Raw genomic sequence first — 144,179 nt, 5'->3', positions numbered from 1 at the left:
TAATAGAAAAAATTTTTAAGTTTATTTATTTATTTTTGAAAGAGAGAGAGGGTGAACAAGGGAGAGGTAAAGAGAGAGAGAGAGAGAGAGAAAGAGAGAGAGAGAGTCCCAAGCAAGCTCCACACTGTCTTTGTGGAGCCCCATTCGGGGTTGGAAATCACAGACCATGAGATCATGACCTGAGCTGAAATTAACAGTTGGATGCTTAACCCACTGAGCCACCCAGGTGCCTGGTGCACACCTTTTCAACAACAATGTAGCAGACCTAGACTCAATGGAATTCATTTGAAAAAAAAAATCTACCGAGTTAGAAAATTAATGAGTTCTAAAGTAATTAAATAAAATACTGAAAGAAAAAGAAGTAACAGTTAAAAGAAAGATCACATCTGGAGACTTGTATACGATTCTAAAGTTTTGAGTTTCACATTTAAAAGAGAATTCAAGTTATTGTGAAAGTTATTTATAAATATTTGAAGGCTCAGCAATTGCTAAAGAGTTTTGATTTGTTCCATGTGAATCTAAAGGGGCAGAACCAGGAGTCATTATAAAAGTAAAAGGGGAATAGTTTTTACTTGTTTCATTTAAGTGGGCTGTGTTATGGAGGATGAGCTCCCAAGATGTGAACCAGATTGAAAAGCCTCCTTTGGCAATATTTTAAAGAATTCCTCTATCGAATGAAAATTGGACTACGTGACTTCTAAGTGACATTCCAACTTGGACGGTTTGATGCTTAAAGAGCTTAGTGGAAGGTCAGTTAAGGAACCTCCATATTATGATTCCTGGTCCAACCCTCTCTCCATTATGTTCTCTTTTTGCCATCGGTAGTTGTGATTTTTTTTTTTTTTGAGAATATGGAGAAGATACTCATTTACCTGTTGGCTTGTTATATATTCCTTTGCATAATCATGTTCTGATTTGAGCCTCATGAAAAAGAAAAGGAAAGGAGCACCTTTAATCAGGAGGAAAAAGGAGAACCTTCAATCAGCATCAAATTGTTATTGCCCACACAAAAACAATTACTTGCATGCCAGATAAGGAAAATGCCTCCTGAGTATATCTTCTTTTCTTAGTTCTGTGCGGTAGTGTTCCGTGGCTGGTAATTGCATGTTTGGAAACTAACTCACACAAAATATTAGACAGGCCATACTAACTGTTCACTCAAGGATTTTTTTATTAATCTCCCACAGGCAACTCCATTCCCTATATGGCAATTAGGGGATAAGGGGATAATTCATTAATCATACGCTCAGGAGAAAATAGCTTATGCGGTCTGTTTTTGTCTGTATCGGACAAAGCAGCAAATGCAAAAATGTTTATTGTAAAGCACCCTTCCTCGTGAGAATGAAGAAAATAGGACTTAAACGTAACATTTTAATTTCTGTAGAATCTTCTTGTATTTGAAACTGTCTCTATGTTATCATCACTTCATGATACACAAATCTTGAGGTCCTGAATAACAGACTAATAGAGAAGGAACACTAATCATGGAGGCACAGACAATTAAAGAGCAGAAGCCAGGGCCGATTCGAACCAATTAACTGAATCATGCTAGTACTACATATGCAACACAATCCAGAGAGCTGAAAGCAGGAATCAAATAACAGAAATGGTGTATGTGATTTGTGCGTTTGTTAACAAATTATATCAGAATAAACTTATGTTTCTTTTTAATAGTCAAGTGTGACATTTAATTTTTAGATTCCAAATGAAGAAAGCATTTGTTAGTCTCTAAAGGTTATATGTATATCTTGCCTTATAATTCAGTGTCTTTCCACTATTTTTATGTTTGTTTTAATTTCAATTTCATTGGGTTAATTTATATCATGGTGACGATGACTCTATTTTCTTTACAATTCAACAATAGCACGCATTTATTTAAATACCATAATAAGAATTTCCTAAATTCTTTTTGATTTCGGATTAAAAATATCCAATCATTTCTCAAAGTATCATTTTGGTTAACACTTTTTTAAATGTTTATTTATTTTTGAGAGAGAAAGAGAGACAGAGCGTGAGCAGGGGAGGGGCAGAGAAACAGAGACACAGAATCCGAAGCAGGCAGCAAAGAGCCCAATGCAGGGCTCAAACCCATGAACTGTGAGATCATGACCTAAGCTGAAGTCAGACGCTTAACTGACAGAGCCACCCAGGCGCCCCTTGGTTAACATTTTTATTTTCATGTCCATGCTATCTCTGAAATTGGGAAAAATGCATTACTTGATTTTAATATTCAAAAATCTCCATATTAAGTAATTAGTTTTGCTGTTGTTCAGAAGAACACACATATACACAAGAGCTCACTACCAGCGAATAGTAGCATTTCCTAAATGAACAATAAGGAGTCAAGCTTCAGGTCTGCTATGAAATTTATAAAATAGGATTTATAATTGTTTTCTCTACACTCTTTGAGATAATCCAAACACTGTTCCTTGGACTGTCTTGTCCTTCTTTTCACATCCCACTTCCAGCTTTAGGAAATGGAAGCCACCTACCTTCAGAGTATTTAGTCTCAAGGTTGCTCTTAATTACACGTGTAAACTTCCAGCTTCGCAGCCACGGCCCCAGCGTCTGCTCCTACACCACTGCAGGCCAGCATGGACTGTTGCTGGACACAGTTTTGAGCTTTATTCCTCCTATCCCCAACTGCAGCCCTCCCCTGCCGCCCACCTCCAGTATTGGAGACCACCAAAGGCACGCACAATCTTGTCAACGTTTGGGTGTGGACCAGTGAGGAACACGACTGAAATGATACATGTGATGATGAATTGCACACTTTATCCTGCAGGTTTCAAGGATCTATTGAAAGTTTTAAAGCAGGTGAGTTAATGATAAAAGCGGTATTTCAGAAGGATAAATTCTCAGTGGAGTACAGCAGGGATTGCATATGGAGGTGAGAATGTATATAGGCAGAGATACTAGCATACAAATAGCCAGCGCTGTGTGGAAAAGATATAGAAGAATTATGTCCTCTGCTGTGAAGTAGCTTATAATCTCACTTGGAAGGCAGAACTAAGGCATGTGAAATCATTTCTTCTCTTCTCTGGAATTACCTGGCCACTGTCATCATGAAACAGTGGTTCATTTCACCACGTAACAAAAATGAGAACAATATGCACATGGGTTAATATTCTGAAGCATATGGATAAGACTAAGCCACGTCAATGTTAAGTCAGTAAATGTAAAACACCAAGGAAAGTTGCCTTACTGAAGTCTGGATCTTTATCATCGATACCAAATATAATGCAAAATAAATAAAAACAAAGAAGAAAAGACAGTAAAGCCTTAGAAAAATACCAAAGCTCCATTATGGAATAGTAGCCCTTTTACAAACCCAGGCATTTGTCCGGTGATTTCCTTCTGCATGTATCTGTTTAAGAGAAAGAAATGGGAAGCAGTTAGAGTTTAAGGTTACAAAAACAAGGCAAGGGGCAGACACATAGAAGTGCCCATGTTGGATGGTGCTTCTGTTGACAATGTTGTTGTCAGAATGTAAAGGGATAACAGAGAAAATCAGCATGAGAACAGCAGTCTTGTCCACAATGCCTTTCTAGAAGAATAGCCTAGGTCTGTGAATAAATGCGCTTTGTGTTTCTGGCTCAGCTCTGCCTTGTCTGCTACCTAATTCAGCCCACATTTTACCTGCTGGCTGCCACCTTTTATACACAGGCGAGGACTATTCCTTGGCAATGCTCAGCTATGTAGCATTACCTCAGGCACCATTACAGTGTCAGTTTAGCTGGTTAGAACAAAACGTTCAATAATCTAAAGGCACAGAGGGGTGGTTTAATCAGGCCGTTTGGCTTTGTACAGGAAACCTCTCCCCTGCAAGGCCTGGGGCTGTCCTTCACACTCCCATCCCTCAGGGACAGTGTAGTTATGCTGACACTGTCTGGAGAACCTACTGTGACAAGAGGGTCATTTTAGGGATGTCATCCTGTGGGAAGCCCACATTATTTTCCCACTAGTCAAGTTGTTTGGAGGTTGGTTTGTCTTTGTGTATAATGCTTAGCTGTAGCCCGTGTCCTACAATTTGAACAGCTACTTGAATAATCTATTAAAACATACCTGCTTCAGATGTAGAGGACATTGAAAACCTCTGTAGCAGGTATAAAATCACACGAGGCCCTGAACTGGTTGGGATCCAGTATTTGTAGGAAAGGTCAAAAGGTGACATCCTCTTTTTTTTTTTTTAATGTTCATTTATTTTTGAGAGAGATATAGAGAGCACGTGCAGGGAGGAGCAGAGAGAGAGGGAGGCACAGAATCTGAAGCAGGCTCCAGGCTCTGAGCTGTTAGCACAAAGCCCAATGCAGGGCTGGAACTCAAGAACCATGGGATGATGGCCTGAGCTGGAGTCGGACGCTTAACCGACTGAGCCACCCAGGTGCCCCAAAAGGTAATATTCTTAGTGGCACTCTACAGGTGGCCAAAAAGCCTATACGAGTGTTGCCCTATTTCTCAGTGTCCTTTAGAATAAAAAAGGTTTGCTGCTAACACCCTTTATAGACCCTTAGTTAGGTTTAAAACTTGGTATTATATTGATATCTCACCCTGACTTTTACACCATCACATGCAGGGACAGGCACACTGGATTGCGTCTTCTTGTCTAGTCTGAAGTATTCGCAGTAGGCACCAATGTTCTTTGCTGCCATGGAGGCATGTGGAATAACTATTTTTCTATAAGAAGTCAATGAGAAATTTCAATTGTTTATGTGGCATATTTATATACTATATTTTGTAAGAGATTATTTTTATAAACATATTAATCATTTGGATAACTAATTATAAAATTAGAAGCTCATAGAATTATACCTATTTTATTGAAGAAAAACAGGGGTTCCGGTATATTTGAACTTAACTACGATGGTAATCGAAGGCAGGCAGATAAGAGTCTGCTATTTTAAACCAGATTTCATTGAATAAACACCACCTAATCTTAGAACAAAGCTACTAATGCTAGTGGATAAAAATGTAAAATATATAGAGATAAATTGGGCTATGAATTATTATTCTTTTTTTTAATCACAGAACATTGAATATAGACTATCTAGCATATTGTAATACTTTGATATGGAAGACCATAGAGCCTACAAATACTGAAATATATATAACAACTATTTTTTAAATGCAGAGTTGAGGGGCACCTGGGTGGCTCAGTTGGTTGAGCATCCAACTTTAGCTTAGGTCATTTTGGTTAACTCTCAAAGTTTCTGAGTTTCAGCCCTGCATGGGCTCACTGCTGTCAGCGCAGAGCCCGCTTCAGATCCTCTCTCTCTCTCCCTATCTTTTTGCCCCTCCCCCACTCCTCTCTCTCTCTCTCTCTCTCTCTCTCAAATAAATAAAATATCAAAAAAATAATAAATGCACAGTTGAGTTGAAAAATATGTTAATGAAATCAACGGGGGCCAAAACTGCAATAAGAGTCTGGGGGAGGTGGAAAAAGGATCGTTAATGTCAGTAACCTAGAATTAGAGTTGTTATCACAGAAGCAGACAAAGGAGTGAGGCCTTGGGCAAGCAGCATAAATTAGATCTAAGATCCACAAAAATGCTAACGGTAACTAAGAGTTACTTCTGCAGAAAGTTGTGGAGTAGGGAAGGGAAAAAGAAGATGGCCTGCAGCAGAAGGAAATTTGTCTCTCTTGGATTTGTCCTGCTATCATTCAGACCTACCCTCAGACTTGCTCTCATTCTGGACTTTATTGGTGAAATACCTTTGTGGTTAGACTAAGAATAGCAAGAGAGAAAACTTTGGAAGAGTTCTGAATTTGTTTCTGTCCCATGTCAAAATTCATTTATTCATCAACTCTCAACTTCTATTATTACACTTTTTCAGGTTCAGGTTTATGAAATAAGAAAATGCATGAAAATCCACCTTGAGCAAATCAACAGAAACAGTCACCATGTTATCATGTAACTTTAGTTTAACAGAACATTTGTGTAGAGACTTTAAAATAAGACCTGTCAGCTTTGACAAAAGTCAAATGAGTATTTTAAAATTAAAAAATACAGTCTTTGAAATTAAACACTCAGTACGTAAATCAAAGAGGAGATTAGACACAGTTGAAGATTTAGTAAACACTGAAGAATTCATCCAGAAAACACAGAGAGATAAAAATGGGAATCTATAAAAGGTAGATTATAAGTCATAGAAAACAGAATGACAAATTCCAATAAAATTCCACCAGAAACTCAAGAGAAGAAAATAGAAAATAAGGAAGAGGTAATATTTACAGAGTTATATTTCAGAATTCATGAGATACCTGACTTCAGGATGACTGACCCCAATCGAGGTAGAGACACTTGGACACACAGTGATGACACTGGAGGACACTAAAAACAAAACAAAAAAAGTTTGTAAATTCAACATGCAAGAAAAAAAAATATGGATTATCTATAGGAGAACACAACAAGATGGGTAGCAAATCTTTTACTACAGCCAGTAAAAGCCAGAGACAACAGAATAATATATTCAAATGACATATACGCAAAGACTTAAAACAGGTGTGTGAGTTAGCCATGTGAATTTCAGACAGGAGTGTTGGGAGAACATTTTTGGCCAAGGTAATGGGGCTACAAAGTCTATAAGACAAGGATATGGCTTCTTTGCTCAAGGAAAAGACCAGGATGGCCAGAGTATACAGAGAAAAGAGAACAGAAGAATCAGGTGAAATCAAAGAAGAAACAGGATCAGGTTGTGTGGAGCCCTATAGGCTAAGTAAGAACTTCTTCTTCACTTTTAGTGAAGTGAGTCATTGCAAAGTTCTGAGTGGAGAAGCAACATGATTTGATTCACCCTTTAAATTGACTACAGTGAGAGTTTTGAAAACAGTCTATTAGAAAACAAGTGTAGTAGAGTGCTTGGGTAGCTAGATCGGTTAAGCATCTGACTCTTTGTTTTGGCTCAGATCATGATCTCACAGTTTGTAAGATGCAACAATGCATGGGGTTCTGAGCTGACAGTGCAGAGCCTGATTGGGATTCTCCCTCCCCACACCTCTCTCTCTTTCTCTCTCAAAATAAATAAACTTAAAAAAAAAAGAGTACAATTAGGGAGACCAACTAAGAAGCTGCTGGAGTAATCCAGGCTTGGACTTTGATATTGGAATCGTGGAAGTGGTAAAAACCATTCTGATTCTGGGGCCATTTTGAAGATGGAGTCAACAGGTTGTCCTGATTGATTAGATGCAGTGTGTGACAAAGAGAAGAATCAAAAATGATTCAATGATTTTGGGATTGAGAAGCTTGAAATATAAAATTGGCTTCAACTGTGATGAAGAGGCTGTAAGTGAAGCTCATTTGGGGAGAGAGTACTAGTTGGGTTGTTATGTTTGATAAAATAATGCTTATATACAGAATGAAGTTTCTAGAAATAAGATACTTCACCAGTTTTTTTTCTATCACTTGACCCTGACCTCACCTCTATAAACCCCTGCTTCATGAAGCTCTTTTCTTTTTTTTAATGTTTATTTGATTTTGAGAGAGAGAGACATAGACAGAGACAGAGATAGAGCATGAGCTGGAGAGGGGCAGAGAGAGAGGGAGACACAATCAGAAGCAGGCTCCAGGCTCTAAGCTGTCAGCACACACAGCCTGATGTGGGGCTAGAACTCATGAACCATGAGATCATGACCTGAGCCAAAGTCAGACACTCAACTGACTAAGCCACCCAGGCACCCTTGAACTCTTTTCAGTTGCCTTGTCTTATATTTCTGTTTTCTTTTACAACTAGGGATAATATAATTATGAAATGAAATATTGATTAATGTAATACAAACTCTTCCACCTGCTTGGGTCCCAAATGCCAAAATGTTTTAAAGTATGTATGTTGGCATAAATGAATTTTAAGAACTAAAAAGAAGTCACTAGATTTAATTAGGAGTGTGCTACATGCATTTATCTTAACATAATTTCAAATAATGAAAATAATATATGCTATATTAATGGAACTTTCATAAATAGTAAATGACCTGAAGTTTCCCATGGTTAATTCACATGCCATGATCTACTACCATAAGAACAATTAGGGATAAATCCTATGTATTTGGGATGTTTTCTTTACTTTGTTTTGTTTCTTTCCTAGGCTGAAAGTCAACAATGGCGTATCCTGGCAGAGTCTAGGAATGCTGTAGGTCACATTCCCCTAAAAAGAGAAGAGGCTAATGGACAAAGACTGTGTCCAAAGTTACAATGAACTGGAGTTGCGGCAAGATGGCGGCTTAGGAGGACGCTGGGCTCACCGCACGTCCTGCTGATCACTTAGATTCCATCTACACCTGCCTAAATAACCCAGAAAACCGCCAGAGGATTAGCAGAACAGAGTCGCCGGAGGCAAACGCAGACGAGAGGCCCACGGAAGAGGGTAGGAAGGGCAGCGAGGCGGTGCGCGCTCCACGGACTGGCGGGAGGGAGCCAGGGCGGAGGGGCGGCTCGCCGGCCAAGCAGAGCCCCCGAGTCAGGCTGGCAAAAGCGGAGGGGCCGGGCGGACTGTGTTCCGACAGCAAGCGCGACTTAGCGTCTGGAAGGTCAGAAATTAACAGCTCTGCTCGGAAAGCGGGAAGGCTGGAGGACAAAGGGAGGGAGAGCTGCTGAGCCCCCTGACAACAGAGCTCAGTTTGGTGGGGAACAAAGGCGCTCGCCAGCGCCATTCCCCCGCCCATCCCCCAGCCGAAATCCCAAAAGGAACCGGTTCCTGCCAGGGAACTTGCTCGCTCCGCGCAAACACCCAACTCTGCGCTTCTGCGGAGCCAAACCTCTGGCAGCGGATCTGACTCCCTCCCGCTGCCACAGGGCCCCTCCTGAAGTGGATCACCTAAGGAGAAGCGATCTAAGCCTGCCCCTCCTGCCCCCGAGCACCTTGCCTACCCACCCCAGCTAATACGCCAGATCCCCAGCATCACAAGCCTGGCAGGGTGCAAGTAGCCCAGACGAGCCACACCACCCCACAGTGAATCCCACCCCTAGGAGAGGGGAAGAGAAGGCACACACCAGTCTGACTGTGGCCCCAGCGGTGGGCTGGGGGCAGACATCAGGTCTGACTGCGGCCCCGCCCACCAACTCCAGGTATACACCACAGCACAGGGGAAGTGCCCTGCAGGTCCTCACCACGCCAGGGACTATCCAAAATGACCAAGCGGAAGAACTCCCCTCAGAAGAATCTCCAGGAAATAACAACAGCTAATGAGCTGATCAAAAAGGATTTAAATAATATAACAGAAAGTGAATTTAGAATAATAGTCATAAAATTAATCGCTGGGCTTGAAAACAGTATACAGGACAGCAGAGAATCTCTTGCTACAGAGATCAAGGGACTAAGGAACAGTCACGAGGAGCTGAAAAACGCTTTTAACAAAATGGAAACCACCACAGCTCGGCTTGAAGAGGCAGAGGAGAGAATAGGTGAACTAGAAGATAAAGTTATGGAAAAAGAGGAAGCTGAGAAAAAGAGAGATAAAAAAATCCAGGAGTATGAGGGGAAAATTAGAGAATTAAGTGATACACTAAAAAGAAATAATATACGCATAATTGGTATCCCAGAGGAGGAAGAGAGAGGGAAAGGTGCTGAAGGGGTACTTGAAGAAATCATAGCTGAGAACTTCCCTGAACTGGGGAAGGAAAAAGACATTGAAATCCAAGAGGCACAGAGAACTCCCTTCAGACGTAACTTGAATCGATCCTCTGCACGACATATCATAGTGAAACTGGCAAAATACAAGGATAAAGAGAAAATTCTGAAAGCAGCAAGGGGTAAACGTGCCCTCACATATAAAGGGAGACCTATAAGACTCGTGACTGATCTCTCTTTTGAAACTTGGCAGGCCAGAAAGAATTGGCAAGAGATTTTCAGGGTGCTAGACAGAAAAAATATGCAGCCAAGAATCCTTTATCCAGCAAGTCTGTCATTTAGAATAGAAGGAGAGATAAAGGTCTTCCCAAACAAACAAAAACTGAAGGAATTTGTCACCACTAAACCAGCCCTACAAGAGATCCTAAGGGGGACCCTGTGAGACAAAGTCCCAGAGACATCACTATAAGCATAAAACATACAGACATCACAATGACTCTAAACCCGTATCTTTCTATAATAACGCTGAATGTAAATGGATTAAATGCGCCAACCAAAAGACATAGGGTATCAGAATGGATAAAAAAACAAGACCCATCTATTTGCTGTCTACAAGAGACTCATTTTAGACCTGAGGACACCTTTAGATTGAGAGTGAGGGGATGGAGAACTATTTATCATGCGACTGGAAGCCAAAAGAAAGCTGGAGTAGCCATACTTATATCAGACAAACTAGACTTTAAATTAAAGGCTGTAACAAGAGATGAAGAAGGACATTATATAATAGTTACAGGGTCTATCCATCAGGAAGAGCTAACAATTATCAATGTCTATGCACCGAATACCGGAGCCCCCAAATATATAAAACAATTACTCATAAACATAAGCAACCTTATTGATAAGAATGTGGTAATTGCAGGGGACTTTAATACACCACTTACAGAAATGGATAGATCATCTAGACACACGGTCAATAAAGAAACAAGGGCCCTGAATGAGACATTGGATGAGATGGACTTGACAGATATATTTAGAACTCTGCATCCCAAAGCAACAGAATATACTTTCTTCTCGAGTGCACATGGAACATTCTCCAAGATAGATCATATACTGGGTCACAAAACAGCCCTTCATAAGTTTACAAGAATTGAAATTATACCATGCTTACTTTCAGACCACAATGCCATGAAGCTTGAAATCAACCACAGGAAAAAGTCTGGAAAACCTCCAAAAGCATGGAGGTTAAAGAACACCCTACTAACGAATGAGTGGGTCAACCAGGCAATTAGAGAAGAAATTAAAAAATATATGGAAACAAACGAAAATGAAAATACAACAATCCAAACGCTTTGGGACGCAGCAAAGGCAGTCCTGAGAGGAAAATACATTGCAATCCAGGCCTATCTCAAGAAACAAGAAAAATCCCAAATACAAAATCTAACAGCACACCTAAAGGAACTAGAAGCAGAACAGCAAAGGCAGCCTAAGCCCAGCAGAAGAAGAGAAATAATAAAGATCAGAGCAGAAATAAACAATATAGAAACTAAAAAAACTGTAGAGCAGATCAACGAAACCAAGAGTTGGTTTTTTGAAAAAATAAACAAAATTGACAAACCTCTAGCCAGGCTTCTCAAAAAGAAAAGGGAGATGACCCAAATAGATAAAATCATGAATGAAAATGGAATTATTACAACCAATCCCTCAGAGATACAAACAATTATCAGGGAATACTATGAAAACTTATATGCCAACAAATTGGACAACCTGGAAGAAATGGACGAATTCCTGAACACCCACACGCTTCCAAAACTCAATCAGGAGGAAATAGAAAGCTTGAACAGACCCATAACCAGCGAAGAAATTGAATCGGTTATCAAAAATCTCCCAACAAATAAGAGTCCAGGACCAGATGGCTTCCCAGGGGAGTTCTACCAGACGTTTAAAGCAGAGATAATACCTATCCTTCTCAAGCTATTCCAAGAAATAGAAAGGGAAGGAAAACTTCCAGACTCATTCTATGAAGCCAGTATTACTTTGATTCCTAAACCAGACAGAGACCCAGTAAAAAAAGAGAACTACAGGCCAATATCCCTGATGAATATGGATGCAAAAATTCTCAATAAGATACTAGCAAATCGAATTCAACGGCATATAAAAAGAATTATTCACCATGATCAAGTGGGATTCATTCCTGGGATGCAGGGCTGGTTCAACATTCGCAAATCAATCAACGTGATACATCACATTAACAAAAAAAAAGAGAAGAACCATATGATCCTGTCAATCGATGCAGAAAAGGCCTTCGACAAAATCCAGCACCCTTTCTTAATAAAAACCCTTGAGAAAGTCGGGATAGAAGGAACATACTTAAAGATCATAAAAGCCATTTATGAAAAGCCCACAGCTAACATCATCCTCAACGGGGAAAAACTGAAAGCTTTTTCCCTGAGATCAGGAACACGACAAGGATGCCCACTCTCACCGCTGCTGTTTAACATAGTGCTGGAAGTTCTAGCATCAGCAATCAGACAACAAAAGGAAATCAAAGGCATCAAAATTGGCAAAGATGAAGTCAAGCTTTCGCTTTTTGCAGATGACATGATATTATACATGGAAAATCCGATAGACTCCACCAAAAGTCTGCTAGAACTGATACAGGAATTCAGCAAAGTTGCAGGCTACAAAATCAATGTACAGAAATCAGTTGCATTCTTATACACTAACAATGAAGCAACAGAAAGACAAATAAAGAAACTGATCCCATTCACAATTGCACCAAGAAGCATAAAATACCTAGGAATAAATCTAACCAAAGATGTAAAGGATCTGTATGCTGAAAACTATAGAAAGCTTCTGAAGGAAATTGAAGAAGATTTAAAGAAATGGAAAGACATTCCCTGCTCATGGATTGGAAAAATAAATATTGTCAAAATGTCAATACTACCCAAAGCTATCTACACATTCAATGCAATCCCAATCAAAATTGCACCAGCATTCTTCTCGAAACTAGAACAAGCAATCCTAAAATTCATATGGAACCACAAAAGGCCCCGAATAGCCAAAGGAATTTTGAAGAAGAAGACCAAAGCAGGAGGCATCACAATCCCAGACTTTTGCCTCTACTACAAAGCTGTCATCATCAAGACAGCATGGTATTGGCACCAAAACAGACACATAGACCAATGGAATAGAATAGAAACCCCAGAACTAGACCCACAAACGTATGGCCAACTCATCTTTGACAAAGCAGGAAAGAACATCCAATGGAAAAAAGACAGCCTCTTTAACAAATGGTGCTGGGAGAACTGGACAGCAACATGCAGAAGGTTGAAACTAGACCACTTTCTCACACCATTCACAAAAATAAACTCAAAATGGATAAAGGACCTAAATGTGAGACAGGAAACCATCAAAACCTTAGAGGAGAAAGCAGGAAAAGACCTCTCTGACCTCAGCCGTAGCAATCTCTTACTCGACACATCCCCAAAGGCAAGGGAATTAAAAGCAAAAGTGAATTACTGGGACCTTATGAAGATAACAAGCTTCTGCACAGCAAAGGAAACAACCAACAAAACTAAAAGGCAACCAACGGAATGGGAAAAGATATTCGCAAATGACATATCGGACAAAGGGCTAGTATCCAAAATCTATAAAGAGCTCACCAAACTCCACACCCGAAAAACAAATAACCCAGTGAAGAAATGGGCAGAAAACATGAATAGACACTTCTCTAAAGAAGACATCCGGATGGCCAACAGGCACATGAAAAGATGTTCAGCGTCGCTCCTTATCAGGGAAATACAAATCAAAACCACACTCAGGTATCACCTCACGCCAGTCAGAGTGGCCAAAATGAACAAATCAGGAGACTATAGATGCTGGAGAGGATGTGGAGAAACGGGAACCCTCTTGCACTGTTGGTGGGAATGCAAATTGGTGCAGCCGCTCTGGAAAGCAGTGTGGAGGTTCCTCAGAAAATTAAAAATAGACCTACCCTATGACCCAGCAATAGCACTGCTAGGAATTTATCCAAGGGATACAGGAGCACTGATGCATAGGGCCACTTGTACACCGATGTTCATAGCAGCACTCTCAACAATAGCCAAATTATGGAAAGAGCCTAAATGTCCATCAACTGATGAATGGATAAAGAAATTGTGGTTTATATACACAATGGAATATTACATGGCAATGAGAAAAAATGAAATATGGCCTTTTGTAGCAACGTGGATGGAACTGGAGAGTGTGATGCTAAGTGAAATAAGCCATACAGAGAAAGACAGATACCATATGGTCTCACTCTTATGTGGATCCTGAGAAACTTAACAGGAACCCATGTGGGAGGGGAAGGAAAAAAAAAAAAAAAGAGGTTAGAATGGGAGAGAGCCAAAGCATAAGAGACTGTTAAAAACTGAGAACAAACTGAGGGTTGATGGGGGGTGGGAGGGAGGAGAGGGTGGGTGATGGGTATTGAGGAGGGCACCTTTTGGGATGAGCACTGGGTGTTGTATGGAAACCAATTTGTCAATAAATTTCAGAAAAAAAAAAAAAACAAAGTTACAATGAACTGACAAAGGGAGATTTTCATAACAGGAAACTTTGGGTGTTTGGGGAAAAAAATGGATGTGAAAATGTGGAATTTGTCAATTAACTCTGCAAAGATGAGACACAAAACAGGCTTAACGCTGATGGATGTGTAGACTCTCCCAAGGAATAAAGTAAAACTTCTATCTTCTTTTTCAAAATTTCACCTGTGAATTCATACACATCTTCTGAGTCTCATCTTCCTGTTCCTTGTGTGTGGGACCACGTACGATGGGGAAGGACAGTGCCCTGCAATAGCACAGTTACACAAAACAGATCCAGCTCCAGCATTCATACCTACTCAAGCAGTGCCCCTAACAGGTGTCATGCTGGATAACACACTTGCTTTCCAAAACTCAGAATAAATTAGAGAGAAAGAAATAAAAGCCATACTTTTTAGAATTATGTTTATATTGAAATTTAAACACCCCAGTGAAAGGGATTTACATAAAAGAATATGACCTACATGATACAGTGTACATGAGTGAAAATTGCTTCTCAGTTCTTCATAAAATTTTAGCTTGACTGGCAGGTACAACGTAAAAACAATCTGCATGTTCTGCTTTCATTTACATTTTCACTCTCCCATGTCACATTGGATTATAATTTTTTTTTTAGTGTTTTATCACAGCAATAATCACTTCAAAGCATATTAGTGCTGTGTCCTTATATGATATAAACAAATATGTGCCAAAACACTGAATTCTTGCTTTAACCCTTGGTCTAACATGCCTTAACATAATGATATTTTTCCTCATTAATGTGAAAAATGTAAAATACTGGTTTTGCACACCACACACACACACACACACACACCCCATGTCATATCACATAGTGACAGCTATTCACATAGATAAAGTCAACAAAATTAACATGTTTGATTCTCTAAGGATTAGGAACTAGTGTCTTTACTTAACAGTATACATTTAGTTCTAGGGGTGCTTGGGTGGCTCTGTGGGTTAAGCATCTAATTTTCGCAAAGGTCACGATCTCACAGTTCGTCAGTTTTAGCCCCTCGTCAGGCTGTGTGATGACAGCTGAAAGCCTGGAGCCTGATTCAGATTCTGTGTCTCCGTCTCTCTCTGCCCCTCCCTCACTGACGTTCTGTCTGTATCAAAAGTAAATAAACATTAAGTGTATATATATATATATATATATATGCACACACATATATATTTGGTTCTAATATGTGAGCTCATAAACATTTACTAAGTGCCTAATACACACTGGACAAGAACTAAACAGAGAAAAAAGAAAATGGGTAGGTTTCTTACAGTACACTTGGAAAGACAATACATAAATCATAAATGGGAAATTTCCATATAGTATGCCTAAGTGTTAAAATAGGTATAGGCAGAATGCAGTTGAAGGCCAGAGAGGAGGTCTGCTTAGCTAAACCAGAAACTACAACGTAAGTTTCCTGAAAGAGATGATTTGATGTTTTTTGCCCAATTGTCACAAAAAATATACCTAAGATGCTTTGGAACCCCAAAATGTAACACTATCTATGCTAGAATGAAATTTTCCAGTTAATAAAATTTGAACAATTTATTAAGCATGATTCTTTATCAAAATTTTACCTTTCTTGAACACAGTAAACTTACAATTAATATGTGTATTACTTTCAAGGATTTATAACATAAACTGTTTTACCTTTGTATTATTTTAGCAATGAGATAATTTTTTTATGGATGATAAGTGGGTATGGTAATTCATGGAATGTCTTGATATTACAACTGGGTACTTCAACAAAGGATTCCTGTAAGGAACTACTGGAAAAAATAAGGTGAGAAAAATGGTAAGCCCTACACTTGGGCAGTCAACATAAGGGTGGAGCTTGACAGAAGTAGTCTTTGTATTTACATGGTCAAGTTGGCAGGATGTGGGAGTGTGAGATGCAGGACTCTGGGGTGGCTCCTATGATTCTGACATGGTGAGCGAGGTGTGCGGAAGTGAGGAATGCAGGGGGAAGAGTGGTTTGGGGCATGGCAAAGTGAAAGTGAAGGTGGGCTATCCAAATGACATTATGACCAAAAGTAAATAATAATAATATTCTTATGACCTAAAGCTCAGAAAAAATCAGAGCTCGAGAAATAAAGTTATCTACATGCAGATAGACAATAATTAAAGTGAAGAGGGAAATGAAATCATCTATAGGGAATAGAAAGAAGCAATGCTAAAAGCCAAGGTGGGAACCGAAAGTATTAACAATATTTAAAGAGCAAGTAGAAGGGAGAGTATGGACATTCGCAACGGGAGTGGGGGGAACGAGAGGAAAATACTACAGAGACATGTGGAAAACCTGGAGAGAATACTGCCATGGGAGTCAAATGAATAGATAGTTTTTAGAAGAAAATCAGCACTCTCCACTGCGGCAGAGATATCCAGCAACGTTAAAGACCAAAAAAGGACTATAAACTTTCATTTCCAGGGATTGAAACCTGGGGAATTCAGGCCAGACTCCTGCTGCAGAGAACTCAAAAATAAAAATAAAATAAAAAACTGGACTAAACGTAACAAAATGAAGTCATCGGAAATTTGACAGTATAGTGAAGATACACAGGGTAAATAGTTAATTTTATTCACTAATTTTGCTTACTTTCAGCAAACTGTGAACAAACAGATACAAATAACCGGATTTTTTAAGTAGAAGAATTACCACCATCTGAAGAAGCATGAGAGAATTTGGGAATCGAAGAAAACTTACACTGATAATTTGCCATGAAAATTCTGAAATACTGGCACATTTCAGTGTCCTTCTTAGGTATTTTCCATTCTTTGTTTCTCTGAAAATAACTGTGGGTGGCCTAGCTCTCACACATTACAGCTGGTTTTTGAGAAACTGTCTTTAAATCTAAAAATCTCAAAGAGGAAGCTTCAGAAAAAAAAATCTTCTCGGGGAAGGAAAAATCCCATTGTTTATCATCAATGATGGTTGTAGACAACATCAACTCTTGAAATTGTTTCCACACGTTTTGCCCCTCTTTGTTGTTTTTCTGTATCAGAAGAATTACCTTTCCAAGGGGACTGTTTAAAGATGAAGGCAAGAACCAAAATAGAAAAAGGTGTGGAAAAGTCAGCTCGGAGTGTAACATAGTGAATAAACTCCAACTCTGGATAAACAGAAAGGTGTTATTGTCCCGATGGATTTTTGAATGTGAGATTCAGTCTTTTTAAAGAATGTTATTTTGTTGCCTTAACTAATGTTTTTCCAGACGCCTTAATGCTTCTCCAATTTAGTTTGTTTTACAACAAATGGAATTTTAGCTTAGGAGCAATGAATTTTAATATCCTTAAAAAGTAGCATTTTTTAGAATAAGGAGCTGGTGATGCCATAATTCCCCTCCAATGGCTGGTGCTAATGTAGGTAAAACATGAATTTACATAAGAAACAAATTACATGAATGCAGAAAGAAATCAGTTTAACATTAAAAAAAAAACAAACCTTTACTTTTGGGAGGGTACGCAAAGATTTGAGGGAGTACAGATATTTATCTAAGTTTTAATAATATTAAATATTAATAATAGGAAATAAAAAGCAGAGGGGGAAAAGATGTCTATAAAATCTCATTGATTATTCAGAAACGTTTTAACCAGAGTAATTAATTTACAGTTTTGTACACATAGTATGAAATGGCATACAATTAAATGAATAGATAAGGACTTCTCAACATGTGCATTTTTTTTACTCCAGTTCATCGCTACCTATACCTTTAATTACCATTTAATTGCCAATACCTCTCACGCCTACATTCTTCATTCTCCACCTCTCCCTTGGCTATTTAACACTTCCACCTGCCTGTCTCAAAGGTACTTCAGATTTCATCTAATGTCAAACTCCTGATCCTTCTGCATAAACTGACTCTTGTTTAGAAGCTCCCATTTCCATGAATGGCACAACCATTTGGTCTAGTTTAGCAAGATAGATAGAAGTCTGGGGTCCTCTTAGACAACCTGCTTCCTTTTTCTATTATTATGAGGTATTAAAATTATATGCATCTTATTTCAAAAGCTATTGCTGCTCTGCATTTTGTTTTGGATATACCCAAATAATCATTAATAAAATTCTATTTCAATAGTTTTGCTGCTTGCTGCCAAGCAAAACTTTCACATCCTTAATTTCTCTCTCTGTCTCCATCTCTTCCTTCCTCCCTCCTTCCTTCTTTCCCTCCATTTTCTTTTCTTTCCTCTCTCTTTCTTCTTTTTTTAATCTTGGTGGTGGCTGGAATCTTTTTAGTTGTTACATTTTATGCATCTATTCATTAATTTATACACTCATTCAATACGTATGTATTATGCACCTACTTTGTTGATTGCATTATGCTGGGGAATTCATGTCTCAACATAAATTACAACAATTCCCCAACATAATTAATTTTCAACAATTGTTTGAGGCTTTATTTTAAAATGATGATTGGACTGCCTTTCCAACAATGTGGATTCATTCATTCGACAACCATAACAATAACAATTACGTGACCAATCCTGTGTTGGGACTAGAATGCAAAGATGAATACAACACGATGTATACTTACACTATAGTACAGAGACACAAAACAATAAAAAATAAAGAAACTTGGATGCTAACTATACTGTGATGAAAAGGACAATGCAAATAAGAGTCATAAATTCCCTGGAGAGTGTCTGGAAACACTTGGCGGTAAAAAATGTTTTTCTCCTGAGGACTTGCATAGTTATTCAGAAGATTTTTCCCTCTCCAGAATACAATCACAATACTCTTCTTTTCACAACTAACTGAACATTCTATTTTTAACCTAGTAACTTAGTATAGGTATATAGTGTTGTTGGAAGTCCCTTTTACATTACTTGGTGACTCAGTTGAAGGAAATGTCCTCACCTGGTCAGTGTGAGTGGTATGGTGGGTGAGAAAATGGCTGCTAAATTTAACCTGTTGTGAACTTTTTCTATGACCGTTACTACCATTAGTAGTAGTTCCATTAGTGGTAGTAATATCATTGTTATTATCCAGAATTGGAATTACCCAAGGATAGAATTTAATTTTGTTTTTCTCCTAAGCCACTATATAAATCAGGAAGATAGTTGTCAAGTTATCATGATGGTCAGAAATACGGAAGTCATGTTGGGATAGGGAAAGCATACAAAGAAAGCAAACTAAAAAGGAAAAAAAAACAGAAACCATTGGAAGTGGGTCTGGATGTGAAGCCAATGTTCTACCCATATGAGAGTAGATACAGGTTGTGTAACCCAAGATTAGGAAACTCAAGACCAGTATTGAGAAGGGCAGGGAAATCACTCCAGATCAGAATAATAGATTCAAAAGAAAAGCACAGTTGTTCATCAAAATAGAGGAAACGCCTCAGTGATCTGTTCCCTGACTTTAAAATGGAGGCTCATCACTGTGGAAAAAAAGCCATTCTCCTTCGCGTTAGATCTCAACATATCTTCTCCTGAAACCAAATTAGGTACTTTCACTAGTCACATTACTTCATAAAGTTGTCTGATATACCTGTACAAACAAATTCCCAATTTTTAGATATATAAACAATAAAAATTATATATGACAGACCTAGATATTTGCCTTTAAGTTAGTAATTCAGTATTTTAATTATTCATCATTAGTGTTGATATTTGTGAGTGGTTACACTGGGGGGTAAAATTAAAGATCAACCTATTCCCTTATTTTACTAAATTTTAACTTAGATCTAGTGAGGTAAAGTGCCCGGTGGGGCTCACACATGTAGCTAGTGTTAAGACCAGCATTGGGGCACCTGGGTGGCTCATTTAAGCCTCCAACTTTTCATTTTGGCTCAGGTCATGATCTCACGGTTCATGGGTTCAAGCCCCACACTGGGCTCCATGCTGATAGTGAGGAGTTGGCTTGGGAGATTATCTCTCTCCCTCTCTCTCTGCCCCTCACCCGCTCGTGCTCTGTCTCTCTCAAAATAAATAAATAAACCTAAAAAAAGAAAAAAAAAAGACCAGGATTAAAACCTCAATATTGTAACTTCTAGTACAGTATGTTTTTTACACGTGTTTTAAGTGTTTGTGAGCAAAAACATACAATCTACAGCAATATATGAATAACCGTGCTAAAAAGTAATTACAACAATGATTGAAATTAGTTTTAATTAATCTATGTTAAAAAAATAAATAAATGTGTCATTTCATACTTGCATATGCCACAAACCCTAGTGGGAAATACACATGCAAAAACGTTAGCTGTCGTTCAACAATCTTTCGAGAAATTATAATTTTGCTTAAATCCATCTTAAACATTGCTTCAAACCACACATCTGTTTTCTATGGTGAAAAGCCTCCCTGAGAAGTACCCTAAAATAATAAAAGTAAATAATTTTTCCATGATACAAAAAAAAAAAAAAGACCAAGAGATGATGAAGAAGAAAGATGTTAGGCTTCAATCTGTCAAAGGAAAGCATTGTGTTCTTCAATTACTCTGAATTTGAAGGGAAAAAATGAATAAGTACAGAGGCATTACAAAGGAACCTCATCTCTTACCTCCCTGTCATCTGGCACCTTCATAAGATGTGACCCCCTCAGCTGCCAGCGGCTCCTGGGAAGGCAGACAAAGGGCAAAAAGATCAGCACTGCAGTGCTCCTCCCTGACAGGTGAATGTAAGTGGCACTTCTAATGCTGTTACTAATTTATTAAGTATTCCAAAGTTAGAATTTAATCAGAATATTTTTGTCACGTTATCCATCACTAACTTAGAAGAGATGGAATTCTCTTAAACAGCCGCACGGTGTAGCGCCTTAGGCAGGCTCTTAGTCTTTTTGGTTTGTCACAATGGACTAGTTCCATTTTAATGATTTAGTTAATTGTGTGACAAGCTATGAAAAATGGGAGTGACCCAATGCCTAGTCCAAAGAATATGCCAAGGTCTAGCGGCTAAGTTACTGAGAACCACTCTCGTTTACAAGTGAAAAAGAAAAGGAAAGTTTCTGCTTTTCCCTTTTCACTTTATAAATTTCAGATTTCATTTGTTAAGCCAGAGTCAAGTTAGAAAATAGCAGTTCATTTATATAGAGACAAGATGAACATAAAAAAGTCACATTAGCAGTTTAAATGATCAAGTTAAATAAGACACAATTTAGGTGAACAGATAATTAAGTGTTGAAAATGTAATGATCCATTTGACAGTGGGAGAATAGTAGATGCCGAGAATTCCAAATACAACCTCCCTATCTAGAAATCACACTTAGTATTCCTTACAAGAGAATATTTGCATCTGATCGTACTGTGTTAGCTTAAGATTCAACCTATCACTTAATTAAGATATACTAACATTTTATAACATATACGCTTTAAAATCGCAATAGAGGGGCGCCTGGGTGGCGCAGTCGGTTAAGCGTCCGACTTCAGCCAGGTCACGATCTCACGGTCCGTGAGTTCGAGCCCCGCGTCAGGCTCTGGGCTGATGGCTCAGAGCCCGCAGCCTGTTTCTGATTCTGTGTCTCCCTCTCTCTCTGCCCCTCCCCCGTTCATGCTCTGTCTCTCTCTGTCCCAAAAATAAATTTAAAAAGTTGAAAAAAAATTTTTTTAAATCATGGTAGAGTCAGGGACAAGGATTTTTTATAAAAATCATTCATCATAAAAGCATCAATATAAGTCATGTGTCATAGAAACATATTTACTCTGCTTTGATTTTGCATAAGAATTTTATTGCTACAAACTTAGACTGTCCTGCTAATTCCTTTTTTCAAAGCATTAAAATTTTTCACTCCATGTTGGCAGGAAAGTAGCAAACAAAAAGAAATGACTCTAGAAATGACTCAAAACCCAATTAATCACATCTTCACATTCAAATCAAAATATCATCCTAATATATATGGCATTTTGAAAATAAGATGTTCTGGGGCACATGGTTGGCTCAGTCAGTTAATCGTCTGACTTCAGCTCAGGTCATGATCTTGCAGTTTGTGAGTTCAAGCCCCGCGTCAGGCTCTGTGTTGACAGCTCAGAGCCTGGAGCCTTCGGATTCTGTCTCCCTCTCTCTCTCTGCCTCTCCACTGCTCACGCTCTGTCTCTCTCTCTCTCAAAAATAAATAAACATTAAAAAAGAAAAAGAAAATAAGATGTTCTGTAGAGTCAGAAGATCTAGATTCAAATAATTAATTGAAGCAGCTTGTGGGCTCTCCCTGAGCTGTGGTTTCTGTATCTGTCAAGTTGGACTAATATTACTTACCTTATGTGGTTACTGGGAAGGGAAAATGTTAATTTATGTAAAAGCAACAATAGAGGTCTATATTAATAAGGCAAGGTCTATATTATACTGGCAAGGATCAGGAAGTTAAACAGGCTAAAGGCAACCTCTCTGGCATATCAAAGGAGAACACCAGGCAACGACCTCACAAATATTGTACTACAATCCATTCCAGGTAGGTATTCTAAACTATGGCATGACCATCTAATGATTCATTGAAGATAATATTGCACCATTCAGAAAAAAAATATATATATATGTATACATATACATATATATTTTTTAATATATATATATATATATATATATATATATGCCATCCATCCTACAGAAACCTCAAACTCTTACATATTTTAAATAAAAACAAAGTATGAGATACACTATTAAACTGGCAGGTAAATGGATTGGGTGAAGTATCACATTTTTGGCTTCTCTATTTTTATGTTTAGACAGTCTATGCTCCTAGCAGTTTATCACCATGCTCTAAAGACTTTTAAGTGGAGTAGATGTGCATTGAAATTCAATGCTGAAACATAGACAGTGACCTGGTCACAAAAACCAAACGCATAGCAATTCTATGACAGCCAACACATCATCAGTTTACAATGTATGCTATGCTTATAGATTGCAGTGTTGTCTAAAAGGCCTAAAAAAAAAAATAAAAAAAAAAATAGAACTCTGGACAAGAGACATAGATACGAATATTCTTTAACCAAATGATCCATATAAAAAGGAGAGTGGGTGATAATACCCATTTATAGTTTCCTTTTTTTAATAATTGGAGTAGTTTTTCAATTTATCAAATTTCATACGCAAAATTTTTCCCTTAAAGAAAGCATAAAAATCACTAAAAGATAAGGTTTCCATTGTTTGATTTTAAGCAATGTGATTAGACTAAAAAATGTTTGAAGCTGTATTGCAAAATGAATATCCTCTAAAAAACAGATGTGTATAACATTATTTTTATTTTTACAGTTTATGTGGTACTTCTCCTAGAATGAATTTATACATAATAAATTAATTCTTTAGAATATCCACATCTGCATGCAGAATCAGATTTTCTGAGTGCCTACAAAGTCTCCAGCTCCATTGTTAAAACTATATTGAAACTTAACTAATTACTCTTAATATTTAAGCATTCTACTTTTAATCTATTTACAGCTGACTTCCCTTCCAAATTAATTCAAATGACCAAATGTGATCCATTACTTATTATCAATCAATCAACCTACTATGTATCCGGAACCTTCCAGATGTGCTTGTTTATGCCTCATTTATACCTACTGACCAGGAATCATGTGTTTATGTACCAACTGGAGCATTAGTATATAATTATTAATGATACCTCTGATTACTACTATTAAGCCCTAATATCTACTGAGGATTCCAGTCACTTTTAATGGTAAATTCATGAAATTTAGAGAAAGAAGTTTCTCTGTAGATGATTTGGTTTTTCAAATTTGTTTATTTTTTAGGTGAAACCATTAAGCTGTTGGAAAAAAACATTTCTTGCAGCATTTCTTTCTGGGAATCATATCTAAACCGTTCCCATGTGTTACACAAGTGATCTGTGTTCATCGCTTCAATGAGAGATCAGAGTAGGTAACCTCCAAGACCTTCCCCGTTTAAAATATTTGACACTCAGCTCGGGAATAAACACCGAAGATCCATGGAACAGAAACTCTTCCTCAAACTCTAAAGGCTGAGACTCCTGCTTCGTCTCTCTCTCCTCTTCCCCACCCTTGTTATTAGAAACAAACAAACGTTGTTTGTTATTACGAACAAAAAACACCTAGCGATATTTTTGCACTTGGTATCCCAGATGACAGGGTGAATTGTTTGGTAAGGGAATGGCTATAAGAGAAAAGGGGAAGAAATTACATAAGGCCATCTGTTTCTTTTCCCTCAGTGACATAGCATCAGAGGAAGAAGTGGTAAAGGATACTGTCTATATCGTATTTCACCCTTCTTGCATTTGAGTTTGCTTCACTATGCCTGCGCATCATGTCCCAAATTCTCAGCCTCACAAAACAATGTTTCACAAAAAGAAAATCAAAACAAAAATAATTAGAACTTCCAGAACTTGAAACTTGCTATTTTATGAAATCAGCTATGAAAATTGTGGAAACAAAACAACATTCTACCACAGAACATAAATTCTAGTTTTTTTCTATGATGGGAAAAATTCAGAAAATTATCAACAAGAGGGAAATATAAGGACCCTGTGAGTATCACATCTAGCAACTACCCATTTTCCATATTACTATATGCCCCTTAAATACTTTAAGTCCTGAACCCTCTACCTTGAGGCCCTTCTCAATGCACATTTACTTACTGATTTGCATATACAAAATTCCTCTCCTCTCTTTCTTTCATTCTCTCTTTCTCCTTTCAGCCTCTGTCTTCAAAACTACTTAGGGGTGATTCATTTGTGGTATCTACCTCTTCTTAACTCAACTCCATGGATGGATGACCTCATCCTGTCCTCACCATAAATACTAATTTCTTCCCTTCTCATGGCTTCAGGATCTGCACTTCTCTTGTGCTAATGTGCCAAAGAGGCTGAGTTTTTTCTCTAAAATATTTAGAGAAATATTTAGGCTGGGCATTTCTTTAAAAAATAGAACAGCATTATAGCAATATTTCATGTATATCATAACCACCATGACCACCAATATACAGCTGTGCATTCCCCTTTATGAAATTTGTCTTTATCTCCTTGATGTTTTAAATATTTACTAGAAAAATTTACACTATCTTCAAAGTGTTTTTGTGGGCATGCATAGGAAGACAGAAGGAGAGTACATACTTTTTTCTAGTTCACCGTGAACGAAGGAAGTGAGAAACTTTGATGGAAAGTGTCAAGTAGTTGGTGGTGAAAATAGTACATAAGGGCCAAATCCTGGGAAACCAAAAGTTAAAAAAAAACAAGGCAGTGAACTCATAAGATAAAAAACCTAGCCCCAGAACTTCTGCAGCGCACTGCTACCTCTTTGCTTCCACATTCATTTCCCATATTCCACCATAACCCTGAATCAGCCCTTCTCCAAATTCTCCTATTATGCAGTATAAAGATGAGAACTGGGTAGTATTGAATGAAGAATTTCCAAACTCTGTTGCCAGGAAGTCAGCAGAGGAAAATGTTTTTCTGGAATCCCCAGTTGGATTCATCATCCAACTGGTTTGTAATCCTGCCGAAACATCATGAACCATACAGGGTCATCTGTATAGCATCACGCATATAGAACTGTACTTTAGTTACGTGTGCATGAAGGCACATTTAGACTGTGCTGAGATCCAAACTCGGTATTTTGTCGCTGGGTTCCAAACAGCCAACATCCAAATGACTTTTGAGAATCCAACTCATTGACAAATTTGGGTTTGTCCATGCCTGTGCTCATTATAAAATTATCAAGAAGACTAATGAGGTAGTATATTTGGAAGGACTTTGACAGCCTACTTAAGAAAGCATTACATAAGAGTGAGGTATTGTAAAGAAGCGATGGAGGAAAATGTGTTGGCTGAGGAAATAATTGGCAATTGGGAGAGGCAACATTTCTTGCAGCTGGACAGAAAATGTTGTGAGGCAATACTGAGCCAGGTGAATGGAAAAAGGATTTAGTTTTACTGGAGGAGGATGACAAGTGCCAGCAACTTGGAAAGAGTGGAAAACAGATTTGACTGTTTGGAAAACATTCTTCGAGAGTACCTGATGACATTTCCAGATTGTCAACTGGACATTCAACCTGAGTTTCCCAGGTGCCAACTCCTTGCCCTTGAAATTGAATAGACATATGTTATTAAGGGATATGCAGGTAGGTACAGATGTTTTTACATGTACCCGTGTATGTGTAATTATTTCTAAAAGCTAAAATAAGATTCGTTATTAAAATATCCAAAAAAGATGCAGAGTTCAGAGAAAAATGATGCTGAAGAGACCAGTAAACATTATGCTAAATAACACTGAAAATTTTGATTAAGTAATTTAAATTAAATATTTTTACTAATTAAAATTATATTGAATGTTTTTTTTCTTAGAGATTTTTAAGAGTTTAATTTGTTTAAAGCTAGTAACATAAATTGCTAATTGAAGTTTTATCTGCACCTGTGATATCTTACTTTTAATTAATGATGATATATCAACCGCCACAATACTTAGGTATCAAAGAAGAACATGGTCCATGGTCAGTAAGTATAGATGAGAACGTTTTCTCAGGAAATATAAAACACAAACAAATGTGGGCTTTTGGGTGAAAATGGAACAAGTAGATATATGTTTGTTAATTTAATTTAACAAATTTAATTTAATTTAATTTAATTTGTGTTTATATTAAATAATATTACTCTCAGAATTTTTAAGAATTCCACTTTATATCATCATATCAAAAATCTTTTCAGTTTCAATATTTAAGGAAGGCATGGGAGGGGAAACATTCCTCCTTGTGCCCACTATGTGGCTCCCATAAAACTTGTAGTACTAACATGCAGAGTAGCCCAGCGGCCTTCCTAAAATTGCCTTTGGATAGGAATAGCCTTCATTTCTGTCCTGTACTGGACAATCTCCCTTGAGTCCACATCATTCTCTGATTTCATTGTTCCCCTTGGATTTTGTTTTGTAACCTCCTGGAAAAGGACATGTTAAGAATTTGCAGGCATGAAATATCTTTCTGCCATCACTCTTGTTTCATCTTTTGGCATAATATAGAATTTTAAGTGAGAAGTTGTTTTATTCAATAACTTGAAAGCATAATTCCATTTTCTTTCAGATATCAGTATTATATCTCATATATCTAATGCTATTCTGATTCCCAAATCTTTGCCGCTCCACTTCTTCTCATCCCTAGAAAATATTGCCATCTTTCCTATATTCCTGGAATTTTGAATTTTAATGATGTAAGGTATTTTAATGGGGCTCTTAAAATTCTACTATGTTGATTAAAATGCGCTGTTACCTTTCGATGTAGAAACTCATGCCCCAATAACAGAGATGATATCCATATATTATTTCTTTGATAATTTCTCCCCCTTGGTTTTCTCTTTTCTCTATGACTGGAATTTCCCTATTAAAATTTATATTTCCTGGACAGTTTCTTTATTGTCCTTATCTTTAAACTTCTGGATTTTTTTGTCTCTTTTTTGGTTTTTTTTTGTTGTTGATGATGATGCTTTTTATTTTATTATTTTTTTTTTAATTTTTTTTTTCAACGTTTATTTATTTTTGGGACAGAGAGAGACAGAGCATGAACAGGGGAGGGGCAGAGAGAGAGGGAGACACAGAATTGGAAACTGGCTCCAGGCTCTGAGCCATCAGCCCAGAGCCTGACGCGGGGCTCGAACTCCCGGACTGCGAGATCGTGACCTGGCTGAAGTCGGACGCTTAACCGACTGCGCCACCCAGGCGCCCCGATGATGATGCTTTTTATGTATAAGTTTAGGTAATTTTTCCTCAGCATTATTTTTCTTCTATGCCTTCTTTAAATATGTTTTATATATAGATATAGATATTTTAGATATGTATATACATGTTATATATCTATGTTAGATATGTATATATGCAAGATAGATATGTATATATTTCATATATGTACTTATGTTCTTAATTTTTTTAATGTTTATTTTATTTTTGAGACAGAGAGAGACAGAACATGAGTGGGGGAGGGGGAGAGAGAGGGGGAGACACAGAATCCGAAGCAGGCTCCAGGCTCTGAGCTGTCAGCACACAGCCCGATGCAAGGCTTAAACTCGTCAACCGCTGAGACCATGACCTGAGACGAAGTCATATGCTCAACTGACTGAGCCACCCAGGCACCTCACTTATGTTCTTAGATAAGTGTGTATGTATGAATTCTTTGTTGGTCTATGAGTGTCCCTTTTTTTATGGTTTCAACGCTCTTATTTCATGAATGTAATAAAATGGTAATAGTGACCTAAATCGATTATGGTTTTAAGAACTTTATGTGTTTTAAATAATTTCATCCTTTTAATTTCATGAGATAGTTTTTTGTTTTGTTTTGTTTTGTTCACTGCCTCTGTGTTATAAAATGCATTTAAAACCTCTTTTCCTTTTTTTTCTTTTGTTTTTCCATTCCTCAAATCTTCAATGACACTTTGTATGAGGATTAAAAATTTGATTGGAAATACTATGTATGGGGCAGGGCTCATCTACTAGTGAGCCAAGCCAAGAAATAGCTTCTTTTTTTTTTTTTACAAGATGCCCCTTGTGGTAAACAGAATTATAGAATGCCCCCGCCCCCGCACCCAGGAGTCTCTACTCTCTGGTGTTACTCCTGTATTTATGTTACATGACATACAAAAAGGATTTTGCAGATAAATTGAGGTAAAAACCCATTACTTTAAAATGGGGAAATTATCTAGGTATATCTAACTTAATCTTATGAGTCCTTTAAAATCAGACCGTTACCCTCCAGTTGGTGGCATAAACAGGAGTCAGACAGATTTGAAGCATGAGGGAGACTTGCTGAGAAGGAACAGATCACGTGGAAAAGAATTGAGTGGCCTCTAGATGCTGAGAGCAGTTTCTAGCTGACAGCCAGAAAGACAAGTAGACTTCAGTCCTACTGTCAATAATGTTGCTATGAACATAAGTGTGCAAATACCTGCTTGAGTCCTTGCTTTCACTTCTTTTGCTATATACCCAAAAGTGGCTCTGAAGGATATTAGGGTAGTTCTATGTTTAATTTGGGGGGTAACCACTGCCTGGTTTTCCACAGAGGCTGCACCATTTTACTAAATTTGTCTTGTTTTAAGCCACTAAGTTGCTGGCAATTTTTTATGCAGGAACAGAAAATTAATACACTACCCTTACCACCAAGGGCTCATATCTACAGGATTTCTTGTTGTTGGGAGGGGAATGCTAGTCAATTTTTGCCAGAGAGTAATTAGTCATTCAATGTTTGGAGAACAAAAAGTTTGCTACATGAGTAGAAAAAAAGAGACCAGTTCTTTTATTTCTCCCACTTTCTATTTGGTTCCTCTTCCTTAACATTAGCCATACGTAGTACTTTCTTATTCCATTTATCCAAACAGTAAAACTTCTTTTTCTTGGATGGGAGGAGTAATTCGTAATTGTATAAGGTGGGCAAGGATATTGAGAGGGTTAACTGCTAATTATGAAGAAATTTTTAAAAAATGGTTGTCATGCACACATAATTGGGTTAGTCATATTCCTTTATTATGAACAATGTCATCTTTGGTTTACACTTGGGCCTTTTGTCTCTTTTATCTATCTATTTATCTGTCTGTCTATTTTTAATAAGCAAACAAACATAAAAATCAAATAACTTGACAACAACTTACATCCAGCTATATGACCCTTCTCCAACCCATTTCTTGATATTCCCTCATCTGAGGCAACTACTTTCTTGAGTCCCATAATTGTAATGATCTTATCTATAAGCATTATAAATGTCTATATGTTTATGAATAAAAACATTTACATTTATACATTTAAATATATGTATATGAAATTATAAATGTAAACATAAAAACATTTATATGTTTAAGCTTGACGTCCTTATATGTGTACGTATATGAGTACATATGTGTGTGTTTCTATGCATCTTTGTATTTCTGCATCTGTATCTCTGTATCTATGTAGCTGTCTGTCTGTATCAGAGTTTGGCAAACTTCTCCTGTAAAAGGCTGAATATAACTTTATGGGCCATATGATTTTTTGTCCCAACTACTCACTCTGCTATTATGCTGCAAAAGCAGCCATAGATATAATGTAAAATAATGAGCTTGACTATGTTCCAATAAATCTGTATTATGGACACCAAAATGTGTTTTCAACCACTATGTTTGTAAAAACCATTATTAGCTTAAGGAACAACCATACAAAAAAGGTAGATTTGGTCCTCAGGCCATATTTGCTACCTGTGAGAAATATATTTATTTATATTTATATTTATATGTTTATATTTATACTTATTTATATATGTGTGTATACACACACACACATACATGTGATATATATATATATACACCTATGATATATATACATATATAATCATATGTGTATTTTTAAAGTTTATTTTAATTTTATAAGGAATCTTAAACTATATAATCTCATACTTCCTTTAACGTATATATTACTAAAATGTTTCCATATTTATCTCTTATAGTTACTTCATTTTGCTTGATGCCAATTTCATTTCTGAGATTATATCAGAGCCCACTCATCTACTCCTCTGTTGATGAGCAGTTGGGTTCCAGGTAACTGGCCCCTCAAATTCCTGAGCATCTTCTGGGTTCTATAGAAAAAATCACCTGCTACCTGTTAACTTCTGCCTTGGAATCTGACGTGTCAGTTTTTTGTCACCTGCTAAGTCCACTGTTCCTTTGACATCACTTATCTGCTATCACCTCCTCCTCCATTTTCTTTCTCTTTAGACTTTTAGATAATTTTAATCACTTTAATGTCATTTCTAAGGAGAGCATACAGAGGTAAACATATTTTTGCCCATCATATTTAATCATAATTTACTTGGACCCCCATCTTCATAGATGATTTCAGGAGATGTGTTCTAGGAAAGATAAAAGAAAACCCAGAAGATTAACTTCTGGAAGCACAATGAAATGGAGGCATCAACAAATTCTCTTCTCAAAAAGCAATTATAAAAGTAGACAAACTGAAAAAAAAAATCGTTTCAGCACTCCTGAAATCAAAGTCAGATGACAAATTGAGGAGAGTTTATAAAATAAAATACTAAACATGGCATAGGAGCAGCAGGAGTCTATGGTATGCTTCCCTGAGATTGCTACCATTTTCCTGTCCCCTTCTGTTGGTGAGAAAGTTCAATCAAAGCAGATCTTGAAACCAATACCTTCAGCCCGCCTGCAAGAGAGCACTCAGTTGATTTGGAGTCTTGTCATAAATGGAAAAGCCAACAATGAGGGCCAGAAGCTCAGCTAGGTATAGGTTGCAGGTCTGTGTGGACAAATACAGACCTGCAACCCAGTGAGTGATTTAACTAGGAGTTCCAGTAGATGTGACAACCATAGGGACTTGATTAATTTCCCACCAATTTCAGGTTGATCCTAATCTAATATACTGCAGAGATCAGAGTAGGCCAAACTTACCCACAAAATCCTTGGCTGAAGGTGCCTGAAAATATACATGCAGGGGGTCCAACAGTAAACAAAAGTGATAGAGATTCTAAAAACCATCCTGAACTTTCAGTGCACTCCTTAATCTGTTGTTTTGTGTCTGTTTGTTTGTATTTTTGTTTGCTTATTTATTTACCTGCCTGGATAAAATCTGTATTATCTCCTCTACAATGTGTGGTTATTGATGTTTTTGCTCTGAGTTTGTTTGTTTGTTTCCCTCTTGATTTTTGTTTTAAGCCCAGATTCCTAAGGGCAACCTCTATGTCTGCATAGCTAAATGTTCAAACAGTGATAGATCATAGATGGTGGTCAAACATCTTGAGGCAGTAAGACTTCTACACTTCAGCTCTCAAGTATTGGAGAAGGTACAGAGAAACTGAAACCTTCATACATTTCTGGTGGAAATACAAGACTGTACAGCTATTTGGTAATACAGTTGACAGTTGTTTTTTAGGGTTTTTTTTTGTTTTTTTTTTTTGTTTTTTTTTTTAAGTTAAACATAAACTTAGCATTCAACCCAGCAATTACACTGTTAGGAATCTACCCAAAGGAAATGAAAATAGGTCCATACTAAGATGTGTTATGTGAATGTTCACAACAACATTATTAATAGCAGGCAAGGACTGGAAAAAATCCAAATGTCCATTAAGTTGTGAATGAATAATCCAAATGTAGTCTATCCATAGTATGGAATGTTATTCACCAATTCAAAAGAATAAAATATGGATGCATGTTATAAATTTAATAAACCTCAAAGATATAACCCCATGTAAAAGAAGCCAGATACAACAGACTATTTGATAATTTAGAGTCTTAGTGGACATGTTTTTAAAATCTGATACTTACCCAGAGGATACTAATTTGAAGGGATACCTGGACCCTGATGTCTATAGCAGCATTATCAATAATAGCCAAATTATGGAAAGAGCCCAAATGTCCATCAACTGATGAATGGATAAAGAATATGCAGTGTGTTAGGCGTTCCTGGGTGGTTCCTGGGAAGTCGGTTGAGCCTCCGACTTCCGGCTCAGGTCATGATCTTGCAGTCTGTAAGTTCAAGCCCCACGTCGGGCTCTGTGCTGACAGCTCAGAGCCTGGAGTCTGCTTCAGATTCTGTGTCTCCCTCTCTCTCTGCCCCTTCCCTGCTCATGCTCTGTCTCTGTCTCAAAAATAAATAAAAACTTTAAAAAAATTTTTAAAAAAGAATATGTAGTGTGTGTGTGTGTGTGTGTGTGTGTGTAGTGAAATAACACTCAGCCATAAAAATGAATGACATCTTGCCATTTGTAACAACATGGTTGGAGCTAGAGAGCATCATGCAAAGCAAACTAAGTCAGTCAGATAAAGACAAATATCATATGATTTCACTCATATGTGGAATTTAAGAAACAAAACAAATGAACATGGAGAGGTGGGGGGAAAGAGAGGAAAACCAGGAAGCAGACTCTTAAGTATGGAGAACACACTGATGGTTACTGGAGAGGAGGTGGGTCAAGGATGTGTGAAATCGAAGATGGGGATTAAGGAGGACACTTGTGATGAGCACTGGGTGTTATATGGAAATGATGAATCACTAAGTTCTATACCTGTAACTAATATTACACTGCATGTTAACTAGCTGAAACTTAAATAAAAACTTGGGAACACTTAAAGAGTAAACTAAAATCTGGATTGGGGCACCTGATGGCTCAGTCAGTTGAGTGTCTGGCTCTTGATTTCAGCTCAGGTCATCATCTCACAGGTTGTGAGATAAAGCTCCAAATTGGGCTCTGTGCTGACAGTGAGGAGCCTGCCTGGGATTCTCTCTCTCTCTCTCTCTCTCTCTCTCTCTCTCTCTCTCTCCCCCCTCTTTCTCTCACTCTGCCTCTCCCTCACTCATGCTCTTTCTCTCTCTCTCTCTCTCTCTCTCTCTCTCTCTCTCAAAATAAATAAATAAACTTAAAAAAAGTAAATAAAAAAACTTAAAAAATAAAATCTGGATTTTCAAAATCATATAAAGAAGAAAAGGTAAAAGTTGACAGCATGTAGTACTTCCTACTTAACAGGATACTACAACTTACCCCATAGTCTTTAGGACTATAAAATTAATTTATGAGCATAGGGATAATATGAAAAAGCTAACTTTTCTTTTTGGCTTTTTTAAAAGTCCAAACAACAAATGATTATGATAGAAAGAATATTACTGTGAAGCGATAGTGATATGAAATTCAGCTACTCTTTTTCCTGTAATGTTAAAACTATGTTAGAGAAGGTGATAGAGACTCATTCCCCTCACTGATCAAAAGTAGGCTACACTTGCAAAGGATATAAAAAAAAATTTAAGGATGAACAATTTACACAGATGAAGATGTATTTGATCTCCACAGTGATAGTGAGCAGTGAAGGGAGAAAAAAATGATAAAAGAGATTCCATTGATATTGCCATATGTGGGGAACACACGATGACAAGAAAAAACAGAGAGCTAGAGAGAGGTGATTTAGAGGATAATGGTGGGAAAGGGAATATATGCTTTGACACTTTAAAGGTGTATATATATTTTAACTTTGAAACAGGAAGGAAGTTACAGATTTTAAGATGCACATGACAACTGAGAGGTTCTGTGTTGTCTATACTGCTTATTTAGTAGATGAAATTCTCGCATATTAATCTGTAACCTTTAAAATAAAAGATTCTAAAACATTTCAAAACATGCTATATTCAAGGAATTCAACCCGGGAGAGGTTATTATATCTGTGAATATGAAAATAATAACAGATCTGAGAACAAGGAGAATCGGTTACTCACCTTATAAATGATACCTAAATACTGCCCTATTCACCATTGTTCTGTAAGTTTTAATGAATTAGTTACCTGTGCTTTTTCTTTATAATGAACATAAATTCCAGTTCGGTTTCAGGGCTAAATGAGAGCATCTGTTTCTTCCTGTGAGGAAACCCAGATTGGTCCACCTATCTGTGATACATGCATGAGACCTTAATCATGCTCAAGGAGGCTGCTTGTGAAAATAACTGACTCCATTCTTCAATTTGGCAGGAGTGGCTTGTGGAATAAAGACGCATGGCCATCCAATGAGCTTCCTGCGAGAGGTAAACTCTATGCCAAGGAAACCGTACCCAGCTCAGCTACAGAGATGTAGTGAGTAAACAATACAAACTGATTTGATTCATTTTGTTCTCCAAAAATATTGCAGGTCCCAAAAGAAAGCCTTCTCTTTTTTTAATGCCCTCACATCTATCTCAAGTAGTATAAAGTCTTCAGGTAAACGATCTTCTTTTCTATATGGCTGAGAATGGTGTGAGGCTCTATGACTGGGAGCCTGGCAAAACACGTGAAGGAGATTCAGAGGTACGAACTTCCAGTGTTAAAACAAATTAATTAATGCAGCTATAATGTACAGCATAGGCAATATAGTCAATAACATCGTAATAATTTTGTAAGGTGACAGATGATAACCAGAATTATCATGGGGATTCTTTTGTAATATACAAAAAAATCCAATCACTATGACAGACACCTAAAACTAATAGGATCTTGTATGTCAATTATACTTCAATATAAAAAAAAAAGTATTCCAGACACTTGCCTGAACATGTATAAAAGCTTCATTCCCTAGACCATCAAGCCAGCTCCCCTTTGAGGCATGATACCAGCTTTCTCTAGGTCCCTTGACATAATCTTACTGGCATCAACGTGAAAACTTTCTCTACTTCTTCTGGAAGTAACTTTCTGAATCTCTCTGCCTCATTGACTCTTTTTCCCATTTCAAATGTCAACCAAATACATTCCATTTTTCATCCCCTGTGTTTCTTAGATTATTTCTCCTTCTGTTACTTCTGTTTTTCACTATGTGGCTATATTACTTTGTGTGCAAGAACTTTGGAGACCCTGTTTTTGTAATATAATAAATCGATTTTAAGGAGTAAACAAAGAAACAAACAAAACCTCTGAATGTACCATTGATCATACCGTTCACAGACATAGCTAAAACCGATATGTGACCCACAGAAATGTGAAAGTCAATGAATCTTATTGTATTGAAGACATGATTGAAATTCTCCCAGTATAAAGTTGCTAAAGTGAGGTACATACTTAAAAGAAACTGAATTTTTAAATTCGTCATAAGAAATTGAGATGTTTTTGACCCTTTACTTTGATATGTATTATAATACACTCCAAAGCACACATGCGTATATACCTGTAGGATAAGTCATTCCTATCACTAGAAAGCAGACACGCAGCTTGGGAATCAGCTTCCTCAACAAACATGTTTGTTCAGGCTTACTGAACACTATTTGAATTCTTGTACTAAGAGAAAGTTAAGATATATTCTCATTTATAATTTTAGTTCTGATGAAAATCCTTTTACTGATTGTATTTATAAGATATTAATTTCAACTATGTGAGGAGAATATGTATTTAGCATAGAAAAGCTCAGAGTTGGGGCACCTGGGTGGCTCAATTGGTTAAGCGACTGGCTTCCACTCAGGTCATGATCTCACAGCTGGTGAGTTTGTGCCCCGCATCCGGCTCTGTGCTGACAGCTCAGAGCCTAGAGCCTGCTTCAGATTCTGTGTCTCCCTCTCTCTGCCCCTCCCCAATTTGTGCTCTGTCTCTCCCTCTCTGTCTCTCTGTCTCTCTGTTTCTCTCAAAAATAAATAAATATTAATTTTTTTTAAAGAAAAAAGAAAAGCTCAGAGTTAAATAGATACTAGAAGCAGAGCCATGGTGCAAAATTGTTTGCGTTTTAATTCTGCATTTTGCTGTGACATTCTTAGTCTAGGGAGCTGTTCCATTAGAAGGTAACTTCCAATACAGAGATGTGAGACGTGATATGCTGCTTGGATTTATTTTTTAAAAATATGTCAGTATTTCTTAACAGACAGTCATGTACCTTGCTAATTACTGCCTCACAAGCATGTTGAGTATACTTTGCCAATCATAAAAGAAGTGCAAATATTTACTCATTTCAAATGACATAACCTCATAAAGGGATGAAAAATAAATCCTGGTATGAAGAATGAGAAGGGGATGATGGTGGGAGAGAAGAGAGATAGAAAATTGCTAAGAAGTTAGGAAGTGTCATTCTAATTAAGTACATTACGTGCATTATTTCTAGCACGCTGTAGCCCTAAGCATACCTCTGGCTTAATCCCTTCCAAAATGAAATATAAATATATTTCAAACTCTTAAAGGAGATTTTCTGTCATAGAAATTATTTCTATGTTTTTAAAGGGAAGTTTAAAAGCCAAATTCACATTATAGAATATGCCCAAGACAGTTAACCTTGCTGGAAAACCACTACTCCATCAAAAAAAGGATACCTGTCATCTCACATCACTACAAAATGAACAAAAGAATAAGTAATATCCGTGATCAGCTGATTCCAAACATGAAATAGTTTTAAAGGTAACCAAGCTTACTTGGTTGTATGGCATCGCTGATAAGAAATATTAAAATGCCAAATATCACTAGACTTAGAAGATGTATCTTTCAACTAGGCAGGGAAAATCACCATGTGTTTACCTGAGTCGTGATTCAAAAAAGAACATATGAAATACAGAAAATGTAGAAATGACAATCTGTGTATTGCTTCTTGATCTTCCTCAAAAAATATTATCAGAGAGAAAGCTACTTGGGGAAATATGTGATATTACATTGTATATTTGCCTGTGTTTAAGGGGAAAAAAATCGATAAGGAAAAAAAATCGGTTCATTTAAATTCTACTGGTTCTCATTGTAGTCAAAACATCACAGTCATGGAGTTACAACTTGTCTAAATGCAATGCACATTTATTTTAACAAACTATATATTAACTGGTATATTTTTTCAAAATAATGCATATTAATTAAGACAAGCATTTCCAATACAGAGATTGGATAGGCACTGTTTTTTTACATGTGTTTTCTATTACAGGTGCAATGATCGTAAAATTTGATATCACTGAGGAACCTATTGCTTTTAGGAAACTTTTAAAGCTACATGAAGATATCCAATATCAAGTGATCTTCCATTAATGAAGCAATTATTGGGACAGACTCACTGGGATATGGAGTCAAGCACACTGCTTGCAAAGCAACCTCCCTAACCAATATGCAGTCAGGGAAAGAAAACAGGATCTTCTCTGAAAATGACGTCTGAATGGTACTTATTTGAGTGGCTCTTAGTCAAACGAAGATGCAATTAACTATAATGGTAGAAAACTGCCTGATGCCTAGATTATAGCACCGTCAATGTCCTACATGTACTTTTATTTGATAAGTGCTTTAAAAACCAAGAGAGTGTTTAGTGTTGTAATCTATTATGTGTAAAACGGTTACACAGAATAGAAGCCTGACGATTACTAATTAAAAATTGAAACATTTATCTAATGAAAGGTTTAAACAAAGGAAAGCTTTTGAAATCACCATTACAAATTAATTGAGAAAAACATTCATTACACACAATGAGTCCTGTCTAGTGTTGCACTGTTTGTCACGTGCTCTCTCATGTGAAACTGGTTCATCTCTATATAAAGACCTATCTGGCAAGATTCCTTGTTCTTTGAGACTTAAATGAATTGGAATCAACCCGCATTCGAGGCCAACGGTAGTCCTCACTCAGACTCCTACAAATTTCCAGGTGGAAGGGGAAACCTTAAATTTTCTGGTCTCTTCTTGCTCTAAGTTCCATTTTCCTTTCTTAACCTTTTCTCAAAATTAGAAATTTGTTTTTAGATGTTGGGGCAAAGCAAAGAGCCTTGAGTGAGACTCTGCTCCCTGTTTTAGAGTTTCCTACTATCTCATTAATGGTTTTCTCCCAACCACATTCCTTCTGCCCTTGTTGCTTTTCTCCCAGTGTCCTTCCCTTCCCGGCCCTCCTGTCACTTCTCTTCACTTGATACCTCCACTGACTAGCCTCAGATTCAAAATCTCATTTACCTGCTCTGCCACCTGCTCTGTTCTCAAAGAAAGGCCACCAGAGGTACTGAAAGTGATTGCCTGCCCCCTGGCAAAATATAGCTCCATTTTCAGGTAGAAGTAACTCCCACATAGGTGACAAGGAGGCTGTAACTTTTAAATATTAGGACATCTCTGTAAGATAGGCATTACCATTACTATTCCTCTTTCACAGATGAGGAAAGTGAAGTTCAGTACTATTTTCTGGCTTGCACAGAAAGTAAAGATTAACACTAGGGCTTGAATTCAAGCTTTCTGAGCCTATTTTAGTCCATCTTTCTGGCATCTAGTGGAGTTTCTCTCCTTTAGGTAATATGTTACCATCAGCCATTTTTTTTCCTTTTGCATCAGAAATAGGATACTTTGTAAAGTAAATACATGCTGCTTCTTCCTTCCTTCCTCTCTCCTTCCCTCCCTCCTCCCCTCTCTCCTTTCCTCCCTCCATCCCTCCCTCCTTCTCTTTCTCTCTTTTTTCTTTCTTTCTTTCTTTCTTTCTTTCTTTCTTTCTTTCTTTCTTTCATAAAGAAATATTTACACAGCATGGACAGCCTGGAGATTCCTCCATCAAATCTTTATTATTGCCTGGATTCTGTCTTCCCCCATGGTTTTGGTATGAGTGCATACAGTGCAGAGCCCTAGGGAGTAGCATTACATGTGGGACATGCACCGTCCATTGTGTTTCTTCTTCCCCAGCAAGGTGTTATGGTTATGTTGATTTGCAGCAGGACTGGGAAGATGGGAACACAAAATAAGCTGAATTATTTCAAATGATGTCTTGATAGCTTAAGCCTCTTTTCATTGAATGCAGACGGTGCATGGTGTTTTAATACTTTCTGAATTCCTTTGGTTCTGTTCAGGAGAACAGAAAACATGATAGGTTTTTCAAAGTATAGAGAATTAAATCAGGCAAAATTTGAATAAATTAGATCTGAAGAAAGAAACGAGAATCCAACTAGACAATTTAAAGCAAGTAGGCAAACCAGACTAGCAAGAGTAGGAAGGTGGAAAATCCCAATGGTTAAAGGAAAAGTGGAGTAGCCAGAATATGGAAGTCAGACCATGTGCCTAAACTGCCCGGGTAGGATCTGGGCCATGAGGGAGATCCAACTTCCTCTACAAGCTGTAAGGCAGAGCAATAATGAGAAACTATCTATGTCCTCCAGTATGCCCATTACAGAACTAGTCCAAACTCAGCTGTCCAAGGTACTGGAGAGAATATTTTCCTAAAATACCAAGCAGAGCAAAGGGTTGGGAAATGGAGCAATGTGCAAATGAAAGGCTTACATGTCCCGAAACATCCACAGCTATTAGATGCCTTCACATTTGCCAGTTTTCAATCCTGTTAATGAACAGCATTAATGAATAAGACTCTACAGTTCTCATGTCTCAGAAAAGATTTCTAGGATATAGCACTTCTCTTTGTTAGCATTGATATTATGATATTAATAATCTTATGTTATTAATATAAATAATTACCTATTGCTTTTAAGTAAAATCAAGGCAACCCTCAAAGCTATTCATGACCAGTATCTTGATTTTTCTCTTTAACATTTCTTCTCCTTTAAGATTTGTTAGCTATGATCTTGTCTATAATACTCTGGTTTTAAAGGCCTTTTTTAAATCTTTCTTTCTTTCTTTCTTTCTTTCTTTCTTTCTTTCTTTCTTTCTTTCTTTCTTCTTCCTTCCTTCCTTTAATGTTTATTTATTTTTTTAGAGGGAGAGACAGAGTGTGAGCAGGGGAGGGACAGAGAGAGAGAGGGAGACAGCATCTAAAGCAGGCTCTAGGCTCTGAGCTGTCAGTACACAGCCCGATGCAGGGTTCAAACTCACAAACTGTGAGATCATGACCTGAGCCGAAGTCGCATGCTTAAGAGACTGAGCCACCCAGGTGCCCCAAAGGCCTTTTCTTTAAGATATGTGATGATTCATTTGGTGTGGTTCACCAGTATGTCTCCCTCTCTTTTAAGAATTTTTCTCATCTCAAATCATGTCAGCATGAGTTTCTTACAAACAGAACTGAGAGAAGGGATTTTCCATAGATGAAGGAGAGTCTGGAAAGGACAGAAAGATGCCAGAGGAGTCATAAACAGCTCTTTTGAAATGTTGCCTCAGGCAGAGGTCTGCTTCCAAGACCAGATTAAACAAGAAAAACAGGGCCATTTTCTGAAGGTCTCAGTAAGACCAAGAGCCATGGAGGCCTTGTGTTCAGATATTGAAGCCAGCTTGCTGGGCACAGCCACACCTGGCCTGGGAGGTCAACTGATGCTGCTGCCATCTGATGTGGGGATATGAGCAGTCTTCTTCTGATGGGTCCAACCCCTGGGCCTATAACTCAGGGGTGTTCTAAATCAACTTCCTTCTCTCTTTCCCTGTGCTTGTTCTGACCAAATACATTATTCTGGCTTAAGAGGCATTCATTTGCCTTGTATTTATCATATAAAACATGTCTATGGCAAATTTTACTCGTGTATAGACATATACATATTTTAGTGGATTCATCAGTTGAAACAATTTTCAAAAGAGAAGCTACAGGAAAAATAAGGATTTATTAGGTTCCTTTGAATGGTTTTTGAATATGAAATATTTTCCTCATGAAAGAAGGTTTTATTAATTAAAACTTCTTAAAAGACATTCATATTTTATGTTTAATTTTGGTATAAAATATCAAGTTTGAAATGGTTACATAAACATGTCTCTAAATCCAGCTATGTCTGGGATTATTTGTGTCGTAAGTGATTCAGGTGTTAGGCAGACAACATTTGGGTAAATATTAGTAATATTTAACGTACCTAATAATTGTCAGCTTTCCTGGACTCCTGTGATATTTAAGGTGGCAAATTGCCTCCCTTTTATTCGTTCTGCTGTTTCCTTTAGGCTTCTATTTATCTCAATCTTCCCATTGTAAACAAATTCATCAGTCTTGGTCAACTGACCATGGTTTTATTTGGGCAACAGGACATATTATCATTGTTATTGTTATGGCTCGCTGCGCATTTATATGCTTTTCTGTGAAGGGTTTAAGGTACTTTATTAAATCTGGAGATAATTTTTATAATTCTCAGTGGAGATAGGCGGAACATATTAAAAATCTTAATAGCCTACCAACCTATGTATATATTCCATTCTAACCCTTATTATCAGCAGCTATCCCAATTAACTTTCCAAATTCTAAAATTTCAACTCATGAATATTCATTTTAATTAAAGAAACAAAGGAAATAGAAAACACAAAGTACTTTCACATTAAAACAAGAGTTAGGGCTATGCCACATCCTGTAAACAACAATCTAGACCCTTGGAACAAAACAGATTATTAGGGATAGGGTACTCAGTATTTTGCTAATTAAAGGGATTAACTCATTCTATAATTTGATCCCAAATTCAAGACTATATCAAAATAACTTATTTCCTCTGTCTGCTCTTAGTAGACCTATTAAAAAAAAATTCTTATTCTCAAATAAGAAACATAGAAAGCCTCATAAAACAAATGTGTAGTTACCTAATTGTCACAAGGTGAATATTCTTTTACACACCATTCATGTCAAGGAATAAAACCTCCCAAGCCATCCCAAGGGTCCCTATGTAGGCCCAATCACAGCCCCTTCTCTCTTCTCTGAGTTATTTCTCTAAACTTTTATAGTAGCTACCTCCTTACTTTATCATCCTACTGTGCTTTGATAGACATCAAAGTTAAGTTTTGTCTGGTTTTTTTAAGTATTTTTGTTTTAAAATTTTTAAAGTTTATTTATTTATTTTGAGAAAGAAAGAAAGAGAGAGAGAGAGAATCCCAAGTAGGCTCCTGCTGTCCGCAAGGAGTCCCACTCGGGCTCCATCTCAAGAACGGTGAGATCATGACCTGAGCCAAATCAAGAGTAGGACGCTTAACCAATGAGCCACCCAAGGCACCCCTGTTTTAATCTATAGAATCCCCTCCATCATTTCTCTTTCCTGAAATCTATTTGTTAACGAGCCCAGGTTATCTGTCCTATAGGATATAACCGATTGCATTCCTCTGTAGTTTAACTTGTTCTATTACTTTTTCTCCAAATTTGTAATTGAGTTGAGAGGCTTAATCACATTCAAGCTAGCTTTTTTTTTTTTTTTTTTTCCAAATCTGCTTTATACCTGGTATTGTATTCCCCTTGAGGAATCACGGGAGGTATTTAATGACCAATTGTCTCTTTTGATAAAATTAAAAGCCCTTAATCCTTGAATCCTTTAATTAATTAGAATTTAAAAGATGTTGAAATTGAAATTCTGTCATTCTTTCTTCCTGGGTTTTTTGAAATATTCTCATGATGAGACATTTTCCTTCATCTACTCTTCGGTTACCCAGTTCTATAGTTCAGATAGGAAAAGCAGGATAAATGCTTGATTCCTTCCTTATATTTATATCGGTTTATGTTTTGAAGTTATGCTGGCTGTAATTCTCAAATACTTTGGAACGCAAGTCCTATAACTCATCTTTAAATTCCACAGCTGTGCCTTTCAAAAGAGAAAAACGCTTATTTCAGTTTTGGCCACATATCCAAGTTATTCAAAATTTGCATTCAAGATATTACACCCTGAGATATATAATGATCCCATGCTATCCACTTCTTTTAAAATTCCACCTTCACACAGATGTATAGTCAGACAGCTACCCACTTTAATCCATCTTACTTATGGATATTCTATCATGCTTTGCACTTTTCTTCATGTTACTAGTATTAAAATTTTGTTTTCTAGTCATTAGGTTGGGATTATATTAGAAACTTAAAACATAATCTATTGTAACAAAATTAAGGATTATTTTTTCTTGAAGTTTTCACAGTTTCATTTTATATCTCAAAATGGAGCAAGTTCAACATTGAATTCTGTGGACCAGACTGAACCCTTGACCAAGTTGACTGAATCTTACTTCTTACTAGTTGTTTTGTTTGCTAGTTTGTCTGATAGATCTCAGTGTCGCAGAGAGGTAAATAAGAAAGTAGAAATGAGGGTTGTTGGAGACTGTGTGACTTCTTGGGGTAGATGATCCAATGATCTGTCTGGCCTATGAATGCAATTAAACTGTTCCAACTAAACGCGGGCTCAGAAATAAGCATGTCCTCGGAGTGCAAAAACGTTGAAGGTGGAAGGCATACAACGCATGTGCCTCAAATTGAAGGAACAAATTTGTAACATTTTCTTGGGTAACTGTCTCCGAGTTCAGTACCCCGACTAACATTGTAATAAATTGACAGTGTCATTAGTACAAGACTGCCCTAAATATTTAAAATAATTAGTAGAACATTTTAATGTACTTTATTTTTCTGAACATAAAAAAGGAGAGAGAGAGAGAGAGAGAGAAAGAGGAGGAGGAGGAAACAGGGAAGAGCAGGGATCAGACAATGAGGAGATTTATATTTTAATGATAATATTCTTTATTCTTAAAGCAATGGTTTTTAGGCAGGGGAGATGGTGATTACATTTCCATTTGGGATTAATGTAGCTATAAAGAAGGGCTTAGAAGAATCAAGAATGGGGATGGGGAGGCATGCTAAGGAGATAATGAAACAATCCAAGTGATAAACTATGGTAGATTTCACAGAATCAAAAGAGAGAGAGAGAGAGAGAGAGAATGAAATGAATATATTATAGAAATATTTAGCATTCCCTTTTGCACTGGGAAAATTAAAGGTTAAATGTGCAGTGTAACTAGAGTAAGGTTATTTTTCTTCAGTAGGATGGAGCCTTCACAATGACTTCTTCAGGATGTCCAGGATCTCTCTCTGTCTCGCTCTTTCCACTCTCTCTCATTATGTTTTCCTGACTCTGTCTATCTACACCTTGTTGCAATTTAAAACTTAGAATGCACAAATACAGGGCACCTGGGTGGCTCAGTTGGTTAAGCATCTGTCTCTTGGTTATGGCCCAGGTCATGATGTCATGGTTTGTGGGTTCGAGCCCCACATCGGCTCCACATTAACAGCATGGAATCTGCTTGGGATTCAGTCTCCCTCTCTTTCTGTCCCTCCCCTGCTTGCTTTCTACCTCTCCCTCTCAAGAATAAATAAATAAACATTAAAAAAAATACTAAAATAGGGGTTCTGGGTGTCTCAGTCAGTTAAGCATCCAACTTCTGCTCAGGTCATGATCTCACAGTTTGTGAGTTCGAGCCCCATATTCGGCTTTATGCTGACAGTGCAGAGCCTGCTTGGGATTCTCTCTCTGCTTCACTCTCTGCCGTTCCTCAACTTGTGCTCTCTCTCTCTCAAAATAGAGAAACTTTAAAAATAATAAAAAAATAAATTTAAAAAAATGCAAGTTCCAAACCCTGCATCAAATCCACTCAATCAGAATCTTAAAAAAAAAAAAAAAAAAAAAAGAGAATGTGTGAATACAAGGACAAATAACACAAAATATTAATTTGCCTTTTGTTTGGTCTATAACACATGTGTGGTAATACGACCTGATATAGGTTAGTCTAGGAATTTATTTTTTTCTATTAAAGGATCTGTTTGCTTAGGAATAAATTGTGAATTTACACTTCACTTCATGAAAATTAGAACAACAAACATTTTTAAGACTTTATTTTGAATTATGATTATATATGCTATATGTCTTATCTTAATTAATCTTCATGACAGTCCTTCATGTCAACTTTTGCAGACGGAAAAAAAAACTAAAATATAAACAAAACTTAAGTAACTTATATGATTCCCTAGCAAATAAGTGAAAGATTTGGAATTCAGAGTAGATATATCTAACTCTCCAATCCAATTGCTGAAAAGCACCAGACAGCACGTTGCCACGCATTATTCTTTGATACATCAAAATCGCAGATAGACCCGACGTGCCTATGTTTCCCTTGTATTGGTGATGAGGTATAAAAGTCACTTGCACTCGCTTGCCTACTCCCTTTTGTTTATTTACGAATTAAGACAATTTTTCAGCGTAGTTTAAGGGTCACAGCAAAATTGAAAAGAAACTACAGAGATTTCTCTAATACCTCTTGCCCCCCACACATGCATAGCCTCCCTTTATCAACATCCCTCGCCAGAGTGCTCCATTTGTTATAACTGATGAGCCTACACTGACCCATCGTTATCACCCAGAGGCCATAGTTTACATTAGAATTCCTCTGGGTGTTGTGCATTGCATGGGTTTGGACAAATGTATAATGGCATAGGGTCATCAATATGGCATACAGAATATTTTCACTTCCCTAAATATCGTTTGTGCTCTGCCTATTCATCTCTCCCCCAACTCCAACCTCTTGCAACCACTGCTTTTTTATATCTCCATAGTTTTGCCTTTTCCGGAATGCCATATAGTTGGATTCATACACAATGTAGCCTTTTCATATTGGCTTTTTTCACTTAGCAATATGCATTTATTTTCTTCCACTGTCTTTTCATGGCTTGATAGTTCATTTCTCTTTAACTTGCAAATATTTAAAATCATTACAGAATATTCCAATATAATTTTTCTTAATGTAAAAACACAGAATATGTAAATGGTAGAGTAAATGAACAATTGAGAGTGACTTTTATCACACTACACAGATTTAACATTATTGCTTCAATTATTTTTAATTTTTGAAAAAAGATTTATTCAAGAAGTCCTGAAACAGATATACAAATATTTCATTGGATCTCATATTCTACTCCAAAGGGCATATCCCTTACAAACTTATAAGAGCCAAGACCAAATTCTAATAATGTAATCAACACTGGCTTATTCAACTAGCTTAAGAAAAAGAAAAAAAAAAAATACTGGATGACAAGGGGGTCTATTTTATCACTGAACCAATGTCAGAAGAGGATTAGTGTCTCATAAGGGTTTGGAATCAGACACTGAAAAACCATTTGGAAACCAGCCTGTATATACTCCTCTCCCTCTCCCTAATTCTCTCCCTTTCCTTCTCTCTGTCCTTTTCCCTCTCCCTCATTTATTGGTTTCTTCTTTTAGCTTCACACTCTTCATCTGTTTTCTTTTCTCTCTCTCTCTCTCTCTCTCTCTCTCTCTCTCTCTCTCTTTTTTTTCCAGCTCATTTGAAGTACTTTTTAATTTGTCTAGCAATTTTGGAGGAACTATCCTGTCTTATTCTCAGTCCATACAATTCAGGGGTACTGACTTCACTCCACTGTAGAGGTAGACAGGTGACCCAGGCCTGGTGAACAGATTACAGCAATCAGTTCAGATATGAGTATGTGGAATATTGATTAAAATCACCAGATTTGGAGTATAACCACTTCAGTTCAAATCCAAGCTCTAACATTCACTAACCATAAAAACCTGTGCTAGTTGTTTCTCTTCCTTAAGATTTAGAATAGCATCAAGCAGCTAGTAAATGATAAAATACATGTTTACTATTATTTCCATTCAGTTAGCCAAGGAGAGTCAGTATTGGGATTATTTGTGGAGCTACTGGGTTATCACAGGACTACTGGAATGTTGGCCTGCTTGACGGATTGAACATAAGCTTGGCGTTCTTGGTGACCATTTTGCCACCATGTGGACACATCCTGCTTTTATCATCAAAATTATACATACCAGGATATAATGAGTCAGGAACTGATGACATTATGTGAGGAACCAGCTCCAGCCCATTAGTCTCCGTACTTCTCGGTCAGGTGAGGCAATGCTGTTTTGCTAAAGGCGAACTTTTCTTTCTTGCAGTTATACTAGCTAGTATTCTAGATTTCATTATCCAGATAATTATATAGATAATTATGAAAATATATATTATGTACACTAGTATGTATGTGTGGGTATATCCATGTGTAATTAATCCTTGTACAACTTAGGAGTCAGGGGATCCTACCTCCTGTATGGTGAAACATCCACATACTACTTTTGACTATCCAGAAACTTAACTACTAATAACCTATTGTTGATCAGAAGCCTTAGTGATAACATAAAGAGTCAATTATCACACATTTTGTATTTTTTGTGTCATGTATGCTATATTCTCACAAAAAAGTAAGCTAGGGAAAGAAAGTCCTATTAAAATCGTAAGGAAGAGAAAACACATTTACAGTACTGTACTGTATTTGTTGAGAAAAAATCCACCTATAAGGGGGCTCACTCGATTCAAACCCTTAATGTTCAAAGGGCAACTGTAGTTACAGTTTCAAAAAGTAAGACAGTATATAAAATGAGAAAATTCACACACAAGCCTACCAATACTATCTCCACTCATTTATAGTTTTTTTTTTCAGTGTTTTTTTTTGAAAGAGAAAGAGACAGAACATGAGTGGGGGAGGGGCAGAGAGAGGGAGACACAGAATCTGAAGCAGGCTCCAGGCTCTGAGCTGTTAGCACACAGCCTTCTGCAGGGCCCAACTCACAAAGGGTGAGATCAGGACCTGAGCCTAAGTCCAGACACCCAACAAATTGATCCACCCAGGCGCCTCTATAGTTTCTTTTTCTTTTTTTTTTTAATTTATTTATTTTTTAACTTACATCCAAGTTAGTATATAGGGCAACAATGATTTCAGGAGTAGATTCCTTAATGCCCCTTACTCATTTAGCCCATCCCCCCTCCCTCAACCCCTCCAGCAACCCTCTGTTTATGCTCCATATTTAAGAGTCTCTTATGGTTTGTCCCCCTGTTATTGTTTTAAATAATTTAGTGGTAAATTTAATTTTCTGTTTTATACTTCTAGTTTCTTAATCCATGTTCTTTAGAGATTTTCTAATGACTTCATAGCTTGCAAAGTAAGGAAATTAGCATAGATATACTTCCCTCCTCCTTACTCTTTCTTATTCCTCTCCTTTGTGTCTTCACATTGATGTTTTCAGAATTGTTGCATCTGTTTTGTTTTTATTTTCCCACAATTAAATCTTCAATGCAGTTTACCTATTGATTAACTGAATTGTGAAAGCTACTAAACATTTATATGTGTATAAATATTTTTATTCTATGTGTCTTTAGAATGGGATTTATAACCTATTCCCTTAAACTTTGCTTTCCAAAGAATTTTCAAAGTATCAGTGTCAGATGCATTCTCCTTTCAACAGCTCAGAACCATATCATATTCTAGTTTTTTTATTAAGGTCATAATTGTTTTGTTTTTCTTAGCTTTATTTGCAATTCTGCCTTTTTGTTGCCATTAGAAAAGATACAGGAGGAGGCGGTCCCTTAATAAAATATTTGTTGCATGTTTTCCACTTTCTTATTAAAGATATATATTATTCATGAAGCCTGTATCTTCCTGTTTTAGTTTAAACAAGAATTACTTGCTAGGTCCATGTACAGCTATCCTCTTTGGATGTCTTTCATGGGATAATGAGTTAAGATCACTGTTTCATATATTTTACATTTTTCTTTAGAATGTTCATTCAATATGCTATATATATTTGGATATGTTTTCATTAAATTCCACATGGATGCCAAGCTTTTGTTACATATTAAAGTGTATGTATTAAAATGTTTTAATCTTCCCTTATTCTTTGTTAATGAGAAATTCAGTCTAAAAATCTACCTTCAAGAAACTTTGCTTTTAGATGTTTGAATGCCTTGCTCCAATGTGTTTTTATATCTGGCATTCTTAATGCCAGTTTGAAGGCAATGGTTCTCTTTCTTTTTTATGTGTTTCGTTGTGTGTGTATTTGCTAGTTCATTTTGTTTTTCTCTTTTGGTAGGCTTTGTACTTCATTCTTGAAATTTTTAAATTTTAACCAACTAGCAAATATGTGTTCATTCATTCATTTCACTCACTAAGTATTGAGTTTTTAATAGTAATAGATATCATTTTGAATAGTAATAAATACCATTTTGGGGTAGGGTTAGGGTTAACTATTTTTCTTGGAATTCCTAAGTGGTTGTTGGCCATCCTTAATCGCCCCTTTCTTGATTCTTAAGTTTTTTCTCATTTCTTTTTTTTTTTTTAATAATTATATATTTTTCCTCTCCCCTGTTCTGAGAAATCTCCACATTTTGACCTTCCAGATCACTTATTTGACCTTCTGAAATTTCCATTTTATTTTTCAATCTTACTGACTTAAAAAAATTATCAGTCACATTTTAAATTTCAACACCTCTTTCTCTGTTGTGCCTTTGCACCTTTTCCATAGAAGTATCTATTTATTCTATGTATGAAATAAGCTGTTAAATTTTTATATACCAGGAGATAATATGAATATTTTTTACTGTGTTTTTCTTCTGGTATTAAATAATCACTTTCCTGTGAGGATATTCACTAGTTCTATTTCTCTTTGTTCTTCTCTTTTGTGTTGTTGTTTTCCATTAAATAGTAAATAATGCTTTCTAAGTCATTCATGGCTATAAAATGAACTGGGTTCGCCAAAGAAGGGGGTTCATGGGCAGAGTTTTAGGTTCACTTCCTAAAGTTTCCTTCCCCGTAAAAGAAAGTTTAAAGTGACTTTGGGATCCCTTAAGGGGCTGTTGCATGCATAATTCATTTTCAGGAAATAAAGTAGGGAGAGTGGAAGACAGGCTTGGACTTGTCCCTCCCCCAGCATCACAAAGGAGAAGTAGCACAGAGTTAAGCACACTGGCTCTGGAAACAAGTCTGTCTGGTTCAAATCCTGGCTCTGCCCTGATAAATTCCATGACTTGGTAGAAGTTACTCTATCTCTCTGTGCCTCTTCTCTGCTAAATATAAATAATAGAATCTTCAACATAGGGTTGTCATAAGTTACATATAAAATATTTAGACCTATATCTCATACATAGTAAAAGTGAAAACATAATAACAAACTTTATTTTAGTATAAAAATGTTTAGTATGCTGTTGTCTTGTAAATAGCTAGGTTTTGCTCGTTTTTCTTTGTCTGTGCCTGTTGTAGAGTTCCAAAATTATGTCAATCCTTTTACTGCTTCTCTTGAAGGCACACCCACTCTAAACCTCCCCAGGCAAGTCTGCTATTATCTTCACAGTTTTCCTCCACATTTAGCTTTAATGCTACTGCTGCCTGCCTCTTTATATTGGCTGTGAAAAGTGGGAAAGGAAAAACTAGGGAGAAAAGCTGACTGGCCCAGCTGTTTCTTTCAATAATAATTATTATTATGAATGGCCAACCTTGTTCCTAATAATCACGATGGTCCACTTCCACTATCTCTGAACTTGTTAAGAATTTGAGTTTCCCTACTTGCACTTCCACGTGTCCCGGGCTTGCAGTAGAGGAATGTCTTTCACCTTTGCTGCAATCCTTCCCTAGAATGTATTTTTAGCCTACCATGTATTTTACCTTTCAATGCAAATCCATCTCCTTTCCTCATTTTACGTATTAGACACAATATACAGTTAAGTGATACAGTTTCCCCATTCCATGGGTTCACTTGTCTCTGTATCTGATCTCTTTTTTAAATTTTTTTTAATGTTTATTTTTTTTGGACAGAGAGAGAGAGACAGAGCACGAGTGGGGGAGGGGCAGAGAGAGAGGGAGACACAGAATCCGAAGCAGGCTCCAGGCTCCGAGCTGTCAGCACAGAGCCTGACACGGGGCTTGAACTCACAAACCGCAAGATCATGACCTGAGCCGAAGTTGGATGCTCAACCAACTGAGCCACCAAGGCTCCCCTCTGTATCTGATCTTTACTGTCATCTTAAATCTGAAGCAGCAGTCAATTTCTGCATTCTGGAATTTCCAGATTGTTTTTGGCATCAATTGAATTCCTTAGTTCATCTTTATGTATTATACATGTACTTATCTACATCTAATTTGTTCTCTTAGTTTCCATTTTTGCATTTTAAAACAAATATTAGCTTTTGAATTTTTAAAAATTAATTTATATCATTAGAGTAATGGTTAAATAGGTATTATAATATCTCTATAAATGTGACTGCACATTTTAACACCATTTAATATATTAACACAACTCTTGTGTTAATAAAAGTTTTGAATGGAATGCACTTTCACCAGGGACAATCTAACTTAATGCACATTCCCATTTGTTGTTATTAAATTTTAAAAGCATTTTTCCTGTGTAACACCTCACAGACATTAAGGATTTAGGTTGGTTCTCTTCTGTTAATAATAAAATCAGTCTACTTTGAGAAAAGTGCATTCATTCATGGACCATGTTAAGCAATCAATAATTTATGGCCCTTGTTTATATATAAGATATTAAATATATACAATGTAAATCTTTAACTATGAACAAAGAAATGAATACAGAGTGATTTAAAAAGCCTTGAGAAATTTAACTAACAGAACATTTTCACTTCTAAGGTCAAACGGTTATGGCTTAAGTAAGGGAATAGATTTACCTGTGAACAGAAAAGACCATTTACTGAAATGATCTAAACCACGCACTTTTTCACCCTTCTGCTTCACTGTGTGGATTACAAGTAAAACTTTCAGTGTGGGTGAACTAGGAATGAGCAGAAAAATCAAGGCTCTCTAGTATGACAGTGATCCTGATGGCTGTAAATGATGGCAGTGCTCCAATTTTTGAAATTGTTTCATTTAAAAACTAAGCATTGGATTCCACACAGTGTTATAGGATTCTCAGCCATCTTGGATTCAATTTAGAGGAAACATTTATGGAGCTTAAATTGTTCCTGGCAATTCTATGCTCTGTAACATTTTAAACAAATGTATTTTATACCAAACTCTCCCACATAGAGTGTAGATAAAATCTAAAAATACACAATCACATCCCGTTCATGAATTGGTTTTAGTTTTTGGTAGGTTCAGTTGTATACTCTCTTAGCAAAAGGATAGTTAAAACTGATAAACATGAAATTTAATTCTTAACTGGTTGTGTCTCATATAAAATGACTATTTAAATCTAAAAGTGAAATGAAATAATGAAATGAAATGAAATGAAATAGTGAAATGGAATAAGATAAAATAAAAAAATAAAATAAAATAAAATAAGATAAAATAAAATAAAATAAAATAAAATAAAATAAAATAAAATAAAAAATAAAATAAACACATCAGGGAAGCATGTAGCTCAGATCCTGAGGCTAGACAGCTAAGTTTCACTTTTCCTTTTTTAATCGGATATAAAGTGAGTTTGAAAAGCCATGATTTGATTCATAAACTGCTTTTGTTTCCCCTTTTTATTTCCCTTATGAATATAAATGTAGTAAAATAAAGAAGCCATGTCCTAATTAAGGACAACCGGTGCACTTTAACGTTACATGGATTATTCTTGACCTGAGATTTGACTTGTTTTGTTGATTAGAAAACTTACCTCTGTTATTTTTTTTTTAATTTCATTCTTTAGCATTTACAGAATAATTTACAAAATACCTATGGGGCCATGGCATAGATGATGAATGTGCTTTCACTTCTTTCTATTTGTTCGGAGATTTGGGTGACAAACACTTCTGGAAGTGTTTCATGATCTCCAAATTTGATACTAAGTGGTATTTTAAAAGGTTATTCTGGGGATATTTGGTTGCTCCTGGGTTGATTTCCGTTTCCTCGAGGATCTTGGAGGAAATTAACTCTTCCACTTGAGGGCCTTCAAAGGTCTTCACATCCAGCCCCACTGGGCAGTGATTGGCAGGACCTCCAATTACCAGAATTTCACTAGTCAGGTGAAGAGTTGCCTTTTATTATTACGCTTTATGAGCTGACTGAATTAAGTTAAACCTGTACATCATTTTTTCTTTCTGGAAATTAAGAAGATTTACACTCACTGTTTTGAACAAGTAGATTTTTGCTTGCAGCTGTCAAAACAAGCTGTCATTTCAATTATCTCAAGTGCCTATTAGTCAATTTTTAATAAAGTTTCCACTACTTTTTCCTGTTTTTTAATGAATGGTGTCCCTCACATACATTTTAAATATATGTTGTATGGTCCCTATAGAATTCTGCAATTAGGTAGAAAATATTAGGTAATTTAATCCTAAAATACTGTTATGTTGCCTAGAGAGCACTCTCTTTTAGCAGGTTTATTTTCTTTTAAATTTCTCCTTTTTAGAAAACAATCACAGCAGCAACCATAACGTTTATAGTATTGATGACTTCACCACACAGTTACCTCTTGCTCAATGGAACAATATATAAATAACATATAAACTTAAGTGTAATCTATCTATCTATCTATCTATCTATATCATCTGTTTATCTTTCTATCTTCACACCTCTTTCCATTGATTTTCAAAGATATGATTCTCTCTTCCACCTGACTGTGAACTCCTAAAAGTAAACTCTATGTACACAGGAGGCTGGAATATAAACAGGAGACTAAGACAGGCCCAGTTATGAGAGTCAAGCAAACCTTGCAAGTATGAGGGAATGCTATGGCTCAGTGACCATGGAGCTGCCTAGAGGTTTTCTCTTGATGTACAAAATAGCAGCCTTATAGTAATAATGATAACTCTCGATGCCTATCTCCACCATCACCACTGACCTTCTGAATATGGTCTTTCTTGGTCAGAATCCAGAAGCGGAACAATGCTGAACCTAGGGATTAAAGATATCAGTGACTCTAGATAGCAGGTTATTTGCACGGTGCTTACACACACAGAATTAAATGAGAAAAATGGTTACAAATGCCTGTCAAGTTACCTGTCTTATACAAGGTGCTTTAGATCTCGACATGCTTCTGGGTAGCACTATAGTGTCTCATGCCTGTCTGGCATGTAATGGGTGCTTAGTAGCTTTTGTGTGAATTGAGTAAGTGAACGAGTAATTAAATGGACATACTTTCTCTTTTCTTTGATGACAGGAGTGTATAACAGATGCCTTAGGTTGCCAAATTACCATTTTATCATTTTTTGAGTGTCATTTTGAGTTTGAGTTTGAGTGGCATTTTGCCAGATAGAGGAAAACACTTGGAATTGATTAACCATCTGTGCATTGCACCATCGCCTCTATATAGACACATAGCCTTCAGTAACAGAAAGGGGCAAGACCGTGGCTTCGTCTTCCATCTCTGCCACTGGTTACGGGTCCTTGCAACTGCTAACTTGCATTCTAAATATGAACATTCAGACCCTCTAAATTCACCTCAGAGGGAGACTGAATATCAAAGCATCATTTTATTCATGAGCTAAGCTTCCAATTATTTCCATGATGCTTACTATTCTTAAATGACTTAGAAGAGGTAAAATCTTTGTATGCATTAGTAAATCTGTGGCAATCTCTATCTTTCTTAATTTTCAAAAAAAATTATTTCAAGAATAATGTGTATTTTGAGTCTTTTAGCTCCATTTTAACCAATAATTTTCCTATAACTAAATTATTACATACTAATTTTATTATTTGTACATTTGTCTTAGACATATGATTGCATGGCAAGGGGAAGAAGTATGACCTATTTATTTTATTCCTTTTAAAAACATTTATTTTGGAAAAATTCACAAATCCTATGGCATGATAATAGCTAAGGAGCAAGTTGTTTAAGATAAAACCTCTAATGTTTCAATTACTTTGAAGACCCAAAGAAAAGATGCAATTTTCTACTGTAAGGTGTGAGATCACTATGTAGGATGTAAAAAATGAGAAATCAGGATATTAATTCTTTTTCTTTTAGTGGACTACTATTTTCAGTTTATGAAAGAGGTTAGGAAGACTGAAGAGGACTATACACTTGCAGAAGATCTTTAGAAGAGTTATTAGTGTCGTGTGAGTCTCAACTCCACCTCCAACAGACAGGGCTGTGTGGAGTCCCTTCTCATCCCAAGTCAAGAGATGGACTTTTATTTTTTTAATTTTTCTTTAAGGTTTATTTATTTGTTTTGAGAGACACACACACAGAGACAGCATGAGCAGGGGAGGGACAGAGAGAGATGGAGAGAGATAGAGGGGAAAGAATCCCAAGCAGACTCTGCTGACAGCATGGAGTTTGAAGTAGGGCTTGATCTTATGAACCATGAGATCATGACCTGAAATCAAGAGTTGGATGCTTAATGGACTGAGCCAGCTATGCACCCCAAAAGATGGACTTTTAAAAATCATTCAGAGAACATGGCATGTGTGTCTTGAAGTTTTAGAGACACATGCCTTGGGACATGATTCATCCTTGAGAAATATAAATGGTGAGTACAATCCTGGATAAAATCACAAGCTAGAGTTAGGAAGATGTGGAAGAAAGGTAGGATTCATGTTGGGAAAGGCAAGAAGCAGACCTGATCCTCATCTTTTCTTACTCTCAGAAGCCAGGCCACTCATAGCCCTAATTATAGGAGGAAGTAATACTGTGATTTCAGATTCATTTAAAAAATGTGATTATTACCACAAACCAGGAATAATTTTACTAAACTGAGTCAGTGTTTCTTATGGCAAGTGACTGAAGATATCAGAACATGTGTCCTTCAAAGTTTACATGTTGAAGTTCTAACTCTTAGTACTTCATAATGTGACTGCATTTGAAGACAGTGCCTGCAAATTGATGGTTTAGTTCAAATAAGGCCATTAGGGTGGGTTCTAACCCAATATGACCAGTGTCCTTATAATAATAGGAGATTAGGACATGCAAAGAGAGGTCCCAGACACATGCATGCAGAGAGAGACAATCATGCAAGGACACTGGAAAAGATGACCATCTACAAGCCAAGGAGAGGCCTCAGAATAAAACTAACTTTGTAGACTCCCTGATCTTGGACTGGCAGCTTCCACAAATGTAAGAAACAAACTTCTGGTGTTTAAGCTACCTAGTCTGTGGTGTTTGTTATGGCAAACTCAACACACTAATACAGAATATTATCTAAAACGTCAAGATACTTGTCCTAAATTTTGTCTATGGATTGGATAGAGAAAACGTTAATAGTGCAGACAGTATCTAAAACTATAGTAGTGCTTGATAAATGCATTCCATATGGAAATCATCCCATTTAAGTCTCATGGAATTATACATATCATATATAATATATATAATTTTAAATTATTTTCATAATAATAATAAGTTCTTAAAAATTAACTTGATCTCAAAAAATTTTAGGGGCGCCTGGGTGGCGCAGTTGGTTAAGCGTCCGACTTCAGCCAGGTCACGATCTCAGGGTCGGTGAGTTCGAGCCCCGCGTCAGGCTCTGGGCTGATGGCTCAGAGCCTGGAGCCTGTTTCCGATTCTGTGTCTCCCTCTCTCTCTGCCCCTCCCCCGTTCATGCTCTGTTTCTCTCTGTCCCAAAAATAAATAAACGTTAGAAAAAAAAAATTTTAATGGCAACTCATTAAATACTAACTTGCCCAGTTTACTTTAGTGATTCTTCTCTTAAGCTGAGAATGTGTAGCAAAAAATGAAAACAATAAAGAAATTTTTAAAAATTGCAGATTTTCTTAATTGTCCTACCTGCTTATCCCGATAGACTTATTATAAGCTGGAGAGCAAGTGGATGGAAGGAAAAAAAGACTTTAGGTTTTGCTGAGTTGATAACTTTATATAAACCGGCATACCAGTATAAATACCAAAGGCATAAGCAACAAAAGCAAAATTGGACAAGTAGGACTATATCAAACTGAACAGCTTCTGCACAGCGCAAGAAATAACCAATAGAGTATAAAGGCAACCAGCACAAGGGCGCCTAGGTTGCTCAGTTGGTTAAGTGTCCAACTCTTGATTTCAGCTCAGATTATGATCTCACAGTTTTGTGAGTTTAAGCTCCAAGTGGGACTCCATGCTGACATTGCAGAGCCTGGTTGGGATTCTCTCTCTCAATCTCTCGATTTCTGCCCCTCCTCCACTCACACAGTCTGTGTCTCTCTCTCTCAAAATAAATAAATTAAAACAAATTTTTTTTTAAATGGCAACCAGCACAATAGGAGAAAATATTTGTAAATCATAATCTGCTAAGGGTTTCATTTCTAAAACATAAGGAACGCCGACAATCCAATAACCTGATTAAAAAACTGGGCCAAGAGTGGCGCCTGGGTGGCTCAGTCGGTTAAGTGTCCAACTTCAGCTCAGGTCATGATCTCATGGTCCATGAGTTCCAGCTCCATGTTGGGCTATGTACTGACAGCTCAGAGCCTGGAGCCTGCTTCTGATTCTGTTTCTCCCTCTCTCTCTGCCCCTCCCCTGCTCACTGTCTGTCTCTCAAAAATGAATAAATGTAAAAAAAAATTAATATAAAAATTAAAAAAAAAAAACCTGGGCAAAGGACTCAAGTAGACATTTCTCCAAAGAAGATGTACAAATGGCTGATAGGTATATAAAAAGATTCTCAGTCTCACTAATTATCAGGGAAATACAAATCAAAACCACATGAGATATCTTTAGGATGGCTTTAATTAAAAAAAAAAAAGATGAAAAAGTGTTGTGGGGATGTGAAGAATTTAGAACAATTTCAGGTCATTTTTATATGGTGTCATGCTTAAAGTAAGATATATGTGTGAATGTATTGCTTATAGGTATCTAGTCATTCCAGCACTATTGATGGAAAAGGTTACCTTTCTTCTGTTGAACTGTTTTTGCGCTTTTGTTAAAAATCACTTGGTCACTGAGTGGCTCAGTCGGTTAAGTGTTTGACTTTGGATTAGGTTGTGATCGTATGGTTCATGGGTTCGAGCCCCGCGCTGGGCTCTTGTGCTGAGCTTGGAGCCTGGACCCTGCTTCAGATTCTGTGTCTTCCTCTCTCTCTGCCCCTCCCCTGCCTGTGTGCACTTGCTAGCTCTCTCTCTCTCGCTCTCTCTCTCTCAAAAATAAATAAACATTTTAAAACGTTTTTTTTTTTTAATTCATCATATTTGTGTAGATGTATTACAGGGTATCTATTCTGTTCCTCTGATAGATTTGTCTAGCCCTCAGCCAATACTGCAATCTTGATTACTATGGCTAGAAAATAAGTACTGGTATCAGGAAGATTGATTTCTTTCACTTTATTCTTTTTTTCTTTTCAAAATTATTTTTAGCTGATGTAGCTTCTTTACCTTTCCGTATAAAGTTTAGAAAACTCTTGTCTATATCTACATGAAAAAAATCACATCTTTTTTTTTTTTAAGAATTGCATTAAAGCAGTGTATCAGCTTGCGTATAATTGATATCTTTACTATTTGAGTCTTCCAATTGATGAATATGGTATGCTTCTCCATTTGTTTAAATATTTTTTTTAATTTCTTCATCAACATTTTTTTACTTTTCAGCATACAACTCGTATATATATCGTTAGATTTATATGTATTACATTCTATTCAAGCAACTGTTTATGGCATTGCATTTTTATTCTGGTTATTCATATACTCATTGCTAGCATATTGAAATACATCTGATTTTTGTATGTTTATATTGCACCCTACATCCTTGCTGAATTCATTTATTCATTCTAGGAGAGATTTTTGTTTTGTTTTTCTTTTGTTTTGTGTATTACCTGAGATTTTCTTCAAAGATGATAATCAATCATGTCATCTCAAGGACAGACAGTTTTATTTCAATCTTTCAGGTTCATATGCCTTTTATTTGCTTTATTGCTTTATTTCACTGGCTGCAACTTCCAGCACTAAGTGAAATAAGAGTACTTACAGTGAACATCTGTACTTAGTTTCCACTATTAAGAGAATATGCTAGTCTTTTCATGTTAAAATATAGGGGTAAGTATAATTAGTGTCTAGTGTTGAAAACTCTCCCAATTTGGCAAAAGACATAAACACGCAGATTGAAGAAGCTGAGTGAATCCCAAACACTATAATCCCAAAGAAACTCAAACCAAAACACATCATAGTCTAACTTCTAACAGTAAAGATAAAAGAAAAAAAAATCTTGAAAAGAGTAGGAGAGAAATGATACCTTATCTACAGGGTCGGTGGGGTATATGGGGGTAGCATTGTTTAAACAGCAGTGGATTTCTCACCAGAAACCGTAGAGACCAAAAGGAGGTGGCACAATATTTTTCAACATTTTTCAATATTTTCAATATTCCCAATTTCAAATATCTTTCAAACGTGCTGAAAGAAAAGAACTGTCAATGTAGAATGTGATGAAAACTACTCTTCATGAATGAAGGGAAAACACGGCAATCTCAGATAAAGAAAAACTAGGAGAATTTGTAGCTAGTAAATTTACCCTGAAGTAAAGGCTTAAGGAAGTTCTCCGAACACAGCAGCATTTTCATCATCCAAATGAAAATCTCACACATATTAGCAGACACTTCTGTTACCCCCATTTCTAGTTCTAGGCAACCACTCACCTATTTTTTTTTTCTCTATGTATTTTCCTGTTCTGGACAGGTCGTATAAATGGAATCATACAATATGTGGTCTTTGTGATTGGCATCTTTCCCTTAGCAAAGTGATTTAAAGATTCATCCATGTTTTAGCATATATCACACTCCTTTTTTTATTGTTGCCACATCCTATTTAATTACATTAATATATCTTTTTTGATTATTCATTCATGAGTTGATAGGCATTTAGTTTGTTTCCACATTTTGGCCATTAGGAATAACACTGCATTATGAACATTCATGTATAAATCTTTGCCTGTGTATATTTCACTACTTTGATTTCTCGTAGGAATATATCTGGAAGTAGATTGCTGAGTTATATGGTAACTCTGTGTTTAAAAATTTGAGGAACTGCCAAGTTGTTTTCCAAAGCAGCTGCTTCATTTAACATTTGCATCAGCCATGTATGGGGCTTCCAATTTAGTCACATATTTGTCAATACCTATTATCATCTGCCTTTCTTTTTTTTTTTTTTCCTTTTTTTTTTGCTATAGTTACCTTAGTGGGTGTGCAGTGGTATCTCACTGCAGTTTTGATTTTCATTTCCCAAGTGACTAATGATGTTAATCCTCTTTTCATATGCTTATTGGCCATTTGTTTATCTTTTTTTTGAAAAATGTCTATTTGTATCCTTTAGCCATTTCTAAGTTGGGTATATGCATTTTTATTGTTGAGTTGTAGGTGTTCTGTATATATTCTGGATATAAGTGACTTATCAGAAATGTGGTTAGCAATTATTTTCTACCATTCTGTAGATTTTTTATATTGATCTAGCATATTGCAATCTTGTATATTTATCAGTTCTGATACTTATTTTGAGGACATCTTAGGATTTTCTATATACAACATAGTATTATCGGCAAATATAGTTTATGTCTGGGGTACCTGGGTGGCTCAGTCAGTTAAGCTTTTGCCTCTTGATTTCAGCTCAGGTCATGATCTCATGGTTCATGAGATCGAGCCTTGCATTGGGCTCCACGTGGACAGAATGGAGGCTAGTTGGGATTCTCTCTCTCCTCTCTCAGTCCCTCCCCCCCTACTTGTGCATGCTCTTTCTGTGTCTCTCAAAATAAAATAAAATAAAATAAAATAAAATAAACATTAAAAAAGAGATAGTTTTACTTCTTTTCCAATCTGTGTTTCATTACTTTTTTTTTTCTAATTGCCTTCGCTAAAACTCCCAGTGCTATATTGGATACAAGTGATGATTACAGACACATTTATTTATTTGTTTATTATATTTTTTCCCCGATTGTAGGGGAAAAACATTCACTCTTTTACCATGGAGTATGATATGAGTTGTAGGTTTTTCAGAGATTCTCTCTATCAGATTGACTAAGTTCCCTTATATTCCTCATTCTTTTAATCTTTTTATCATGAAAGGGTATCCAATTTTGTAAAATACTTTTTCTGTATTCATTGAAAAGATCATGTGGTTTTTGGCCTTTATTCTATTGATATGGTGTATTATATTGATCAGTTTTTGGATGTTAAATAAAACTTGCATTCCTGGAATAAATCCTACTTGGTCACGGTATATAATTCTTTTTTATATGTTGCTGGACTTAGTATGCTAGTATTGTGTCAAGAGTTTTTGTACATATAATCATAAGGGATATAGTTGTGTAGTTTTATTTTCATACCTTATCTTTATCTGGCTTCGATAAAAGATAATGCTGGCCTCATAGAATGAGTTGAGATGTATTCCCTCTATTTTTTTGGAAGAAATTGTGAAGGATTGGAATTAAGTGTTTTTTAAGTGTTTGTAGATTTCACCAGTGAAGTTTTCTCTATAGAAAGTTTTATAAATTACTAATTCAATCTTTATACTTGTTAGAGGTCTATTCAAAATTTCTCTTTCACATTTTTTCCTTTTTACTTCTGTTATTGTATTTTATGTGTCACCTATAGACACCAGCTAGCTGGATTTTTAAAATCTATTGTAATTTTTTGCCATTTAGTTTTTAATGGGCTTATTTAATCCATTAAAATTTTGTCAGTAATAATAATACCTAGAATTCTACCATATTTAAAGTGTTGCAATACATTTTTTCTTCTTTCTTGTTCACTATAGGGACGATAAACATTTCCTTATTTCTTTCTACACCCGCTCAATCATTCTAGATTGCATACATTTCCTCCATCAAACTCACCCAAATGTACGCCCCAGAAGTAGTCATTGCACTCCCCAGAAACAGTTTGTGGCTATCCTTCCTGAAATTTTCTCTGCATACAAAAGCATAATTTATTTTGTACAAATTGTGGTACAACCAGTTGTTTTCTTTAAAAATAAGTCCAGACATCTGTCCAAGTTAATACATGGAGATTTATCTTTTTGGAAGTTATGTAATTTGTTCTTACTGGAATTTTTATTATTAAAAAGGGAACATGTACTTTAAAAATAAACAGTATCAAAGGCATAAAATGAAAATAGAAGATTTTGGCAAAAAATCTCTAACTCTTACTATGATTTAGAAAGCCCTTTTTAATGTGATTCCCATTCATTCCAGTTTAAATGAATGACAACCCAACGTTATAGACTCAATGTTTCACTAAATCACCAATTTCCTAAATCCAGAATGCGTCACATTCTCTCTTAGCTCATTTGCACATTGTCCTCATTCCATTCCACCTGTAACTATTAACTAGCTTAATCCTACTCCTTTGATTCTCAATATAGATGTTGTTTTCTCTAGAGAGGACTTTGATTTTTCAGACACTCTCCAAGCCTGGATTACATGCCCCTTCTAAGTACACCTATAGCAACTTCACATTCATTACTGCACTTATAAAACATACTACAAATAATGATTTTGCTCTCAAGCTTAAACTACTAACTGCATGAGACACAATAAGTCTGTTCAACTCACTATGGTATCCCAAAGGTTCAGCACATATAGTAGGTACAGGACAAATATTGGTTGATTACATGAGAGAAGCAATTAATATTTCTTTCAATATTACATTTGGGGATTCAACATAGTATTTGCTCAATCCAATCAGCATAGTAATATGAGGAAACATAAACTATAAAAATAATTCTGCTGAGATTAATTGCAATTATTTGAATTTTTGACTTAAAGAAGTAGCCATTCTTTTTTATCTTTTTTTTTTAAGTTTATTTATTTTGAGAGAGAGAGAGCATGTGAACAGGAAAGGGGCAGAAAGAGAGGGAGAGAGGATCCGAAGCAGGCTCCATTCTGCAGTGTAGAGCCTGACACAGGGCTCGATTTCACGAACTATGAGATCATGACCTGAGCTGAGATCAAGAGTTGGATGCTTAACTGACTGAACCACCCAGGCACCCCAAGAAGTAGCCACTCTTGAACATATTTATTTCCCCTTTCTAACTTACCCATTGTGAAAGTTTAATTTATTTATGTTACAGGTCTGAATGGCTCATTTATGATGTTACAACTCTAATAATGTAATTATATTTAGTTAGCTTGTATATCACACTTATACTATTTCTTTATACAAAAGAAAGAAAGAGAGAGAGATAAAGAAAGAAAGAAGGAAAGAAAGAAGGAAAGAGAGAAAGAAAGAGAGAAAGAAAAGACAGAAAGAAAGAAAGAAAGAAAGAAAGAAAGAAAGAAAGAAAGAAAGAAAGAAGAAAGAAAGAAAGAAAGAAAGAAAGAAAGAAAGAAAGAGGAAGGAAGGAAGGAAGGAAGGAAGAAAAATTCTGCTTTAGGGAAAAGTTTTTGCTTTACCAATTTCTTCCCAGAAACTTCTTCTGGGAAGAAGAAATTTATTAGATGTTTTACTAAATCTTTTCACTCCATTTAGGATTTTAAATTGGGGTGAACTACTTGAAGCTATTGTAGGACAGTTGGTTTTTAGTTGACCAATTGCCATTGACACGCAAGTCAGTTCTTTCGTTCCCTTTGGGGATATAAGAAATTTGTTTTTGGCCTTTTGTCTTTTCATTAAAGACATTATCATATTACCACATCTACTCAGACATTGGAGATAACATTTTTAATTCCCCAAATTTCCTAAATCAAAACATTTAACGTAACCCCAAGTGCTCCCAATCCTAAACCAAAAATATACCTTAAATCCATTACCTTTCCTCCAGGACACAAATACAGTTCAGTTTCCTGTCATTTCTTGTTTAGACCCTTATAAAACTCAGATAACTGATTTCCATGTTTCTGTTTTTTCCCTTATCCAAATATGCTTCTGTCACTTAATTTCTAAAAAAAAAAAAAACCAAAAGAACAAATCTTGTCATAATGCACCCTTCCCGCAACACATAATTAAAAATCTGTGATAATTCCACTTAATCCCTTGCAAAAAGCCACTTGACAGTCCAATAGAAATATAATATGACACATAAATTCAAAACAAAGATTTTAAACCTTCTAGTAGTTACATTAAAAATGGTAAAACAAAATAGTTGTAACTTTAATGATATATTTTACTTAAACCAATATATCTGAAATGTTATTTGAACATATAGTCAATATTGAAAACTAAATAATGATTTTATTTATTTATTTATTTAATTTATTTTTTCAGCTGAAATCTCTGAAATCTGATGTATTTTAACTTAGAGCACATCTCATTTCCAATTAGTCACACAGCTGCCTAAATAAACACAAATGCTGGGCAGAACCTGTGATTTTGTTACTATTTTTGGATAGGTCAGCTGAGATCTAGGCTGGTTTCAATACTCACTGATTTTCCAAGGCAGACAATTCCCAGCAAGTTTGGTAGCCCTGGGATAGCCCAAACTATTAAAAGTGGCAATATATGAATAAAACTTTTTCTATGAGAATCTTGAAATGATCTGTATGTATAAGGGAAAAAAAGTGAACCATTTTTCCTAAACCAGGTTGAAACTTGGGAAAGAGGGTTAGTTGTGATCATTGCTAGATGGGGTGCATCTCTATATATTCTCCAGGACTTAAAAGCAACAATGTAAATCAGTAGCTCTTTCTCCTATTTAGCTATTTTTATGAAGGTTTAACTTTCTCCAAAATCATGTATATTGGAGTAGAACTTGAGGTCTTTTAAGAATAGGATAGTCCCCCAAACCACAACGTACACAATCATTTCTATGTTCAAGAGCTATGATGGGGGCGACTGGGTGGCTGCCAGTTGAGCATCCAACTTCGGCTCAGGTCATGATCTTGAGGTTCCTGGGTTTGAGTCCCCACCCCCACCACGTGTGGGGCTCTGTGCTTACAGCTCAGAACCTGGAGCCTGCTTCACATTCTGTGTCTCCGTCTCTCTCTGCCCCTCCCCAGCTTGTGCTCTGTCTCTGTCTCTCTCTCTCTGTCTCAAAATAAATAAAACATTTTAAAAATGTTATGAATTAGGGGCGCCTAGGGTGGTTCAGTCAGTTAGGCATCTGACTTGGGCTCGGGTCATGATCTCATGGTTGGAGGGTTCGAGCCCCGCGTCAGGCTCTGTGCTGACAGCTTGGAGCCTGGAGCCTGTTTTGGATTTTGTGCCTTCCTCTCTCTCTGCCCTTTCCCCACTCGTGCTCTGTCTCTCTCTCTCTCTCTAAAATAAATAAACATTAAAAAATTTTATAAAAATGTTATGAATTAGGTTACCACCAAAAACTGGATGTATAGGAAATAATCCTTAAGGGTGAGAGAGATTTCTTGAGTAGCACAGAACAAGAGTAGAGCTTCTTGTTTTCTTAATATATCAGGGAGACATCAAGAAACAGAGAGGGGAAAGCAGGTAACGCCAGTCAATGTAATGTTGTTACGTTAGTAGTGTCACCTTTGCTTCTTCTGGCAACATGGGCTAAGGATAGTTTGGTATATCTTTCATTTCAGACCATAAGTTTCTATGCTTCTGTGTGTCTGTGTTTTAATATTCTTTCTAACTAATACATACACAACATTCACTAAATCATTTAGGTTTCTCCAGTGGCTACTGCTGCTCTGCACAGGGAGTGGTAATGTCCCCATCCCGTTTCCCACTCTCTTACGTGAACCATCTTCCTCTGCAACAAGGAAATGGCAGTCGATTCCTCCAGGGTTCACATCTATGTCCACCTCCATCTAAGAGGGATTGACTTAGATACTAGTCCTACATTCAAAAATCCCAGATGGTTTTCATTAGACCAGAGTAGTGAGGTCAGTATAAACATTGCAGCTTTGGGGGTGATATGGCAACATTTCATAAATTGAAGAAAGATGCTTTCACAGAAGAAAGGGATGGAAATTAAACAATCAAAAAGACTTCAATTCCACAAGTGGAAAATTAGGATTTACCTCTGCACCTATAGGCAGTTTAGACTGATGCTGCACCAACTGGCCTGGAGTTGCCTGTTCAGATCATGGCTCTGCTGTTTTACCATCATTTTAACATGCCACAAACTCCTCTCCTCTTTTAGCATGTAGCACAGCAGGTACCCATTGTTTGTCAGACATTTAAGTATCATTCTAGTCTCCCTATCATTCATCTACTCAATCTATTGTCACCAATCTTCTAACTTTTTTTATTTAAAGATTCTGTTACTTTTTTTAATGTCTGTTTGTTTATTTATTTACTTAGAGAGAGAGAGAGAGAGAGAGAGAGAGAGAGAGAATGAGCAGGGGATGGGCAGAGAGAGAGAGAATCCCAAGCAGTCTCCATGCAGAGTGCCAACACAGGGACTGATCTCACAAACCATGAGATCACGACCTGAGCCAAAACCAAGAGTTGGACATTTAACCAAATGAGCCACCAAAGTTCTAAATTCTAACTCTTAAATATCCCTTGAAGCCATTTGCTTCTCTCTTAGCACCATTGTCCTTGTCTAAACCATCATCTCTCTCATGGACACTATAATACTTTCATTACTGGTTGTCCAACTTCCACTCTTGACTCCCTAGAACTCAGATCTTACACTGCACCTTGAGTGACATTTAAAAATGCACATGTAGTCATTTTACACCTCTTTGGTTCAATGGTTGCTTATTGTTTATACGGATTTAGATTTTAAGAATTAAAGATTAAGGGCGCCTGGGTGGCTCACTCGGTTGAGTGTCCAACTTCGGCTCAGGTCATGATGTCATGGTTCAGTTCATGAGTTAGAACCCCACATCAGGCTCTAATGCTGACAACTCAGAGCCTAGAGCCTGTTTCAGATTCTGTGTCTTCCTCTCTCTCTTTGCCCCTTCCCTGCCCATGCTCTGTCTCTCAAAAATAAATAAACATTAAGAAAATTAAAAAAAAAAAGAATTAAAGATTAGAGCACATATTCTTAACGAGTTTTTAAGGTGCATGATTTGGCACCTGCCTGCCAACCTAGCCTCCTTTATCTCCCTTATCTTTTTAAAAATATACGGTTAAGTCAAATAGAATACATTTCAGTTCTAGAAGTTTATAGTTTGTTTTAAGGTTTATTTATTTATTTTGAGACAGAGAGAGAGGTAGAATGGGGAAGGGGCAGAGAGAGAGAGAATCCCAAGCAGGCTCCGTGCCCAGCACAGAGCCTGACACACAGCTTAATCTCACAACCACGAGATCATGACCTGAGCCAAAATCAAGAGTCAGACACTTAACTGACTGAGCCACCCATGCACCCTTATAAGTATATATATAATTTTTTTTAATTAAAAAAATTTTTAATATTTATTTCTGAGAAGAGAGAGAGACAGAGTGTGAGCTGGGGAGGGCAGAGAGACAGAGGGGGACACAGAATCTGAAGCAGGTTCCAGGCTCTGAGCTGTCAGCATGGAGCCTGATGCAGGGCTCGAACTCATGGACCGTGAGATCATAACCTGAGCTGAAGTTGGATACCTAACCGACTGAGCCACCCAGGGGCCCCTAGAAGTTTTGTTTGTTTTTTTTTTTAATTTTTTTTTTAATGTTTTTATTTATTTTTGAGACAGAGAGAGACAGAGCATGAACAGGGGAGGGCCAGAGAGAGAGGGAGACACAGAATCCGTAGCAGGCTCCAGGCTCTGAGCCATCAGCCCAGAGCCTGACGCGGGGCTCAAACTCACAGACCGTGAGATCGTGACCTGAGCCGAAGTCGGATGCTTAACCGACTGAGCCACCCAGGCGCCCCAGAAGTTTATATTTTTTAATGCAGGTCTTTTACATGCTATTCCTTTGCTTTGGACACTCCCCAAAATTTTCACTCCTATTTATCCTTCTGGTTCAACTTATGCAGCCTTCCTTCAGGTAACCTTATTCAGCCACCAAGATAAGGTCTGTTCACATGTTAAATCTTTCTATGGCATGCTGCACTTCTTTTTAGTTGTTTAGAGCACTTGTAATTATTTGTTCACTATGAATTCCTTGAGGGCGTGGACCATGTCTTTCCATCTCTCAAAGCCTGGTACAAATGTCTGACCCATAGAAGGTGTTAATGAGCATTTGTGGCCTAAATGCATGAATGGATGAATGAATGATCACACTGTTGCAATTTGCTGTTTATAATCCTGTCACACGTCATAACTCCTTTAGCAGCAAGTCCCTGAAGGCTTTGTGTCCTGGTGCCTAGTGTAGTGTGTGTTTTCAGTAAGCCCCAAAAACACGTTAATGAAAATAGACAATACCTGCCATGCCAGATAATTTCAGTTCATCTTATTTAATTCATTGTTCCTCTTTCTGAGGAGTTCTCCTTGTACACATTGAATTTCTGGGTCACCACCTTTCATTTATCAATGTAAAATCAAACTAGCCTCCTCAGTCAAGTCCCTGAAGAGAACCTCTGAGTTTACCTACAAATTTACTGATAAACATGGAACCTCTGAGTTCTGCTCTATCTTTGTAGTGTATAACTTTTTTCATGACAGGGTTTTCAAAACCAGCAAGAAGCCGAGACCCCATATCTCCCTTTTTATCTTCTTTCACTCTGCTAATTGTTGAAAATAGCTACCTACTGCAGCCCTGAAACACTCAGTACTATTTCCAAACCTAGATCTGACAGTGCAATAGGCTCCGACATACCATGAGGATATTATCTTGACAAGGAGCTCAAGCCCTGTCCCTATATTTAATAGTTCTAAAAATTCCAAGTAGTACCCAGATCACTGTCTGTCTTTACAAAGATCAACCCTATAATCCTTTCTTAAATGGTCTCTCATTCCTTTATCAGAACCTGATACGTAATAGACCAGAGGTGTTAAGTCTTTGAGGATACAGTCAAAAACAAGACATGATCTACGTTGGATATATTATCAGTCCTTCTTATAGCAGAGTCATCATGAATCACCACACACTGTGGGCTGCTGTGGTTCCATTCTCATAATCCACAACCGCGAGCTAAAGAACAGATTCTGAGTCATGCTGTGTATGACCAAACAATGGACCAGACTCATTGTTGGGGGTGAGGAGCAGTTATGGTAAGGAAGAATGCTTATAACTGATGCTTCTGAAAGACACTCTAGAATAGAGAAAATATCCTGATAAGCTAATTTTTAAACTTCCACAAAGCGTTCATATTAACTTGACCACAGAAAGAGAAAATAATAGGGGCACCTGGGTGGCTCCGTCAGTTAATTGTCTGACTCTTGATTTCAGCTCAGGTCATGATCTTATGGTTTGTGAGATCGAGCCCCTTGTTAGGCTCTACAGCACAGAGTCTGCCTGGGATTCTCTCTCTCCCTCTCTGCCCATCTCTCACGTGTGCTCTCTCTCTCTCAAAATAGATAAATAAACATTAAAAAAAACCACATTATTAAAAAAGAAAGGGAAAGTAATAAAAGTTAAAAAAACAAATCATTCAAAGTATCATTTATAACAAAAAGTGGATAAAATGAAGAATTAAAGGAAGATTGACATATGTATGACAGAAATATTTTAAGAAGGAATAAATGCATTAAAGTTTCAGGATACATAATTGATATACTAAAATGTGTCATGTTTCCTTTCTTTTTTTAAATTACTTTAGAGAGAGAGGAAGCACGTGAGCTGGGGAGAGGGGCAGGGGGGAGGGAGAGAGAGAGAGAGAGAGAGAGAGAGAGAGAGAGATCTTAAGCAGGTTCCATGATCAGCATGTGATCACAATTTATGAGATCATAACCTGAGCCGATATCACAAGTTGGACACTCAATCAACTGAGCCACCCAGTCACCCAATCTGCTACATTTCTATACATTAATAACAAACTATCAAAAAGAGAAATCAAGACAACAATCCCATTTACAACTGCATCAAAAAGAATGAAATGCCCAAGAATATATTTAGCCAAGGAGGTGAAAGACCTGTGAAAAAGACGAAAGACTAGCATTGAAAAGACTATACACACGACTGACGTTCTAGAACACTACAGAATCGCAGGTGCACAAATTTAACAGAATTATGCTGTGTTCTCTGTTTGCAATACTTTGTTCCTGTCGCCCAAATGGTGCCTATTAAGTCCTTGGCTGAACTTCACTTTCTGGATTGCAGATGTTTTTCCTTCACAGCCTTGAAGGCCCTCTGTTCATCCCTCATCACTGTTTAGCTTCTTAAAATTCAGAAAGACATTTCTTATCTACCTGATCAGGTGCTTGAGGCTTTCTCTGAAATAACCTGTATTTATTTATTGTCTATATTTTTATGTACTTACTTACATATTTTGCTCAGCCAGTCACAATAACAGTGGTCCCGACAATCTCACAAAGTCTCCACAAGTCTTTAGCATGGCGTGTAAGTGTTCTAGAGCTGCCGTAACAAAGTGGTGGCTTAAAACAAACCAGGTGGCTTAACACGAAATAAATATATTCTCTCATAATTCTAGAGTCTAAACATCTGTAATTAAATTGTTGGCAGTATCATGCTCCCTGAAAAGTCTCTAGGGAAGAATCTTCCTTGCCTCCTCCAGCTTCTGGTGGTCCCAGGCTTTCCTTGGCTTGGGGTAGCATAACTCCAATCTCTGACTCTATCTTCATATGGCTACCATCTCCCTGTCATTGTTTACCCTAATCCATTATGATGTCACCTTATTTAATTAACTCTGCAAAGATCTCATTTCCAAACAAAGTCATATTCTGAGATTCTGGGTAGATATAAATTCTTTTTTTTTTTTTTGGAGGGGGAGGACCCAGTAAACGTGACATAAAATTCCCTTTACAAAAAAACAAAAACAAAAACAAAAACAAAAGCAAAACAAACAAACAAAACAAGGCGGGGGAGGGCGTCTGGGTGGCTGAGTCAATAAAGCTTCTGACTCTTGATTTTGACTTAGGTGATGATCTCATGGTGCATGAAGCCTGCTTATGTTTCGTTCTCTTCCTCTCTCTCTCTCTCTCTGCCCCTCTCCCCTGCTCTCAAAAAATAAATAAAAAATAAAAAAATAAAAATAATGTATTATAATTTTAGCTATATAATTAACATAGTTCTGTTGCTTTCTCAAGATTATAAAGACTTTGAGGTGTTAGTAAACAGCCTAAGGTTAACGTGATACCTCCTTTTCTCTTGATAATTTTTTTTTCTGTAGAAAACATGGAAATTTGAAGTGTATTGAACTTAGGCACTTTTCCCAAAAGTATCAGTGCTTTATAAATGCACGTGTTATCAATAATGATGATGATCTCTTCTTCTACTGAGAAGCATTTTATTTTTTTTAATTTATTTTTTATAATTTTTTAATGTTTATTTTTGAGAGAGAGAGAGAGAGAGCGAGTGGAGGAGGGTCAGAGAGAGAGGGAGACACAGAACCCAAAGCAGGCTCCAGGCTCTGAGTTTCAGCACAGAGCTAGAAGTGGGGCTTGAACTCATGAACTGCATGGTCGTTACCTGAGCCAAACTCAGACATTTAGCCAACTGAGCCACTCAGGCAGCCCTGAGAAGCACTTTATAGGTAATGACATTCCATTATTCTCTCCCCTTGCCTAAGCTTGATTTTAATCAAATTACAAGTAAATTTTAACCAGCTAAAGAAAAGATCCTTAAAAACAATAAGAGCAGCATAGTAGGGGGTAAAATATTCATTTTGAGTAAGTGATTAACTGCAGAACACCAAGAAGATAAAAGTGGATTTAATGTCATTCTAGTGGGAGCCCAGGAAGGGTAAGTGACAATGAGTCAGGGTTGATATGCTCTGATGGAACTGGGCACTGTTGCCTATGGAGGTGGGTGACTGTTCTTTATGAATCAGGGACAGGCAGTGCAAAGGAAGTTTTCTGGGGAAGGGGACACCTCAACCGAGACCTGAGAGTTGAGCGTATGATTTCTGTATAAAGAAGCACAGGGTGGTAATGGGAGTTGGCAAAACAGGAAGAGTCACAAGTCAAAACGGAGATGTTGCAAAGGTCTGATGATTCCCATCACTCTCTAACACGTATTTGATTGTTCTGTGGCATTTCAAATGAGCAATAATATTCTATAATTTTCTATGGTGTTTTATAACATCTCAAGTACTGTGATATATACTCTCCCAATGTTCTCTTACACTGGTTTTTGTGGTAGGTAACCGTGATAGCTATTGTTATCCTCATCTTACAATGGGTCAAGAATTTTGGACCCACAGATGTAAAGTAAGCTACTCTGGAGGGAGCAGTGAAGAACCATTTTCTTTTTTTTTTTTCTAGTTTTGTTTGTTTTTGTTTTGTTTTTGTTTTCTTTGTGGTCTTCATTATGGTAAAAACATAACAAATATAAAAAGGAAAGAAGATTTAAAAATTAAAACCATCTCTCACAAAATTGCTAAACTAGCTTAGGATGATTACTCAAGTGATGCTCACTGTCACCTTAGTGCTTCAGCATTGGTAGGAAAGGACTTAAAAAGCAACTCTGGGGGCGCCTGGGTGGCGCAGTCGGTTAAGCGTCCAACTTCAGCCAAGTCACGATCTCGCGGTCCGGGAGTTGGAGCCCTGCGTCAGGCTCTGGGCTGATGGCTTGGAGCCTGGAGCCTGTTTCCGATTCTGTGTCTCCCTCTCTCTCTGCCCCTCCCCCGTTCATGCTCTGTCTCTCTCTGTCCCAAAATAAATAAAAAACGTTGAAAAAAATTTTTTTAAAAATAGAAAAGCAACTCTGTAAGGTGATGACTGACATCAACAGGTTATAGAGGAGAAAGATTAGACCCAGAGAACATCCAATCAACAAGTAAGCCTTGAGCAGTCACTATGCAAATGGCTGTATTTTATTCTTTGCTTAAAACTGTGCCTGATGCAGTATGAACACGTAAATATTTGTCAAATGAATACCTGAGGAGGACTGCATAGGTCATGCACAGATTCAGACACCAATTTAGAAGTCTCTGAAACACCTACAGAAAGTGTCAAGGGAAATGGAGCCAGAATGGGGGAGCAAATCCCTGGTGCAGTCAGCTTTTATTTTGAATCCAATATTTTTTATTATTTCCTCCCCCAGAAAAAAAGTCCTTTTGAAGCCAAGAAAGTTCAGCTTCCAAGACCCCTACAGCAATGTAGAAGAGGCCCTCAAACATTCTCTTTTCTTTATCTTTGGCAGGCCTTCAGTATTGTGATAATGTTTCATTTTTCAGAGAATCATAATAACTCTGATCATTTTTATTTCTTCTTCCAAGTTGTGCCCCAGTGTTATGTTGTGGAGACAACATCTAAGCACACCCTTTATTATCCCTATCATTGCCTTATGTTGAACATTATATCATAGTTCTCCATATGAGGAGGATGACTTTTCCCTCAAAATACTGTATCAGAATGTTTACAATGTCCAGTGCAGTACAACCTTCTGTGACATCTGGGCAGATCAAGGCCTTGCCTTACTTTGAATTGAAACTAAACTTGAAGGGTGCCTGGATAGCTCAGTTGGGTAAGCGTCCACCTCTTGGTTTCAGCTCAGGTCATCATCTTATGGTTCTTACCTTCCAGCGCTGCGTTGGGTTCCGTGCTGACAGAGAGAGCCCGCTTGGGATTTTGTCTCTCGCTCTCTCTGCCTCTTTCTCTTTCATAAACAAACAAACAAACATACATACATACATTGGGGAAAAAAACTAAACTTGATTCAAAGCGAGAGCATGTAGCATAAGTTCTACGCTATCAAGCAGTAATTGGATGGCCTCCACCAGGCAATTTTTATCAATCTCAATGATCCTGCTAATACCACTTCAAGTGCCTTCTTTGATACCTTACATGACCAATTGTTAACTCCTAAATCAAAAAGCACATTGTTTCAGTTACCACTGAAGAGTTTGATAGACATTGATAATAATACTTTGAGAATTTTCTCTTCAGTGAGTGGTGGTGACTGCTATTTTAAAAATTATATGCAGATTAGATATGTACAATTTGGTTGGAAAAATGTGCTAAACACTGGCATTCAATCTCCTAACAAACTCCGTCAGAGTATATATGAGATCTCCCACCGGTGGCCATTTTTGCAGGTCAACCTGAGTCTCCCTTGGGATGCTCTTTCAATTATCCCTGTCTCTCTTCGAGGTTTTCTAGAGCGAATAAAGAGCTCATCCAAAACCAACAGCATACTTCTCCTAATAGATTGATTTTTGGTGCCTAAGCAGGATATTGACTTTGTCTGCTGGAGTGGTCCACTAGCTGGTCCAATGCACTTAACCCCATCAGATCTTACAACTATCCAAGCCTGTTGCAAATGAAGACCAAATCTATCTTACCTAATGCTGTTTTTCCTGTGCTTGCAGTGTCTGACATGTAGAAGGTACTTCAAAAATAATAGTTGAATAAATAGATTAATTATCAAATTTAATAATTAAGTACTCAAAAAAGAGTGGAGTGTTTTACTGTCTGTCTCCTTAGTTTCAGGGCAAAGTTACACAGTGGAAATCTCACTCCTGCCTCAGTGAATTGATTGTGTCCCTTCTCTTTGAATAGGGCAATTTGCCCATCTGGATGGAGCCTTTTCTTATTTGTAGTATTTCCCAGTGCTCTTCCTTCCATCTTAGAACATTTTGTAGGGGGAGGAGCCAAGATGGCAGAACACCATCAAGTTTTTTGTGTGTCTCGTGTCCATGAAATACAGCTAGGCCAACACTAAACCATCTACATACCTAGAAAACTGATTGGAGGATTAACACAACAATCTGCACAACCTGAACCACAGAATTCAGCAGGTACATGTCGTGGAGAGGTGAATTTGGGGAGTGAGAAGGCGCAGGAAGGGAGGAGTTTTTGCAAGCAGAGAGAAGATGGACATGGGGTGGGGGGGGAGAGAATATGGGAAAAGCACCCCTCCCCAAAAGCAGCTGGAGAGAAAGTGGAAAATTGGAAACTGCCTCAGGGACTAAACTAAAAAGGGAGAAAGGAGAGAAGAGAGGGTTTAAATTCCATTAAGACAGTAAACAAGGCAAGAACAAAGGCTGCAACGCCACAGCTCCATACCTGGCTGTGCTCTGGTGGGAAGGGCGAATCCCCAGGAACAGAGTGGGGTCTGGGACATTCTCGAGCCACACGGGAAAAGCGGTTCCACTGCTGGAATGACATTTGGTAGAGACTGTTGGAGCCACCTGGTCCCAGCAGACCCCAGAAAATGGCCACATTCACTGGTGCTGGAACAAGGTCCTTAAGGGTGAAGCCTGGTGCCAGATGTGTGTTGTGATTTTCCATAATCCCTGAAATGCTGCTGCTACACTATCTCGCGAACTTTTTCTGGCGGGCTGGAACCTGGCCGCAGTCTCGGGGCACTGGCAGCAGCAGGGTCCAGCAAGCGTTCCTGGGTGCAGCCGACATTCGGCCAGTGCTCTTTCGGCCATTGCTCAGTGAGACCCTCCTGCAGAGGGGCCGATCGGGTCAAAGCCTCAGTCCTTCAGAGGTAAGGGGCGGGGGAAAACGGCCGCATCTGAGACAGAACTCGGGAGAGAGGTACAGCCTGGGGCCTGGACACGGAGAGTGAAAAAGCGGGGAGTAGATGAAAGCTGAAGACAAAGGACAGGTGCGCGATTGCTAATCCGGGAGAACAGACTGGTAGCTGGGTGGTGACATTTTTACCCCTCCTGTGCATGCGCATACACACCTAAGAGCACCACGACACTCCACCCCAGTAGGCTAGCAGCGCCATCTAGTGGAGAGTGGAGCCGTTACACTGGGCTCCACCCAACTGGGCCAACTTCACTCTTCAAGAAGACATGTCACCGCTGGCTTAGTTTATGGACTATAAAGTGCTACATAGACTGACTTCTAGGGGAAAAGGAAGTAATTTCAGTCCTACTTCAATCTGTTAGCAGGTCCATCTATTCAATTTTCTTTCTTTTTTTTTTCTCTTTTATACTTCTTTTCTTTTTCTTGAAAACGGAAAGAGAAAAAATTCATTTTTATTTTCAATTTTTATTAAAAATATATTACTTAATATTATTACTATATTTTTTACTATTGTGTATTTTTTCAAATTCTATTTTACTTCCGTCATTTTATTTTAGTCTACTAAAGTGTATTCACTTTTTCAAATTTTCAAACAATTTCCTTTTTTTATTCCTTTCTTTTTTCCTCTTTTTTGTTTCTTTTCTTTTTCTTGAAAGCAGAAAGAAAAAACTTCATTTTTACTTTCAATTTCTATTAAAATTTTTTTCTTTAATTTTTTTACTATATTTTTTGCTTTTATGTAAATTTTTTCAAATTCTATTTTACTTCCATCATTTTATTTTGGTCTACAACAGTGTATTCACTTTTTCAAACTTTCAAATGATTTCCCTTTTTTCTTTTTACCTTTTTTCTCTTTTTCATTTCTTTTTGTTTTTCTTGGATACAGAAAAAAATTCATATTTTTTAAATTTTTATTAAAAATATTTTTCTTTAACTTTCTCTACTGCATTCTTTACTTCTGTGTATATTTTTTTCAAATTCTATTTTACTCCCATCATCTCATTTTAGTCTACTTCAGTGTATTCATTTTTTCAAATTCTCAAATGATTTCCTCTTTTTTTTCCCCCCATCATTTTTTTTTCTCTAATCTGTCAAACCACTTTCAATACCCAAACCAAAACACCCGTAGGATCTAGCATCAATTACTCGATTATTGTGTTGTGTGTCTTTAATTTTTTAATTTTAATTTTTTTAATTTTAATTTTTCTACCTCATTAATTCCTTTCCTCCCTTCAAAATGACAAAACAAAGGAAATCACCCCAAAAGAAAGAGCATGAAGAAACGACAGCCAGGGACTTAACCAACACAGATACAATCAAGATGTCAGAACCAGAATTTAGAATCATAATAAGAATACTAGCTGGAGTCAAAAATAGATTAGAATCCCTTTCTAGAGATAAAAGAAGTAAAAAATAGCCAGAATGAAGTTAAAAATGCTGTAACTGAGCTCCAATCACAGATAGATACAGAGGCAGAAAGGATGGATGAGGCAGAACAGAGAATCAGCAATACAGAGGACAAACTTATAGAGAATAGTGAAGCAGGAAAAAAAAGGGAGATTAAGGCAAAAGACTATGATTTAAGAATTAGAGAAATCAGTGACTCATTAAAAAGGAACAATATCAGAATCATAGGGGTCCCAGAAGAGGAAGAGAGAGAAATAGGGGTAGAAGGGTTATGTGAGCAAATTCTATCAGGAAACTTTCCTAACATAGGGAAAGACACAGACATCAAAAGCCAGGAAGCACAGAGGACCCCTATTAGATTCAACAAAAACCGACCACCAACAAGGCATATCATAGTCAAATTCACAAAATACTCAGGCAAAGAGAGAATCATGAAAGCCACAAGCAGAAAAAAGTCCCTAACTTACAAGGGAAGACAGATCAAGTTTGCAGAAGACCTATCCACAGAAACTTGGCAGGCCAGAAAAGAGTGGTGGGATATATTCAGTGTGCTGAATCAGAAAAATATGCAGCCAAGAATTCTTTATCCAGCAAAGCTGCCATTCAAAATAGAAGGAGAGATAAAAAAGTTTCCCAGACAAACAAAAATTAAAGAAGTTTGTGACCACTAAACCAGCCCTGCAAGAAATTTTAAGGGGGACTCTCCAAGGGGAGAAAAGATGAAAAAAAATCATCAAAAGCAACAAAGGTTAGAAAGGACCAGAGAACACCACCAGAAACTCCAACTCTACAAGCATCATAATGGCAATAAATTCATATCTTTCAGTATTCACTCTAAACGTCAATGGACTCAATGGTCCAATCAAAAGCATAGGGCAACAGAATGGATAAGAAAACAAGATCCATCTATATGCTGTTTACAAGAGACCCACTTTAGACCTAAAGACACCTTCAGATTGAAAATAAGGGGATGGAGAACCATCATGCTAATGGTCAACAAAGGAAGTCAGAATAGCCAGCCTTATATCAGACAATCTAGACTTTAAAATAAAGACTATACCAAGAGATGCACAAGGGCATTGTACCATAATCAAGGGGTCTATCCACCAAGAAGACCTAACATTTGCAAACATTTATGCACCAAATGTGGAAGAAGCCAAATATATACATCAATTAATCACAAACACAAAGAAACTCATCAATAGTAATAACATAATAGTAGGAGACTTCAACCCCACTCACAACAATGGACAGATCATCTAATCAGAAAATCAACAAGGAAACAATAGCTTTGAATGACACACTGGACTGATGGACTTAACAGATATATTCAGAACATTTCATCCTAAAGCAGCAGAATATACATTCTTCTCCAGTGCACATGGGACGTTCTCCAGAATACACCATATACTGGGACACAAATCAGCCCTAAGTAAATACAAAAAGATCAAGATCATACTGTGCATATTTTCAGACCACAACGCTATGAAACTCGAAATCAGCCACAAGAAAAAATTTGGAAAGGTGTCAAATACTTGGAGACTGAAGGATGTCCTACTAAAGAATGAATGGGCTAACCAAGCAGTTAAAGAGGAAATTAAAAAGTATATGGAAGTCAATGAAAATGATAACACCACAACCCAAAACCTCTGGGACGCAGCAAAAGCAGTCATAAGATGAAAGTATATAGCAATGCAGGCCTTCCTAAAGAAGAAGAAAGATCTCAGGTACACAATCTAACCTTATGCCTTAAGGAGCTGGAAAAGGACAGCAAATAAAATCCAAAACCAGCAGAAGACAGGAAATAATAAAGATCAGAGTAGAAATTAATGCTATTGAAACCAAAAAAACAGTAGAACAGATCAATGATACCAGAAGCTGGTTCCTTGAAAGAATTAACAAAGTTGATAAACCACTAGCCAGTTTGATCAAAAAGAAAAAGGAAAGGACCCAAAGAAATAAAATCCACAATGAAAGAGCAGAGATCACAACCAACACAGCAGAAATAAAACCAATAAAAAAAGAATATTATAAGCAATTGTATGCCAATAAAATGGGCAATCTGGAAGAAATGGACAATTTCATAGAAACATACACACTACCAAAACTGAAACAGGAAGAAATAGAAAATTTGAACAGACCCATAACCAGTAAAGAAATGGAATTAGTAATCAAAAATCTCCAAAAAACAAGAGTCCAGGGCCAGATGGTTTTCCAGGGGAATTCTACCAAACATTAAGGAAAAGATAACACCTATTCTCTTGAAGCTGTTCTAAAACGTAGAAATGGAAGGAAAATTTCCAAACTCTTTCTTGAATCCAGCATTGCCTTGATTCCAAAACCAGACAGAGACCCCACTAAAAAGGAGAACTATAGACCAATTACCCTGATGAACATGGATGCAAAAATCTCAACAAGATATTAGCTGACCAGCTCCAACAATACATTAAAAAAAGTATTCACCACGACCAAGTGGGATTTATACCTGGGATGCAGGACTGGTTCAATATCCACAAAACAATTAACATGATCATCACATCAATAAAAGAAAGGACAAGAACCATATGATACTCTTGATAGATGCAGAGAAAGTATTTGACAAAATACAGCATTCTTTCTTAATAAAAACCCCCAAGAAAATAAGGATAGAAAGAGCATACCTCGAGATCATAAAACCATATGTTAACAACCCAACGCTAATATCATCCTTAATGGGGAAAAACTGAGAGCTTTCCCCCTAAAGTCAGGAACAAGACACTGTTATTCAACATAGTATTGGAAGTCTTAGCCTCTGTAATCAGACAACACAAAGAAATAAAAGGCATCTAAATCAGCCAGGAGGAAGTCAGACTCTCACTCTTTGCCAATGCCATGATACTTTGTATGGAAAACCCAAAAGATTCCACCAAAAAACTGCTAGAACTGATCCATGAATTCAGCAAAGTTGCAGGATATAAAATCAACACACAGAAATTGGTTGCATTCCTATACACCAACAATGAAGCAACAGAAAGAGAAATCAAGGAATCAATCCCATTTACAGTTGCACCAAAAACCATAAAATACCTAGGAATAAATCCAACCAAAGAGGTGAAAAATCTATATGATGAAAACTAGAGAAAGCTTATGAGAGAAATTGAAGACACAAAAAGACAGAAAAAGATTCCATTCTCCTGGATAGGAAAAACAAATATTGTTAAAATGTCAATACTACCCAAAGCAATCTACATATTTAATGCAATCCCTATCAAAATAACACCAGCATTCCTCACAGAACTAGAACAAATAATCCTAAAATTTGTATGGAAACAGAAAAGACCCCAAATAACCAAAGCGATTTTGAAAAAGAAAACCAAAGCAGGAGGCATCACAATCTCCGACTTCAAGCTATACTGCAAAGCTGTAATCATCAAGACAGTATGGTACTGGCACAAGAACAGACACTGAGATCAATGGAACAGAATAGAGAACCCAGAAATGGACCCACAAACGTTGGCCAACTAATCTTTGACAAAGCAGGAAAGAATATCCAATGGAATAAAGACAGTCTCTTCAGCAAGTGGTGCTGGGAAAACTGGACAGCGACATGCAGAAGAATGAATCTGGACCACTTACACCATACACAAAAATAAACTCAAAATGGAAGAAATACTTAAATGTAAGACAGGAAGCTATCAAAATCCTCGAGGAGAAAGCAGGCAAAAACCTCTTTGATCTTGCCCGCAGCAACTTCTCATTCAACACGTCTCCAGAGGCAAGGGAAACAAAAGCAAAAATGAACTACTGGGACCTCATCAAAATAAAAAGCTTCTGCACAGCAAAGGAAACAATCAGCAAAACTAAAAGGCAACCGACAGAATGGGAGAAGATATTTGCAAATGACATAGCAGATAAAGGGTTAGTATCCAAAATCTATAAAGAACTTATCCAACTCAACACCCAAAAAAACAAATAATCCAGTGAAGAATTGGCAAAAGACATGAATAGACACTTCTCCAAAGAAGACTTCCAGATGGCCAACCAACACATGAAAAAATGCTCAACACCACTCATCATCAGGGAAATACAAATCAAAACCACAATGAGATACCACCCTACACCTGTCAGAATGCCTAACATAAACAACTCAGGCAACAACAGATGTTGGGGAGGATGTGGAGAAAGAGGATCTCTTTTACATTGGTGGGAATGCAAGCTGGTGCAGCCACTCTGGAAAACAGTGTGGAGGTTCCTCAAAAAACTAAAAATAGAACTACCCTACAACCCAGCAATTGGACTACTAGGCATTTATCCAAGGGATACAGGTGTGCTGTTTCAAAGGGACACATGCACCCTCATGTTTATAGCAGCACTATCAATAATAAGCGAAGTATGGAAAGAGCCCAAATGTCCATCGATGGATGAATGGATAAAGAAGATGTGGTACAATATATACAGTGAAGTATTACTTGGCAATCAAAAAGAATGAAATCTTGCCATTTGCAACTACGTGGATGGAACTGGAGGGTATTATGCTAAGTGAAATTAGTCAGAGAAAGACAAAAATCATATGACTTCACTCATATGAGGACTTTAAGAGACAAAACAGATGAACATAAGGGAAGGGAAGGGAAATAATATAAACACAGGGAGGGGGACAAAACAAAAGAGACTCATAAATATGGAGAACAAACTGAGGGTTACTGGAGGGGTTGTGGGAGGGGGGATGGGCTAAATGGGTAAGGGGCACCAAGGAATCTACTCCTGAAATCATTGTTGCACTATATGCTAACTAATTTGGATGTAAATTTTAAAAAATAAATAAATAAAATAAAAAAAAATGTGAGAACAAAGATAAAAAAAGAACAATTTGTAGTTTTCTGTTGCATTTGGAAAATAATTAATTAGAATTGAAATCTTGCTCCTCTATGTGATGTAAGATCTATTTAAGCTTAGTTTTTGCCTTTTCTTTGATATTTTGATGCTGCATGTGGGGAGGCCTCATACCACTCTTAGGAATATATCCTGGGACAAGATGTAGAGAGGGCACTGATCGAGATGACAACCTTTTAAGGGATGATTGTCTGGTGCTAAATATCATAACATATCAAAAAAAGGAAAATAAGCGCTTAGGATAAGACCTCATGGATAAATGGGTATCCCTTCATAATACCCTTACTGCTTATTTGGGGATGTGATTTTTTTTTTACAATTATGAAGGAGTTTATGAAAAAGGAGGGATTATAAGGAATATTTCAATGCGAGAGGAGTTTTGGAATTGTAATCCTTTGAAAAAGTTCATTTCTATGTTTGTGACAGGGAAAAAGTTTCTCTTTTTGTTCAAATGAATCAAGGGTAAATCTTCTGCAAATGAGACTACTCTGTCTTCATTATGGTAGCCTGGTGACTCCAGTTAAGCAATATGACTGTGTGTGCATGGGAGTTATTTGGGTCTGAAACTGGGAGAAACATGCACAGTTCCTGTAGATAGCAATGAGGCAATTACATTTTTTAAAGGTCATCGGGTGAAATTTTTTCATGCATATATTTAGCTTAAACAAAATCAACTATTTAGCTAAGGAGATAGAGAAATAGCAATTCATGTTTATGCAATGTGGTCAATCCCCCTTATTGTGCATCTTTCCTGAATAAGCATGATCAGGAACATGGTGCTTAACCATGAGATTCCATTCTCAAGGCCCTCCTAGACTGGGCACATCTTGCTAAACTGAATCCTATTGTAAAGTTTAAAATATGAGTGTTTTTATTTCAGAATATCCCCTAAATGGAAGCCAGCTACTTCATCTGTTACTCAGCTGAACAGATTGTTTTAGTGCCATGGACAACACTCTCTTTGTTGGATTTTGAGTGACAATACTTTGGTCTTTAAGGTAGTAGATTTTCTTTGCTAATTGTGAATCTAATTTTATCTTACCCACAGACCTCAAAACTTTGCCACCACATAAAATCATATTACCTGGTTCGTCTTAGATAATTAGCTTCTAAAAGAGTCCATTGGTTGTACAAACCAAAAGGTAACTTTCACATTGTATTCAATTGGAGTGCCCTGGAGGGTGCAAATGGCGAAATTACGATCATAACAAATCTGCTTGATTCATTAGAACAGTGATACCTGAAACATTTAGACTTCATTCAATTATTCGTTACCTAAGTGTTAACCACCAATTATGTGTTGGGCAAGATTTTGGACACTGAAAACATTAAAGATTTTTTGAGCAAAACCTAGCAATCATCTGATCAATTTCTCAACTTTCACTTGAGTTGCCACATGAATCTCTTAGTGACAGGAAGCCCACTCCCTAAATCATGTAATTCTTCAATTGTATTGAAGCAAACTTTATTTTTTAATATTCTAGCTCCAGTTGTGCCCTTGAATACATAAAGAACTTCTAATATCTTTTAATTATTATAACTCTTAAGTATTTGAAGAATATTTTCTCATTATTTCTCTGTTCTCTCTTAATGTGAAAATCTTATCTTTTTCAAGCTAAATATTTGATTTCGGAAATACTTTATAAATTAGGGCTTCCAGTCTATGCCCATCTCAAGCAATGTCTTCTTCATATTTATTATCACCCACCACCGTTAAATTCTGGACCCAGAGTTAAACCTATCGCACCAGAGATGCACTGAGCCAGTTGAATGAGACTCTCATGCCACATGAAGAGGAAGATTTGGCCAAAATGCACTGTGAACTCATAAGATTATATATTCTCACTTGTTTGCAAAGAATTTAGAAGTGACCCCAGGAAGCTTCTAGGATGTATTTATCACATTTTGATTAGCTGACATTTACCTTGTTCTTTCTTTGGAAATGCTTGCTTATTATACAACATACAAACTTCACGCGTTAAATAATATGGATATTTGAAAGTAAATCTAATCAGAAATATTAGTTGCTGTGGTAATCTGGAGTAGTATCCTATTTTTTTTTCTCTACTAGAGCATTAGTACAAGATGTATAGGTACATTGGTACTAGAATTATGAAAATAAGTATCTGTATTAGAGATTTAAGCAGATGTTTAAGGAAAATATATGTGTGTGTATGAATGATTTCTACAACAGATTTTTATAAAATATGGTTTAGATAACTTTTCCTATAACACTGAATTTAATTTGGAAGAGTTTAAATATATTTTGTTATGACTTTTACAGTCAGATTTCCATAGATACAACAAATTCAAGTTAGTAAGTTCATTATACATAAAATTACAAATACCTTAAATCACAGATTTTTCTGTTAGGAATGAAAATATTAGAAATTTCCTTTGAATTTGATAGAACATTTTACAGTTGATTTTTATTGTGCAGAAATGAAATTTAAAATTAAAATTGAAATTGAAAGTTTTCAAACATAGCAAGGAAAATCTCTCTTTCCCCGACTGTATTACTGAGGAGAAAATGTTAAGATTTGTACATGGGAAAATGTTGCTCCTTTAGTTGCTTACATAGTGTTATTTACTTTTATGCAATTACATTTTATAGACAATACCACATGCTTTGTCCACACAATGCCAAAACATCTGGGTGAAAAGTGGAAAGAATAGTAACAAACCCAGATGGTTTGTAAGTACAAGGCCAAATATCCAGACGGCATCAAGAAGGCAAAGCATGTGGATGACAAATATCAAATCTTTCATTCAGATGTCATCGCATCACATAGACACAGTGTATCAATGGATTATTTTTAACAAAGGTGAAGAATGTGAAACAAACTAGAGGTCAAAAAGAAAGAGGACAAATTTACAAAGAGAAATATATTTAACATTAAATCAACTTTTAAGTTTTAACAAAGGTAATTTATAACTGATTTAAGACGTTACCGCTTTGAAAGGAATCTGAGCAAAGAACACAAAAGGTCCAGCTTATTAGATTCATTTTTTAACTGCAATAATCTTTACTGAGTTTTTGGTTTGAGAGAATTTTCAATACAGCTCACGTGTGCAATAAATGGACTCAATTAAAAATTATATTTGATTCCGATTAAAAGTTGCTTGATCTTTAGTATCACCATATACTGCAATCCAGAATTGCATCTAGCATGTCACATTTAATAAACACTCTTCTTTGCTATCTCTGAATAATTAACTTTATCTTTGTCACAGGGAACAAAAGTAATGAAAGCAGCATAGATGTTATTCATTTATTCTTAGCTTGAGAATTTATTATTTTGGCCTATCTTCCCATGGTAACCTCTTGTTTGGTGCCTTGTAGATTTTATATGCAGTTATTTCTGGCAGAAGATGTCATAGTTTCAGCATGACTTCTTCTTTCTTAAGCCCCAAAAGAAATATGAGAAATATGGTCAATATGAAGCTAAAGAAATATCATTTAAATAATAATTTACTGAATATGTATTCCTTCTAAAGCACTGACATAGCTAAAATATAGAACTTCCTATTCTCCAAAATTTTTCTATAATTTGAAAGCTTGTTCATCCCAAAGAATCCTATTTCCATCAACATCCCTCCCCTGCAGAGCTACAGCCTTTGTATCTGCTGCTGAAAATGTTGAATATGTTTAGAACTTTCGTATCAGTATTAACCTTGTAGCCTTGTAAACACAGTGGGTCACTCAGCTCCATTGATTTTTAATTGTTGTGAATTGAACTGTGTCCACCGAAAAATGGTATATTGCAATCCTAACCTCCAGGACCTCAACATGTGAACTTATTTGGAGGCAGTGTTGTTGCAGATGAAATTAGTTAAGTTAGATGAGATCATACTACAGTGGGGTAGGTCCCTAATCCAAGATGACCAGCGCCCTTATCAGAAGATGCCCATGTAAGGGCACCTGGGTGGCTCAGTCGGCTAAAGCATCAGACTCTTGGTTTTGGCTCAGATCATGATTTCACGGTTTGTGAGTTTGAGCCCCCATTGGACTCTGCACAAACAGTGTGAAGGCTGCTTGGGATTCTCTCTCTCTCTGTCTCTCTCACCCCCAAAATAAATAAATGAATGAATATTAAAAAAAATAAGAAGATGGCTATGTGAAAGCAAAGAGATATGGGAGAGAATGTGTGTGAAGATGAAGGGTAAGACTGATGCAGCTACAAGCCAAGGGATGCCAAAGATTGCCAGCAAATCACCAGAAATTAGGAAGGGGAAAGGAAGGATGTCTCTATGGTTTCAGAGAGATCATGGCTCTGTCAACACCTTACTTTCAGACTTCAAGCCACCTGAGCTGTGAAACAACACATTTCTGTGGTTTTAAGCCACCTAGTTTGTGAGGCTTTGGTATCGAAGGCCTAGAAAACGAATACAATAAGCACATCTACATTTTGGCCATGCTATTAGGTTCCATGATTTTATTTTCTTCCTTAACTTTGATGCTACAAGATTTCCACCTTATTTATGAAATAAGAATTACCCATAAGGTTTTAAGGTAGAATAGGCTCTAGAAGCCAGAAGTAATTCCAAAATATTAATTCTAAAACTAAATATAATTAAAAGAAGAAGTAACCTTTCCTCGGAAGAGCTATCCAGACTCCTGAGGGAATGATCAGGGTTAAAATAGAATCTATTAGTCTATCTAGGTTGCATATTTGGTTTCTAATAACTATATTGACACCTTGTGATCTAATGGAAAATTGCCTAAAATGCAAAAAAAAATTCTTGCTAGGAACTTAAAATTTAAAATTATGGCTTTTCTGTCTCAAAAGAGGACATTTCTCAATGCTCCTAGTAAGTGTCTTATATGATTCTAGGGCCTGTGAGGGAAATGAAAATTCAAATAATTTCTTCTCTTCAATCTTCTGATTTGATAGCTTTTCAAACTTGAAGACGAGGGACAGCTTGTCTTTTTCAAGCACATGCATTAGAAGTGAATTTCCTCTTTCCGTGCCAGGACCTCTGAGAACTTTTGCCGCAGGGTCATTTCCCCTTTCTTCCTGCCCATGGGCACCCCCTGCTATTATTCTGGGCCTCTTACAACCAACCATTGGCCTAAACTGTTTATGATCTTCCAACTTCCATCCAAATCAGCATCTAATACCAGGAATACTCTCCTGAGTTTACTTCCCCAGGTTCTGGTCACATCCCTTATGTTCTGTCCTGCCACAAGTGTCTAGGCTAAATGATATATATTTACAAACTTTTAAACATCACATCCTAGGATAGCTTCCCAAAGAAGTTTATTATGGATTGGCCCCATTCCATTCAATGAGCATTTGTCATCACATCATGTCATAATCAATATGAAAGAGGCATACGGTGTAAACCCTGCCACAGAGCTTTCTTTTTTTATTTTGAATAAAAAATACACTCGTTATGATAAGAAATCAAAAGCATTCAGTGGCTTAGTAGAGGCAAAACAGAGAAGATGATACGTAGTACCGTATCAAAGATATCATCAAGGATGAACAGACTCTGGATGGAGTGGAAGAAGGAGGAAGAAGAAGGAGCATTTGTAGCAAGAGAAAGAGCATTCGCAAAGTTCTGGAGAATTGTAGAGAGTAGAGACAGATGCTTACCTTTTATGGACTGAGCAATGAGACTACTGCGGGTGAAAATGTTTACTGGGGAACAATGAGAGACAAAAAATACTGGTAAAATGGTGAAAGGAGAAATTTGGAAGGTCTAGGGCTGGGCAGAATGAACAATACAGAAAAATATATATCAAAGGTATGATAAACTCATTTAGAAATAGTCATCCATTCACACACAGTCTTTAGAGAAAAAGATCAAGATAAGGGGAAATGGGAAACAGGTTACTAAGTTAAGGACTACTCTACCTAGATGTAACTGACTGATTAAGTCAGCGTAAGAAAAATCCTGAAATAACCTGACACTGTGAGAGGGAGATGAAAGCCTCATCTTCTGGAAAGAAAATTAGGGAAGCAAAGTTTCAGTGAGCTTCAGGCCCTGGGCTGGCATGAGCCCTGATAGCTTACAGACCATGAGATTCTTGTCCTGCAAAATAATCTGGTCTAGGAAAAGCTCAGCTAATCTTGCCTTTGTTGGGCTGAGTGTTCTCTTGGTGTGAGTGGGTTAAGACTAGAAGATAAAAGTATGTTTGTTTTTTTTACTAGAGCTTTCATACTTGAACAGTACTGCATTATTAAAGTTCAGATGTGGGCAAGGCCTAGAGTTAGGGGGAGATCATTATTTCCATTTTTGGCTCTAGACCATTCACTAATTTGACCTCTGGAGATCAGAAACTTTGAGAGCCTTGAGAAGTTGAAATACATACTCAGTATTTTTCTCAAAATGGGCATGAACAGTGGGCTTCTTTAAGTGGTAATAAGTGTAAGCTGAACCAGCAAAGGCAGATCATGTCAAATATTGTCTGGGAATGGGAATGAACTGGATTTAGTAAGTTTGGTGTGCATACCTTTGGGGACATCTAGAAATGCATTGGGAATAGCGATTTTGCAGGAAGGTTCCCATTTTTGTGGTGGTGAGGTAAGTGCTCAGGAGTAGAATCCAGAAACTATTGTCAATATGACTATGTATAAAAGTAGTAGAAGCAGAACACTCCGATTGCATACCGAAATAACTCTTCAAGGAAGACAGTGATGATGTGCATGGCAAGGGAAATACAAGGGTGCAAAGTTTGACTCTACTTGAAATCATCTTAGAAACCATCAAGGAGAAGGTAAAAATTTCATTTGAGCCTTGAAGAATATGAAACATTTAACATTCATGGTTTGATGTGGGGCTACATACCAGAGGACAAGACCAAAAACCCCCAAACATTAAGAGGTTCTATAATATCAGCATTTATATAATTGTGTCTGTAATATACTTATTGCTATGATATAATCAAACGTGTTAGTGTGAAGAGAGGTTTCATTCCATCATTCATCCCTTCATTTATTCATTTGAGGTGTATTTATAATTAGTCTACTATGCGGGAGGACTATGATAGTGGCTGTACAAGCCACATAAAAGTGTGTAAATTTGAGCATAGCCATCATGACCCAAATGAATTGGATATTTACTTATCTGAACTATGATTCAGGAATATTAATCTGATGGTGGAATATAGAATTGATATAGTGGAGTAAAGCCAATATTGGGAATACTAATTTTCTTTGCTTTAGTCAAAGGAAAAAGAAACTAAAGAAGAAGCAGGGAAAAGGGGAATAGTGGATGGAGGAAATACATTTGAGAGATGGATCAGAGAAACATCTTGTAAGTCTCAGCAACTTTGTAGATGTTCTGCAGGAGAGGTATGTTGATTGTAAGGTTTCAAGGCATAAAAGGTAGGAACACAAAAGTGCATCAAAGTACGGTGAAGGCAGTAGAAGATATTGCTTTATATGTAGCAGAGGATGATGAGTATAATGGTAGATGTGCTGAGTTTAAGGTACAATTTTCATAAGAAAAGCTAACTTAGAAATCATCAAATTATAATCAATAATTAACAATTAGTATGGGCATACATAATAGAGAACGAAATAATTAAACCATGATAAAGAATGAGTTCCCCAGGGCAAGAATTATGTTTTTACTTTAAAACAGAATCTAGCAGAAATTATACTAATCTATTGTTTCTCTGCATTAAAACTAATAACTGCCCAATTATAGAGAGTGTGAATTAAAATAATTATGTTTAGTTTACACCCCTGAAGTAAAAATCACTCTTCACTCGTACCTTGGTTGAACCCATCAATAAAAAGTTTACCAACTTTTTATTCACTGTAATAATTTCTCCATGTGTAAAGAAAAATTTTTACAATTTAATCATACAAGCCACTTGTTATTTAATGTTTTTTCTATCTGAATTATTTTTTTATAAAAATTACTCAAATTGAAAATATTATAGAAGAGTGCTCTGGTATATAATAAAATCATATGGTAAAAAAATAAAAACAAATCTGGAAAAGGAAAGATAAAAAGAAATCTTATTTCAATAACTCTAAAATAAATTATGGAAATTTAGAATTATTATAGAATTTTACCATGCCAAAAGCATTGATCTCAGTTGGCTGTCTCATTGATGTAACACCTAAGTAAGTGATTCTATGTTCTTTTATATAAATCAAACTGGCAGTCTGAAATGTAGTATTTCCCTGTGCACTTAACCACGTCCAATGAGATGAATCACTGGAAAGCACTTTACTCTTTGATTTGTGTAAATCCATTAAAACGATACTAAGCCATATCTAGAAAAAGGATGAAGAAAGTTCTAGAATTGGTATAGATGATTAGGATTGAATAAGTCAAAGTTCAAAGTTGCAAGGAATCCTAAGAACTCATTTGTTACTCTATTCTCTTTAAAAGATATTTGAGAAAGGGTAATAGATGCTTTTCTTAAAATAGAAAAATTCCTTGCTCTAAAATATTAGGAGGAAGTTTAGCATTATTAATTTTATATATTATTCATTTATCTATTAAAACTTTTCCTTGAGAAAACTTTAATTTCCTCTTTAATTCAAAGAAGACTGTGAAACATAAAAAGGGCAAAAGGTATCAGAGTAGTTTTCTTTATTTAAATATCCATAATGATAAGCAGAATATTAAAGACTTGAAGAGTATAATTAGGCCAAATGTCAAGTTCTATTTTATGTTAGAATAATGTGACTTTTGTAATGGAGTTCACCATGGGCTTCTTTGCTTTCAGAGATCTGGATTAATTCTTTCTGTGTTCAGGTAAAAACTTAAGTGCCTCATCTTTGGGTGTGTGTAGAGGTGGGCATGTTTGTGTGTATGTGTATGTACCTTGTCAGTCATTAAATTATTAGCAGAAACTTTATTTTATACTTTTGTAGAAGAGTGAATAATTGATTCATTCTTTAAATAAATATAACCAATCTGCATACTACAGTGACTCCTGTGTTCATTGAAAATGACACTGTTCATGACATCACAAGCAAACATATTAAAACATTCATGATTTCTTTTTTTTAATTTTTCTAAATGTTTTTATATATTTTTGAGACAGAGAGAGACAGAGCATGGGCAGGGGAGGGGCAAAGAGAGAGGGAGATGCAGAATCCGAAGCAGGCTCCAGGCTCTGAGCTGTCAGCACAGAGCCTGTTGCAGGGCTCGAACTCACAGACTGTGAGATCATGACCTGAGCCGAAGTCAGATGCTTAATGGCTTGAGCCACCCAGGCACCCCAAACATCCATGATTTTTTTAAACCAGAGGCAGAGGATAGAGAGGGCATACTGATGAAAACTGATTTATAGAAACTAATTTTCAGAATTCTTTAATATCATATACTGACTTGATAGAGAAATGGTTTTAATGTTGTTAGAAGAAAAACACATGCAATTTTATAGAGCTGTAATACCAAGCAAATGGTGTTATCTGGAATAGCCATCAGGGCAAGTCCAAAAATTTTAGACTATAATGAGAAAAGCTAACAAAATAATGTAGAATAACTAAGCACAGAAACTATTTCTAAGTACTTCCAATACTTTTAAATACTTCTAAAAGCAACTCAGAAAATAAAAATGAAAATGAAATGAGTTTTATATGTTAAGGTGAATGTTCCTGAAGATATCCCCCATCCCTGAAATTGTGTGTATATTTTGGCAAGAAAAGAGGAACAGATTGTCAAGTCCAATAATAAGAACTATTCTTTCCATAGAACTGGGAGATCAACAAAATTGCATTATCACATCCCAGACTGATACCATATGAAGAGTAATCATCCAACTGTGTGGATTACCCAGACCCTTAGCTTCTTTCTGCCCTACCCTATTTTGCCACTTGTTATCATTCTGGACAGTAGATCTGTGAGCAAAAAATAAGTTTTGGAAGGAACCAGTCAATTAATCATTTGATGACAATTTTGGTAATAAATTTAGTGAAACTCCAGAACTTCATCAGATTGTAATTGCAAATGCCAGGTAAGGGGCATTTAACTATTGACAGTGTCAGTGGAGACCTAAAAATATCAGTTATGACTGGACATTTGTGCTCCGGGGTGAGGATGGGAGGAAGCACTTACTGTGGACTTTAATCCCATTGATTAAAGTTTTGTTTTGTTTTGTTTTACTTTTCTAGAGAGAGACAAAGAGAGCATGAGTGGAGGAGAGAGGCAGAGAGGAGAGAGAGAGACAGAGAGAGAGCGAGAGAGAGGGAGAATCTTACACAGGCTCCACACTCAGCAGAGAGCTTGACGTGGGGCTCGATCTCATGACTCTGGAATCATAACCTGAGCCAAAATCAAGAGTCAGGTGCTCAACCGACTGAGCCAGCCACATGCTCCTCACTGACTAAAGATTTTATTTAGAACTATGGATTCATTAATTTTATAAAATTACATTATGGAAAGATAACAGTGTCCTTTTTAAAAAATTTTGTATTTCTGAATTAGTACCTAACACTTGGTAGGTTTTAAATTAATGTCTATCAAATTAATAAATTAATCAATACAATCAAAATAATTTCTACTGTTATCTATTTAATTTATTTTTAAATTCTTATTTATTTTTGAGAGAGAGAGAGAGAGAGAGAGAGAGACAAAGTGTGAATGGGGGAGGGACAGAGAGAGAGTGAGACAGAATCCAAAGCAGGTTTCAGGCTCCAATCCGTCAACATGGAGCCTGATGCAGAGTTCGAACTCAGGAACCGAGAGATCATGACCTGAGCTGAAGTCAGACACTTAACCGACTCAGCCTCCCAGGTGCCCTATCTATTGCATTATTTAAAATTGATTCTTTTTTTTAAAAAATATTGTTAAGTTAATTAATTAATTATTTTTAGAGAAAGAGAGAGCGAGAGCGAGAGCGAGTGTGCATGCAGTGGAGGAGCAGGAAGAGAGGGAGAGAGAGAATCCCAAGCAGACTCCACACTGTCAGTGGAGCCTGATGTGGGGCTCCAACCTACGAACCGTGAGATCATCACCTGAACCAAAATTAAGAGTTGGATGCTTAACCGATTGAGTCACCCAGGCTCCCTAAAAGTCATTCTTAAATTTTATCAGAAAATAGTAACTAATAAATCAGTAAGGAACACCTTTCCAACAGGGTCTTGCAGAAATCTTCCTGGGAAGAAACTAGGACATGATAAATTAGATATCATGTGTGGGTAGTAAACAAGGTATTTGTAATATAGCAAATGTAGAACTACAAATTGATAAATTTTTAGGGTAAATAGATATATATGTAAAGAGAGTTACCCTAAACACAAGAGGCTGTAAGATGATATGGGGTGGAGGGAGTAAAATATGAAGACCCTATGGAGAAAATCTGTAATGGACAGGAAAGTCTTGACAAAAGCTCTTAATCCATGTTGGGGACTGAAAGGGAAGTAGATCCCACCAATACTCCCCAGAGGAACGAATACGGAAAAGGAGCTTAAAATTTGGGGGTTGTGTTCCCAAAGACTTTTTACCTTGTTGGGCCAAGAATTTATGCAAAAGCACAAGATAGAAGCTCAACAAGAAAATTCCATGAGCTGACTCCAATAGAACACCCAGAATCCAGGAAAGACCCAGCCATAGCATGGGGACTCTAGAAAGTTGGACAGAAGACCTCGTGCATCCTGGAGAAAGGTGAATGTCTAATTAGGGATCCCACATCAGCCTGGGAATTGACCAAAAAGGTATCCATGGCAGTGGCACTGTGGTAGCAGAAATGGTGCAGTAGCAGCATCAGTGCAGTTGGGAGGCACCAGGAGAAGAAATAATGCCTGTCACGGAACTGGGATCACTGGGACTCAAGCTGAAAACATTGGGACACATTTAATATTCATACTGTATATTGTACGTATTATAAACAATACTATTGGATAAAGTATGGATGTCCCTTTCCTCACCACCACACCCCAGATCCTTAAGCTGGTATTCTTCTGGGAAACAAACTATGCAGAGTTGTAGTTTGCATCTTGGGGAGCTGTGGATTTCAGCATGACTCTGACAGATACTTGGACACATCTGTTCTTATCATTGTGTTACCTCAATTTTATTGAAGTTCTATATCCAGAGTAATGGCCAGGGTAATGCTTTAGCTAATGTATATCTCTGATTTTGATCACAATGAGAAAGACACTGTCTACCCTAACTTGTTATCTAGCAATCTATAGAGTTTAGTATTTTGGAAATAATTCTTTTTATTCTTTAGTAAAACTTATATATGAAAACAAAAGGAAAAAAAATGACATTCCAGAAATTATTTTTACCAAGCACTTCTACTAAGGTATTTATTAATTCACAATCTCTAATAATAGCTACCTTTAAAGAGGAAAAGTTAAAATACCTTTATGCTATTAAATATTTAAATATATATATATATATATATATATATATATATATAGCTGGAAAAGAATCTGAAAAATTAGCTAGCCTTTCCTTCTAGCTTTGCCACATCAAAACCATCCCCAACAGATGGTGATTTACCATCTGGCTCATGACCTGCAGAGAAAATGGTTCCAAAGCTTCTGTAAGTTCATGTGTGCAATGTGCAACAACGCTTTTACTTCCTCTGTTTGTAGAATACTAAATATTTTACTCCACAGTTGCCCTTCTATTTCATAAAGTGTGTAATTATACATGTATTTTTATAGTTCAGAAGGTACCACCCCTCATCTCATCAATTTTCTAAGAGTTCTACAAGTTATCTGTTATTGCCATTTTATGTATGAAAGAATTAAAAAATTGAGTGATTTGCCCATGATCCCATAGACTGTAGGTGGCAGAAACAGGATTCCAGTTGAGTCAACATATTTTAAATCTGTTGGTCTTTACTACAATCAACTTGTTCTGTTTTTCTCTGAACATAGAGCACAATTTACAGTATGAATTCATTGATCCTGGGACTTGGGCTTATTTTCAATGGGGCAGTAGACAGAAACTTAGTCTTCTAGTAACCAAGGTAACTATGTCCCATGGGTTTAAGGAATAAATGCACAAAACCAAGACTGAAATCACAAAACCAACATGGCAAAGCTTCTCAAATCTGAAACAGAGACAATTTTGAAATATCCTTGATTTTCCCTATTTATTTACTACATGCTCTCTGTCTCTATTTTCTGTGGATATATAACTTTGGTGAACAAGCTCTTTGCATGCAGTGCACCTTGTTTTCTCTGCTAGCCAAATTGTCTAGTAGTCTTTACTTCTTGTCCAGTAGATTTAATTTGTTGGCCTTTCTTGGCATTCTTTTAGGTTTCTTCTAAATTCCTGTTTTCCTTGATAATTTATGATTGTGGAGTTCTAAAATAGACAGAGTTCAAATAAAATCTGAGCCACCAGGTTCTAAGTGTATGGTTTACATTCAGGGGATCATCAAGTCAATGCTTTTGGTGATTAGGTTGACCACTATGACCTACATCATTTACCTTGGATGGCATTTTGAATAAAAAACAAACATTTATTATTTTAAATTACCACAAATCAACTAAAAGATAATGCTACTAATATTTAAAAAGATATGTAATAAATTCTGAATGCAAACATACGCACCAGCATACCCACAGGAAACACTAGACTGAAAGTCAGAGAAAAGCTAAACATTACCCATCAGAAGGCAATAGAAGCACAGACCAAATGGCAGAAGGTGGGGGTGGAGGGTTAATTTGGTGGGAATAAATGATAGATCTTATATACAGCAATCATTCAGCTCTCTGCCTTGTAATGCAATTTAAAAGAAAAGCTGTGGGGTGGTTCTGCTGACTTCATTCGGCTTGAACTATCGTAGCAGGAGTCAGAGGGGAGCTTCAAACCCAATCAGAGACCCAGCAGCTGTTAAAATATCTAAAACAATTTCAAGTTAAGATATTCTTACTGGGACACATGGTATGAACTATCAGAACAATTTCTTTCCTCTTTAACATCTGTACCTCCACATGATTAGCAGAAATGGCACATTGAAGTTTTCTCCATCAGAATGAGATGGTCCTAATAATATGCGTTTTCAATTTAATAGTAAACTTCCAATTTAACTACAATATGAAGTTTATAATTGAAAACAACTTCTGATACTCTCACATTACTCGAACTGTACTTATAAGCACAAGTTAATTATAATAACGTGAATTGAAAATGAAAGATAATCTAATCAACTGATTTTTAAGGGATGAGTTAATCGCAAATTCCCAGAAATACCCTACACACACCAATTATGATAATGCCACCTAAGTACAAAAATATATATACTAGTACACCTATGCTGTTTTTATATGTTTGTCTTATAATTACATTAATGACCTAGGAGTGAGATATTGCCTGAGGGTTAATGACTAGCAGGGAACATACATTTAGCATTAACCCTAAATAAATTCCCTGTACTTCCATAATTATTTCAAAAACCTCACTAACATATATAGACTATAAATAAAACCTCTAATGATCCTTGAGTCAACGTCTGGTCTTCTCTTGAATGTTTCCAACTTTATTAATTATCTGAAAGAATTGTCAAAGGCAAATTATGAAACTTTGTGAACAAAATTCTTTGCAAATATGAGAAATACTACAGGCGTGTTGTAAATGTTCTTCCAAAACAATGAATATAACATTAGTCAAGGCAAAATGGTGAAGTAGACAAATAGCCAACTGAGAAGCGGATAGAAACTAGAAAACTAGAGAATAGTTCTAAGAAAATCACTCAGAATAAAGCACCATAAATATAAGAAAAATGTAAGAGAAGGCTGAGAAAATGTAACAAAGGTCAAAGAGAATGTATAAAAGGAAAACACAAAGAAAAGGTAATATTTGATAAGAAAATTGCTGAGAATTTTCTAGGAGTGATCAGTGAAAAGTAAGATAAATTACAGAAGGGGGCACCTAGGTGGCTCGGTTAGGTAAGGAACTGACTTGATTTCAGCTCTGGTCATGATCTCACTGTTCTGAGATTCAGCATAGGGCTCTGTGCTGACAGTGTGGAGCCTGCTTGGGATTCTATCTCTCCCTCCCTTTCTGTCCCTTTTTTTTCCTCTCTCTCTATCAAAACATATAAATAAACATTTAAAAAGAAAAACTGCAGGAGAACACTGAGTCCTGAGCGAGTAAATGGAAACAATCAATATTCAAATACCTGTTGTGAAGTTGGAGAACACCAAAAACAAACAAAAAATTACCTCGGGGCCTCAAAGGGAATGTTCCATTGGCTCCACAGAAATGAAAATTAGAACAATGGTTGGGGCGCCTGGGTGGCGCAGTCGGTTAAGCGTCCGACTTCAGCCAGGTCACGATCTCGCGGTCCGTGAGTTCGAGCCCCGCGTCAGGCTCTGGGCTGATGGCTCAGAGCCTGGAGCCTGTTCCTGATTCTGTGTCTCCCTCTCTCTCTGCCCCTCCCCCGTTCATGCTCTGTCTCTCTCTGTCCCAAAAATAAATAAACGTTGAAAATTAGAACAATGGCATGCTTTTCAGCAATGTAAAAATACCAGAGGACAATGAAAAATACCTTTAATATTTTGAAGCATTAAAGACCAACCTAAAATACTAAACCCAGACAAAACATTAATTAACAATAATGGTAAAATATTCATTTTCAAACATAAAAAATTGATATTTTACTATTCTCATACCCTATCTGAAAGAACTGCTAAAGAAAAATAAAAACAGAGGGGCACCTGAGTGGCTCAGTTGGTTGAGCGTCCAACTTCGGCTCAGGATCTCACGGTTTGTGAGTTTGAGCCCCGTGTCAGGCTCTGTGCTGACAGCTCGGAGCCTGGAGCCTGCTTCGGATTCTGTCTCCTCTCTCTGCCTCTCCCCACTTGTGCCCTGTCTCTCAAAATAAATAAATGTAAAAAATAATTTAAAAAAAAGAAAAAGAAAAAACAAATGAGATGGTATACAGAAAAAGATAAGCATTTCTAAATGAAATCAGTTACCAAATATTTTTTTTAAAATGATAATCTGTAGCTTAAAATATATATATTATGGTGTACCTGGAGGAATCAGTGGGTTTAGTGTCCTACTCTTGATTTTGGCTTAGGCAATGATCTACAGTCTTGAGATCAAGCCCGGGGTACAGCCTGCTTAACATTCTCTCTCCCTCTCCCTCTGCTCCTCCCTTGTTCATGTGCCCAGTCATGCTGTCACACATGCACCCCCTCTCTCTCTCAAAAAAAATTATATATATATATATATATATATATATATATAAATATATGTACATATATATATAAATATATGTACATATATATGTAATATGTACATATATATATGTATATGATGGTAAGAACACTTAATGTCATCCCTCTAAAATTTTGAAGTGCAGAAAATTATATTAACTATGGGCACAATGTTATACAGAAGATCTTTAGAATATATTTACCTTACACAAGCTGAAATTTCACACATTTTGAACGACAATTCCCTATTGCCCTCTTCCCCCTGGTTCTGGCAACTACCATTTTGCTCTCCTTTTTATGAGTTTGACTATTTTATATACTTTATGTAAGTGGTATCATGCGGTATTTGTCCTACAGTGACTGGCTTATCACCTAGTATAATGTTCCCCAGGTTTATCCATGTGTCACATATTACACGCACCAACAGTGCACAAGGGTTCCAATCTCTTACATCCTCACCAACACGGACCTTTTGTTTTTTTGATAATTGCCACCCTAAAGGTGTGATGTAACATCTCATACACATCTTCTTTGGAGAAATATCTATTCAAGTTCTTTGCCCATTTATCTACTCGTTACTTTTTATTTTTTTTTTTTTACTATTGAATTGTAAAATCTCCTTATATATTTTGAATATTAACTCCTTTTCAGATACATGGTTAGCAAATATCTTCTCCCATTCCTCAGGTTGCCTTTTCACTCTGTTGCTTTCTTTGCTTTTTAGTTTAAAGTAGGCGTTTTAAAATAAGGTAGAAGAAAAATGCTACTGGAAATGCAGGGTGGATCATGGATTTTTGAAGTAGTGTATTCTACCTCTCTTATGTAGCTCACACATGACAGAGATATAACCACTAAAAGGATAAAATCGAGGGACACCTGGTTGACTCAGTCAGTTAAGCAACCAACTCTTAATTTTGCCTTAGGTCATGATCTCATGGCTCATGGGATCGAGCCCCATGTTGAGCTCTGTGCTGACAATACGGAACCTGCTTGGGATTCTCTCTCTGTCTTTCTCTCACTCTCAAAATCAGTAAATAAACTTTTTAAAAATAAAAAAAAGGATAAAATTGAAAGATACAACTTTCAAACCAGTAAAGGGGAAAATGACTAATAAAATATAATTATTCATTCCAACAGATGTTAGAAAACAGGAAATGAAAGAGAAAAACAGAATAACAATCAGTAACTCTCAAAATAAGTAGAAGAAAGTGACAGAAAGAAGCAAAATATAATAATAATAATAATAATAATAATAATAATAATTTAATACAGTAAGTGATAAAAAGAAATGCTTTGAAACATGCTTGTGAAGTCATAAAGGTTATTGAAGACAGGTGATCTTGTTCCATGCTACATGAAAAGAACAACTATTATCGATGGTCAGCATATTAAGGAAATCAATTATAGCTCAGAATTAAAAGTCATTTCGTAACAGCTGAGGTTTTCTAAAATAAGGAGTCCTTATTGAAGGAAATCTTCAAGCCTGGGTTGGACAAATGGTCCAGAGTGAATGTGGGTTTCATGTGTTTGATCTTAAGAGTTCTTTTTAATGCTAAGTTCCTATAATGATGAGGTTTTTCAGGTGTATTAAGCCAAAAGCTTTTGAACATGGAATATTTTTTCTCAGTTTGAAGCATCATCAAGATAGTACTTTAAAGGTTGGTTTTACCCATCACGGTGTCCCAAGGCCTTAGTACAGTGTTGTGATACTTAACACAACCTCAATAAATAGTTCCTGAATTGAAGACTGGCAGATTTAATATAGTCCTAGGAAAATAATAAAAAGGTGAAAGGATAAAAAAGTATAGTCTCTGATAGTAGAAATAGGAACCAAGTTATTAAACTATAAAATCTTGTACAGTGGGAAATACAAAGTGCATATAGAAAGTCATAAATACTTTTCAAAACATATAAGAAAAAGAATAATTTTATCTGATGCATTTGGGTATAACCAACTATGATAGAACATGGTTCTAAAGCTGAAAGTATTGTGTCTCAGCAATTATTAACTTTTTTCAAAGAAGGAATTATTAAAATTGATACTTTCCATCTCTAAGGAATTTGTTTAGGAAGTACATATTTTATAAGCAAACTGTAGTGATGTCAACAAACTTTTTGAGTTTTCTATCTAGAGAGTAGACTGGGACTTTTGTTTTACATTTTTTTTTAATGTTTATTTATTTTGAAAGAGAGAGAGAGAGAGAGAGAGGAGGTGGGGCAGAGAGAAAGGGAGAGAGAGAATCCCAAGCAGGCTCCATGCTGAGGGCTCAGTCTCACAGACTTTGAGATCATGACCTGAGCAGAAATTAAGAGTCAGTTTTTCAACCAACTGAGTCACCCAGGAGCCCCTCTTTTAGTTTTCTGTCTAGAAGGGACCAAATGATTTTCATTAAAGGACATATGCCATAACTATATTAAGCAAGATAAACATTCTTCCTGGCAGGATTTGGGTGTGTGATACAGGGTTCTATCCATGTATCTTGCAAAATCATTTTCTGAACTATAAATCATTTTTAAGTTTTACCACAATAAAATAACACAATATTTACCAGAGATGACTTTTGTCACCTAGCCCACAGCATCAGATGAGATGTGTTTTGGGTTTTCATCAGATTTGAATTAGTCACCTTTTCTTTTCAGTTGTGGGGGACAAACATTAAATTGTGGAACCCTCACAACCCTATACCCCTCCCTCTTCTTAAAAAAAATAATGTTTATTTATTTTTGAGAGAGATAGAGAGACAGATCACAAGTGGGGGAGGGGCAGAGAGAGAGGGAGACAGAATCCGAAGCAGGCTCTAGGCTCTGAGCTGTCAGCACAGAGCCTGACTTGAGGGCAAGGCTCGAAACCCATGAACCATGAGATCATGACCTGAGCCGAAGTCAGACACTCAACTGATTGAGCCACCCAGGCTCCCCAACACCCCTCCCTCTTTAGTGGACATGGGAAGAGGACGGCAGTGTATCTCAGTTCTGTGAACGTATAATGATTGTTACTAATCTATTTCATGGGAAACTTCAGTATAGACTTTACCTCAGTTTCAAGCTGCTAAAATCCTACTGGGGTCATTAAAGCCTAAACTTACCTTTCCAATCCGAGGTGTGTCAGTTCTAACAAACTTTAACACTTTTATTTATAAAGTATGCTTTCCCCAGAAAGTATTTAAGACAACTTCTCTCGTTTGCTTGTACTGTAGTATTTTGCAGGCATGCCTGATCAATCTAGTCAGCTGGGGAGTTTGAAAAAAATTCTGATTTGTGGACACATCCCAGGAGATTATGATGTGGCCATTTGGGAGAGACTTAGGAATCTGTTTTTGAGTCTTCCCAAGTGACAAGGTTTAGAAACACAGATTCACTATGTGTCACTCCTTCAGCACTTTCTCTGTGTGCCATATGGTGTTCTGCACCCCTAAAGGAAGTTAACACACTCTAAAAGATGAGCTCATACCCTTGTACCAGGAAGATAAACCCCAGAGCACTGTGACCTTGGCCCAGAAGTTCACAAGAGATCAATGGCAGGATTTGTTTTGGCTTCGTTTAGCCAAAATTTATCCAATAATGGTATTGAAAACATCTGGGTTTTTTTTTTTTTGAGACAAATATGGATGTAATAAAATAAGTGCTTTATTGCAGACGAAGAACCATGTGGAGATTTGAGAAAGGAAACTTATAGCTTGTAAGGAATAACTGTTACAGCCACAGTAATCACGTGGCTTCAAGTTTGCCAGCTCAAGAGCACTGCTGTCCTGGGGCCCCTTGGTATGGACTTGCCTTGAGAAAGCAGGTCACTTTCGCCTGGTTTTAATATCACTTTTAGATTCATAGCTTTGCTTGCTTAATAACACAACTTACTGCCTAATATTGGGCCACACATATAGTACACTCTTAAGAGATGCTTCCTGAAGAAAAGAAGGGTGTGAAGAAATAGAAGTTTTAGAAAAACAAAACTAGTAGTTTGCATTAAACATTTAAAAAATTTTTCCCTATTGGTTTTAATTAAGCTCTTGCTGAGTTGTGAACTCCAAGAGATTTTTTTAAGAAGAAAAAGTATTTTAAAGCCTTCCCACAGGTTTTTCATACTCTTAATGGATAAAATCAGAGTACTGAAGATTATAATGCCCACACTCAAATGATGGCTTATGAAATCAGTCTGCATCTACCTGAGATGAAAAGAAGGTTGTAAGATAAAAATAATGGATTGTGTTCTTAATATGAAGAGCAGAGACAATAGTTCTTTTTGCGAAAAAAAATTACAGAATTTTTCTTATGGGGAATTGTTTTTATGGTAGAAAAGTGTTTAAAGAGCATGTGTCTCTCTTCAGAGATCAATTTATTGCGGGTCTATAAACCTTACTCTCTTTCCCTTTAAAATACAGTGTTTTTTTTTTTTTTTTTTTTTTTTAGAAAGTCTCTTATTTACCTTAGGAAAAAAAATCAATACTATTACAGAGAAAAAGAGACCTTCTTATTTTCATATGTTGTTTGAATTTATAGGTGTTACAGTTAACATAGATAGATTACATACCATATTTCAAAGTAGAAATTATGATGACCAAAATGGTACATTTATAAGCTAGAACTTAGAAAACTAACATAGAAATATAATTGGTCTTTTGGTTGGTATCTCACCAGGTAGTAATTAATTATAGAATGGCTCATGCACTGTGTCATTTCTTTTTCCGCCGGATATAAGAATTTTTCAAAATGTTTAGTAGCGATTCAGCAGACCACACTATTCTGTCTTTATATACAAAACTGATGTTTCAACATAAGAAATTCCATGTACAGGTTTGCTAATTTTTCCTTGAGAATATTATAATGAAACTGACAAAGTAACATTGTGTTAAAGCAAACCACTGTGTTAAATAAAGGATGGATGGAGAAGACAATTATGGAAAGATAGATGACAAAGCCTAGAAGATACCTTCCATGATGAAAATACACTATAAAAAATACCTAGAACAAGCTAAATATGATCATAGCTGCCCAATTCCAACATACTAGAATTAGTTTACATATCTTGAAGATGGAAAGAAATTCAGAGGCATACAGTTTAATAACCAGAGGGGATTTTAGAATAATTTAAAAACAATTAAGACAAAACAGTACTTTTCTGCTAAATTGTAAATTACAGATCTCAATTTTTTTAGGAAGTGAGTGGCATAATTTAGAAATCTAAGGAGATTAAAACAGTTGAGTAATCAGGCATGAGCAATCAGGTTCTTTGCGGCCTTTCTCTGCCACTGACACACTGAAGGACTGGCCCCATATGATTCTCTTCATCTTGTTCCTGGTCATCTAATCTATCCTCAAGCAGCAAAAATGGATGCAAGCCTTGCCAATCAAAATTAAACAGTTAGTGCCTGACCTCCATCTTAACCAAGCATGCAGGAAAATGGTGAGAGGTTTAGAATCAAGTTTTAGGATTTAGGTGAAAATATTTATACATAAAAACTAGGTACAGATTGTGTTTGTCTTCTTTTTTTTAATTTTTTTTTTCGTTTGCTTGTTTGTTCGTTTTGTTTTTAGTGGGTTAAGTTGCTAGAGGTAGGTCTGCTTAGGCTAGCGCAGAAAACAAATGAACTACCCAGAGAGGCTACGTTCCCAGAAAGCACAGAGGTTTCCTCAAGCTCTGAGCTAACATCTCAGGCTCAAAGAGAAAGATGGGGAATTGCCTGGTCACTTGGGTGCCTTTTCCCTGCGCTTGTCTGAGGGCATGTTTTCCTTTGATAATAGACTCTCGTAAATACAAGTCCTTGAAAGGGTGGGAAGGAGAATACTGTGGCTCCACAAGCTTTGAGAGGCTTTGAAATTCAATGTGATATCCTTTATGTTGGCGAGTGGCTGAAGATCAAGGGCAATCAATCCTGATGCTTTCAAATTTATAGATATTTTGGCTGGAAGGACTGGAAAAGATTTATCTTTCTGGAATATTTCGTGTCTGTTCTCTCTTCTACTTCATCTCTGGGTCTACATCCTAGTGGAATAGTTGAGAGAATGTTTGCAGATGGATATCAGCGGCTGAGGCTAATTAGCAGCTATTCAATAATACCTTTTCCAAACAAGCAAAACAAAACAAAAGGAGGAATTTCTTCATTTCTGGTCTACCAATATTTCTTTTTATTATAACCTTTGCTATTTCATCCCCTGGAGTTACTAATATATACTTCGCCCCTATCTTATTGTAAAATCATACCACAGAGAATCTAGGTCATATTTGTTATTATTAATACACAGTAAAAATGCCACACATTTTCTATCTGACCTTTTGGAACTCTCTCTCTCTCTGCCATCCTTCCTACCTCTGTTCTGTCTCCTTCAGTTCGACCCAAATAAGGGAAATAAAAGTTTTTCTCTACCTTGTTAATATTAATTCATCCTTCTTTTCTAATTCTTAAATGATCTTTGACAGTCTTTTCTCATTCAAGAGAATGAATGCACACCCATTTCTGGCTGACACAGTCTTAGGCCTTTGCTACTTCATCTCATAAATTATTTCCTTCTACTTAGCAAAAGGAACTTCCCTTGAATGAGCTTTCTCTCAACCTATCTCCCTTTTCTTCTTCTCTCCCCATTTCTTCTACCCTCTTTGCATTCATGATTGCCTCCCTCCACCAAATTTTCTTTAAAAAATATCCTCTCAGGGCGCCTAGGTGGCTCAGTTGGTTAAGCATCTGACTTCAGCTCAGGTCATGATCTCATGGTTCGTAGATTCGAGCCCTGCATTGGGCTCCGTGCTGACACTTCAGAGCCTGGCGCCTGCTTCAGATTCTATGTCTGCCTCTCTCTTCCTCTTCCCTGCTGGCACTCTGTCTCTCTGTCTCTCTGTCTCTGTCTCTGTCTCTCTCAAAAATAAATAAATATTAAAAAAATTAAAAACCAGGGGTGCCTGGGTGGCTCAGTCGGTTAAGCGTCCGACTTCAGCTGGGGTCATGAGCTCATGGTTCGTGGGTTCGAGCTCCACGTCAGGCTCTGTCTGGCAGCTCAGAGCCTGGAGCCTCTTTCAGATTCTGTGTCTCCCTCTCTCTCTCTGCCCCTTCCTTGTTCATACTCTGTCTCTGTCTCAAAAAATAAAAAATAAACAGTAAAAAATTTTTTTAATAAAAAATTAAAAAACAAATAAAAATACCCTCTCATAGTCTAAATTAGAATTTTATTTATTCTTGTAATTTAAAAAAGTGGAAATTAGTACATTTTCAACTTCTCTTAAAATAGATATTCTAATAATAGGCAATAAACTTAATAAATTAAAATATGAAATAACAAAGTCCTTCACTTTCTAGTAGCACTGTTTTGATATTTCATAATAATAATAAATGCATACTATTAGCCCTCAAAATTCATCTTAAAAAAAATCCAGTGTATCCAAATATATTACTCTATCAGGTGATGTTACACTGACTGATTGGTTAAATGACCTTTGGTAATGTGTAAGCGTATTCATAATTATAAGAAATAATAAAATTGCGGTGTCTGGGTTAGCTCAGTGGATTAAACGTCTGGCTTTTCATTTTGGCTCAGGTCATGATCTCACAATTTGTGGGTTTGAGCCCCACATCAGGCTCCACGCTGACAGTGTGGAGCCTTCTTGGAATTATCTCTCTCTCCCACTCTCTCTCCCACTCTTTCTCCCTCTCTCTCTCTGCCCTTCACACGCTTGTGCACAGGCACGTGTGCACTTACGCTCTCTCTCGTTCTCTAAATAAATAAATAAATAAATAAACTTAAACTTAAAAAAAAACTGGCATTTAAAAAATAATAAAATAGATCAAATCCAGTAGAAAACATATAACCAACCAAACAACACATGAAAGAGAGAAGTAAAAATATTCATTTGTATTATCTTTGCATTTATCAATAACTAATATTTCGGAGGCAAATCAAAATTTTTCCATGAGGTTGAAGATTTGTTTGGGTGACTCATAACAGAGTCATTAGTATTAGGGTAATATATATATATATATATATATATATATAATAATTAAGGAATTTTTTTTATTTTTAAAGTGGAAATGAGTACAACAAAAATATAAGCTTATATTTTTTCTCGGTTGCTGTTGATGTAACCAATTGTTAAGATTATACACCAAATTGCATAAACTTTGCTTCTAAATATGTGTTGATAAATGAATTCATAGAATACCATAGTTATGAATATTAGAGCTCTAGGAGAAAGACTCAATGAGATAGTATAATAAAGCCACTTAGGTTCTATAAATTCTAGCTAACAGAATAAGTAGTTTGCTTTTGATGGAGAGTATTGCTTTTCTACTAGCCTTCAGTCAGTAGAACTAGGAGAAAAAATATAAATTGTATAGCTTTAATAGGAAAACTGAAGGTAACAGGTCTCACAGTGAACCAGTTGTCCCCATAGTGACTGGGTTGGTGTAGCATATACCAGTTACACATCTTATAAAACTAGCATTTATATTTCGTTCATGAGTTGAAAATTTGGGGTGAGACAGAATTTCAAGTTATCTACCATACTACCAGGAGAATTTCTGCCTAAGACATATGTATTAATATTATATGACTGTCTATGCTCATTTCACAAGTGTAAGATAATCATGTGAATTATATAGCAAATTTGTGTATACATATATGTCAGGTATGGGCTGCTCTCTGTGTTTTCAGTAAGCAAGAGTACTAAATAAGCTATTATGAAAAATTATATCTTGGAGTCATGATGGGTCAGAAGCAATCTATATAGGTTGGCAGAATTTAGAAAATTTTGCTGACTTAATGAATAAGTGGGAACACTAGTACATATCCAGTGTCTTCTGTCATAGAGCAATGACTAATTTCCTGAAAAAATTTTCTGGCCTTGACCAAATGGAAAAGGGAAATAAAGTTGGAATTTGATTCCAGAATACTATTTCAATCCCTGACACTTTTTCTTCAATTTAAAGGCAAATTGTACAACTTACAAAGTCTCAATCTCTCAATTTTTCAAATGGACAAGGTAACATTTGCAACCTATCAAAAGAGCTTAGGTTTAATGAGGTGACATATCTAAAATGTTATCTAGGGGGAAAATATATATATATATATATTTTTTATCTCTGCAGATAATGCCTCAGCTTGACTGGAGAAAAAAAAGATACCACAAGATATCATTGTATTATGATAAAGCAATGAACTACCACCTGCAGGAAATTGGCTTCATGAAAGGCAATGACAAAGAGCACATCAGGATTACATGAAATCAATCAGAGGCAGGCAGGAAGAACACAAGCCAGATGAAGTGGAGTCTTTTATGGCAGGCAGGAGAATATATCAAAGCCAACCTTGCTAATTTCAAAAAGCCCACTCCCTTCTCTAGAGGTGAGAACATTACTTCAGACAGCATGCTGGCTCCGCTGGACTTCTGTGAAGATGCTATAACTCCATTTGTGGGTTTCTTAAAGAATGATTTAGGAATGAAAAGGGCCAGCAAACCTGAGCACCGTTAATTTAGTTCACCAGTAGGAGAGAACTGAGTGCACAGCTTTCCACATTTATTTCTCCATCAGGAACTTGTTATTTGTACCAGCTGGACCCTGATTTGTGTATTTTAATTCTGAGCTATACTATTCATTTAAATGCTGCTTTCCAAAGAAACTCCTAAGTAATTTTTTTCCTTAAAGAGAGACATTTGTGCGAAGCAAAACAAAATCAAACAATCCAGCTAAAAGTAGACGTTGTCTATCCTTGAGTGGCAAAATGAAAGGTAGGAGGAGGAAGGACGGTCCAAGCGATGGGTGTGATGGATCACAGATCATGAAGAGAGCTCGATGCAGGCAAATATTTTTCATAGGAAGAACAGAGGCTGCAAAAAGATCTGTGTCAGTGCTGGAAACCCATGAGTAGGCTGTAAAGAATTCAAGTGTTCCAAGCACCCTGAGAATAAGTGGAAAGAGTATTCTGAGAAGCCTCATGGTGCTTGCTGAATGCTCATGGGCCAAGGACAATGTCATGGGGATTAGGCACATGTAAGTAGCTGTACATAATGGGATAGGACTGGGTATAATTGGAAGTCCAATAGACATGAGGATTACTCCTCAGCTTTAAGTGGTTGTAGCCTGTGATGCTGATAGAAAAGCTGAAAGTGCTTACCAGCATGATGATATTTTTTCACCTCAGAATGACCAAATCTACTCCTTGAATGTACACCAGACAGAAAATAAACGAACTAAATACACTTATTGCATTTTTATCGGTGCCTTGTATTTGAACCCTTTCTGACAATAAACATACTTTGAATTAATGGACGAATTGACGGAAGTTTGGGGTAAAGATCATTTTAATTAATTCATTTAACTGTAAAAGTTGGACCTCAACGTTTTGTGCTCACAGCTTAGAGCCTGGAGTCTGCCTCAGATTCTGTGTCTCCCTCTCTCTCTCTGCCCCTCCCCCGCTCATGCGCACATGCTCTCTTTCACTCTCTCGCAAAAATAAACAAACATTGGGGCGCCTGGGTGGCGCAGTCGGTTAAGCGTCCGACTTCAGCCAGGTCACGATCTCGCAGTCCGTGAGTTCGAGCCCCGCGTCAGGCTCTGAGCTGATGGCTCGGAGCCTGGAGCCTGTTTCCGATTCTGTGTCTCCCTCTCTCTCTGCCCCTCCCCCGTTCATGCTCTGTCTCTCTCTGTCCCAAAAATAAATAAATGTTGAAAAAAAAAAATTTTTTTTAAATAAACAAACATTAAAAAAAGAGAGAGGACTAGACTATAACTCACAAATCATCTCTTCTATTGTTTTCAATTTAAGTTCCAAATGGTCTATGAGCTGGGCTGAGGTAGATATTCTCACTTCAAATAATAGTCTTTTCCAAATATGTAAGGGGAAAAGAGCTAATAAATAAATAGCCTCGATTTTATCTTTTCTCCCATGTTTATTTTCTTAAACACTCAGTACCTGTCTGACATATCTATCATGTGTCTTTTAGTAATGTCTTTTAGTAAGTTAGTAAACAGTAAATTATCAAGCAGCAAAATCCAATAACACTACTCTACCAGAATGAATATGTATTTCAATATTGTGATTATTTTGGGGTTTGCTTGCTTGTGGCGGTGACAGACTTGCCAACCTATACTAGAGTCATGTTGTCTGTTGGAAAAAAAGAGCTCCTATTTAGCGGAATTAAATTTAATACTTTTACAAAGCACGATTTTCCTTAGACCACGGCACGGTTTCAAGTGTTCTATCACTCAAATAAACATAAAAGCTGTGGGTGTGGTCTAATGATGAGTTCTCTTTATGTTACAGAGGTAGTCAATGGCACAATAGTACTAAAATCCTGATCCTCTGATTTGAGTTCAAAATTTTTCCTATTTACATAGTTATTTGAGTGCCTGGAATTTTGTTTTCATGAGGAAAGGGAACAGCACAGTTCCATCGCAAAGGCAGCGTGATGGGCTGGACCACAGGCATGCTTTACTTTATTGCTTTATTGTGCTTAGTGACATTGAGCTCTTACAAATTGAAGGTTTGTGATAACCCTGAATTGAGAAAAGTCTCTCAGTGCCAAATTTCTAACAGCATTTGCTCACTTTGTGTCCCTGTGTCATGTTTTGATTTTTCTTGCAATATTTCTAACTTTTTCATTATTATGCATTTACTGTGGTGATCCGTGACCCTTGATCTTTGGTGTTGTTATTGTAATTGCTTTGAGATGCTGCAAACTGCACCCAAAAGAAGACAGTGAACTTAATCAATAAATGCTGTGTGTGTTCTGACTCCTCCACCGACCAGCCATTCCCTCATATCTCGCCTGCTCCTCAGGCCTCCCTATTCCCTGAGACACAACAATATTGAAATTAGGCCAATTAATAATCCTGTGATGGCCTGCAACAGTTACAGTAAAACGAAGCGGGTTTCCTGTCTCTCACTTTAAATTAAAGATGGATATAATTAAGCTTAGTGAGGAAGGCATGTTAAAACTGAGATAGGCCTCCTGTACCGGAAAGCCGAGCTGTGAATGCAAAGGAAAAGTTCTTGAAGGAAATTAAAAGTGCTACTGCAGTGAACACATGAATGATAAGAAAGTGAAACAGCCTGATTGCTGATATGGAGAAAGTTTATTGGTCCGAATAAAAGAGCAAACCAGTCACAACATTCCCTTCAGCCAAAACCTAATCCAGAGCAAGGCCCAAATTCTCTTCAGTTCTGTGAAGGCTGAGAGAGGTGAGGAAGTTGCCGAAGAAAGGTCTGAAGAAGCTAGCAGAGATTGGTTCATGAGGTTTAAGAAAGCAAGCCATCTCCATAATACAAGAGTGCAAGGTGAAGCAGCAAGTGCTGATGTGGAAGCTGCAGCGAGTTCTCCAGAAAATCCAGCCAAGATAACCCCTGAAGATGGCTACACTAAACAACAGATTTTCAATGTAGAAGGAACGACCTTCCATTGGAAGGGGATGCCAGCTAGGACTTTCACAGAGAGGAGGAGTCTATGCCCAGTTTCAAAGCTTCAAAGGACAGGCTGACTCTTTTGTTTGGGACTAATGCAACTGGTGACTTTCTTGAAACCAGTGCTCACTTTCCACTCTGAAAATCCTAGGGCTTTTAAGAATGATGCTAAATCTATTCTTCCTATGTTCTTTAAATGGAACGATAAAACCTGGATGACAGCACATCTGTTTACAACATGGTTTTCTGAATATTTTAAGCCCACTGTGGAGACTTACTGCTCAGAAAAAGATTCCTTTTAAAATATAACTGCTCATTGACAATGCACCTGATCACCCAAGAGCTTTGATGGAGATGTACAATGAGATTCATGTTACTTTCATGCCGGCTAACACAAAATCTATCCTGTAGTCCATGGATCAAAGAGTAATTTCTACTTTCAAGTCTTATTATTTAAGAAATCTATTTCATAAGGGTACAGCTTTCATACAAAGTGATTCCTCCGATGAATCTGGGCAAAGTAAATTGAAAACCATCTGGAAATGATTCACCATTCTAGATCCATTAAGAACATTTCTGATTCATAGGGAGAGGTCAAAATATCAACATTAACAAAAGTTTGGAAGAAGTTGATTCCAACCCTCATGGATGACATGGAGAGGTCCAAGACTTCACTGGAGGAAGTAGCTGCAGATGTGGTGGAAATAGCAAGAGAAGTTGAATTAGAAGGGAAGCCTGGAGATGTGATTGAGTTGCCGCCACCTGAAGATGAAACTTGAACATAGAAAGAGTTCCTTACGGATGAGCAAAGAGGTTGGTTTCTTGAGACGGAAACTACTCCTGGTGAAGATGCTGTGTAGATTGTTGAAATGATCACATAGATCTAGAAAATTATATAACCTTAGTTGATAGAGCAGTGGCAGGGTTTGAGAGGACTGACTCCAATTTTGAAAGAGGTTCTACCCTGGGTAAAATGCTAGCAAACAGCATCAATGCTACACAGAAATTGTTCATGAAAGGAAGAGTCAGCCAATGTAGCAAACTTTATTTTTTTCCCGTTTTAAGAAATTGTCACAGTCATGCCAACCTTCAGCAGCCTGCACCCTGATCACTCAACAGCCATCAATATGGAGACAAGATGCTCTGCTGGAAAAAACATAATGCTCACTAAAAGCTTAGATGATGGTTAGCATTTTTTAGTAGTATTTTTAAATTTAGGAGTGTACATTGTTTTTTTTTTAGATATAATGCTATTGCACACTTAGTAGGCTACAGTACAGTGTAAACACAATTCTTGTATGCACTGGGAAACCAAAAATATTATTATTTGACTCACTTTATTGTGATATTCACTTTGTTCCAAACCCACAATATCTCTGAAGTTATGCTTATAGTTGATCAAACATTATTCTGGGTGCTTTCGTGAGAGTGTTTTGGATGAAACTAACATTTAAATCGGTAGACTGAGTATAGCATATTGCCATCCCTAATGTGGCTGAACTTCATCTATCAGTTTAAGCCTGGAATAGAATAAAAAAGCTGACCTTTCCGTGAGTAAGAGAGAATTATTCCTGCCTGATGGCCTTTAAACTGGGACATCAGCTTTTGTCTATCTGCAGATTTGAATTGAAATATCAGCTCTTCCTGGTTCTCAACCCTACTGGCTTTTGAACTAAAACTACCATTGACTTTCCTGAGTATCCAGCTTTCCAAGTCACTTGGCAGATCTTGGGACTTTACAGCCTCAATAACCACATTAACTAAGTAACTAACTAACTATACACACACACACACACACACACACACACATATAGTTTTATTGTTATATATATATATATATATATATATATATATATATATAACAATAAAGGAAGAAAATGGCATATGGTATATATATCTTTCTTCTTGTTAGGGTACTCCAGAGAAACAGAACCAATAAGATATTTTTTATATATAGATATTCTGAACATTGAGATATGTTTTGATGTAAATTTTCATTTTTTCCACAAAACATAAGAAGTTACTGTATACAATTTGAATATCTATGTTTGTTTGTTTTGTAAATGTACATCTATCAGCATTGCTAGCAGTGATCTGGTCTAGAGACGGAAAATAAATTCCCTTTTTGGAAAAAAATGTGTTTCTGTTACCACAGTGGTCAACCCATTTGGGGGAGGATGACTTTGCTATTTTTGTTCTTTGCTATAATATCCAAATGATTATTTTCACAGGTAGTAAAATTTCTCCATGTCGATTAAGTTACATCATTCCCCCCACCCCAAACACTTAATTTTGAGAAACAATATATCTGACGAATTCCTGACTAACTCAGTTTTTTTTGTTAAATTTTAATTCCAAAAGTATGGTTACTAGGTTCATTCAAACATTTCCAAATGAGTAGCTATGAAAAGAGCAAATTAAAAGTTTAACCTTTTTAAAAAAAGTTTTTAATGTTATTTATTTTTGAGAGGGAGAGAGACAGACTGCAAGCAGGGGAGGGGCAGAGAGAGAGGGAGACACAGAATCCAAAGCAGGCTCCAGGCTCCGAACTGTCAGCACAGAGCCTGACACGGGTCTCCAACCCACGAACCGTGAGATCATGACCTGAGCTGAAGTTGGCTGTCTAACCTACTGCACCACCCAGGCGCCCAAAAGTTTATCCTTGTTTAAAATGAAGTTGCCTTCCACAATTCAAAAATGACCAGTAATTTCTAAGGGCCTTCCCACTCACTGTATATGTCTTTAATAGGGTAAACTTATGAGGAACATCTTGGATTACCTAAATGATTTCTGTGCAAATCATCTGTCTTCTCAGAAAGGAATGTTGTGGTAAGAATCTGGACAACACAATAAGGAAGTCACAAACAGAGAAAGTAACAGTAGGTGCATAAAACATGAAAAGTGAGCTGGAAAATGGAGGAGTGGAGTGACAGAGTTGTTATACAGGTTGCATATGTCAGCTAACACAAAGCTGAAGAGGATTGATGTTGCAGAAGCCTTAAGAAGATTTATTCTAGATCATTTCTGATGACTAATTTTATGTTTCAGTTTGGCTGGGCTGTGGGGGGCTCAGATATTTGGTCAAACAACAGTCTGTATGTTTGTTTCTGTGAGAGTGTTTTTGGGTAAGATTAACACTTAAGTCAGGGGACTTTTGAGAAAAGCGGGTTGTTCTTCATAGTGTGCGTGGTCCCTATCCAGTAAGTTGAAGGCCGGAACAGAATAAATCATTGGCCTCCCTCGAGCAAGAGATTTCTCCAGTAGTCTACCTTCAGACTTCACCTGCAACATCAGCTAATCCTACTTCTTCAGTAGACTGAATAAAAACCATGAGTCTCCTGGATCACCAGCCTATCAGTCTTTGGACTGGAACTGCAGTGTTAGCTTTCCTGGGTCCCAGTCCACTGGCCCACCCTGCACCTTTTGACTTGCCAGTCTCCATAATCCCATGAGCCAATTATTTATAATAAATCCACAGCTAATATAAATTTTAATGGTTAAAGATACAATAACCTACCCATAAGATCAAAACAAAGATATACGCTCTTAGCATTTCTATTCAACATTGTACTGGGGACTCTAGCCAGTTCAGTAGGCAAGGAAAAAGAAATAAAGGCATCCATATTAGAAAAAAAAAGAAATAAGACTGTCTTTATTTGCAGATGTAACATTTGTCTATATAGACAATGTGATGGAAACCACAAAAAAAGCTACAAACACTAATTTGTACGTGTAGTAAAGTTTGGGGCTACATAATTACTATGTAATAATCAGGAGTATTTCTAAATACTGACAACAGAAATCAGAAATTTAAGTTTGAAATGTTGCACACAGTAACATCAAAATGTACAAAATGAGATAAATCTGACGTGTGAAAAACTTTTACACTAAAAGCAACAACAAATTTCTGAAAGAAATTATAGAATTGAATAAAGATAGGCCATGCTTGTAGTGCAGAACACTCAATGTTGTAAAGATTTTAATTTTTCCCAATATGTCATATAGATGCAATGTAATCCTAGCCAAATGCCCAGGGGGATTTTTTTCAAATATGTGTAACAAATATTGTAAAATCTATATGAAGAAAGCCAAAGGTCCTAGCATAGCCAAAATACCTTTGGAAGAGAACAAAATCGAAATAACACTACTTGATTTAAAGATTCATTATAAAGCTATCGTAATCAAAACAATGTGACATCAAAGTAAAGACAGACAAATAGACATATGGAAATGGGGATCCAGAAATACATACATGAACAGCTGATTTTCTACAGAGATACAAAAGGAATTCAGTTGAGAAAGAATCTTCTTTTCAACAAATGTCCTAAAGGAATTAGATATCCACATATACTGCATACAAAAATTGGCTCAAAATGTGTCTTAGACCTAAATATAAAACATGAAACTATAAAACTTTAAAATAAAACCATATGAGAAAGACTTAGGACCTTAGCTTCAGCAAAGAATTCTTATATATGACACCAAAGAATAATCTATAAAAGAATTAATTGATAAATTGGCTTCAATGAAAGGAAAAAATGTCTACACTTTGAAACACACTGTTAATAAAGTGAAAATCAAAACCGTAGTGACTGGGAGAAAATATTTGAAAATCATGTATCTGAGGACGAATTGTGATATCAGAATCTATAAAGAACTCTCAAAACTCAAAATTACAAAAGCATGCAATAAAAAAAAAAAAAAAAGGGCAAAGGTAAAGATCCGGGCACTTCACCAAAGAAGTAATATTGACAGAAGAGCATGTGAAACAATGTATAGCATTATCACTCACTATTTTTTTAAATGTTTATTTATTTCTGAGACAGAGAGACAGAGCTTGAGTGGGGGAGGGGCAGAGAGTGAGGGAGACACAGAATCAGAAGCAGGATACAGGCTCTGAGACATCAGCACAGAGCCTGGCGTGGGGCTCAAACTCAACGAACTGTGAGATCATGACCTGAACCGAAGTCGGTTGCTCAACCGATTGAGCCACCCAGGCGCCCCTATCACTCACTATTAAATGCTAGTAAAACCATAGTGAGATATTATGAGTACTACTAGAATAGCTAAAAGTAAGAAGACTACCATATGTAGTGTTAGTAAAAAAACGGGACCTTTCATGTAATTCTGGTAAGAAGAGTAAAATGGTACAACCACTTTTGTAAACAATTTGACAGATTCTTAGAATGTTAAATATGCCCCTACCGTATGATCCAGCTGTTCCCTCCTAAATATTTGCTCAAAATAAATAAAATCATGTGTTCATAAAAAGGACTTGTATGAGAATGCTTAAGCAGTTTTATTTTTATTAGCAAAAAACTGGAAACCCCCAAATACTATCAACAAGCAAATGGGTACAATAACACTGGAGTATACTACTCATAAATATAAATAAATGAACAATTAATATAACATCATGGATAAATCCAAAATAGTTATGCTAAATAAAAGAAACAAAATAAAAGGTACACACTTTTTGATTCCATTTATGTAGAGTTCTAGAAAGCAGAAACAGATTTATTATGACAGTAAGTGAATGAGATTACCTGGACACAGAAGTTGGGGAGGGGTTCATGAGGAGTAGAAGGAAGGGATTACAATGAGATAGGGTTGGAAACTTTTGGGAGTGGTGGAAACTGGCATTATCTTCCCAGATACATTCATTTGTCAAAATTTATCAAATTGTACCTTTTAACTATGTGCAGTTTATTTTATGTCAATTATACTTCAGTAGATCTTTTTTTTTTATGAAATTTATTGACAAATTTGTTTCCATACAACACCCAGTGCTCATCCCAAAAGGTGCCCTCCTCAATACCCATCACCCACCCTCCCCTCCCTCCCACCCCCCATCAACCCTCAGTTCTCAGTTTTTAACAGTCTCTTATGCTTTGGCTGTCTCCCACTCTAACCTCTTTTTTTTTTTTTTCCTTCCCCTCCTCCATGGGTTTCTGTTGAGTTTCTCAGGATCCACATAAGAGTGAAACCATATGGTATCTGTCTTTCTCTGTATGGCTTATTTCACTTAGCATCACACTCTCCAGTTCCATCCACGTTGCTACAAAAGGCCATATTTCATTTTTTCTCATTGCCACGTAGTACTCCATTGTGTATATAAACCACAATTTCTTTATACATTCATCAGTTGATGGACATTTGGGCTCTTTCCATAATTTGGCTATTGTTGAGAGTGCTGCTATGAACATTGGGGTACAAGTGGCCCTGTGCATCAGTACTCCTGTATCCCTTGGATAAATTCCTAGCAGTGCTATTGCTGGGTCATAGGGTAGGTCTATTTTTAATTTTCTGAGGAACCTCCACACTGCTTTCCAGAGCGGCTGCACCAATTTGCATTCCCACCAACAGTGCAAGAGGGTTCCCGTTTCTCCACATCCTCTCCAGCATCTATAGTCTCCTGATTTGTTCATTTTGGCCACTCTGACTGGCGTGAGGTGATACCTGAGTGTGGTTTTGATTTGTATTTCCCTGAAAAGGAGCGACGCTGAACATCTTTTCATGTGCCTGTTGGCCATCCGGATGGCTTCTTTAGAGAAGTGTCTATTCATGTTTTCTGCCCATTTCTTCACTGGGTTATTTGTTTTTTGGGTGTGGAGTTTGGTGAGCTCTTTATAGATTTTGGATACTAGCCCTTTGTCCGATATGTCATTTGCAAATATCTTTTCCCATTCCGTTGGTTGCCTTTTAGTTTTGTTGGTTGTTTCCTTTGCTGTGCAGAAGCTTTTTATCTTCATAAGGTCCCAGTAATTCACTTTTGCTTTTAATTCCCTTGCCTTTGGGGATGTGTCGAGTAAGAGATTGCTACGGCTGAGGTCAGAGAGGTCTTTTCCTGCTTTCTCCTCTAAGGTTTTGATGGTTTCCTGTCTCACATTCAGGTCCTTTATCCATTTTGAGTTTATTTTTGTGAATGGTGTGAGAAAGTGGTCTAGTTTCAACCTTCTGCATGTTGCTGTCCAGTTCTCCCAGCACCATTTGTTAAAGAGGCTGTCTTTTTTCCATTGGATGTTCTTTCCTGCTTTGTCAAAGATGAGTTGGCCATACGTTTGTGGGTCTAGTTCTGGGGTTTCTATTCTATTCCATTGGTCGATGTGTCTGTTTTTGTGCCAATACCATGCTGTCTTGATGATGACAGCTTTGTAGTAGAGGCTAAAGTCTGGGATTGTGATGCCTCCTGCTTTGGTCTTCTTCTTCAAAATTCCTTTGGCTATTCGGGGCCTTTTGTGGTTCCATATGAATTTTAGGATTGCTTGTTCTAGTTTCGAGAAGAATGCTGGTGGAATTTTGATTGAGATTGCATTGAATGTGTAGATAGCTTTGGGTAGTATTGACATTTTGACAATATTTATTCTTCCAATCCATGAGCAGGGAATGTCTTTCCATTTCTTTAAACCTTCTTCAATTACCTTCATAAGCTTTCTGTAGTTTTCAGCATACAGATCCTTTACATCTTTGGTTAGATTTATTCCTAGGTATTTTATGCTTCTTGGTGCAATTGTGAATGGGATCAGTTTTTTTATTTGTCTTTCTGTTGCTTCATTGTTAGTGTATAAGAATGCAACTGATTTCTGTACATTGATTTTGTATGCTGCAACTTTGCTGAATTCATGTATCAGTTCTAGCAGACTTTTGGTGGAGTCTATCGGATTTTCCATGTATAATATCATGTCATCTGCAAAAAGCGAAAGCTTGACTTCATCTTTGCCAATTTTGATGCCTTTGATTTCCTTTTGTTGTCTGATTGCTGATGCTAGAACTTCCAGCACTATGTTAAACAGCAGCGGTGAGAGTGGGCATCCCTGTCGTGTTCCTGATCTCAGGGAAAAAGCTCTCAGTTTTTCCCCGTTGAGGATGATGTTAGCTGTGGGCTTTTCATAAATGGCTTTTATGATCTTTAAGTATGTTCCTTCTATCCCGACTTTCTCAAGGATTTTTATTAAGAAAGGGTGCTGGATTTTGTCAAAGGCCTTTTCTGCATCGATTGACAGGATCATATGGTTCTTCTCTTTTTTTTTGTTAATGTGATGTGTCACGTTGATTGATTTGCGAATGTTGAACCAGCCCTGCATCCCAGGAATGAATCCCACTTGATCATGGTGAATAATTCTTTTTATATGCCGTTGAATTCGATTTGCTAGTATCTTATTGAGAATTTTTGCATCCATATTCATCAGGGATATTGGCCTGTAGTTCTCTTTTTTTACTGGGTCTCTGTCTGGTTTAGGAATCAAAGTAATACTGGCTTCATAGAATGAGTCTGGAAGTTTTCCTTCCCTTTCTATTTCTTGGAATAGCTTGAGAAGGATAGGTATTATCTCTGCTTTAAACGTCTGGTAGAACTCCCCTGGGAAGCCATCTGGTCCTGGACTCTTATTTGTTGGGAGATTTTTGATAACCGATTCAATTTCTTCGCTGGTTATGGGTCTGTTCAAGCTTTCTATTTCCTCCTGATTGAGTTTTGGAAGTGTGTGGGTGTTCAGGAATTTGTCCATTTCTTCCAGGTTGTCCAATTTGTTGGCATATAAGTTTTCATAGTATTCCCTGATAATTGTTTGTATCTCTGAGGGATTGGTTGTAATAATTCCATTTTCATTCATGATTTTATCTATTTGGGTCATCTCCCTTTTGTTTTTGAGAAGCCTGGCTAGAGGTTTGTCAATTTTGTTTATTTTTTCAAAAAACCAACTCTTGGTTTCGTTGATCTGCTCTACAGTTTTTTTAGATTCTATATTGTTTATTTCTGCTCTGATCTTTATTATTTCTCTTCTTCTGCTGGGTTTAGGCTGCCTTTGCTGTTCTGCTTCTAGTTCCTTTAGGTGTGCTGTTAGATTTTGTATTTGGGATTTTTCTTGTTTCTTGAGATAGGCCTGGATTGCAATGTATTTTCCTCTCAGGACTGCCTTTGCTGCATCCCAAAGCGTCTGGATTGTTTTATTTTCATTTTCGTTTGTTTCCATATATTTTTTAATTTCTTCTCTAATTGCCTGGTTGACCCACTCATTCGTTAGTAGGGTGTTCTTTAACCTCCATGCTTTTGGAGGCTTTCCAGACTTTTTCCTGTGGTTGATTTCAAGCTTCATAGCATTGTGGTCTGAAAGTAAGCATGGTATAATTTCAATTCTTGTAAACTTATGAAGGGCTGTTTTGTGACCCAGTATATGATCTATCTTGGAGAATGTTCCATGTGCACTCGAGAAGAAAGTATATTCTGTTGCTTTGGGATGCAGAGTTCTAAATATATCTGTCAAGTTCATCTGATCCAATGTCTCATTCAGGGCCCTTGTTTCTTTATTGACCGTGTGTCTAGATGATCTATCCATTTCTGTAAGTGGGGTGTTAAAGTCCCCTGCAATTACCACATTCTTATCAATAAGGTTGCTTATGTTTATGAGTAATTGTTTTATATATTTGGGGGCTCCGGTATTCGGCGCATAGACATTTATAATTGTTAGCTCTTCCTGATGGATAGACCCTGTAACTATTATATAATGTCCTTCTTCATCTCTTGTTACAGTCTTTAATTTAAAGTCTAGTTTGTCTGATATAAGTATGGCTACTCCAGCTTTCTTTTGGCTTCCAGTCGCATGATAAATAGTTCTCCATCCCCTCACTCTCAATCTAAAGGTGTCCTCAGGTCTAAAATGAGTCTCTTGTAGACAGCAAATAGATGGGTCTTGTTTTTTATCCATTCTGATACCCTATGTCTTTTGGTTGGCGCATTTAATCCATTTACATTCAGTGTTATTATAGAAAGATATGGGTTTGGAGTCATTGTGATGTCTGTATGTTTTATGCTTGTGTTGATGCCTCTGGTACTTTGTCTCACAGGGTCCCCCTTAGGATCTCTTGTAGGGCTGGTTTAGTGATGACAAATTCCTTCAGTTTTTGTTTGTTTGGGAAGACCTTTATCTCTCCTTCTATTCTAAATGACAGACTTGCTGGATAAAGGATTCTCGGCTGCATATTTTTTCTGTCTAGCACCCTGAAAATCTCGTGCCAATTCTTTCTGGCCTGCCAAGTTTCAAAAGAGAGATCAGTCACGAGTCTTATAGGTCTCCCTTTATATGTGAGGGCACGTTTACCCCTTGCTGCTTTCAGAATTTTCTCTTTATCCTTGTATTTTGCCAGTTTCACTATGATATGTCATGCAGAAGATCGATTCAAGTTACGTCTGAAGGGAGTTCTCTGTGCCTCTTGGATTTCAATGCCTTTTTCCTTCCCCAGTTCAGGGAAGTTCTCAGCTATTATTTCTTCAAGTACCCCTTCAGCACCTTTCCCTCTCTCTTCCTCCTCTGGGATACCAATTATGCGTATATTATTTCTTTTTAGTGTATCACTTAGTTCTCTAATTTTCCCCTCATACTCCTGGATTTTTTTATCTCTCTTTTTCTCAGCTTCCTCTTTTTCCATAACTTTATCTTCTAGTTCACCTATTCTCTCCTCTGCCTCTTCAAGCCGAGCTGTGGTGGTTTCCCTTTTGTTATGCATTTCGTTTAAAGCGTTTTTCAGCTCCTCGTGACTGTTCCTTAGTCCCTTGATCTCTGTAGCAAGAGATTCTCTGCTGTCCTGTATACTGTTTTCAAGCCCAGCGATTAATTTTATGACTATTATTCTAAATTCACTTTCTGTTATGTTATTTAAGTCCTTTTTGATCAGCTCATTAGCTGTTGTTATTTCCTGGAGATTCTTCTGAGGGGAATTCTTCTGCTTGGTCATTTTGGATAGTCCCTGGCATGGTGAGGACCTGCAGGGCACTTCCCCTGTGCTGTGGTGTATAACTGGAGTTGGTGGGCGGGGCCGCAATCGGACCTGATGTCTGCCCCCAGCCCACCGCTGGGGCCACAGTCAGACTGGTGTGTGCCTTCTCTTCCCCTCTCCTAGGGGCGGGATTCACTGTGGGGTGGCGTGGCCCGTCTGGGCTACTTGCACCCTGCCAGGCTTGTGATGCTGGGGATCTGGCGGTGGGTAGCTGGGGGTATTAGCTGGGGTGGGTAGGCAAGGTGCACAGGGGCAGGAGGGGCTGGCTTAGCTCGCTTCTCCTTAGGTGATCCACTTCAGGAGGGGCCCTGTGGCAGCAGGAGGGAGTCAGATCTGCTGCCGGAAGTTTGGCTCTGCAGAAGCACAGAGTTGGGTGTTTGCGCGGAGCGAGCAAGTTCCCTGGCAGGAACCGGTTCCCTTTGGGATTTTGGCTGGGGGATGGGCGGGGGAGATGGCGCTGGCGAGCGCCTTTGTTCCCCGCCAAATTGAGCTCTGTCATCCAGGGGCTCAGCAGCTCTCCCTCCCTTTGTCCTCCAGCCTTCCCGCTTTCCGAGCAGAGCTGTTAACTTATGACCTCCCAGACGCTAAGTCGCGCTTGTTGTGGGAACACAGTCTGTCAGGCCCCTCCGCTTTTGCCAGCCAGACTCGGGGGCTCTGCTTGGCCGGCGAGCCGCCCCTCCGCCCCGGCTCCCTCCCGCCATTCCGTGGAGCGCGCACCGCCTCGCCGCCCTTCCTACCCTCTTCCGTGGGCCTCTCGTCTGCGTTTGGCTCCGGCGTCTCCGTTCTGCTAATCCTCTGGCGTTTTTCTGGGTTATTTAGGCAGGTGTAGGTGGAATCTAAGTGATCAGCAGGACGCGCGGTGAGCCCAGCGTCCTCCTACGCCGCCATCTTGCCAAAGTTCCTTCAGTAGATCTTAAAAACAAAAACAAACAAACAAAAAACAACAACTACTTTCGTGCCAGCCTAGTTACCAGCAATGAGACCTGGACAAGTTATCTAAATTCTTGGTGTCCGCAAAATGGGATGGCAATTACCTTCTGGGCAATTCACATACAGTACTAGAACCCTGTAGTTCATGTTAGGGGCCATCTCAGCGCGTGTTCACATTATCTAAGTTGTAGGTACTTAAAGTAATTGAAATATCATACTTCTTTAAGAGCTTTTTTTCCAGGTGTTATAAGGAGAATGCAAAAGGAATTTTACAAAAGACAAGAGACTTACAAAAAAAAGCTTCCTTGAGAAAAATATCCAAAGATACATATTCACATATAACCACAGACATTATATTTATATAAATATAGAATGCCATAAAGAAATTTAAACTCCTGTAGTTTGGATATGAGTTTTAAAAGTATAGGGGCGTCTGGGTGGCTCAGTCAGTTAAGCGTCCAACTTTGACTCAGGTCATGATCTTAAGGTTTGTGGGTTCAAACCCTGCATAGGGCTCTGTGTTGACAGCTCAGAGCCTGGAGTCTGCTTCAGATTCTCGGTCTCCCTCTTTCTATGCCCCTTGCCCATTCACAAAATCTCTCTCTCTCTCAAAAATTAATTAATTAATTAAAAAAAAAATTAAAAGGCAAAGTATAAGCTAATACATGTAAAATTATCTTTAGAATGATTTGAGAAAACAATTTTCATGAATTCTCTTATAGACTATTCAACAAAGTAAAAGAACTAGTGATAATGCGGATTTTTCAAAAAGAAATAAATAAAAAGTAGCTCACACTTCCACTGAAATCGTTTGCGTGCATATTTTCGGTGACAGAACTGCAAAAATAAACAATTCTAAATTTTATTGGAAGCAAATATAAAAACAATCTGGATAAAATCCTGTATTATGACCTAATAACAGCCAATATTTCTGGGCCCTGCCAGTTTTTCATTGCCAGTGTGTAACTTGTACATTTTTTCTTAAGTGTCAGTTTGCAGAAATTATGTTTTAATTTACACATAACTTGCAGTAATCATGTCATCTTTTCTCCTCCTTCCCCTTCTGCATTCTGCTTTCCATTTTTCTCACTTCAACATCTCCCTTTCTCACAGTATTGTATCTCAGCCTTACTTCTGGAGCCTAGAGCATTTTTTCCCCTTTCTTGTGTAAAAGAAAAGCAAGGGGGACTTTATTTGGTGAATCAGTTATGTTAATTCCATTGTGTGCCTTGATTACAAGAAGATTCCAACAACTCTAAAATGTGCTTTGAACATTCTAAATAATGGGACAGTAATACTGCATTTTCTTTATAAACATCTCCCCATTAGTTAATTCAGTTCAATTCCCTGTTCAGCATACTTTTCTTAAGAGTTTTCAACAGGAAAAAAAAAAATCATCAGCTGTCTTCTTAGGATATAGAAACACAAAAGAAAGAAAAAAAAGAACTTCTACTTGTCAGTCTGCCTTAACACTGAGCAACACCAATGAAATATTATCCCCACCAAAAATAGATGTCTTAGATTGACAATGGAATGTTGCACTTTATGGGGATTCAGGAGAGTATAACAATTACCACTTGACACTCTTCCCTGTGTATCTATTCTAAAACATCCTGCAGTGAGAAGGTACTGAATTAATCTCTTGGATTATCTAATAAAATGCAGTAGTGTTAGAACATTTCTTACTAAAATGATTTTCTTTAAGACAAGGAATCTTTCTGTTGTAATGAAAAAACAGATTTCTTTGGAGTATTCCTCTGGGTATTTATTGAGCATTTTCATCTTGTAGAAATGACTTTAGCCCACCATGTGCTAGGCATTTAATATGTGTTTATTAAAATATGAAGAGGAGAATAGGGTGTACTTAATGTAAGGGGTGTTTTGGTTAAACACTAAAGCCTTGGAAACATGAGGTATGTTTCTAATGACCCTCTTCTGTGTGCCACAGAAAGCATGAAGATAACAAATACTAATCACCAAAAGGTCATTTTACACTTTTAATTACAATCTATTTCCTGAAAATTTACATACACGTTGGAAGTTTTTATTTCCAGAGCCTAACAAGACAGATAGACGATGCTAGATAGATAGATGGATAGATAGATAATAGATAGATATAATTTTAAACTGAACAGATTTTAACCACAAATAGCAAGTACCACGTAATATTTACACTTGGTCAGTTCTCAAGAGCCATTTTTGCATCCAATTTTACTGAGTGGAACTGCGCATCATTCTTTTGGTAAAATGATATTGACATTTAAATAGTTTCCGCAAACTTGAAAAATTATCAAACATGTTTGGTTTTCAAATAACAAGAAAGAATCACCTGTTATCTCCGACTCACCATTTACAAAGTCTTTACAAATAATGCTGGCTAATCAGCACAACAATAGCATGGATGGGAAGTGTGTTGGCAAGGATAATGGAAACACTAAGCCCTGATTGTTCTATTAAAATTGAAGCAATTCATCACTTAGCATCATTAGGAACCGATAACTTGGACTGTGTTAAGAAGACCTTCCAGAGTTTTCAGTGTCTTCCGTCAACATAAAGCACTGGTTAATAAAAATGGTGCATCTGTATCAAAATATAGATATTGGTTTCTGAGGGGGATTAGCAGCTTGTTAATTAGTCACATTTTAAAAATCATTAAAATAATACATCAGGCAAAATTAAATTATAGTGAACAGACCATATGGATTTTTTTCTATTTAGTATATTTCATTATGCCACTGATAAATGGCATATAATTTGTACCACTGTCATTTAATAATTAAAATGACTTTTATTATTTTGTTTACTGGATTCTCATTTCAAGAGACTGTAATTTTGCCTTGTGATTAGTAACAAATCTCACTCCGCAGCGCCTTCTAATAGAACTCAGCATGGACAATTTTCCACGCAGATTCAATCTCTGCCTGAATCACACTAATCTTTTGATTGGGCTCAAGGAAAGGCTTGGATCCCTGTAGAGCTCCTGATGCACTGACTATTCATAAAAATAATAACAAGGTGCCAAGCAGTCAGAAATGTAGCCCTGCACCTGCTCTTTGCCCTTAGTGAAAATCAGGCCACAGGATGAGCCTTGTGGATTCTTCACTGTGACTAGATCTAATGTATTGACAATCTGGGGATCGAAGGGCTTTGGGACATTTGTGCCTTAGGCAGTGGTTGAGAGAACCTTTGAATGGTCATAGCAGTCATGATTCCGTCTTAAAAGGAAACACAGAAGAAGTTTATTTACTCTTTAAGCAAATTAAACACATACATATGTGGAAAATAGCTACAGTACATGGGAAAATGCAGGAGGTTTGCATATTCCGTATTTGGGAAAATAATGAGACAGATTTTTTGAGTGCCAACGTTTTTTGATGGTTTAGAAAACTTTTGAAGATATGTTAATACTTACTAGTCCCAAAGGAACTATTTAGACCCTATGAAGAATCACCACGCTGGCCTTAAAGAATAAATAATTAGTTTATACAGTAAACTTCTTTATAATTAGGCAAACAAAGTAACTGGTTTTTCTATGTCTGAAATATCAGCTCCTTTTAAATATCAACATGTCAATAATTTAAGGCTAGCATTGTGGACTAAGATTTGTTAGCCCATAGTCAGAAGACCATTAGAACACTAGCCTCTTGTTGGCAAAATAACACAAAGATTGGAAGGAATTATTTACTTTAAGAAAGCGGCATTGCTCATTCAGGCATTTCAACAAGAATAATTTGAGAGGTAAGAAAAATAGTTATGAGGACTATTATTCTGATCACCAATTCCAGCTCCAATGTCAAGGTTTTTTCCTTCACAGTAACAAATAATTCTGCGACATCAGCTGGGTGTCATACGATTCAACTCAATTCTGACACTATCCAGAAATAGCATCAGATTCCACTACAAGATTCACTGCAGTCCTATGAGACTGCTCCCCACTCCCATAATTCAGACAGCAATCACAAGTCCAGGTTGTCACTTGCGCGTCTCACCACCAGCTACAGATGGGACCTCCATGGGTTTGATTAATTTGATAGAATGGCTCACAGAACTCAGAGAAACATTTTACTCACTAGATTACCATTGTATTATAAGAAGATATAACTCAGGAACAGCCAGATGTTAGAAATACTTAGGGCAAGGGATGGGGAAAGGGGAAGCAGCTTCTTTGCTCTCTGAGTACACTAAGCTCCCAGCACCAACATGCGGTCATCAATTTGGAAGCTCTCTGAACCCTAACCTTCTTGGTTTCGATGGAGGCTTCCTTATGTATGCATGATTGATCAAATCGTTGGCCATTAGTGATTATACTCCATCTCCAGTCCCTCTGCCATACCTGGAGGTCAGGGGTGGGACTAAAATTTCCAACCCTGTAATCACATGGTCACTTTTCCTGGCTACCAGCCCCCATCCTCAAGTTACCCAGGAGCTTTCCAAAAGTCATCTCATTAACATAACAAAAGAACCTTTGTGGTTCTCATCACTTAAGAAATCCAAGGGCTTTAGGAGCTCTGTGCCAGAAACAACAGAGCAAAGGCCAAATATATATTTCTTAATGTAAATCACAATATCAAAGGATACAAAAGACGTCCCCAAAATTCAGGGCACTTGGAATTAGTCCAAATTCATGCATAACTGCTTTCACATATTTTTTCCAAGTAAATATTCATTTTGGTTTGCAAGTTCATTTTTAAATGCATTTAAACCTCCTGAAAGGGTAAATGGAAGAATCATTTTCATTAATCATAGAGCAGACCTGTGTTTCGTAGCCACTTTGTTACTTTTAAGAATGTTCTAAAAGACAGATTGAGTCTTATTCATATGGACAATGATTTTGTTTATTAAACCATGGGAAAATGACACGTGTTCAGTAAATTCCTTTGAATGTAAAAATTCACTTTTTTTTCAATCCTATGATAAGTGTATGGTAATATTTCTTGTCAGTGTTTTATTTTAAGAATAACTTCAAAAATATAGTTATCCAACTACTTTTATAGAGGAAAATGTGATTTTTATTTCTGGGACTATGGCATACTGGATAGCCTAAATGGCAACCTTAAATGAAACAACTGCTTGTTAAAATATTATTTAAAAATATATTTTAGAATCAGAGCAAAATGTAAAGTGAAAATAGTAACTTTGAACAGTAAGCATTTTTTTTTTTGGAACAGTAAGCAGTTTTTAAAGCAGGCTTGTATCTGGAGGGTTGTAGGTGACTCTGGAGATTTTGAATATTTGTGTTAGTGGCTGCATGGGGCATAGAAAACAGAAGATAAAGCCTCAGGCTTACCTGTGCTACACTGAAGGGACATTAGAGTGACTTTCCTGAATAGATTTGGTCAGGGTTGGGACTAAGCAAGCAAGACACCTCTCTTAAGGAAGCATTTAGTCTCAGAGCCATTCCAGGACTTTTTAAATTTTGTAACAGGGTTACCTCAACCTTCTGCAGATCCTGATCTTGGTCCTAAGAGGAGGGAGAAAATATCTCTCCAAGAGAATATACAAGCTTGTCAACTTACAGGTTTACATTGTGAATCCTTACCAACCATGAAATAAACAATTTCAAGCCTACTTTAATTTAAAATGGTCCTGGGTAGGCAGTGTATCAAGTAATTTTGGAAAAAAATGCACACCTTCTCTAGACAAATTCAACACCAATGCAAGAGAGTCCAAGGAAAACAAGCAACACACAATTAAAGAGGATAAAACATGCAAGACAATAAATCCCCATTAGAGAAAAACAGTAGAAACAGCAAACAGCAGATTCAGACTCTTAAATACCACAGATAACTGGCATTAGCAAACATAAAAAATAAATAAGAAATTTAGGAACTTTAAAGAAATATTTAAAAGCTTGAAAATATAAGCAGGGATCAAAATACTATTAAAAGAACCAAACGGTTTCATTTGAAAAAAAACTAAATAAAAAATTTAATTTTTTAAATGATAGTATCAATTAAAATATGATGAACACATTAACCAATAGATTACACAGTGAATGAGAACACATATGCAAAATATTCTGAAGAATGCAGTAGAGAGAGATAAACAAAGTGTTTTTTTAATAAAATAAAGGTTATAAAACATAAGGATAGATTAATACATTGTATACATTAATACATATGAATAATTAAAGTTCTAAAATTGGATCATAGAACTTCAAAGAGAATATTTAAGGTAATTGGCAAGGAAGTTTTTGGAATTTTTAGTAGCAAATTCAAAACAAACAAAATTCAAAAAATCAATCAGTATAATAATAAAAAATGCACACTGTACATTGCACATTAATGAAAATGTACAACATCAATAAAGTGGAAACTATCTTAAAAATACATAAATGAGAATAGACCACGCAGAGAAACACCATCAGGTTAGTAGTAACTTGGAAATACTGAAAGAAGAAGATTGAAACAGTGAAATTTCTTCTGAAATACACTAAGTGAAAATAATTTCAACCCAGGATTCTATACCCAATAAAATTATCTTTCAATAACAAGAGTAGAATAATTTTCAGATAAGTAAAGAATGAAATGCTTTTGTAAGCACGTTCTTGCTTGAAAATGCTTGAATGCTTGAAATGTTTGTTAAAGCAAATTCTAAACCATGTAATTTAGGTAGAAGAAAATGTTTTGTTTGTTTGTTTGTTTTTTTGTAATGTTTATGTTTGACAGAGAGAGAGAGAAAGACAGAGTGTGAGCAGGGGAGGGGCAAAGAAAGAGGGCGACACAGAATATGGAGCAGGATCCAGGCTCCGAGCTGTCAGCACAGAGCCCAAAACGGGTCTCCAACCCAGGAACTGTGAGATCATGACCTGAGCTGAAGTTGGATGCTCAGCCGACTGAGTCACACAGGAACCCTGGAAATGGTTTTTGATGGATAGTTTTAAACTATCTTTAACTTCATTAGTAACCAGATGAAACTCTAACACCAAAATAAGGTATCATTTCACAACCACTAAACTGGCAAATACCTAATACCGGTGAAAATATACAACAAAATAAATCATACCTATATCTAGCAAGAGCATATGGCTCATGCACTCTGTGAATGCCATTACCTAGAAATTTTGCCATTTCTATAAACTAGTGAAATTCTTGCACATGTGTTCTGGATATATACACACTCATATACATGCATACATATATGCATATACGTTCCTAACAGCATTGTTCACAATTGCAAAATAATGGAAATCACCCAAGAGTCCATCTAGAATACAATGGATATAGGTCCATACAATGGAATATTATAAAGCAATGAAGGTAAATGAAGTACAACTGCATACATCAACGTGTCTAATCTCCAAAGTTGATAATGAGTAAATGGCAAGACATAAGTGAATGAATAAAAAATAATTCCATTGTATAAATTTCAAAAAATTGGCAAAAGTAAACAATCAAAAAGCAAAAGTATCATCTAGAACTACATAGTCTACAGATCTATAAAGAGTAAGGGAGAGATTAACATGAAGGTCTGGACAGTGGTTATCTATTAGGGAATGAGTACGGTAGTTGGGAAAGAGAAAGATGTAATTGTTTAAGCACACATGGGGATTCCAAGTACTAGTAATCTCCAATGCTTAAGCCAGGTTGTGGGTGCCTATCCATGCTTATTCAAAATTCCTTTAAGCCTACATATATGTGTTATGTAGAATTTTGTATAATAATGCATTTCAAAACAACTATAAAAATTGTGTGGAAGAATACATTCTTACCTAAGGGAAAATTCCACATTTTTGTTCCACATTTCACTTGACTAGAAAAGTCAAAATTCAAAAGCTGAGTGAAAACAGTCTTACTTACTTGTAAACAAAATCAAGCAACATCAGCTGCCAAAGAATTTGTTCCATAGGATTTATTACCTACAAAAAAAAAAGGAAGCAGGGGAGAAAAGCCCATTAAGTTAAAACCCTAACTCTAATGACATCATAAGTTCTGAGGTGATATTGAATTAAAATGGCTGCTTGGAAGTCTCAAATCAAAGCAGCTGGTTTGGAAACCTCTTCAAGCCCTTCCCAGATTGGAAGGTACTCCCCGTCCCACCAAATTAGCCTCTGGTTATAGCAGACCAACTCCTTAGTACATTACTAGGAGGTGCTAAAGTTGGGGAAAATTAGTTTTAGAAAAACAACATACACTCTAATAATAAAATTGTTGTTGTTAAGTCCAAAATAGATTATTTGTTAGATGAAATAACTTGGCCAAAAGACTATGGAAACTGGATATCTTAAATCTCTTGGAGGCAATACAGCATAGTAGTTACATATGTGAGACTTGAAATTAAACTAATTGTACTCAATGCCCAGCCCTATTAATTACTAGCCATATATCTTTAGGAAAGCCATTTAATTTTTAGGTTCATTAATTTTAAGGATTATAAGAGATAATGTAGGTAACATCAGCATGGTAGTACCTGACACATAAAATCGTTCAATGAATGGTTAACTATTTGTTTATGTATTTCTTTCCTTTCATTATCTTCCTGGGATAACAGGAGCAATTTCTCCTCTAGGGATAAACCATCCACCTATTAATGAGAATATGTTTAATTTGTAAGTTTTTTTTTTACTCTAATGTTCAGTGGACACTAATAACACAGAAAAATCAACATTCTGAGGGAGTGGGGGCACCAATTTACAGCAGATGCTGCAAACTGTTTAGGAATTGAATTTATCATGTTTGGCTTAGATCTTACGGTGTTTTAAAAATTCAGCTTACCTTTAAATACTGAAATATTTTATATGCTTTCTTAAAATAGGTAGGTTTATTTTTCTCTTTTAAATGTCGAAGAACTGGCTATAATATGTCCTCTCGTTTTCTAAATGACAATAATGGGCTAAAACTGAGTAGCAACTACACCTTTTAGCTGCCTACAGTTCACCAGATGCGCCATCACACCTTCCTGCCTCTCTCAGGGTCTTCATCTGCTCTTACCAGTGGGCATCTGTCCCTGGTCCCAAGAACCACTTGGATTTAAAGCCTGGGGCATTGGGAAGAGCCAGCAAAGACAGGCTGGGTTCACTCTGAAGGAGAAGTCTTCTACGATAAGAAGTTAACATTAAAATAAACATGCCCCCAATAGGAAAAATATAATATTTTTAGAGTAGAGTTCAGAAGATAAAACAAAAAAATTTTTAAAAATTAATATTTTCTTAGGTCCCTAGATGTAATATAACCACTACTTTCCTCATTCTTCATAAGCCTTCCTCTTAAGCAGTGGCATTACAGATAACATTTTAAATCTTAATTTAAAAAAAAAAGTTATCCTAATTTATTTTTCTAATAGCTGTCAACATTAATTACTATTTATAGTACTGAATTGTGTTGTCTACAAATTTTCATTACAAATGTAGATAGTTCACTCTCATGTCAAGTTAGTAGATGTGTATGTACTTGCTTCAAATCTAAGTGCCACTTGTGATCCAACATGCTTCCCACTTTCCAAACCCACTTGTTACCCGGTTTGTTCCATCTCAGTGAGAAATTTCTGTTTTATTAGTTGCTCAGGCTAAATTCCTTGGTCCTATCCCTGTGTCCTCTCCTCCTCTCACACTCTACACAAACCTATCAGATCTGTTTTTGATCTGAACATAACAATGTCTAGCAACCTTCACTCCTTCCAGCTTACTCCAAGCCATCAGCACCTCAAACCTGCAAACCTGAAATAGTGTAATGACCTGGCTGGTCACTTGCCCCACTAAAGGCTGTTTTACAAGCAGTAGTTATATTGTATCCTTTCCACCCCAAATTGTCTAATGGCTTCTTGTCCATGTACCAAAAAGCTGACCCTGGCCCCCTTCCTGTCCTTCTTCTCAACCCTCATTTTTGATAGCTCTTCTCTCCCTTCACTCACTGGACTCCCACACACTGGTCTCACACTCTTCCTCTCAACAACAGAAACTGTCCTGTTCCAGGGCAAACTGTCCTTTGCCCATGAGGGTGTCAAGGAACTATTCGAGCCTTCCAGCTTCCCTCAGTTCTGTGCCCAGAGGCCACCTCTTCAGAGAAGCTGTTCCTGACATCCTTATAACATCCTTAGTCTGTTTCTGAGGTGTGGGCACCTTGCCCACATTGTTACCCTAAATCCTGCTTTCTGCCTTTTCACCATGCTTATCACCAACTAACATGTTCAATCAGTTCTACATGTTTTTATTTTTATTGTCATCATCTTCCATTGCAAAGTAAATTTCATGTAGATGTGGTCTTTGTTTTGTCAATTTTTAAACTCTGAGTCCCCTACACTGTGCCTCATGGATATTTGAGGTGCAATGAATTATTTGACAAGAGAATAAGCAAAAATATAATGGAGCTAGAAAGGGAAAATTGTTTATATTTCACACATAGTAACTACTATAGGAAATACTATTGCGGATTTCTAAATGCCCTTTTTGTCAATAATTCAGTAGATACTAAAGTGAAAAGAAAAGTATACATCTTAATTTAAGCTAAGCTAAATTTAAACGAGACTGATATCTTGATTTTAAAAATATGATGCATGATGGGGCACCTTGGTGGCTCAATTGGTTGAGTGTCTGACTTCGGCTCAGGTAGCGATCTCATGAGCTCATGGTTCCTTAAGTTTGAGCCCCTCATCGAGCTTGCTATTATCAGCACAGAGTGTTCTTCAGATCATCTGTCCCCATCTCTCTCTGCCTGTCCTCTGCTTGTGCTCTCTGTCTCCAATAAATAAATAAACAAACAAATAAATAAATAACTATATAAATAAATAAAATAAAACAAATGAATAAAAATATGCTGCATGAAGTGATTAATGTTGAGGAGTTTCATTTGTGGGACAATGTGTTGTTTTTTTTTAATGTTCATTTATTTATTTTTGATGGGAAGAGAGAGAGAGAGAGAGCGAGCATGTGTTAGCAGGGGAGGGGCAAAGAGAAAGGGAGGGAGAATTCTAGGCAGGCTCCATGCTATCAGCATAGAGTCCAACATGTGGCTTGATCCCACAAGCCATGAGATCGTGACCTCAAGTGAAATCAAGAGTCTGATGCCTAACTGACTGGGGGCCCAGGCGCCCCTCCTGTGGGTCCATGTGATTTTAAAAAAAGAGAGAAGCCGTTGACCAGAATGCTAGCTTCTGTTCTCTACTGGAGTTTGCTTGCCATTCTATTTAGATGAAAACCGAGAAAGTCAAGTTAAGATTAGTGACTTCACATAAATTTGAGTGTGATTTAGCCACCTTTCCATTTAATGAAATGAACTGTACCTGGTGGAAGGAAGGGTGTTTGGCATTTAAGTGAAGGGAATTTGAGGAGGGGGGACAGTGTGGCTCAGTTCCCTTTAGCCTCTTCAAGCAGAGGTTCCCTAGTGTACCTTGAATACACCACCCACTCAGTCACCAGGCTCAGATCTCTGATCCAAGCAGGCCTCCCAGTTTCCTTATGGGGGAATTTCAAGTTGAGCTAAGGTATTCCAGTTTATTCTGTCTCGGCTTCTTGAAAGGAGAAGTAAATTGAAAACAGTAGAGTGATTATCTCCTGCTTGTCATGGAGAATGAGAAGCAGAGGAATTTGTTTTATGGGAAGAAAGGAAAATAAAGCACATAAGAAAGAGATCAAGAAATGAAAAATAAAGAAAAAAAATGATTGCCTATTGTCCTGATGATATTATCCCATTCCTGCTAAGTGTCTGGACCACATTTCTGTACTTATGTTCTCGGAGGGACGCTTGTAGCTTCATAATTTTTAAAAATGACATCTTCTAAATTTTATTCACTTGTTTGTCTTGCTTAGGCTACTGCCACTGGTTTAACATTTGGAATTTTTTTTTTTTTTGTTAGTATGTGGGAATCCAAATGAACACCAATCTCTGTTTACCAAATCTTCTTTTAACCAACAATGTATACCTTAATAATTAATTTAAAATAATCGGATTATCTGCTTGCTATATCCTCCACTGTATAGAAAACTGGAAGAATAAAATATATTGTTTTCCAAAAAAATTACTGGTTGGAGATATTCTACCTACCCATCTAGAAGTTTGACTAGCAGAGAAAAGTCATTTTTGAGTTTCAAATGAAAGGTACAAATAATGAGTGCAAAAAAAAGGGGGGGTGCTCTGGGTTTATATACAAGTGTTATTTGCATCCATAATCACACTTTTTTTCACTGTGCCACAGACAGAAAGTTGAGCGTATAAGCTATAAGATTCAAATTCTCTGGAAGTACATTTTGGACATTGTGGATGAAGAGTACCTACATGTTAACATAATTTACTCTGGTTGAAAAGCCAACATTTACACTGGACAAAAACCAAAAACCAAAAAACAAAAAAACAGCACAAAAACTGCTGTCTTGCACAACAGCCAACATTTCCAGAAAACCACAACGTATGCGGTGTGGCTCAGGACTTGTCACAAACACTAGGATTACCAAAATGTTTTCATTTCCGTTTTTTTTTTCTTTCAGGATCCAGTTTTAGTGTAAAAATTGTTAAATTTGTTCCCAATTGCTTAAACTGTCATCTGAAGGAAAATGATCCTGCTTCCTGAGATTATGTAGCCAGAAATTAGCCTTATAGAACACATCAAGCCTCTTCTTAACTGCTTCACAATCTAAAAAGTAAAGACAAAAGAAATATCAACTGTCTTCCCTATCCCATGAAATGAATATTATTTGACTCCAGAAGTGAAAGATTACTTATTTTATACCTAATTAACAAGATCCACATATATCTAATATATAAAGCAATTTGATAGTTTTTACATCATTCGAGTTACATATCCCTGTCTGCTATAAGCAACAAATAAAACAACTGATATTCACAAAATATATACGAGCATTACACATAAACAGGCAGCGATGCTCAGATATGTATTTCTTAGTTCTTCTTAGCAGTAATCTATCGTTCTGGAATGGGGACAGTGTACTGATCTAACACACAGCGTCTGTGTCATGTGACTCTGTGGCCTCATTTGCAATCACGGCTTCTCCGAAGGGCTATGCAGTTACATCATCCCTGGGGAGTCTAGAATAATACAGTATTCTTGTACGGAAATGAGGGGACTTGAAGAGCTTATGCGAGAGCCCCTTGGAGCTGAGAGCCTTTGAACAAGTACCATTACTCCATAGGGATTCTAAGACTGTAGCGATAGCCAGCACTTGTATATTATTTTTTTAAAGTGAGGTCACAGAGATTAGGCTGGAGTCTTAATCAGTAACAAGCGAAAAGCTCTATAAAAGTTATAGCTGTTAACAAATCATTTTGGCAAAGAAATTATCTTATCTTCTAAATGTTGTATCATCTGGCCTAAAGGTGATCCATTGTGGAAGTTTCCACTCTGCACTCTTGGAACCAAGATTGTGTCCACAGCTGCCCAGGTGGTGGGAATTTTAAGTCTATTTTCCTTAAGCACCACTTCCATGTCTGTGCCTTCCTCTTTATTCTGTATAGTTGAGGAAGTCCTCGAACCAAGGGATTAGGACTCTTCCAAATCTCTAGGCCCTCCCTGGACAGCAGGGTTTCCCCAAAGCTTAAGCAGACTCTGGGGATCCTGGGTCCAGGGGAGAACTGAAGTTTGGACATGGGTCTGGCCAACACACATTCAACAAACCTTAGAAAATCCGTGATTCATCAGTGACTTAGTTCATTAGGGACAAGAAGATCAAACAGCTTTTGGTGACGTTTCCAAAATTTAAAGAACCATAATCCCTCAAACTGAGAAATAACGTCGACTGCCTACACCTCATCGTGATCTGTATCCATCTGCCAAGTGTTGAAACCAGCTGTCCAGAGCGAGGAGGGGGGGGAGGTTGTGTATGCAAGGTGCGTTCTTCCAGGGACGCCAGTCCTCCCAGAGCCAAAGTTAGCCCCTGCAGCCATGATGGCAGGAAGCCACAGTGCTGGGATGACAGCTGCAGCAACATAAAGTGTCTGATTGCACTCCCGGATGAACAGTGCTTCCTTGTTCTTAATGACACCAGATGGTACAGCCCACCCGGGGACACTCAGGATGCTGGGTTTGCACGTGTGGTGACCTTATGAGGAAAACTGGGAGAAGAGAGAAGACAGAGTGCTCTGGAGAGCCTGGAAGGGAGCGTTTGTGGTGGGCAAAGAGAAAGGTGGGTTTTCCCAATTATGGAGATGAGATTCTAACCGAAGTTTTCTTTCTTCAGTTTTGGACTTCTTTCAACGCTACCACCACATGGTTCATTTGTTTATTAGTACAAAGTTTGGAAGCAATTAAAATACGGATTACTGCAAGGGATAGTGAGCACAATGAACAGATACACAGACAGGCAGGTATCGTACATACATCCTCTTTAAGAAAATTGGGAGATTCTCAAGGTAAAAAATATTGTATGGAAGAGATACCTTTTAAAAAGAAAATTCTAAATCTGTGCTACAAAAATCTAGCACATAGAACTATTATTCAGTGAAGTATGTAGTTTCTTTTTTTCTTTTTTTTTTTTCCCTCTCTCTTTTAAACTGTTTGGCTCCTCATTCTTCCCCAGAGCATTTCATCAAAAAGTTTTAAGGGGCGGGGGAGCACCAAACAAATTAATAATACAATGTTTTCCAACATTTGGGCGCATGGGAATTTCAAAACCTGTCTGGGAGTTAATCCACTCTATACCAGATGGTTTGATGATTAAGTTTGTCTTTGAATTCCCCTTTTAAACCTACGAGTGACTAAAAAGACAATGTACGTGATCACTGCTTATGAAAGTTCAATGAGAAAGAAGTTACTCACCAGCCACTTTCCCCACCATGTCTCATTGTGAAATGACAGTTCTCTAACAACCCTAAGGCAGTCCTCCTGCACTTTCCATTTGGCAATGCTTGTTACTAGATTAAAGATGTGAAATGGAATGATAAAAAAAAAAATGCCACATTTAAAAATGTCTGGTGGATAAAGGGCCCAATAATACAATTTTTCACCTTTATAGTAGCATTCATGTTGTGGGTGCTTGATGAATTTATGTTAGGAGTGTTGACCCTTACTTCACTACCATACCTCCTATCTACCCCATGGTAGACATTTTTATAAATGACTAACGTTGTGGAGAAACACATCAGGAAACATGAAAGTGCTAACAAGCATGGAGATTTTTTTAAAGTCCTCATTGGCTTCTGGTTGGCCAAACTCTAATTGGAATATTGTGGAGAGAAAAAGGGAGAAAAGTCATATTTTACACTACTGTACTGGGGAATAATCTTTACTTAGAATTTAATCTTCTGTCATAATATATTATGAAAGCACACACATGGATGGCTTCATAATTATAGCATTCAGAGCTGTAAATGCTACACTGAAGATTGCAAATCTACTTTCATTATAACCACTTGTTTTCGATCACTGATAACATTTGAAAAATTGTCCTTGGGACTAAAATTCTCACAATCTAACAGATAAAGGAAGGTGTGATGAATTGATGTGTCAGAGCGGAAGTAAAGGAGTAGAAGAAGTTGAGGGGTGAATGTTACTTTGTTAATAATAGTATCCTTATTGGATATGATCCCTTACCCTCTATGGCTCTATCTGAAAACCTTCAATGCAGGCTTTGACCATCCAATGACAGCGTCAAGCCCATCATCTGAATAATTCATGAACCTAGTCTGCTCTTAAGAAGACAGGTGTAATTTTCTACTGAACGATATGAATTGTTTGTTGTCTAAGCAGTATAAATGTATCAGATCATTTTTAATCTTCCACTCCAGTTTCTCAATTGTCATTTAAATGGTAAAAGTCAAGTAATTATAAGCTTGAATAAAAAAATACTTGAAACTTTTATGGCAATACATGTTGTCATCTGTGATATAACTTTTAATTTTAATATTCTATTCCTCTGACTTGAAGAATTCAAGGGATGATTATTAGAATGTAGCACACATTTTAATGATCAGCATATGGATGAATGAGAAATGGCTTTAAACGGCATTAGAAAAGATGTAAAATGTAAGGATGTAAAGATGTAAAATGTGAAATACTGGAAAAGGATACACATAGAGTAATGGTTTAGTTTATAAAACCTTTGAAATTTTTTTTCAATAATTTCTCATCTTCCTAGAATATCTCTGAGTGGAAAAGAGTAACAAAACATATTTCAATTTAATGGAAAAAATACAATATAATTATAATATAGCCAATGCAACTTGAATAAAATTCCACTGATTTCAGGTAGACTTAGGAATGTAATTAAAATCACCTTCTACACTTAAAATAGGTAGAAAACTTGGGTAGTCTTGGAAATACCACTCTACATAATTTTAGGGAAAATGTACATTTCTCCAAACAAATTCTAGACATAGTTGTTCTTTCCACTCTAGTTTGAAAAGGTATATATAGAGGTTTTCTCTGATATATATATATATATATATATATATATATATATATATATATACATATATCTTTTTTTTCAATTGTTATTAGTATAATTAAGACTAATATCTTAGTCTGTTCAGGCTGCTATAATAAAATACCTCATTCAGGGTGGCTCTCTGGGGCCTCTTTTATTAGGGCACTAATCCCATTCATGAGGGCACCACATGCATGAGCTAATCATCTCCCAAAGTCACTATCTCCTCATACCACCACCTTGGGCATTAGGTTTTCAACATATGAATGTTGGAGGTTCACAAATATTTAATCTGTAGCAACTAATGTGTGTTCCTACAACATTTAATATCTGGTGCAATTTCATACTTGAAAGTCTTTTTATCATATTGAAGAGATTATTTGTTGCATACGTATTGTGTATTTAAATCTTGGGAACTTTCAACATCTTGGTAAAAAACATGTCCAACACAGCCATCTCAAAATCTTTCACTTTCAAATTCTAACTCAATTAATCTCCACTGAACTTCTATTACCCACTCCTGTTGACAATTTCCTCAACATTATCATCATCTGGAAATACTCTTCATCTGAAATATTAAATGCCATATATTCCATGCTTTCACCAGATTTTTTTAGCCTTCAATTCCTTATTACCACAGCCCCTCTTCTGCTTAAAGAAGCTCTTCAGTCCTCCAGCTCTGTTTATTTGTTTTTCCCTCTCAATCTATCATTTCTCGCTTGGCTATCATCCATCTTCAAACTAAAACATACAATGCATTCACATAACCTCTTTCCTGCCAGTATCCTTAACTCCTTTGCCTCCTTGATTGCTTACCACACTGGAGTAAGCCATCAAGTCAGGGTCTAGAACAATTTAACCATCCACCTTCCCCACCCCTGCAGCTGGACTACACAATGTTATGTCATGAAATTTCATTATCTGTCAAGCTGTCACTAGCAATATGGAATCCATGATCCCAGCAGGTTCCTCATTAACTCTGAGCTCTTTAGACCTCACACTGGGCAGTTTCATCTCTCATTCCCCAGAGAAACTATTCCAAACATTTATCATTTCTCCATCACCAAATTATTCCAATAATTTCTATCCCTTACTTCTTCCCTATGGCTTAGCACTTGTTCTTATCTGCAGCAGTGCTAAGAAAATTTAGGCTGTTGGAGATATATAAAATTAAAAAACGATAAAGTATTACCCACTCAATAATATCCATACTTTTTTCTTAGGAGTCTCAGAGAAAAAGAAGTCACAGGTGATTCTTAGATGTGGGAGCCAAAGGGTGATGCTTAGATGTGGGCTAAATGTCATCTTTCTGGTCTCTTATAGGCCTTGTTTTATCATATTTTCACTTGTGTAATTTCAATTCCTTGTTCTCAGGTCAGTATTAGTTCCTTTTCCCTCAGTGTATTAATAGATAAGCATTTCTATTATTTCCATTATTTCTATTAATTTCTGATTTTTAAAATGAAGCTCTCTGAGTACTTCCCACTTACTACCTCAGCACACATTTGTCTTGCACTCAGGAATATCTGGTCATTCCAGTGGCATTCCTCATGCTAGAGTCATCAGTAACAAGCCAAAGCCAGTGGATATTTTCTACTCTTTCTCTTAGTTAACTCCCTGTGACTTTAACTACTCTTTCTCAAAGATCTTTCCTTGCTGTAAGTGTTGAAGCCAGTCATTTCTGACCCCATGTTTTGTTCTATGATTACTACTTCAAAGTTTATGTGCCCTTAGAACCCTCTTTTAATGCCTATATGTTCAAAGTCAGTGTCTCTCAGGATTCTGTACTTGACTGTCCTGACTACATCATATCTTCACTAAAAGTGATCTTCATTAGTATGGCTTTTAACTTCCACTAATATTCTGTAAGCATCAAATGTATATCTTAAAATAAGATCTGGTCTCCAGGCTCATAAATCCTATGGCTTTTTCACTGAAATACTCCCAGACACTTCAAGCTCTAAATGACAAACTTACTAAGATAAAAACTAAGCTCTTTCCATCCTCCAACTCTTATAATTACCCTCAACACATGGATATATGCTCTTCTTTTTTAATCCTTTTATTTATCGAAAATGATGGCACTAGAGACCTTTAAGTGAAAAGTGTCCTTAGATGCTTCATTTGTATTCCCAGCTTCAGATTAAGTGTGTCATCTTTTAATATGAAATACATTTCTTATTTTTTGATAAATAACTGCTACTTCCTTTTTTAGCATTTAGCATCTCTTACCTTAACTGCTGAAATAACATTATACCTCATCTCTTATCTTTTTTTTTAACTTTTTAAAAAATGTTTATTTATTATTGAGAGACAGAGCATGAGCATGGCGCGGGGTGGGGAGATGGGGAACGCGGGCAGAGAGAGGAGGAGACACAGAATCTGAAACAGGCTCAAGGTTCTGAGCTGTTAGCACAGACCCTGATGCAGGGCTTGAACCCACAAACCACGAGATCATGACCTGAGCTGAAGTCTGATGCTCAACCGACTGAGCCACCCAGGTGCCCCACCTCATCTCTTATCTTTGAATCTTTTCTTCAAGTCCATTTTCCACATGACCAAGAGAGTTAACTTTTCTTTTTATTTCATTAAAAGAAAAGTCACCTAAATTAGGAAAGTGACTATGGCAATTTCAATTTTAGTCTTCTGATAATCACCATAAACGTTGACAAAAAATGTATATACCTGCTTACTGATTTATCATTTTAAGCTATAAATATTAGTTTTCCACTTTTATAAATGAAAAAGTTAGCAAAATCATACTACTTAATTTCTTTTCTCACATTCCACTCCTAATTTTTCTGTTGTATTATTATTTTTGGTTCTTCATTGTATTGTCTTTAAACATGAAAATAAGATGCTCGTTCTTTAATGTATTGATTCATTATGTTTTAGTTACTTTAACTTGTGAGTCTCTGGTTAAAGTCCCTGCTGTGAGTCAGATGGAAATTGGCATGCCTGCACTTTTACCTCCGTTTTTCCTTATATTTTTCTCACCTTCGTTGGTATACCATTTTTTTCTTAACATTCTCAGAGCTCTCCATATTTGATTTCTTTTCTATGACTGTCATCCCTTATTTTATGCTTTTTCTCTTGGGTCCTTCTAAAATAATGGATAGTAAACAGCATGTGATGTATTATCGTATACACTACCTCAAGTAATATTTTGGCACAAAGTGAAGTAAATGTAATCCCATGAACCCAAAATTGTGCTACTTGAAAAGAATGTTTTTAGACATCAGGTTCTAACATATATTTTTTACGTCTACCCCACCCATTACTCAAAACTATGTCGTTTTTGTGTTGCATAAAGCTGGACTCGTGTACAGATTTTTGTTAATCTTCAAGTTTAAACTGTCTTTCTTCTTATTACTAAAATCTTCCAGACTATTAATTACACTGTTTGTATAACTAAACATATTTTCTTCTTGAAGACATTTTTCATGGACTCCTCTGCTTCCTGCTCTAATTGATATCAAATGCATTTTATGTAAATAGTGGAGTTAATTCACTGGTATTTTTTTCTTTGGCATTTCAGAATTATTTTTATTGTTTCCTGAATGTAGATTATTTTTTTTCTTTGATTTTTGTTGTTTCTATTGGTATTTTGGCATAGTTCTTTCTTATGAGCGTTCTCTAAAAAAAGAAAACGCGAAACAAAACTCTGGGTACTTTCTTGTATACAATTTTGTGATGTCACACTAGATTAACAGGTATGTGTCCTAGAAAACAGAGCCTGAGGCAAGACTTAAGTGCAAATGCATCCCAGGCAGCAAGAATGAGGTAAGGAGGAATGAAAAGCAAATCTATATGCATCATAACTAGCAGCAAAAGCTTTGCATGTGCATCAAACTATGACCCAAAACAGATCACTGGAAGAAAGAAGGAGGACAGTGTTATCTTCAGGCTCTTTCTCCTGTCTCCTTTCTCCAATTAGTCAAAATTTGCCCTCAGGGAAGATCATTCACTTATACTTCTGGGTTCTATTGCATAGTTCCTTAGGCAGCTGCTGAGGAATGCAGACGTTTTGCCTTTATTCAAGTCTGAGAATGATGGGCAGGCTAAAACTCTAGGCAGGCCTGCCTGATCTGTCTGGCTTAGATAACTGTGGGTTCTCATATTGTCTGTGACAGCCATGATGGCTACAAATGGTTCTAAAGAATCAAAAAAGACTCATATGGCATACTTGCCACAGTTGGGAATAGAATTCTAGGTTTAGAAACTTCTCCCTTAGAATTTTAATATTTTGTTTCATTGTCATCTTGCCATCTCAATCACCAGTGAAAAGCTTGGTGTCAATCTCATTTTGATTCTGTGGAAGCTTTTTGGATTTTTGCATTGTGTTCGGAGTTCTCAGCTATCATCAAGATGTATCATCAAGGCATGTATTCTTTCTGCTCATCATGCTTGGCATAGTGATTTTTATCAGCCTATACACCTATGCCTTTTATTTGTGTAGGATTTATTTCTTCTAATGTTACCATAATTATTTCTCTTCCCACTTTTCCTGTTTTCTCACTTAATACCTCCTATTAATATGTGTTTGATTTTTTGACTTTACTCTAAATGTCTCTGCATATTTTAGTCACATTCCATCTCTTTATCATTTTGATTTGTATTAGCAATTGCTTATTTTGGTCCTTTTTGAAATTATTAACTTGGTATTCAACTTGGTTTACTAGTCATTTATTTTTATTTTAAAACTGTTTGACTAATTTCTGAAAACATTTTCGTTGTATCTAATTCATGTGATGTCTTCTATTAGGTTATTTTTATTGCATGAGAGTAATATTCTATTATATACCTCTAAAGATACTCAGAGGAATTGAGTTCTAACGTTTATTCAGTTTCTTATATTATTTTTATTTCTTCTGGTGTGAGCTGTTCTCTTTGTTCAGTGAGTCTTCTTTTTCTTGTTATTTTTTTCTCAAATAGTAGAGTACCCAGGATTAACAGTTCATCTTATCCAAAATCTTTGAATTAGTTTAAGTAGCCAGCATATAAAGTGTTATTATTATTACTACTACTTTTCTTTCTTCCCTTCCTTCTTTATTTTTCTTTTCTCTTAAACTCAGAAGTTTTTTGTTTTTGTTTTCATTTTTGTTTTTTTCCCCTTCCATGGGAGAGCACACTCTGGGATTGGTACAAATAGATGGGTCTCATAGCAGGGAATTTTCCCTTTAGAAGGCATGGTCAGAGATTACCCATATTCATATTACTTCACAAATGCCAAATTAAACAGGATTTTTACCTGGAAATGGAATATTTAAATATTACTCTTTGGGTGGTGGTACTTCTGATGTTTTCCTATTGGGTTTGTGGTAAAGATTCAAGACAAATCAAAGCGGGTTTCTTTAAATCAGACCAAATATTCCATCAGGGGCTTCCCCAAGGCTATTATTTAGCTCTGCTTTAAAATCAGTTTTCCAAGGCTTTAGTTGGGAGAAAGGAGACCAGCAGGCCTAGCTATTCTGTGAACTGCTCTTTCATGAACCTGATAATATCCATACCCCATTACCATCCTAGTTTTTCTATAAATATGATCTCATTTGCTCTCTGCCCATCAAAAATTAATTAAATTTCCCTTCTACCATTATATTATTTTCTTATTTTTAGTGTTGTTATGATTTCATTACTTTTTGTTTACACTTGCAGTATCATTTAGTGAGATTTTGGAAGGAAAGAAAGTCAATTTATTTGCTCACTGTGTATATTGAATTGGAAATAGAGTTAGCCTTCCTAAAAATTCACACAACTGATTAGATTACTATTTCCCCTGAAATTGGAGTCCACACACATGGGTAATTTGCATCTTATTTACTTCTCCAACCTCATTTCCTCCATTTCCCTTTCTACCTGACTGACCAGGCTCCCTATTACATAAGCCTTTGTAGAGCTAGCTAGATGATCTCATTCAGCTAACAGTTTTGTTACTCTGAGAACACTGGCAACTCTACAAAAACGATTCAAACCTAGGGGCACCTTGGTGGCTCAGTCGGTTAAGCGACCAACTCTTGCTTTTGGCTCAGGTCATGATCTCACAGTTAATGAATTTGAGCCCCACAGCTGGCTCTTCACTGATGGTGTGGAGTCTGCTTGAGATTCTCTCTCTCTCCTTCTCTCACTGCCCCTCCCACATCTCTCTCTCTCTCTCTCAAAATAAATAAATAAATAAACTTAAAAAAATCATTTAAAAGAATTCAAACCCAAAGATTTGTGTAACACCCTGTGTCTATTGGT

The sequence above is a fragment of the Prionailurus bengalensis genome, chromosome B2 (genome assembly GCF_016509475.1).
Source record: "Prionailurus bengalensis isolate Pbe53 chromosome B2, Fcat_Pben_1.1_paternal_pri, whole genome shotgun sequence".
Classification (NCBI taxonomy): domain Eukaryota; kingdom Metazoa; phylum Chordata; class Mammalia; order Carnivora; family Felidae; genus Prionailurus; species Prionailurus bengalensis.
The sequence above is the reverse complement of the archived record's forward strand: the minus strand, read 5'-3'. Positions refer to the sequence as shown.